Genomic DNA, 129854 nt, shown 5'->3' with positions numbered 1-129854 from the left:
CAACTCCTCTTCAGTCACTGACCTTTAACTTGCCACTTAGCTGTGAACAACCATGACCTTATTTCTGTTTATATATTTATTTGTATACATGCTGATGAAATTCTTTGCTTATAATGACCACTGGTTGGCATGAAGCCTTGCTACACTGGTAACATTGTTGCTCATAATTGTTCTCAGCAGTTGTTGCCCTGCTACACATGCACATCTGTATTTGATGATGCTTTCAAGCTGAGTTCAAAGTAGGGTCACTACAAATTACAAGAAAGATCATTACATTTTATTACAGAATGACAACTGGTATTTTAACTGAAGACAGTGAATTACAGCCAAGCCTTCTGGAGAGGAGGGTGGCATTCCTGTACTAAGACATTATCTTTTCTTGTCCAGTAGATATTTTACTTTGAGACCAAACACTGATTTCAACTAACTATAGCTCTGCTCACATTATTTCAGCAGAAGGAGTACTGCAGTCCACAGGGACTCCAGCCAGTCACCACAGTATCCTGTGCGACTTCCCTTGTGGAACAAGTGTGGCTTCTAATTGCATGCAGGAATACTGTATGGGTGAATGAGGGGATTCAATAGAGCAGTGTTAGTTGGTGCCCTCCACTAAACAAGTGCGTTTTAGATGACATCAGCTTGTTCATTTTAATTATCCTCTAATCCTCTCCGCTTTGAACAAGGCTCATGCTAAGCCTGGCGGTAATGGGCTGTCATAAGCGAAAGTAGACAAGGTTCGGGCTTGTTCGGATAATCAACCAGCTGGTGAAGAATGGAAAATCTGGGAGGAGGAAGTGGGCAGTTTCCTTTTGTTTTCAACTCCCAGCGAGGCCTGCAGATTCAATAATTCCTCAGGGAGTGAGAGTAATGAAGGCATTGCATGTTATGAAAAAGCTGTGTTTTAATAATGTCAGTATATAAATCACTGCAGAGCAAGTGAGTTGCCTCTGTTACCTTTATGAGCTGAATCAATTTTGGAACAGAAGGCGTTCGGGTGAGAAACAAGAAAAATACTTCAAGCCACAACCTTAAAGATTTCAGTTCTGGGTAATTTGGTGACAGCTGTGGTTACTTATGTTAAAGCTCTGAAAGTCTAAGTAATACACAATGCCTGAGATGTTTATTTCTGGTGTAAAGTTGGGCATTTTAATATGGGGGTCTATGGGGATTGGCCCACTTTTGGAACCAGCCTCAGGTGGCCATTCAAGGAACTGCAGTTTTTGCTTCTGCCTTGGCTTCATTTGACAGCCTCGGAGGTTGCTGCTTGATGGTGACGACTCATTTTCATTACGATGAAAAATGAAAAATCATCATATTTTGGTTTGTGGTTTTATTTTTTACATTTTACACCACCTGCATTTTTGTTGCACATGAGTACTATGAGAAACTTTTTACTGGTGGATCCATATTCAGATTGTATGTAAATGATCTATTATTTTCAAAGTCTGCCCAAGGGTGTAATTACAGAGCCTTGCTCGGTGTACAACACATCTAAAGAATTGTGTTTAGACAGCTTTACACTTTATTGCTTTGTAGCCATGCAGCTGTGGGTACTGAAAATGAAATTGGAAATCACAAGAGGCAGGCCAAGTGAGTGCCTGCTGCCACACACTGCTTACAGTGTGTTACCTTTAATAGATAGTGGAAGCTTTGTCTTTAGTACAGCAACTTTGTAAATGAATGTCTTGCTGCTTCTGTGGTTGGTGAAGTAGAGGACTTCTAATTCTACTCTGCCAAGGCCTGGTGTGAAAGGCATCGTAGCTGCTGTGGTTTAAAATGTAAACGCTCTTGTGAACTGGCTGTGGTTTAATAAGACTGGAAACAATTTACATTTTACTTTTTCAATTTACATGTTAATTGTAGTGTTGGTGAAATTCAGCTGGGTGTGCAGACCTCCAAAAGGTGTGTGAATGTTGTGCACATTTTCAACATACGGTGATGCATTCATTACATGTTCTAGCTGACCTCACACACACTTCAACCTCTTAAAGGGATAAAGACTGCAAATATGTTGTGTTGACTAAAGAGCCCAAAAAAGTGCACAAAGTAGGAAAAGTAGGAATTTGACCTCTTGAAGGTGTTCACCTAAGATGATATTGTAACAGCTGTATTCATCTTCAGACTGAATGTGTGAGGGCTGCTCTCTTTTGAAGTGTTCAGGGTAGAACCAGTTTGTCTTTGCAGGTCAAAGTAATTACAGAGTATCTTGAAGATAGAGGCCAGAGAGGTCAGAGGGAAGTGTCTGTTCAGGCCTCAGATTACTGCTTGCTCCAGCCTGACTGTGCTCCAGAGGTTAAAGTTAATACTCGTTTACACCTTTAAAATAGTAGTTTTAATTGACACTTAGATGGCTGTTTAGCGTCAAATAACTGGAGCTATCTGTTATTACATAGTGAACCACACAGTTACGAGAGTTTTAAGCTTTCTGTATTTATTACAAATCCCCCTTCCGTGGGGAGTGACAGCATTGGCTGAAGTATTAGTGGACACAACACTGCTGTCGCCTCATAATGACTGCAGAGTGCCTCTACAAAGGTATACAAACAGTGTAACATTGTAACCAGCAGACCCTCACACTTGTATACTTAGATCGAGTGTCTCTTATGGCCTGATCTGCTTACCTTATGTAGCTGATTAAAAATTAGAGTTGTTTCCACATCAGTGCAAATCTGTTCCACAGTGCATCTGGAGAATTTTGTCTCTTGATTATCTTGGACAGAGTCCCAATACTCCCCAGTGTAAGAAAATGGTTAAAAAAAAAAAAAAAAAAAGTTCTGTTTTCTTTTTTGCACCGTTGCACTTGATGGTTTTGAACTTCTGGGTGCCACTTTGAAGTGAGGTGTCACAGCAGAATCAAGCACCAGCAATGCAGATGTTTTCTTCTTTCATCTGGAACCTCCAGCTGCAAAGCTCACAGTCCTGTCCATCTGACAAAACCACGGCTACTACAAAATACTGGGAGTTAAAAGCCACATGAGATCTACAGAGAGGAGTTATCATGCAGTGTTTTCTGTATTCAAACGTGTACTTTTATTATGGTCTTTGATTTAGAAGATAAATTAGAATGAAAGCACAGTCATAGTATTATATAGCTCATACATGGCAGTGGTCAGTTCCTAATAAAAGAAAATAATTTGATGCCAACTGATGATACTGATGACGGGTTAAATTAGATTTATATATAGAAAAAAAATGTAACAAATGCCAGTATTTGCTTTCATATCCTCATTTTAAAGTCACTGTAAAGTGAAAACAATTCTGTTTCCACTGGTAGACAATCAAGCAAACAAATAAACAAATAAAAAAACTGCAAATAATAGTCACCATAAGTCCAGTAACGTGTGATGGCCACTGTTCATTCTTGTTAGATTAATCAAGAATTTCTTAATTTAATACATCATTAAATCATAATTAAACTAATTCTAGCTGATAGTTATTGTATTGTTATTGTAACATATCTTGCTAGAATGTACAAAAAGACTACTGCAGATAATGTAATCAAATCTTTGAACAGCAGTCAGTTTTAGATACAATGAAAAAGTTTGTTTTTTTAAAATGTATCAAAAGAACAAAATTAACAAAATCCAAAGATTTCATTTTCCTTGATGATTAGATAAGTTCATTCAAGCGCAGATGATAAAGTTGTGGCGAAACTGCTTCAATAGAGACATAAATAAAAGTTGAAACCTGTGATTTATATCTACTTTCTGTTTTGTGTGGAGGTGCTTGTCAGTTGTCCATGTTACCGTCCTGCTGTGTGACAGAGCTGCTGCTGGTCCACAGCTGTCTCCTGGCATTAAGACTCTACGATAAAACAGTGGAACATGTGTGCCAACCATGAAGTCAGTGTGTGGGAAAGCACGTCAGTCTGTGTGTGAATGTGTGTGATAGGTCATAACCCTGAACTGCCCCAGATACCATGACTAATCCTATGACAAGACGCATTTTAACACATTCATAAATCTTTGCTAGATCAATACAGTGCAGTTTGTCCTGGCTCTAACACCGTTAAATGTTTTCTGAGTCTTGTGCTATATATAGTACTTACTGTAGAGTTTCTCTGGCCCAGTCAAAGTGCTATCAAAGAAACACCTTGTCCATACCTCATGTGCTTAACCAAAAAATGAATGTATAAAAAGCCAGACGACATGCGTCACTTACGCAGCTGACATATGATGTATCTCTTTTTCTGCAGCTCTCTCTATGCGAAGCCAAGATCCACAGAAGAATGAGCAGATCTGGGCCTGAGATGAAAGAGGATGTCAGTCAGCATCCGCAACAAGGCTGCCCACCTGCTCCAAATACCACACAACCAGATATTTAATGAGATACCTGACTGGATTAGCAAGGGGGTGCTGGAATACAGTATTTCATTAAGGGTCACTGCCGGTTGGCTGATTTCACTCCGGCTCTGGTATTGAGTGGTGGCCGGGCATGGATGCAGCACAATGAGGTGATTATCTGTCACTTGACAACGCTGCCAAATACCAGCAATGCCATGTTGATTGAGCCGCTATCAAATGCCAGGATCTGCGGCTCCGGGGAACAGGTGGTAAATTCTTATCAGAGCTTCAAGGGATCCCTCCCAGGCCCCTCCCTGCCTGCAGATGCTTATCTCATACAGTATGTAACTACTCTTCTATTTTCTTGTCGACTGTTGCTTCATTGGCTGTGGTTACATGCACAGGAAGGAAACACGGCTCTGCATGTTCTACAGGTAAATAATGAGCATGATTATGTTCAAAGATAATACTTCCTTAAATTATTCCAGAGTTTAACCAAACACTGGCCATGAAATGAAAATGCAATATCTTCACTGTGTCTTGGGTGTAGCTTTGTTCTGTGTGTAGACTTTTTTGAGGCCGCACACAGGTAATTAATCCTTCTACAACTTAACTTCTATAACTTCTACAACAGTGCCATATCTGCCAGAAAAATACCAGCTGTAAACACATCTTGTATGCCATTGGGAGGTAGCCTAATTCTGACAGATATCTCAGTGTGCATTCATATTTTTACATGAAGCCAGTCTACGCTCGTTTTTGATTAGTTTTAAAGTGCACAAAGAATATGAGGATTCTGCCTGAAGTTAGTCTGTGCATATTGTAACAAGTTCACAAAGATCTCTCTAAGGCTCTTCTTTGGCAAATATTGATATCATTTGGGAAAAAAATGAACTCTTCTTTAGCCAAATAGGTGAAAACACACTGCTGACATGCTGTGATGGCTTTAGTTTGCAAGAGATGAGCAGCTAAGCCTGCAGACATGAACAGGTGCTCCAGTGTATATCCAGCCCAAACCACAGGAACTCATAACTTACTGCTTTTTCCATGTGATAAGTAGCAGTTGTGCTCTGTCGGATGTCTTAGAAAAGAAGCAGTTTAGTCCTATTTTGTCTAAAGCTACAGCATTAAGTAACTGGAACCAGAGCAGCCTATGTTTTATTGTTTGAGTCTTTTGGCTGCACTGATGAGCTCTATGACCTGATGCTACTCTGGAAGAAAGCATGAATAAATCTGCATGTTACCATATTTCTTTACTGCTGTCTGGTTGAATTTAAAGGTGTTGCATAATATTTTCATACTGAGTCAGTCTCAGAGAAAAACAAATGAAGACTCCAAAGTTAAATTAAGAGTGAACTTTTATTTTGTTGACATCATTATGCGTCTGTTATGCATTGTGAGATTTAGTTTCCACAGAATACAAGAAAGTTAGAGAAATATGACATTTACATACCCCAATAAAACAAGATATCTAAAGTGTTTCTCATAAAATGGTCATGAGCTTAATTAATCTGGATGCTTCCTTGAATAGCTCACTCAACACCATTTTTTAAACTATTGTTGTATAATACTGTTAATAAAAGCTTCAAATGTAAGTGATGGTTCTCACATTAAAAATCCAGCTCTGAACTTGTTATGTTTCCTTGAATATACTGTATATCACATTAACCTTGCATTAAGCCCACACACCAATGAGCATCTCCCTTGCTTAAACACACACGTTCAGTCATCGTGATCATGCACATCAATGCTGCTCCTGGACGTGTCTGCTCATGGTTAGGCTGAGTGTTTGGCAGACTGCTGAGATGACAGGGTGGTGAATAATAGCAGTTTATGAGAGAGACAAATCAGCTCTATGAGGCACAAGCTGCAAATTACTATTCTTATTCAGAGGACAATAATGTGCTTATGATAGGACGGACTGTCAGATCTGTGTTGAACTGAAACTATCCTTTCTTTATGAATCTGTGATTTCATGTCAGCTACATGTATACAACTGCAGGTCTACAGTTTTCATTTACAGAGCCGGTCTTTTGTGTATCAAATCAGGCATGTGTATGAGGACATTTATAAAAACCCATAAACCCTCTCTGATATCCTCTTATGTTTAGAGGCACCGGCTATTTATGTGAGCTGTTTCTTCTCACTGGTGAAAGTTTGATTTCTCTTTTAAAGATGCATTTTCTTCACTTGGTTAACTGATAATTCATCTGTGATTCAGTGTGGTCTTACAGTAGCAGCACTTGCAGGAGCCAACATAAGGTAGCTGCTGAATTTATGAATCGCTGTAGGCTTACATGTACAACAGTGTAACCATGCTTAAATCAGTGCTGAGTGAAATCGTCATCAGCATTCCAAAATACGAAGATAGGTTTCTTGCTTGTTTCATACACATTAGTTTCAGTTCAAGTCAGCAAATTACCAGACCAAGACTAATGATAGTTGTCAAATAGCAGGAAACCTGTTAAATAAATTTGAATTTCTAATTTTGGTTGTGAAAATCACAATAAATAAGGCAGCAGGTTTTGGCATTGCTCTTACCAACAGACTAAAAGCCAACAGTGTTATTCACAATCACCAGTTGCTACGGCACATGACAATTAAGGCGAGGCTGAGCTGAGAGCTGCTAATACTGCTGAAAGTAACATTAGCATGGCTCTGATCTAGCACATGAAAGTGAGACGCGCCAGACTTGCTTCACCCAACTGGAGACACTTACATGGTCTAGACACACAATGCTGGCAGAGCATCCCTCCTTTTAACTATGGGGTGGTCACCATGGATACCACATACTCAACACCAATTTCTATTACTCTCCACATGGCTCTGTGTGAAGGCCACACTAGCTCAGAAATTCAGCTCAAAGCATCAGAAATGAAAGCTTTGACTTCATGCCTGGTGAACTATCTCAGGATGGAGGTCATGATCAAACTGACTGTTATTAACTTCATCTTGTCATGCATGAGCCACACGCATGGCTTTGAATATAGTGAGAAACTGGAGGAAAACTGGATTATGAGGGATTTGAATTTGACTCGATCAGTCACATTGTTAACCCCACAGCACACCTTCATTGTCAGAGTCCATGAATTACTCTGTTCCTTCATATACACATCCATTCATGAGGTCTCCCACATGAAGCACAATCCTATGCACACGCTACAACCCCAAAATGCCTCAATAATTCAAAGCCCAAAGTTTCTCTGCCTGTTTCTCCTCTCTGTTTTTATCAGATATTCCTTTTGCTTGGTTGCTCTCCAGGGAGCAACAGTGCCAGGCTGGAGAATTTCAGTCTGGTTTATTCATTTTTCCCCCTTCCATCTCCATGTCAGCCTGGATCAAACAGTGGCACCAGCTCAAACTCACCTAACCCGCATGGTCAAAGTTTTTCTTTATTTTGTTTTTGTAAGAATTGGCTTGATAGTTTCAGAAAGCATGAGATATAACAATTTGCCTGAGCTTTCTGTGTTAGAGTTGGAGGTCGAGAAGACAATTTGAATTCTGTGTCAGTTATTACAAAGTCATTCAGAGCACTTTTCTGTATGTCAGCAATATGTGTGAATGATCAAGGCTAAACATATAAATGAACAAACAGACAGTGTTGGTCACTGACTAGTTACATGTAACAGGATTACATAATAAAATGACAAAATAAATGTAATTGTACTTGGTTACAGTTAAAAATATGTGATTAGTTATATGTGAACATATTTCGGTAAAATGACAGAATGTGACATTCATTCTGTTGCTTTGTGTCTTTTTGCACTGCAGGAATTCCTTCTTGGAATATTTCTGAATAACAGTCAAGCTTTCAAGGAGCTGTGTCTGCAGCTAAACAGGCTGCCGTCATTGGCCAGTATCAAGTCAAATTTTGAGCTTTGTTTTTATTGGTTCCCTTGTTTGAATTTGCGCTGCCTCTTGTCTGCCAGTCACATCAATGCACATTGCTCTAGACAGCCTGAGCCTGCCATGATTGTGACCAGCCAAACATGTCAAGGCGACCGGCCATGTTGTCGGACAAGAACTCCTTTCAGTGCTGGAAATTCAACAATATTTTCCTTATACAATCTGAAAAGGGCTCTAACATTACTGTGCAGAGTAAAGCTTGTTCAGCAGCTGTGAAAATGCTGTCAAAATGGAAATGTTCACTGTCACATTTAAGGAAATCTACAGATAAGTTAATGTAACTGCAATCAGTCACAAAAGTGCCTTATTTTTCAGCCTCATTGCCCAGTTTAAAACATGTTACAAAAGTAATCTGTAATAAGTTACATTACTTTCATGAAGCAATTAAAATTGCTACATTACTTCCTATTACTACATTTTTAACAGGGTAATAATCTGTAACCTATTATATTTCCTCAACACTGCATCTACATAAACACCTGTTATGTATTCAGCTATTCAACTATTCAGTTTCTTTGAGTGCATGAGCACAAAGCCAGTGGCAGCAGAGCGGAGCCTGTTTCTTTGTTTGTTTGTCTTAAGTTCTGACTGAGAAATCTTACTGTGTATTTATTTTTTTGGCCTTGTTTTGTATTGATGCCACTGCTGAATAGCCAACAGCCCCGCCGGGGACAAATAAAGTTATTGATTGATTGAACAACACTAAGAGTCTGTGGTCACACTACTTAGGCATATTAATGCTTTGAGCTCAGTGCTAACACCAGTATGTAATAAACTCACAATGTCAATATGTTTCATGTTGATGAATGACCACGTTCGCCATCTTAGTTTGCTGTTTCGTAGTTAGCTCCAAACCCAACCTACAGCTGAGGCTGATGAGAGTCATAGTTTTACAGGTATTTGGTCACAAACCAAATTATTGGGCAATATGAGGTGAAGTTAAAGGATCACCAAAGCCAATATGTTTCATCCTCTGGGGACCATGAATGTCTGTACAAAGGTTCATGGCTATCAATCCAAAAGCTGCTGAGCTAGTGTGGACCAAAATGGTGGATCGACCTGACAAACCAACACAGCCATCCCTAAAACCATGCTACTGGCATGGTTAAAAATAAAAAATGGATGCATTCATATAAATACTGGTGCTATATAGCTAAATTGTGCCCATCTTACAGGTAGTTTGGTTATTGGTTCTGTCAGTTTGGCTCTGAACAAAGTGTGGAGAGGTGTGCACCTTGAGCAGACTCTGCAGTAAGTAAGGCCTCTTGCAGGCTTGATGAACTGCAGATTTAAACAGCCCTTGTCACACAGTGTTCATGGGCATACGCCAACAAGGGCCACAAATCTGAAAATGCTGAGATATGGGCATTTGGATTCAGCTTACATTTTGTGGCTGCTCAAACCAAAGGTCCTAGGGGAAGTAGAATGAAAAAAATGAGAGGGACGACCTATTCCCGTGCTAATTTTGACTTCACTTCCTCTGCATAGCTTCACTATATTGTCCCTTCCAGTGAAACTCACCTTGCAGCTGCAGTAAAAGACAAGAGACATGACACATAACTGCATACATTATGTAAAAGCCAGCAAACATCAAAAGCAAACACCTTGAGGCAGGAGACCAGCATGACCGTGGAACATAAAGAAGAAAATGTCCCTCATGCCACAGTGAGCTGCTGTTCCTGGAAAGACACTTTTACTCTTTTACTGATCTCTGTGTGGGGCTGTTAATAACACACTGTTTCCTAGTGACAGGCACATTTCCCTGTCAATGGACCACCAGCAACCTGCAGCTGATTGCGATGTAAATACACACAGCAGGATAGCCTGGAGGTGAGGTACAGGTAATGCTCAAATGAATGTGTATGCAAGTTTGTGTGTTTATGCAATGGAAGGGGGTCTTTGTGGGGTTGTCGGTGTGTGTGTTGGTATGAATGTGCATTACAAAGAGTGAGAGAGAAACAAAGAGAGAAAAGAAAGAGGTGAAAGAGAGAGAGCAAGACATGAGCTGTGTCAGTCACATCAGGCCAGGTCAGAGTTCACTGAGCAGCACGTTCACTACACCCTCTGATGAGGTCTCAAAAAAAAAATTAGCATTCAACACATAATCGTCAGTTTTTGACTCGAATGTTTAAAATATTGTGGTGGTCAGTTTAATCTGCATGTCACATTCGTCATCAATACTTTAAATTCTACTTAAACCAGAATTATATATGATGTGATATTAACCATATGGCACAGTCTAGCCAAAATATGTCCATCTCTTCCCCCTCTTTTATTGTGAGACATTATGTTTAATCTCCTTGTTGCCTATCTCTCCCCTCTAATCTCTGTGCTGTGTGTCACTATCCAGACATCCATCAGAGAGGTGCTTGCTAATACTTGAGTGTGCTGCCAGGCTGCCTGCTGGGATAGGGGGATTATCTGATCACCTGTTCCACACTGCATTCCCTGGCTCTCTGTCTGGGAGAGTTGCAAGCTTTAGTTGCAGGTAGTGTTTTCCTCTCCAGCCCTCCCTCCATGATATATTCCCTCATTGCCTTTCCTCACCTGCTAAGTAGGGACAGTCCTCCAATTACTGACCATTGAGGGTTGCTATTGACACCATAAATTTGCATGTATCCCTGCAGGTGTTTCTCACGAGAAAACTTCTTATGCAAAGGTAAGGAGTCCTTCCATGGCCAGAATTGTTCCCCCAGCCCAACAAAAGATCCTTTCTTATTCGAGAGGGAAATAGTCTGTGTGCCCTGGAGATATTCACTAACACATTCCTGTCGTGGGTCATTTCCTACTATAGTACTTCCAATAAAGACAAGCCAGTGGTATAAACATTTAAGCCAGATGGTAAACTATTATACTGGAGCCATAACAATAGCACTGTCCTCCATTTATGTCTAAATCAAAGTGGTGTCATGTACAGTGCAGTCTAAGCTGGGACAGATCTTTTAAATTTGCACCCCAAACCAGGCGAACCATGATCAGTGAGAACCAGCCCAACATGCTTAGCCATTAACTGGAGTCTGTGCTGTTTTGAGCTGTTCATCAATCACGTAATGGATCAGGACAGTCTCTATATACAACACATTTATTTTTTTCCTTTTTGTTTTACTTTTTATGAAGCGTTTATAAAGAGTGCTTTGCCTTTCATCAATTTTGCCTGCAGAGAACTGACAGTAATAGAACCACCCTTGGAAATAAGTAGTGTTTTTGAGTTTGTTCCATTTGTGGCCTGTTTTAATGACCTGGCAACTGTCCTACTTGGTGACATGCTTACATTGTCCTCAAAATCCCTTCACACTGTATAGAATAATTTGACATAAACTCCTGAGGCAGCTGCACAAATATGTTTTCCTTATGCAAAACCAAAGAGGCCACTTTGAACTTCCAAGGAAAGTATTTTCTAACTGTGGGTGAAAGGGTGACTTTCGAGTGTGAGTCATGCTAACGTGCCAAAAGTCTTAGTAAATTTTGTGAACCAAGCTAATGTTTGATGCCAGGGAACAGATCCATGCTGGAAAACCCTCTCGAGGTGGCACTGCCAATAGGTCACATAAGTAGAGCACAAAGGGTTTCAGGGAGGGATAGAAATCCAGCCAAGCCTTGAAACCAAAACAGTTTGTGGTTCAAAAGGTTCATGCAGAGTACTGTTTGATGAAGTCTGCTCTTGTTTTGAAAGAGGTGAAAGCCAGTGTCATTTCAAACAGCGTGTTACTGACAGGATTGCCGTGTTAATGCTAAATTGAAAACTATTACAGGACATGACAGATGGCGTTTAAGAGAGTACGGGGGGCCTTTTTGGCATAGTCCTTCATGTAACTTGCTCATATATCATAGCAGAGGGCGATGCACTGTGGCACTCAATAATTAGAAGTGCATAAACCCTGATGACTTTGTCACCTGGAGCCCTGGGTAAAACATCTGTAGCACATGAGCACAGGATGACATCTGATCATGATGTCTTCTCCAGCTGTCTGCTTAGTCATCCACTCACATCTGAACTAACCCTCAGTGACTCCTTTTTATTGTTGTTAATGGAAAAGAATAAAAATTAGCCTCTGATGGAAAAAGTAGGCTTAGTTGTAATTCGAGGCTTGGTTTATCCAAATGAGGGACCTAAAAGAAAATAAAAAAAAACAATCAGATTTTCCAACTGTAGAGGTATCTGTCCATGCAGATGGTTTTATTTGTGGAGCTTTTGAGATTTCTGTTGCCACACCAATATAATAGGGATGAGGTATCTGTGGGGCTCAAGGCCTTTAAAGGTCAGCAGCAACATTTCTTTCCAGCGTCCACAGAATATACTGTCAAGTAAAGGACTGTTTTCTGCGTAGTAAGTAATTCCAGTAATTGGGCTGCATTCATATGTCACTTTTCTAGTCAAACAACCACTCAAAGTGATTTACAACACATGCCACGTTCACACAATCAGCATGTTGCCCAGGGACCCTTCAACATGCAGACTAGAGGAACCAGGATTGAACCACCAACATTCTGATTAGCAGAGGACCCACTCTACTTCCTGAGCCCCCACAGTGAGCCACAGTGAAAGCTGCTCACCTGGAACATTGTTTCTTTAAAGCTGCACTACTGTTAAATTTCTTAAATGTCATTTTCAACGCTGGTAATACAAAAATACAAAAAATAAAAAATCAGTTCAACTCTTGTTGAACCAGCATCGAAAATCTCAGAATTTCTGTTGCAAGAGAATCGTAGATGTAAGATTCACACAAATATACAAATATAAAACATGTTTTGAGTTCAATTTGCATTTAGCTCATGAAAGGCTTGAGCTTTATTGTTGTTTTTGGTGGTGGTGGTTATACACTGGTATCCTTTGCTCCTGCAGGCACAATGGCATTTGGTGATTTCAGCATTATACAGCTGTATCATGGTAGTTTAATGTCATCGTTATTTAGTCACCATGGTATACAATGGTATTACTATAGAATTCTACCATTGTAGTGACCATATTACCATGACATTTTCGATGCTACTACCATGATACTCGCGGGGTGTAAGACTCAAACTGGACTTCCTGGATATTTCAGTGTCTTGCGGCTACCTGAAGCAACCTACCTACTCCAACCTGTCTTGCACTTTTTAACACAGCGCTGTTTTAGATCTGAATGCCTGATAATCCCTTGGCACTTGTCACATCACTGTGTGTTTTAGAGTCAGAAAGACTTATTGAAGACATTCAGGGTCACACAATGTTCAGCTCGGCAGCCACTCCCATGACATCATTCAGTCCCAGTGGGTTTAGTTCACACCCAAACACAATTAAGAATTAATGTATTAGAAAGGATTGATCATGTTTGTGTGAAGTCCGCAAAATTCTATTGTAGTGATTACGGATAAATCCAAACTTGAAACTGTTAAAGTATGGGTATCCTTTAGTAATGTTGACAGTGTTACTCAGTTCCCAAAGAAATTAATTCAATCCAGGCTTTGGCCTTTAGCGCTGCTGGCGCTATGTAGTCTGCAAACTGAGAAGCTGAGCGGCCCAGACATGCAGGGCCCACAGACCCTCCAGCACTATGGCAGACAACACAAGTACCTCACATAGAGGTACATGTACTTCAAATGCAATGTTTTTAAGTCTCTTCTCAGCCTCAGAACTCCCATACACCCCTGTACTGTATCTATGCTGTCCTACACATGTTAGGCGATGTGAAATGCTACAGCTGAAGATGGTTTTAAGATCACTTTGAACATAGCTGCTATGGGTCTTTATTGAAATCCTGCTGCAAGATTTATGGGTGATACTGAAGTGTCAGTATGTGTGGTTTTTGTTGTTTCCTCAGGCTCACACCTATTTTATCTCAGTCACAGTAGCACAGCAACAGAGAGATAACATGAGTCAGCATACTCGGAACTGGCACAGAAGGGAACAACTGGTTTCAGGATGCCATGTCAGAACAGCCCATCCCCTTTATAATAAGAAGTGAGTTTCCATCAAAATTGGGTGGTGTACAAGTCTGCCACTAATATGTGTGTGAGGCACACCCATGAATATTGGAACTGTAACCATGGTATCGGTATCCTATGGGCTGGTGAAGAGGAAATCAGCCAACATCAGCAGGGAAGGGGAAATAAGGAGGGTACTACAGCATCCTTCCTCTATGACTTCACCGTGTGATCTGACAAAAGTCTACTCATATTATGCAACCTGACATTGAGTGCGTAGTATGACAGGGACAATATACTTCATGGTAAAGTTAAACTAAGGTAAACTACATAAAGTTAATCTATATCCTTGGTGTTTGTTTAGACTTGAATGCTTAAGCCTAACCCCAAATACTATTTACCAAAAAGAAGAAAATTAAGTTTTATTTATTTTTTCTGTGTAACTGTTCTCCCAAGAACACCAGAAAATGTTGGTACGGACATTATAAACAGTTAAGAATATCATTTCAGTTCAGGACACACAAACCAACTGAAGACCCTCGTCGTTTGCCGATTAGAGCTCCCCTTATGTTACTCTGTGACTCTGTACATTGGTATGTGTCATGAGTCAGATCACAGAGTTACATACAAAGTGCTGATGCACAGCAATCACTGTGCAGGAAATGTCTCAACATGTGTTGAAATAATGTGAACAAAAAGTAATGACTAGTGTGAACGGATCAGTACTAAGGTAACTAGCATCAACTTTCCAATCAGCCTGGCTTGTTAGCTCCGCTTTCTGAGTGGAATCCAAAGTTATCAGTAGAACAGGTAACTGTTTCTGAAGGTTTGAGGGCTTGTTGTAAAAGGGGAAAATCGCCTTGTATCATGCTTGTAGGCTATACAGAGTTATATGTGCTCTGTGCAGTAGTGCACCATGGAAGATGTTGGCTGGCTGGGCCTCCAATGTCAGTGAGTGGCAACCATGAGAAACAGCCACCAAGATGCCTTAAACATAACTAGCATTCCCACAAATATGCGGAGAAAGTTTTTACCCTCTTAGGAAAAAGAAAAATGGTAGCTATCATTAGAGTTTAAGATAGGTTACACAAAAATGAATTGAAATTCCAGTTTGACTTTCATGTAGAACCACACTGTATGACTCAGAGATGTTATGAAACATCCACCCTGCTGTCTACTGCTAGTGTGCAATGAAAAGTTTTTGATGTACCCACTTCACCTTAAACTGTTTTGTTCACCTCAAGCCTTTCACCAACTCCCAGAGAACACATCTGACCTTTCCTCCAGATGAATGATTAGGCTCTGCATTCAGGTGGGACAGCAATATTAAGAGTAAGACAGCAAGACATTCACCTGCTGAGAAAAGTTAAGCCCTTTATCTGAGGCTTATTGCTTTGTGATTTATTGAGGTTGTTTTACTGCAGGTGAAGTGAAGGAGTCCTTTCTGATTCTATGATTTATTTATTTTTTTTGGACATAACAGTTGCAAGTGAGTATAATGTCTGTTGCAGTAGAATTAAACCCAGAAATGTTAATAATAATAAGTTGTGTTTACATTGTCTTACTGGACTCAAGTCAGGTTGGGTTCAGATTCTGGGGGTGACTTCATGGTGGGATGGGTGAAGGTGTGGGAGAGGAAGGGAGTATCCTGTCCCTGCAGAAACAACACAGTAGTCGTACAAGCCAGTAGTGAGAGTTTGCAGGATTAGTTCCCATAGAGAGTTTAAGATAACCTTTCAGCTCTGGCAGCGGCAACTCCCAACACATCAAGCACGCCAGTTTACATGGTCGGCATGGAAATAGAGACACAGAAAAACAAAAGTGGCACCACACTTGTGGTTTCCCTGGGTGGGTTCACTCCACTGATTGCTGTATGAGTATCTATAAAATTTCACTGTGTCACCTTTGCTTCACTCAATTTGGATTTTTCATGGTTATATGCTCTTTTTCAGTTATTAATGTCAAGAGATTACTGGTTGCTAAATCACACCAAGGAATAGTAAACAGGAAAATGAAAATGATATATCAAAGAAAAGAGAAAACTTAAGTTTCAGGCCGCCCCTCAGTCTCCTTTCAGACAGTGTGGTTATGCATGCTCAGTCAGGCTTCTTAACATGAGATTTGCCCTTCAAGCGATCCACTGTCTGACTGTGTTTCAGTGCTTGTACCATGTTAGCAAACAATGTTGACATTTATTTGAACTGATCTGTCTTTGCTAATGATGTCTACAATCAAATCGTGACATGCACCAAAGGTGTAACTGGCAAAGCAGGTTTGAACAGTTTTCACTGTATTTACCCCCAATGCTAACGTGCAAGAGCTCAGTCAGATTGGTAGAGCCTGAATATGGATTGGACTGATGGGGTCATGACCTCAGCGCCCTATCGAAAGCCAGGAAGTGAGAGAAAGCTGAGAGGAAGTATTGCACTCTTACCCGCTCTGAGTCCCATGACATCCTCAGGAAGCATCCATGAGGCTGAGCAGAGCCAAGTCAATAGCACAATAGATAACAAGTCAGTGGGAGAGAGTGCATACTCACTGCAAAGCCACTTTGCTTTTCAAGTTCTAGGCAGAGCACAGAAAAGTTTACCTTGGTAGAGGAGAATTCATGACATGGACTCGCTGCTTTCCTGTGAGCCAGACTGTCAACCCAGAGAGAACGCACAGGGCTGCTGACAGAGGCAGAAAGACTGGTAGTAGTTATTAGTGTGGTGGTTGTGTAATGGACTTCTGGTAAGTGTTTGAGAGTTGTAGTAGCAACTACTACAGCCGTGGGAACAAAGTGGGTATCATGTGGCCTGCTTTTTAATATGATCAGCACAAGATGAGGCAGCACCTCACCTCAGAAACATGGAATGAAATGACCATGCCCTGACCCAATGAAACAACCTAAACTGAGAGATGAAGATGGAAATAAAAGGTAGAAATAGCTTACGTAATATAAACAATACAAAATTATTTACTTCAATTATTCATTTATTCATCTGTACATTGAATGTGAAGCTGGAAGCAGCACCAGCTTGCCTTAGTTTGGCATAAAGACAAGAAGCAGAGGGAAACAGCGAGCCTGGCTATAACCAAAGGGAACAAAATCAGACTACCAGCACCTTTAAAGCTCAATGATAACACATTTTATCTTGCTTGTTTAATCTGTACAAACGCTAAAGTGTGAAAGCCACATGTTGTGATTTTATGGAGGTTCATGTGTGGGACTATTTCTGCCCTCCGTGCCAAGTAACCAGCAGAGACTCCAGGAAATTACCGGTCAAGAAACAGTTTGGCACTTAACCCCCAAAAAGAACAAACTGACATTTTTATGCTTCGGTTCTTGTTGGGGTTAAACAAACGGAGAAGAACGTGGTAATTAGCAAGCTGCAGAGGTGATGGTAGGGGGACTTTGTTAACTTTGGACTGACCCAGGCTAACTGTTTTTTCCTGTTTCCAGTTAAGATAACCGGCTGCTGACTCCAGCCACATATTGTACAAGTATGAGAGTGGTATTGATATTCTCATCTAACTCTGAGCATGAAAGGGAATAATTGTATTTGTGTCAAAGTGTTCCTTTAAACAAATGTAGATATTTTAATTTATTGGTTGAATAACTGGCTTATTGATGGATTAAACAAGGAATGACTTGGGCCACATTCGAACTAAGACTTTAATATAAACACTAGAGAATCTCTGTGGGCAGAAACAGTCCTGTTGGTGTGGAAATACATCAGTCCTTTAGAGGATGAAGGCATGCAGCATCAGGCAATATCACAGCTAATATCACAGCTAATCTGTTTGGAAAAATGGCCTTTGTCAGAGCCCTTCCCATTTCTCTGTGAATGTTATGGTTACATTTTCCTGGGATGGTAGTAGGACCTCCCAGATAACTGGTTTTACAAGTTCTGATACGCAATCATTGTATGTGTGAAAATGATTTCTGCGACATGTGTATCTAAACACTTCAGTGGTTCAGTGACGTAATCCAGTTTTTACCTCTCCCAAAGGTCCTAGCAGCACAAAATAAACTCTGTCCTAGTTCAGTACCTCCCAGAAAGTCGGTGTGAAGAGGAAGTATGACGCATACTGAGTGTGAATCATATATGACCCACCTAGAGGACTTGGTTGAGTTTCTTTTTTTACAATCAGACCCAGTCTCCACTGAATGAAATCACCATTCAAACTTTGGTGGATGGATTATTTGTTCAAAGTTTGCCACTCAACTTTACAGTGACAGCCAAAAAAAGACCCCAGACGGCCAGCCTCGGGAAACAGAGGCGTATTGAGAATCTCGAAGAGGGCTGGCTATTTCTCCGCAGGCTGATGTCTCGGTTTGTGATTTTATTCAATTACAGAGTATTTACCTTTCACATAATGTCAACACTGATGCAGAACAGCGGCGGGTAGAAATGAACTCACCTGTTCCTGAACACACACGTTATATTGTGTCCAACACACACAGAGAAATACATATGCACGCACACTCACACACACACACATACAGACACACTGCGGCTTGAGTTTGTTTATCCAGCTCGGTCAAGACCAACATGCATTTCTCGTTCCCTTCCCTATTTGATGTGTGAAAAGTGGAAGGAAATCAAAGCCATTTCCTTCATTCTGGCGGGTGTGGGTTGTAGTTCCCTGGGGCAGGAGGGGCGAGACTGGCAGTAAAGTGTGGTTGAGCCTGCAGAGTCTGGGAAGTGTATGGAGCACCACATGTTGCCAAAAACAACAGAGGAAACTGTTGGTCAAAAGCACCAACCGCAGGTAGGAGAAAAGGAAGGTGGTCCAAGCACTGAATTGTAATCTCCGCTCCAAGGAGTTGCATGCTTTCATTCAGTGTGATCCGAGAGCCTGAAATCCCCTTCTTCTCTCATCTCCCTAATATGTTCATTTGCTTGTTAAACTGAGTGACTGACTCACTCACATTCAGTGACTCAGGAGATGAGAAAAGTTTGTTCTAAACACAACTTGAATTGTTGAACAAGTTTTATACTATTGAGAGTTTTCCTGTGATCTAGATATGATGCTTTTCTTTTCTCATTTAAATGCTAATAGCTTTGAGGACATCATCTACAGAGAGTGCTGGCAGCAAAGCTTTTCTCATATCTGGTGGCAGCACAAGGTGAGCACCTGCCTGCTGAATTTGAAATATTACTAAGACTTCTTGTTGGCTCAACAAGGCACTTTTAGCTTTGTTTGAAGGCTTTTTGGATGTGTACGTGCACACAAATATGTGGGTGTGTTTGTGTGTGTGTGACAGAGTGTGTTAGCTGCAGACATAATACTTTCAGGAATCAGTTCAGATGCCTGGCAATGAGGCAGTCTTAGCCACTGTGAAACAAAGAGCACACTGTGATTTAAATTCACATTTTTGAGAGAGGGCCAAGGTCTGTCCAGCGCCTCAGGTTGTGATCAGAAAATAGGAAAAATGTGCCTCCTGGTAACACCATAACTCTTAACCTTAATATTTCTTCCATCACTGTTTTTCTATTCTGTGCATGTTGCATACAGGAGATGTGTGATGAAGTTACAGTTGGCAAAAACAAAAAAAAAAAGTAAAGTAACAAGTAGTCTAGTGTAACTAAATACCTAGAGCAATGTAATTGCTTTTACAGTGAGTAATATGTGACAAGTGACTGCTTGATTTTTAGTAACTGCCCAACATTATTTATGATACAAATTTGAGTCTAAACAGAGGTAAGAAGGAAAGACGATCAATCAGTTGTGAAAAAGTAAGTTGTGAAATAGATGAAAAAGAACAATGGCAGCAGAATAATCTGATCTTCACATGGAAACCTCACCAGCCCAAGATAGAAGCTGAAACCTTATATGGTTCGACAAAAAGCAGCCTCTATAGAGCATGCAACAAAATGTCACATCTCTCGACACACTGAAACCAGGATTGTGTTACAGATGATCTCTTGAACTGTGTAAGAATCACAAATGCTGATATACCATCTGGCATCTGTTGATGCCCTGCAGGCAGAGCCCAACAGAAAGCGCAGTTCACACCTCAGCTGGAATGCAGCTTCCTCTGCAGAACATTAAAACAACTTCATACACCACTAAGATTGATGTCAACAGCAGCTTGGAATCATGCACTGGCAAGATTTAGATCTCAAATATTACAGTTCAGGACCACTTAGGAGCAAGACGTCCTTCTGGGTAATGTACACACCTCACTATCATGCAGAAAAAATCAAGTGTAACCAATCAGTGCTGGCAGCTGATTTTTAAAAATTCTTTATTTATTTATTTGTTTTTTTTGTTTCTTTCAGAAACTTCACCAAGTGAAGAAATGTGTTGCAATGTGGTTTTGGAGAAGCTGACGCCCCTCTTCTCACAAATCTGCCATGTCCTTACTGAATAGATAAGTTGTCCTAAAGAGGAAGAAGTCCATTTGGACTCATCAGAAGGATCCTTTTCTTTTTGACTTCTGCCAAGTCACTTCAGAAAAAGAACCTTTATGTCGGATCAGACTGCAGAGTGAAGGCTACAGAGCCAACGTCATGGCTTCATATGGAAGAAAAGTTGAGCTGGACAGCTTCTTTTGACCCTATTGAGGCGACACCTGAAAACCCAACAAAGTTTCTCTCTAACTCCCTGACGGGCTTAATGGTGAATTGAGTACACGTAATTTAAAGCTCTGGATTGAATGAGGGGCAGATAATGCAGGTATGAAAGGGCGCTGAATGGAATATGATTAAAAATGGGAAAATGTTTAATTTTCTCAATGAGCTTTAGAAAACCTTCACAGGCGGTAACTCTGTGACTTTGAAGTGTCCAATCAGTGTTTGAATAGAGCAGCAAATTAAGCGTTTTAATCGACATTTTCCGTGTACCATCAAATGAATTACATTTCTCACCCTTTTTTTTTCAAATCAGTGGGTACATAACCAAGATAAGACTTTTAATTTCTGATAAGGTGAACCCAACAATCATTACATTGTCTGCACTCTAAGTCACTAAAATTGACTTGGCAGGTCAAATATTCAGTGGAATAAAGTCAATGTAACGCTGTGATAAACTTATATAATGGAACTTTTACCCAGTGAATGGTCTTTATAATACACACTTCTAAAAGTTGAACTTTAGTAGATAGAAAATTAACTTGTGACCATGTAAAAAGGCATAAAAAGGACTTATTTTAAAGCCACTCACTTGTTGATTGAGAGAGCACACGTAGGCCCCATTTAAGCCAAATCCTGCTGAGCATTTTCCCTCCACACCTCATGTGTGGGTGGCAGATGGTAACTCGCCGGTTGTCACAGCGATAGAAGATGGAAATACAGGCGACTGATTCAAACACCTCCTTTGTGAAGGACACTGCCATACTACAGCAGCTGTGGAAGGGACAGGAGACCTGAACTGAACATGCAGACATTCACGAAAGAGCTTTTTTTTTTTTTTTTCTCTTATCAATTTGCATCAAAGCATAAGTTGTTAACATCCTGGTAAATAATATATGCATCAGTAGCAACAGCAGTGATATAAAAACAACATTACTTCATGCTGCTTACTAAAAGCCAACACAGACTTCTGGTGACTGCTGGTGATACCATCACGAAATGTATTTGCCATCATCAACTGAGTCTGTATTTCTTGAGCAAATCAGTAGATGCTGGATTAATAATTACAATATTCTGCTCTGAAAGTTGATGTAATCAGTATTTTATATCACAGCTGAACAAATGACAGTGTGTGGAAGGCGTGGCTCGTAGTGACAAACCCGCAGACTCTGTAGGTCTCTGCAGGTCCAGAGTGTTTCAGCATCTTTTAGCTCAGTGTTTTGATTTTCTGGCCCGTGATTTGACAGACACCAAGTAGCCCAATCAGTGCCTGAAATCTGGCCAATCATCACAAAAGGGATTATGGCCAGAAAGTGCACCTCGGTTTTTGTGTTTTATTAGCAAAACTTAAGCAAACCCAAACCACTGCTACAATAAGAAAAATGATCTCTGACAAGTGTTTTGGATAACATTAGATTACCTTACCTCCACAGACACGACTGAAAATGAGCTCATGTTGCTCTGCGTCTTGTGATTGCTTGTATGTTCAACTGTAAACTTGTCGGTGTTGAGTTTATTGCCTGTTTCTGTAGCCCAGAAATCAGGTAATGCAGGTTTAAATGTTTTTCAACGATAACAAATGCACCTGCACCTGGTGGATTATTATGTGGGAAACGAGCAAGCGTAGCAGATTACCAACATTTATTACTGCATTAATACCAATTACTAATGTCTTGTGAGTGGTCCTTACAATGAATCAATTACTAACAACTGATTAAGTGAATAGTTACATATAAATCTACAAAGGTGCCTTATTACAAAGTGGTACCACAATTTTTGCAATTAGTATAATAATAAAGATCATTTAAGAAATGGATAATAATGATAATAATAAAACTTCAGTGTTGAATTTGGATGAGCACGCCCCATTCTTTGCTCCAGCATGTTCCTCTGCCAGCACACACTGCTATTATACGGTGGTAAATCATGTCTCCCCCCGGCTGGCTGATGGGCGGCTCGGCTCAGCGCTGCCCGCCCTGTGGGTGTGTTTAAGGCAAATGGGCCTCTGCATCCACCTGCTAGCGCCCTGCCTCCCTACAGTCAGGAGCGCCCAAGTTTCCTGAGGAGCGCACGCTGCGTGCCTGGACCTCTCTGCGCCACAGGGACTTAGTTTCCAACTGCTTTTCCCACGAGATGTTGATTGTGGTCGTGCGGCGACCATATCTCCTCGCCTCGCGATCTCGCACAAGACTGAATTAGAGAAACATTTTCTCCCTTTTGAACATTTGCTCATTGTACTTCACTGACAACTCCGGGGCCAATAACCACGCAGTGTGCACAGGTAGACACTGCGCTCCTGCACAGGGACTGTCCACAAGCTGCACCGGGATTTTCTATTGTTATTATTGATTTCAACTTGGACACGAAAGTGAGCGATCAGTTGGAATTGGTTTGTTCAATGACTTGCAGGGCTGGATCTGAAGTTATATTCGGAAAGCTGTAACAGTAAGGTAAGCATTGCTGTGCTGTTGCTTTTTGCTTAGTGTTTTCTATTCAACCTGCTTCATTATTAATGTTTAAAAAGAAAACAAAGGCTACCTGTCTGCATCTGCGCGCTTTTTTATTCCTGGTTTTGATATTTGGAGCATTCCTCAGTGACTGTTTTGTTTTCCCTGAACGAGAATCTCTATTCATTTTTATTTTAGTTTCCGATAGAGCACAACCTCACGTCTTACATGAATCATTATTACTATTTATTTGATTGCTCTTCAGTTTATCGCGCGCTCTAATACCACACCAGACTGTTTACAGTTCTGTCGTCCATGTGTAGCCAAGGCTGCCAGTCTGTTACACACAGATTTCAGTCTATATCATGTTTCAGCAACACTGAACATTTTTGCACACATTTTGTATTCGTCATTATTGCAACATAGTGATGAAAATATATTAATGAGGTTTTATATTATTCCCAATGTCATATTATCAGCATTGATATCAGCAAAGGAGTCTTTTTATTTGCCTCAGTTGTTGTGAAATGTGACAAAGTATCATCAGTGTTCCTGTAGTGTTGTGCATCCCTTATTTGACCACTGAGCAGCAGGATTCAGGAGGAGGGTTGTGTTGCAACTTTACATGCTGAGCCCTGACCAACTTGTGCTTTTGACTACGTGTATAAGTTTTAATGGTTGCATGACATTTGTCCAACATGTGGCGCTTAGTAACTTGCAGGCACAAACAATGAAGATGAGAGCGTAAGTGGATGTGATATGCTTTTCCCTCTGTTGGTGTGAAGCTGTTTGAGCTGATGTGATGGATTTAAAAGGTTTTCCACGAGTGACTCTTCTATAAACTTGAACTTATGCATTCACTGTATGACAAAACATGACTCAGAGTACATATATGTGTCTTTAATGTGAGTGCGCTCTGTCTTTTTCAGTCTCCTCAGTGTCATTTGGGAGCAGTGCCTTGTTTGATTTCATCTGCTTGTGTGAATGACTTTGCCTCAGCCTCAGAATAAACAGCTGGATGGTTAACAAATTGTCAGTAAATAGCAGAGGTTTAAACAGCTGGTTATGCTCATAAAGCCACTTCAGCCAAGACTCTTTGGCTCTGCTGATGTCTCAAAAGGTGTGTTTGAGATGGAGAACAGGTACAGTTTGTAGCAGAAACATGGGGAGAAGAGTTTTGTAGACTATGAATGTCCGACCTGTGAGGTCACGATGATATTCTTGGAACCGACTGTGGTGACAGAAGTTTCATCTGACCTAATGCCAGTGGATTCGATGGAGAATGGGCAGGGGGACAAGGGGTGACCTGCCGGACATGTCTTTCTGATGATTTGTGACGTATGTGTGGATCATTGTGGTTGCTCCCTGGTGTCTATCACTCATTAACTCCAGACTTTATTGATGACCACCACTGCATTGTTTGGAAGACTTGTTAAACTGTTGTTAACATTTGAGTCTGTCATCATTTGTAACCCCTTAAGCAGGCCTTTTAGCAATAAGTTAATATTTGATTTAGATTGCACAGATCACTTTTTTTTTTTGTCTCTGTCAGTGTGAGGACGTTGTAAAACTCAGCATTAGGTGAACCTATAATTACAGAGCAGCACATGTATAGTGTCATGAAGTAGGAATGTGTTTTGGGTGCGTGGAGAGGAGCAGGAGAAGCGCTTCTCTCACTAGATCTGATCTTTCCATCGTTTTGTCACACAGGCACACACTCTGAAAAACAAACATAATTTTTACCAAATGGAAGTGTGTACACATCTCTCAAAGCTTGGCTCCTCTCCATCCGGACTCATCAGTTTTGTGAAGCTCCCAGAGATCTGGGTGTAATCTCCACACCTCCGTGCTGCATCGCCAAAACAGGCAGGGATGGGGCCCTCGGGAGCCAGTCATTTGACACGTCACATAAATTAATAAATGAAAACAGACTTAGTGTGGCAGATTTTTTTTTTTTTTGCAGCGTCAAGTTGAGAAAGCGTTATCTCATGTCTATTTTTTTCTTCATTTGTCCCTGCAGAACATTTTTTGAAACACTCTTTGTGTGCGACTGGAGGTTGGTCGACCATGCAGCTGGACGGTCTGTGGACGGTCTACGCCCTCCTGGCACTGTCCAGCTTCGCTCTTGGGAGCCCATTGATCAATGACCCGCTGGCAGCACCCCGTGTCTTCATCTCCTTCAAAGGTAGGAGCCATCCTCCTTTCGTATTTCCACTTACCTCATTCCTGATTTGCAACTAGTGTCTCTTCTTGTTCTGTGCTGGTTTCGTAACTTTGTTTGCTCATTGTATGAATGATGACATGACAGTTGTGTAATTGGAGCGATTGTGGCTTTGCTAAGCGCTGAGGGTTTTTGCAGAGGAAGAACCAGACTCTCATGTTCAACCACAGAGGAGAGCAGAAACACATCATGCAGCTCTCATTTGCTGCCCCCTCCTCAGACCTCCAGGCTCTGTAATAATCACCAGATGCTTCCACTGGCTTATACTGTACAAACAATTAAAAATGCAAACAATGACTGAGTAGATGCACATATTGAATGTATTTTGTGTGTCTTGTTGATACTCATTTTGAAACAATATACATGATTATTGTTTTAGTTAATCAAATGCAGCGTCTTTATCTTCAATCATCATTATTATAGAATCCCTAAATTGGAGCCACAAAGAGAGATGGGGATAATAAGGAGCATGTAATAACTCTATGGCCATTATGTGATTATTCCCTGGTGAAACAGACGTGTACTTTAGGGGGCTGTGTTTGCGCGTTTCAGCTGCCGTGCAGATTAGGTGAGATGGGTTGCCGGGTTCTGAGGGGTGCAGAGTGAGAGAGGGTATTATCAAGAGCAAATTGCCAGGATCAGCCAAGCAGAGCGACGTCCCCAAGGCCTGTCCTGCTCGGAGATCAAGCCTTTGATTAGCATCCAGAGAAAAGCCGAGGCAGCGAGCAGCGGCGGCCCTGTTTGCTTTGCTTTCCATTTCCCAGCGCTCCCTAGTACAAGTTGACTTAATTAAGTGGACTGGCACAGTTCATTGTTGAAGGCGTTTCGCTGCTTTAATCAAGTAGGATTTAACACATCAGTGAACTCACATCCAGAGCTCAGCAGTTTATTCCATTTCCCAAATATCATTTTCGTCAGTTCTTTACACAAAGGTGGTGTTGTTTTTTGGAAACTCTGCAAATTGTGTTTTTCTTTTGCTCGATAGGCTTTTCTGTGAGCAGACTCATTGGGTGCTTTTGTATAGGCGCATGTTTGGAGGGCTGAGCTCACCAGAAATATGTTAGAAAGCAGCGGACTACAGCCACTATTCTTTGGCTGACAAGCAGGGTGGAAAAAGCTCAGCTCTCCCGCTTACCTGTGTGTGTTTGCCTCTCCAGTCAATATGAATTTCACAGTCTGCTGCTGCTGCCTCTCTCTGAGGAATGCACCCCCTCTCCATTCAATATTATGACTCTCTCTTCCTTAATTGCTTTTTGAGAGGCCCATGTAGTCCTTACCTTGGCAAGCTGGCTGCACTTCCCCTGATGCATCCTGATGGTGTTAAGTTTTTGCTTGAGCTGTTTGGGAAGGCAGTTTGCCTCTGAGCAGCAACTTTAATGGAACACAGTATGAAGACAAGTGTGGACAATATGCAGGCTTTTAACATGAGACTGAGGGAAAGAATGTGTTAATTATCAGTCCCCTGTTTATAATTATTGATCATTATGGCAGCGAGTCACACTGTGAAGAAAAACTTAAATTGCTGCTATAAAGCCAAACATTTCTCTCTCTGCACTGAGCTAAACACATGTTCCAAACTCATTAACTTGGTAGTTGAGGAGCGAGGTTCAGAACCGTGACCTCCATCTGGGAGGCCCACGCTTCCCTATTAAAGCAGGTAGAGTAAATCATGGGATCTAATTGCTTTGCTTTGGCTTCATGTAGTGTGCACAGCTTTTATGACAGGGAGAACGCCTTCTGTGGTATTGGAAAATGCCAACACAGTCTCAAAATGTTCAGCAGATATAGGGTGAAAAATAAACACATCTCAGTAAGATTAAAGTTTGTAAAGTCTGAGGGATAAACCTTGGAAGTAGACTTTGTTCAGGCTTATCACATCTTCTGTGGTAGTAAGCTGAGGAGAAAGGGCAGAGTTATCAAGAAGAAAGACGTCTGCCTCAGTTTAGACTGAGTTTAGACAGCAAATAGGTGTAATCAATGTCAGATGAGCAAACAGAGTGTTTCAGAGAATGCGGAGTTGGAGCGAAACGAGTGTGCCATAGATAATCAGTTGACGTTTTAAGGCTAGTTGAGACAAGACTGCCGTCGCCAGCAACCCCCAGGAGAGGAATCGTATTAAAAAGTCAACCTGGAACTGCTGAGAATCTATTAGTTTGAGTTGAGTTGAGAAAGTAGTAAAGTACAGAGTGAAGTCAAGAACAGAATCATAGATTTTCTTTTCTTTAATGTATTTCAATTAGGACTGTAACTACCAATTATTTTCATTATTGATGAATCTGCCAAACATTCTCTTTTTCTTTTTCTTCTGTGATCAATAAATTGTTTTCCCCATGGAATGTCAGAACATAGTGAAACATGTCTGAGGTAATGTCCCACAGCTCGGGGTGATTCTCAAATGACTTATTTTATTCAGCTATCAGTCCAAAACCCTAATATATTCAGTTTATTGTCATAAATGACACATACACAGTTTACACAATTTATTGACGATAATTGTTCTTTGTGTACAGGAGCAGAATTGTTGTATGCTATAGCACAGTATAGTGTATAGCAAATCCATCATTCTTGCTTGAAATCCATTCAAATTTAGTGCCAACAAATGCGGCAGTTTTTTAAGCTATCCATCACTGAAGTGAAACACTGAATGTGAACACTTTGCATGTGAAAGGATTGTGTGAGAGCATCGCCTCTCCGTGAGACTCCTAAGTCATGTACATGCCTTTGTGGTGTAAATCCATGAAGAGGTCAACTGATTTATATATGCATTTTTTTTAGATTCTTGCATGTATATCACAGTGTGATATACAGAAAACATCCCATTTTCTGAATGGACAAAGCAGTCCGGAGGGAAGTTTTTCTAAAAGTGTAACATTAGTGCTGTTGGCCCACATTCCTTCTATGGCATGTTTGAGTTCATGCATTAAGTAGATCCAAATCTAAATCCATGATTATCTCATACCGTACATAAACCTCTGCCTCATCTGGGCTGCCACAACTTCACTCACTCAAACTCATCACCAAACATTGTGCCACATGCAAGTGCATGCAAAACTGAAACAAGGCTCTGTCCATGGTATATATGCAGTTGTTTATAAGGAAGGTGTAACTGGGTAATTTGAGAGATCTTTAAACAATGGCTTTTCTCAGTCTGCGGATAAACAGACAGCACATAAACACTGGTTCAGAATGAACAGAGGCACAGGGTCAAGAATCTCCATGGTGAAAAATTTTCACATTGAAAAATCATGCAGACACAATCTGCAGCTGAGGGTGGAGCCGCGTGAGAACTAACACACTGCACCTTTCACCTTTTCTCACTTGTTGTTAATGAAATATGAAACGCCTACTCTGACAACTACAGCAATGGAATTACGGCCTCTCAGAAAAAAGGAAATGTCCTTTAAATACCACAACAGCACATAGGATTACGGCACACGGCCCCCTCCTCCCACTGAGTACATACAAGGCCAAATCCACAGAGACCACACCAGAATGTGGGTCAAATTTGCCACAACACACAAGCTCACCACTGCCAGGGCAGGTGGCAGTGAAAGGAAGCAGCTCTTGCTCATCATTATTCCAAATATTTCTCATCCGCACGCCCTCCTGTGAAGGGCTAACAGCAGGCTCCTATTTTTACCCCTCAGCAAAGTCTTAAGTCTATATCGGGTGTGAGTGTGTGTGTGTGTGGGTGGGTGGTAGTGGAGAGGGTTAGAAACTCCCCTTTGGGGTTAAATGCCAGGCATTCTGGTATGTGTCGGCCCTTGTTATGCAGTAGTTATGTTTTGTGTGTTTTGGGGCTTTTCATGCAGGAATGAAAACACATGAGGATTCAATCTCAAAGTGTGAGCTAAAGCATCTTAGGAGTGTATTCATACAGTGAAATAGTTGTTTTGGTAAGTCAGCAGCTTGCTATCAGATCATCTCTGGGCTTGCCCCTTTACTGCCGCCCTGTCACTTATACTAGTAAATGTTTAAACTGTTATTACTGTTATTCACACAAGACATTCCAGTGGTGACTTTCTTCTATGCGCTTTGGAGGCATACATTAGTGGTCAGAATTATCTTGCGCTCTTATCACTGCTGAGCTGATCGGCTGTGACGTCATGCATTTTTGAGGCTTGAGCCAAGTGTTGGCTCAATATTGACTGTTTGAAGGAATGTAATACGGTTTCTTTAGAAGCACTATGAAGTCAATACAATGTGGCTTGTACATTTGCTGAAGGTGATCATCACTAAAACTAGCCGCCTCTCTCTCTTTCCAATTTGCTTCATACCTCCAGCACATTGGCACACCTTTGTCCTAACCGTAGTATTGCAGCACTGTTAAACCACATGTAGAAGCCACAAAACCACTGCCCCAGTAGTCTGGCACCACTGCTGATGTTTGGCTGTGATCTCTAATTACTGTTTGTGAGGGCTGAGTCCATATCCCACGGCAGCAAAGTAATAACTGACAAAGCATTGAAAACCACTATTACTTTGGCCTTGCCCCAGACCTCAGCTTCTCTGCACAGTGGCTAAGCCAGGTTATATTTAGTGTAAAACTTGTCTCCCTTAGCAGGCACAGAGCAGTCATTTGTAGCACCGTGGTTAACCATTGAACACAGTCGGCAGGGTGGTGACGGTGCTTTAAGTGCAAACGCAGCTTGGTCCGGCGCGACTTGCACTCCGCTGTGATCCAGCTGTCAAGACTGTCACTTTATTGTTAGGTCCTGGTTGGCCAGAGGCCATCTTTAACTGTGTAAAACAGCTCGAGTTTGATTGAGTGGATGTAGAGACGAGGGTGCGTGTTGAAGCAAAAGGAGGCTGTGGTGTGAGGTCCAGTCTGAGCCCAGTGTTCCAGAAATGCCGTTAATCCTCATCTGTGGTGCACATGACTTCAAAATAGCGATCTCGTCTATCGAAAGCATGCAGAGGTGTGTGCTGTTGTATCTAGGCGGTAACTCAGCAGCAGCTCCACCTCGAAATGCATTTATCTCGTTGACAAAGCTGAATTCTGAGCACGTAGTTGTGTATCTCAAACTGTCATAGCGCTCGCAATTGAAGTCAATCAAAATCATGCAACAATCACCCTAAAACCAGATATGATTGCTGACCGGCTGCAGTCCTCATCCAAGCTCGAGGCATGGATGATTATCTGGTCAGAGGTAATCATTAAATGTATATATGTCCAGTTGCCTCAGATTGACAGGTCAGGAATCAGGGATTGATTAGCTGTCTGCCTGCGAGCCCCTTTTACCTAAACTACGCCCCCCATTAGGTGGATGACTGATAGGACTGAGTTTACACTTATTTCCGGACCAATTGCTACAGTGTTTTCACTGGAGTGCAATGAAGATGATGATGACAGCTGAAGAAAAACAGCGGCACAGGTTTGATCACATTTAAAGCACAACACCAGTGGAATTCAATAACTGTGTGTGTTTGGTCTTTTAATGTCGGTTTCGTACTGTTCTGACAGACTCTGCATTTATTGCTCCTTAAACAAACCTCCACTCTTCGCGTGTCGGTGTTGAGATTAATCAGCGTAAACTAATGAGGGTTTTACATTTCATTTTAACACGTTTTATCTATAATCAAAAGTAATGTCGTGTGGCTCAAATCTGTCTCCATAAATCTTTGCAATCATTGCATCTTTAACCTGAACTATTAAATCTGTGAGCCATGTGCATCAGTATTATAGCAGACAGTACTGCTCCTATTCTCACTCCTCTCCTTGTCAGGTGTGCGTGTGGGACAGAGGTGTGATATTCCTCAAAAAAGATGAGCATGTTGGCGCCTTTCAGCACATTGCCCCTGAATCCAGCAGTAATCTCGTGTCCATCTCTGATGGTGCCAGTTTCCCTCTGCAAATAAAATCGCGGTCACAGTGTCATCCCATAGCTGTGTCAGCCAGCCATTAAAGCTGTCCACGCCTCCCACCCAGGGCTGATGCTGCAGCTCCTGGAATATCTGTTTAATTCTCTCCTTCCCATGGTTATTAAACACACACAAGCCTTTCTTTATGACAGTCGATGAATCGAGTCATTGTATTTGAGTGTTATAGAATGGCACTTGGCACCTTGCTCTGCTTGATTCTCATGCCATATGGCTGCAAGTTTGTAAAGTGTATCGCAAGCAGCTTGGGTGGTCCTAATGTTTGATAAAAGAGGAAATAGTGTCTGTGCTTGTCTATGCATTCTTCAACATCTGGATATATTGTGGTTGCTGGATATATTGTGTGTGTGCAGGTGCAGAAGTGTTAGCAGGTAACAAGGTTCTTATACATCTCCAGGGGATTATTGTGGCCAGGGGAAACTGAAGGTGACAGAGTATCGTCTAAATATAGTCTAACTCATCTTTGAATGCTCGGTTTCCTGCTGCAGTTTTGTCTGGCTCCCCTCTCCGACTCATTTCTCTTTCTGTGGCACTGGGATGGCAGTTAATGCACAGGGTCTAGGGTGTTTGGGATTCTTGGCATGGAGGCCCTGCTCTCTTTTAGCATCTGCAGGAAGAGGGATATGTTGTGTTGAGAGCGTGGTGTTCCCTCTTTGGTCAGGGTTTCACCTGTGGAACAGCCTCCTGAGTCAGGTTACGGGCTCTGTCAGTGCCTCGGCTCCAGTGAAACCGAGATCGTCTCTCAAAAAGACTGAGGACCCAGTGTTGTCTGTCCGTCTTGTCTTTCGCAGGCATGTTGTTGCATCTGTTAAGCACCCCCCAAACCCCTCCCCACCAGACTGGAAAATACCAGCCAAATTGTCTAGATGCTGTGAATCACTTTCTCCCCACCAGCGCAGCATCTCCTCCCATGTGTTTTTATTTTTGGAACCAAAATTGTACTTTTTTCCCAGCTTTACAAGAAAAGGCAGAAACTACAGAATTAGAGCAACCATTTGAAAGCATTTTATGTCTATGCAGAATATGGGCAAACATGTTAGAGCAGTAAATGATCCCACATGGTCAAACCAAGTAATAAGACAGTACTTGGTGATTTCCTGTAATCGTAAAACCTGCTGGGGCAAGGTTTTTCTCTGTCACGTCAGTCACATCATGGGAACCCTGTCAAGTGTGATTAAACTTTATCAAACTATTCAGTGATGTGGAGAAAACTGTCACACACCATCGTTTGTTATTATACCACCCCCTCTGTTCAGGAAGCTGTGAACAGACAATGATGAAGCTTTCTCAGGCTCAACATCATAATGGCTGAACCAAGCAAGTGGCCGGGTTCAGCCTCTGACTTGGTATCTAGCACAACTGCCAAGCTTCAAGGTTGGTCCTTTTTCTAGGTGGCATAATTAAGACTTCCTGTGGGATTTTGTGTCTTTTCTCACCTGTGAAAACAGGGCATTAGTGGAGACTGGATGAACAGGTTGGGGACTCAGACTGGCTTTGTCTCTGTTATGCTGCTGGGGCTGAACACTGTATATTCTTAGCGCTAGTGTTTCTCTTGAGGCAGATTAAGGTGTCAGGTAGAATAATGGTCCAGACAGATTAGACGTGTTTGTGAATCCAGCTCAAACCTGCGCCCAAGTTTCATAAACGGTTTACGCTTTAGACTGTAATCTACTGTGATATCGAAGGACTCTGTAGAGGATGGGTAAGAATATATAAGGGAAAAATGTAAAAAAATGAGCCATTACTTCTACATGCTTCTACATCTTGTTGTTTATCAAATTGTGATCAGCAAACAAAGAATTGTGCTTGCTATTTGGTGCTTGAAAATGTGGACGATATTCAAGTTTTAGTCAGGTTCTGTTTGGTCTTCAGCAGTTCCCTTGTAGTCACCCCATCAAAGTACTCCCTTCAGTCCCTGTACAACTCACCCAGAACACTCACACTGTCTTCAACCTCCGCAAATTCTCCCGTATAAACTCCCTCCTTCCAGTGGCTGTCTGTAGGTGCTTGTATCATATTCAAAGCCCAGTGCCTGCATACCAGCCTTTGAAGGGTTCTGCAACCACGTACTTCCCTTCCTGCACACCACACCACCCCCTCCCTGCGTTAAGGTATAAGAAGCCCGCTCTTTGCTACAATGGCCAAGTCATCACTTGTTTACTCTTGTTCCTTCCTTCTGGCTTCCAAATTGTTACAGCACTCCAGCCTGAACAGCAGAGTCACTCCCTTTCTGTGGTTAGAGGCTTTGAAGTCATCTTCTCAAGAAGTACCTCATATCACCCTTGAATCTCTGAATCATAGTCACCCTGAACTCTTTTGCTTGTTGCTCTGCAAAGACTTCTTTACTATTTTTCTTAGAACTGATATTATTCCTTTATACTTGCCTATCATCATCTTTTTTCTGTCATGAATATTCTGTCTGTGCTCATAGGCATGCAGGGAACATTTGATCCTTGCGCTCCTTACTACTAGTTGGCTGTACTTTAGTTAATCTTGGCACAGACGGGTGACAACTTTAAGAAAAAAACCTGAATGAATGAGTGGGGAAACATGGTACAGTTAGACAATTGACATCAAATCATGCTCTTTGGCATGTATAATAATACCGAGCAGGCCCTGTAGATACTGATTTTTTTTATCAAGATGTGAAAGAAAAAGCTCTAAGTGGCTTTGAACAAATGTTAATGTGTTGCTAGGGCACACACAAAGATTGCTCAACTTGGCTACTGTATCAGTGGGAACAGTGACTAAAGTGACACTAAAGTGATATAGTTGGGTTGCAGCCCATAAAAGCCCCATTACGAAGATGAACACACTTTTGAGAATTCAGTGGTACAAAAACCATATGCATTGGTCTACAGAGATATAGAAAGTGTTAACTGAATACTTGACTACAAGTCCAGTGGCTCTGTTATGGTGTGGGGGGCATTTTACTTGCATGGTTTGGGTCCACTTGTCCCCTTTCAGGGAGGTGTCACTGAAAATCAATACAAATTTGTTCTGAGTTATCACTTTCATCCTCTGGTGAAACATTTCTGTCCTGATGGGAGTGGTCTCTGTCAGGATGACAATATCTCCATAGGGCACTTACGGGTCACTGAATGGTTTGATGAGCATGAAAATGATGTGAATAGTATGCTATGGCCTTTGCAGTCACCAGACCTCAATTCAGCTGAACACCTATGGGAGATTTTGCACCATCGCTCTCCATCACCATCATCAAAACACCAAAGGAGAAATATATATTGGTTTTCCCTTTATTTTTCCTAAATGGTAGATTGGTGTCTATAAATAATGGTTTATGGTTGCATTATTATTACATAGGCATCTGTTATATGGATGTTGTACTTCCTGGCTGATAGGAGTGTCACTGAAGATTTGCTTAAACCCTGTATCCATGCATGTATAGATGCCTGAAGACATTTAGTAAATGGGAGTTTCTCAGAAAGGTCAAGTGGGAGGGCATGACCCTGACTGGGCAGGTCAAGGCCAATGCCTCCCTCTGATCTACAACCCCAACATAATTTCTCACCCTCTGTCAGTGGGAGATCGAGTTTCAGATGCGCCTCACTGCTTCAGAGTTGAGGCTTTGGCCCACTAATGTAACCTATCCTCTTTGGGGTGTACAGTTAATACAGTATAGCATTACTGAGACACTGCACTGTGCTGTAACCTCAGAATGAGGCAGAAATATTACAGATTACACACAATTGATAGGCTCTGCATTTTACAAGTAGAGCCAAATGTTGTGCAAGACAATCAGTTTTGTTAATAGCTGAGGCAGTAAAAATTGGACATATTGGACATTCAGAGACTGTACATTGAGCCCTGCAAAAATGGAGTGTTCACAATGTGTTTGTTCCCAGTTTCCAACATTTGAACATTTTCTATTGCTGACATCTTGGTGGAATGTAACAAAATCATATTTAACAACAAAAGTAGAACTTGCAACATGTATAACATGGTACTATGTAATCATCTGTCTACAACTTGTTCTCCATGTATGGTGTGTCTGTTAATCAGTAGTTAATCAGGGCAGTTTATTCACTGATTAAATATCAGATGAAAAGGTGAAACAGAGACCGATTGGAGCCAGATCAACATGTATGCAATATCAAGCTATACTCACCTGGTTTTTGTTAGAAAGTGAGGAGAAATGCAGTTTTCAGTTTAAATTCAGAAGACAGAAACTCGATGCTAGACTGATCATTGTTTCAGAGTGCACTCAAGCATGTTAAATAAGTAAATTGCAGTCAGCATTTCACTCAACCCTCTTATCCAATCCTTTCAGTGTGTTTGTCCCTGCTTCCCACCTCCTCATCTGCTCAGTGATGAGGTCATATACTATTCCACTTTTGTAAGGGGAAATGAGGCTGTTTGGAAGACACACTGAAGAGTTTAGCTCATAAGGGCACTCAGGCATATTACAATGCATGCACTTTGATGCCTTTGTAGTTGGGTGGTTTTGAAATGCTGATTTGGAGATTTCCCTATTGCTGCCTCCTGCCTGTTGGTGGAGTAGGTGTTAATTGCAATGTGTGGGGATGGACTCTCATTCACATCCACTGAGGCCAGGCCGGGGCCAGCGGTGACCCCCCGACAGGCCGTTTTTGTCAACGACCCATCCTTTCAAGCCCCCTCCTGTGGCGGTGCCTTGTCTTGAAAGAAAAAAAGAGGAACCCTGGCATGCAATTCCCCTTGTTGTTGTTGTTGTTGTTTGGCGTCGCCCACACACTCTTCCCCCTGTGAAGGTCCTATAGCTACAGGGGTGTTTGTGTAGGTTTGCCTCTTATTCACAGAAGTTCATTCACATTCTGGGAGACCTGGGGGTGGGCTTCAAACTGGCATCAGGCCTTTTTTGTCAATGAATGCGGCACACAGCGTCCCGCAGGCCTTTCTCTGTGCTGCCTATAGATTCCTCAGTCCAGGTCCAAGGAGCACCACTGTGGAGCTGCAAAGAGAAGACAGCGGTTTAGAATGGAGGTGAAAAATGAGGTCCTTGGATGGAAGGAAAATGAAAGTCAAGAGGAGCAGAGGGCATTGTTTACATCCTCCACTCCAACCTGGCATGCTGCCAAAATAGTAGTGGGTGATGTGTTGCAATATGGAAGCTGAAGGATTACGAGTATCAGGGATAATGTTTGTGAAACTATTTGTTAATGCCATAATGTTGCTCACTTTATTCAATCACCCCACCCCCCCACCCCCTTGATCCTCTGATCTCCCTGCTTGTCTAAGCTGTATGTACACGCTCGTGAGCTCTGCGAGTCCTCTCATTGTTTTGTAAATCTGAAGATGAGAGGGGTGGTGTTACTGTGTGCGCTAAATCCCTGTTTGACTTCTTAACTCAGTTGCTTGTTTTCCTGCTTAGCCCTTCAATGGAGGGTTAATGAATACTTTATTGCCACTTTACTGTGTGGATCTTAGTGGCCGTATTTAATTTCCCCCAAGGGACGTCCTGCGGCGTTTCCCAGAGTTTCGGAGCAGCCTACTTTGCATTTCCTTTCTGTGAGAAGACAAACGGGCCTAGAGTCCAAGATGAACCAATCTGACAGAGGGAGGGTGAGGCAGAGAAGAGGGGATAGAGAGAGGAAGAGAGGCAGGCAGGGTGCAGGCTAGGATTTCATTTCTACTTCTTTCCCTCCAAGCTCTGAATCAGTCCAGAGCCTCTCTCGTGGGCTACAGTGTGGATCAAGTTTTACCCCCACTTGTCCTCTCCCTCCTTCCCAGTTTTGACATTCTTACGTTTTACCTTCCAGGGTGGAAATAACAGCCAGACAGCAAGGGTGCTCAGTGAAGAGTGGAGTTGCAGAAAGTGTAAAAGTTTGTTGGATGAGCTTTCCAGGGTAGAAAGTTGCACACACAGAAAGTCCTGACAGTAACTGTACACTGTTGGACGCGTCCATATTCTGTTGACTGGAGTTGAGCTCCACTGGTGTGTAATCAGGCTGCCATCCATACATTTGTCACCATCATGGTTGTATTTCTGCTGTCTTCACTGCTAGAACAAATGTCCCAGCTCCACCTCAGGTGGGTAATGACTGATATCATCACCCACCTTCGCAGTGTTTCTCCCCTTCAGCTCATAACTCTGTCAAATGGAGCTCAGTAATGTAGCTCAACTGTGACCAGTGTTTGCTATTTTAAAGCCTCTAATTAAGTCAGTTAACCTCCCATTTTTCCAACATAATGCATGACCACAGAGGGGTTTCAGGGGGTCCCAGCGGCCACCTCTGTCACGTGTTAGACCCAGTGGTGAGCGATGGCTTTTTAATGGAGGCCTCCCAGTAGAAAAAAAAGGCCCTAGCAAGTGGAACCTACCCAAGGGAATATTTAAAAGACTGGCAAAAAGAGCAGCAATGCATAAGCAGCTCTTCCTGTTTTCTTAAATGTGGAAGCAGCATTGAGTAAAGGTAATTGATCGGAACTAATTAGCGGTGGAGAGATAAATGATAGTTAGGTGGGATGTGATGCTTTTAATGACGCACTGTGGGCATGGAATTCACTGTGGAATTAACTCTTCAGGGAGTGTGTTGAGGCTGTGAGCCCACGGTAAAGCTCAGTCATGTGTTTGTGTTTGTGAGTTAATCTCCAAGGCACCTTTGGACTCACTGGCTGCACTGGAGCATGTGGAAATAATTTGTAAATCAAGTAAATTTTCCGGCATGACTTTTGAGTTTTTTGATCCGAAAGATTTTTTCAGTGTTGAAATATGGCATTAGAAATAGAAATTGTTGTTGGGGTAGAGTCTGTTTTGCGTGTGCTTTTTCAGGGGTGTGGCAGGTGCTTGTAGATTAAAATTCAGACACTTGTTGCCTGGGACAGTGTGTAATCCTGCTCGTGGTCGTCGTCAGGTTTGACACAGGAACAATGCCACCGTGGTACTAATTATCCTATACATAGCCTCTCATCAGCAAGAAGAAGAAGTTACATGACTCCTCTTATTTTGATTCGCATGGATGCAGGAAAAAGACGAGTGTCTTCTGGCTCGAGCTAACAGTGCAAGAAACCCACTGAAATTAAATCAGCAAGGGAGCATAAACCATGGCATTTTTAAATTATATGCTGTTTGAGTTGCATAATGTCAGTGTGCTGTTTTCACCTTGTCAAAACATGGCTGGAAGAAAAACCTCTTATAGAATCCAAGATCCAAGTTGCGTTAAGTTCTGAAATAGCTTTACCTCACAGACACCAGAATTGCTGGTGCAATTGATGACTCTTTTCACAGCTGAGGCCGACCTCTGCCTTTTCATCCTGCTTAGTTTAACACATCCCCAGCTCTCTCTCTTAGCAACATGCTTCAGCTGCTTGGCAATGGCTGCCTCTTGAGATGTCAAGAAAATTCACTTTCATGCATTAACAAGAGGGGAAGTCTGAACTAGCTCTGAAAAGAGCTGTCATGACCCCAGACAATCACTGACACACCTGATAGTTTACCTGTCAGAGAGTTTCCTCTCCTTTTTAATTCTCCTTTATAATTTGGGTTTATTGTGATGGATGCTTTCATGTGATATTAAATGTGTGTTGATACGCCTGTGGACATTATCATCCTTTTGTCTATGTTTTGTGTGTCTCACATAAGGTCTACTGTGACCAATCTCTTGCAAAGCATTCCTATTTAAATGGAATTTCCTGTGGAGATATAAGATTCAAGACTGTGCCAGTGTACCATTAGATCTTCATTCTCTCTAATTGGTTGAATCAGAAATCAGAATTGGCAAAAGATGAATCTTATGAAGGGAAGTGCTACTGTTAAATGCTGCATTTCAGAGGAACTTGAAGCTGCAGCCTTGGTTCAGATTTCATCCTGCACATGGCTGTTAGGAAATAAAAAGGCCTTGAGGTTGAATGTGATAAATATCTTCTGAAAAAATGCGCCCTTGTCGGCAATACATCATTGTTAACCTCCCTGGGCCGTGGAGTGAGTGAATATTTATTTATGACTTATATCTCCTTCATGTCAAGAAAGCTACTTGGAAAAACTGCTGCAATAAAAACTGTATTATATCATCTTGGGAATATGGAGTAAAGGGAAAAACACAATAATCTGCACATGTAGAAATGTGTTTTAACTCATTGTCTGCACCATAATACTACAATGAATGTTCCCAGATCTCTTTTTTCTGTGGCACATAGCAGCTCACCCACATTATGTGGCTGCCAAACCAAGTGCGGTTTATGCAAACGGTGAAATGGATAATACTGTGTACTGCAAGTCCTTAAAGGATCATTCCAATAAGGCATGTCTTACTCACTTAACTGCAAATTGCGTGGACTTTACTGCTCACCATAACTCAAACCATAATGTAGTTGTATTTTTTTTTTTTTTTTTATTTCTGAGTGTGTTTGCTGTAACTGTATGACATCCACCAACATCAGTGTGTGTCGGTAGATTTTCATATAGAAGTGAATGAAAAACTGCTTGGAAGTACACAAAAAGATTAAAAATCAAATAACCTGGTTGGCAAAAAGGCCTGCAGTTATCTAACAAGCAAGTGCACTGGTATGACCCTTTAATGGTTATGCACACAATTAATCTCCCACTGTTCTCAGTGGTGATATACTGCAATTAATCACACATTATTCCCAAATATTTTCTTTGCAGTGAACTCTCCGGTGAAGCTACAAGCCATACTTCTCTGATAAATACTCCACATTCTCACGATAATCTTGCCTGGGGAAGCAGATCACTCTCTCCTCACACAGAGCTTCCAGGGGAGCGCTGTTTTGACTTGTCTTGCTTAATTGCTGTGTCAATTAAAATATTTTTCAGAAACATCATGCGGGCGGGACTGGGGCCGGGAGGATCGCGAGAGGCTCTGTCTTGTTCATAGCTGTGCGTTGCCTGCAGTGTTGATGCAGAGAGAGTGAGAGAAAGTGAGGTTGCCAGGGAGCTGAAACATAAGCATGAGGCGTGTTTTCTTGTCCAAATCAGATTAACATACAGTTCTCAGATCGCAGTAAGCGAGAGGCACCTTTATCAAGATGTAAATGAAAAGTGTGTAAAGCGTGAGATAAACCTGGCTGGTGTGCAGCTGATTTAGGGAGTCTAGGTCTATTGTCTAGTAGAATGAAGTCACTGCTGCTTATTGAATAGTTTGTGATGGTTATCACCATAGTTTTCTGTGTATATACTGTATACTGGGCGTCAATGGGGCCAATGATAACATGCCATATTAACTGCTTGCACATTGGAGCTGAGTTTTGTTCAGTTTGGCAAAGTGTAAAAAATCTATTATTGTCTTTTGGGACAAGAAGGACTTGACCCATGACAGGTTTCATTCCAAATTGATGGTTAATTGCTGAATGCTGCGAGGCCAAAAAGAGTGTGAGAACAAGGCAGTTTCCTCCATAGTGGATACTGCTGGGTATTTGGTACATTAAACAGCCTACATTGAATTGGATTTAAATGTGTTTGTAAGAGGATAGGCTGATGTGTACCTCACAAAAAGTACGCATCGGGTCTCTAGCTGTTGTAGATTGATGAGAATACAATGCATGAAGCAAGTTTTAAAAAGTTTCCATGATCTCTTATTCTGCAGCACACATGAGTTGCTGTGTTGTGTTCTGGCAACTGATAAGCCTTCACACTCATGAATCTATCACTCAAACTGAGCTTCCTACATCATATGTAATCTTCCACATACCTGTAGCAACGCGCCCCCACCAATACAGACCATTGCATTTTTTTAACATAATGCTGTGTTTGGTCTGAACACCCACTAAGGGCTCAGCTGCAAAGAGGAGCCCTCAAGGTCCATCAAGCAGAATATTGCCTGAAACTGGGATAAAGCAGTGGTAACTGCAATTATCTCAGTTACAGTTGTCTCGCACTGAAAAACTTTTGCACCTGGGATGCCTGCTCCACGCTGCGTTCTTGTCTCTACCATCTAGGAATTCACTCGGAACAGAAGATGCTTTTTGGCCACTTTGCGATCTTTACTTCCGACCTCTCCTGTAGCTCATTACCCGCTGGCAGAACTGCTCAAGAGGAGGGCTGCAGGGTCACAGCGTAGGATATCCTTCCTGTCCATCAAATGTCAGGCCTGTCAGGTGTGTCCCGCTGTTGCAGACTTAAACGCAAGTGGGAAAGACTGACTAGTCATTAAAATCTCACAAGGAGGCTGAGTTTTGATTTCTGCCGAAGCTCAGTATATATCCACAGCTGTCAAGCTGTCTGTATGTCTGCTGCCATGTGTGGATGTCACCTCAGGCACGACTGAGTCGAGAGAGACAGCTTTCCTCTGGGTTAATGAGGAAAGGGATGTTGATGGGGGGACAGAGATGAGGAGGTGTGGGGGGATATACGATCAGCTCTTCCTTTCTAGAAGTGCTTTCTTGATGCAAACCCAGTGCTGACCCCAGGTCATACGGGATTAATATTGTGAGCAGTGGGTGGATGCAGAGTTTATGCACACACAGTAGATGCACCACAGGATTTAGAGTGTTTTTTAAGGAAATGCATGCCGAGGCTACATCACTCTTCCTTTCAGTTCAGTGACCCTGAAGGAATATGGCATTGAAAACACATATCATGCAGTCTACAGTGTTTGTAGTTGCCGTTCTCTGACTTTGTTCATCGAAAATGCTTGCAGTGGCCAATAGGGAAAAGGGAGGCATATGTTGTAGTGATGTACTTGTTTGCTCCACGTAGACTTCTTAGTCTTCTCCTCCTGCCGGCCGTCTCCTCCCCTTCCACTTGCTGCGTTCTGCTGTCATGCCAGCCTCACAAGTTATTAATGTCTGTGGATTTGTGAGCCTTTCGTGGGTTTGCGTTGGGGAGTCCTTTTGTGAGCTTCAAATGTTTGGGGTCAAAGCAAGGCTATCATGCACCCAGAAGAATCATGGATGTGTGAAGTGCAAGTTTGTTATTGAAATGATAAAAGGAAGTCCTAGAGGGATGGTATAGTATATCATCCCACTCCTAAAAACAACAGAGTAGTTCAGAAAGATACATAAAGCTTTTTTTTTCCCCACCTGGTTGTAGTGCAACACTACTGGTAAGCGGCAGCACTGACCTCTAAGTGCACTCAGTCTCTGGGAGAGATTGCAGCCTGTGACAGACCATGATGCCGCCCCATTAGCTGAGATAAGGCAGGCAGGGATTGAGGAGCTCAGATCAATGAGTCATTATGGGGAGTGCAGAGCTCTGGCCACAAACGCTGCCAGAGCGACATGCTTATAGTTGTGGCTTAGCGGCAACGCAGCCCAGCAATCCCTCAGCTGCTTCCCACCAACCTGCAGAGAGGCCATCCTGGTAGAAAAACCCAGCGGGATTTTCTCTGGATTAACAGTTGATTCCATGTCAAATATGCTATCCAGGAATAATGAGACAGGCCATCAACCTTTTCACCTGACTCTCTTGAGCAGCCAGTGGGTTTATTACCTTGACGTGGTTTACTTTAATTTCCATTTATGGATTCTGCTTTTCTGTGGAGTGCAGTGGCTATACGTAAGACTTCTTTCTGAAAAGAGGATTTAACTTCTATTTACAAGAAAACTGGCTGCTAAAGACAGATACGTAACAGGTGTTCTCACCCAACTGAGATCACCATTAAAAGCTTTTAAAGGATGATTCTGGTTTATTACAACTCAAGTGCACACCAATAACACTGGTAATAATCTGTCATTGAAAACTCAGAAAATGGTGAGTGTGAAGAAGGTCAAAGTACAACCAGGAACCTGGTCTGTAAACTGGTCTGACGGATGTTTATAACGGACAGTTGAGATAATAGTTTTACCATTTCCTTTCATTTTCTCTTCCAGACAGGTTTTACTAACCAGTTGGTTTGTTCACAACCGTCAGCTTGTGTTTTGACCAAAACTTCCAAAACTTGACCAAACTTCTTTTTAGCTCCATTCCCAGATTTCAGTTAACTTAGTGAATGCAATGGTTTCATAACTGACAGAAATGATGGACAACAGTCCAGAAATGAGACTCATTATTTGTAATAAGTAAATGATCCATTAATCTGTGTGGAGTTGCTTTATCAGGCTCTACCCCTGGCTCTCATAATGGCTTTGGCAATTTGTTCAGTGCTCATAATGAATAGAAAATTTAGGATGCACTCTTAACAGTGATGTCACCGTGAGCAGACAGTGACCACTTGTTTGTGGTCATCTTGCATGACCAACAACATTATCCACACCAGCTGGTCTGTTGGCAGCAAAATAGATGCCGAATCAAGTGTGTGTCCTTACTTTATAAATCTGTTGGTGCAGTTTGATGGGTTGTGTCCTGCGACCCCTCCCTCATCCCATTCTCGTGCACTGGCTGCCCGTTTAAAAATCCCTGAGGCTCATGCTCCTGTAATAGCCACTCCTCTGTGTTGCTCTCTGACTACTTTTTGGCTGATATTGATCAAACTTGAAAGGGGAGCCCTTAAGTGAATGTGTAAAAAGTCCTGCTAATCAATGATTGACAGTTGGTATTTCCCTCATCAAGGTCACTTTGCCAATTTCAGTGTGTAGAAGAGCTGCAGGGCAATCAAGTGATGAGTGAGAAAGAGGGTTTGTTTTGTCTCTCTGGATTTTGCTGTACCAGAGGGAGGTCGAGCCGAGAGAACGACTTTCAATCACAGTAGTACTTAAGCTCCAAGAGCAGGACAGAACACGGCTGAAAGGAGAAAAGAGGAAAATCGATCTCTGTGCCACCAGCATATCTGCACCCTGCTAGATATAATGCTGCTGGGATGTGCCGCCATTACAGCTAATTGAACTGGGACACAACCACAGTGCAGTCTTGTGCAGTTAAATGCAGTCAGAATGGATAAATCCCACTTTTGACTGTGTTATTCTTAGCCATTTGATTCCTGTAAGATATACACATAGTGGAAAAGCAGATGTATAGCCCTGTATTTAGAGGCCAGCCACGAAGACCTGTGGAGTGACGTTTCACCCCCAAAGCATACTACACCTTACCGTTGAACGTTGTTGTGCTTGAAGTCACTAAATACATTTTGACAGGCATGTTTCCTCTTCTGGTATGTTGAAATAAACGCTGGTGACTAAATGAGATTGTGCTGTGCTGTCAGCGAAAGGTAAGACCCATCAATTTCACCACTTCTGAGCGTCTTATTCAAGATTACATGTTGGTATTGCTGCTGGTGCAAACAGGCAGCAGAGTTTTGTTTACAAAGGTCCCACCTCTTCAGATTAATTCTGTTTGGCTGGGAGTGTGAGGAGAAAAGGAGAAGCCTTCTCTGATTTAGAAAGCACATTGCCTGAGTTGGGAAAGAAATGAAGTGTTTATGGTGGGGCAAAAAGAGGCCATACTGAGGGGGTTTGAGAGGAAGAACGAGGATGCTTTGGCTCTGTGTCTCTCTTTTTCTCTCTGAGGGCTGAGGTTTTGGTCAACATTGCCAAAGCAAACACCTCCATATTCCACCTCAGAGGAACCAATACGAACCTTTCACACGCGTCTTGCTTTCGTCTGTTCTGTATCTTCCATCTGGACTTACCTCATTTCTCCTTTGCTTGCCTGCTGGTTTTGCATGTGCAGAGGAACTGCTGTAATGGATACAAATTGAAAGTGTCCATCGCTGCATCTCATGATTGTGTTTAAATTTCTCCAGCTGTCACATGTCTAAACCATCATGAGTCACACGTCTTGTGTGGGAGGTACTTTAACTCGCGTGTGTATATGTGCATGCTATGCATATTATCTGTGTGTGTGAGAGACAGAGGGATGAGGTCCAAGAGGTCATGCACGCACGCACACACACACACACACACACACCCACACACACACACACACACACACACACACACACACACACACCTCTCACCCACTCTGTCTGCTTCTCTCTTTATCCATCTCCTGCAGTTATCGGGGCTGATTTTATCACCCTGTTAGCTACAGGGAGATTACCAGTGACAAACTGGGATGGCTAAATCGGCTTGGTAAACTCACTGACCCTGCAAACCACCACCCCCGCGCCGCTATCTCCTTAACACCACCTTACATGCGCGTAGAGCCTGGTCTGCCCAAATAGCAGTCTTGACACAGATAAAACTTGGAGGAACAATCTAGGTGAATTAAAATGAGGAATTTCCCAGAAAATCAGGCTGACATTAGCACTTCTGTAGCGCAAATTACTTTGGCAGAGGAAGGGAAATGGACTTTGCTGATTAACAGTTAAAATTTAAACACGGTCGAGGGTTAGAGTCATGGACAACATACAGGCATTAATTTTTAAATGTTCCAAACGTCTCTCGTATACTTTTAAGCCATGTTTTGCATCAACCAAAATAGAACCACTGAAAAGAACCAGAAACATAAATTGGTCAGTGGGGGACAGTCTCTCCAACCACATTGATTCCTCGTGTCTTAAGGGAACCTATTATCTTGTTCTGGCTCGGAAAGAGGATAAGAGTGCAGAGCCTTAGAAGGCCCTTTAAAACGACCGTGGTTTACGAAGAGCAGGCTTATAGCATCAAAGAGCACGATGGAATCAGGGACTTTTGCTCCGCACTGTGTTGTGACCTCCAAGCAGGTCTCCTTCAGTGGCTGCAGAACTGTGCTGGTTCAGAAGCAGTTAACGATAATGCTTCAGGGAAGTATTTTGTGTGCCGTGTCAAAAATCAAATGCGTTTATAGTTGTTCTGAATGGTCAGGCTGTAGGGTGTAGGGGCTTATCCACACAGCTGGTATATCATAGCATGGAGTGGGCATCAATGTTGGATTGTTAGTTTAAATTTACAGACACTAATATCACGTTGGAAGGTACTTCTGAAAATTCCCATGTGGGCATGTGTCAGAGATGCAGACCATTTTGGGCTTCCCCTGGCTGACAGGCCCAGCGCTGCAGCGGCAGCCAAGAACACAAAGCAGTTTATAAAAGGCTAATCACCTTCATTTCAGATGAGCGCCCTCTGAATAGAGAAAGTAAGTGATGAGGCAAAATGTGATGACGTTGCTGACATACGCGTGGAAAAATGGGATTTGTCCTCTAATCCTACTTCCTGTCCCCAAGGCCTGGGAATCAGGGATGCATCGGAACTCAACTGAACACCTCTGTTCAAAGAAGGGATGAATGAGAGGGATGTCCCATGAGCTTCCTGCTTCCGTCCACATCATCTGCCTCTTGTTATGTGTGGCTGATGATAGACCAGAGAAAATCTACGTGACAAATAAAATTGTAAAGGCTTTCCTGTCTCATTCCACAACTTCTTCTTCACCCTGTCGCCCAAGAAACAGAAATGTAAGTGCTGAGGTGGCACGGCGTGCACTAACTGAGGGTGAAGGAGCAGCGGGAGCCTGGTGGGAGGAAGAGACCTGGAGCAGTGTCACAATGGCTGCTGTCACAATCTATCCTGCCTTCCTGTCATTCTCAGGAAGAACAGGAAGAACAACTGGCCTCCCACACTGTGACCCCACACGGCTTCAACAAATAAGGCATTCATAACCACAGGGCGTGATAGTGGGTCACTGGTGTTGCATACATTAGGTTGCCGTATCCTGTGTCTGTTCAATTGTAAATCTTCCACTGGCCTGTCAGGATGCACCTGAGAGACACAAGGATGTATTGTCGCATCGAGATATTTTTCATTGCTGCCTGACGTAGTTTTCTCAGTGGTGGATTCAAGCTGTCAAGAAAGCCCTTTTCCTTAAATTCAGTATTTCCAAGGAGAAGATGCTCCATACATACAAGTAAAACTCTCACTTGTTCTCCTTCTTTGGATTGAAGCTACTTCGAGACTGTAGAGGATGTAGACTTATTTTACCAGAGAACAGCATAGAAAACAGTTGACATACAATAATAACAAAAAAGAAAATTGAAAACCTCAGGTGGGAGTCAGGCTGTGGCATCTTAAACCTCCATTTTTGATGCCCTTTGATGCAATTTGTCGTGTCTGGCAGCTGACATTAGCATAAGATATTCTCTGTCATACCCAAAATATATCACAAAGATCAACATTGTTATGACAGACAGTGTCATTCATGATGAAAAGTAAATATTTTTCCATGGAAAGCCCTGAGCAGGTTGTTACAAAAATGACAGATCCACTGTACATTCAGCTATTAAAAAATCACTCTGGTGCTGAGATTTGTCAACTGATTTTGTACATTTGAATACAGCTGAGCTTAGAGGCTGAATTTGTGGCATTAAGTGGATTTATTCAACTTTAATGGGCTATTGTCTTTCTACCATATCTGTTCTAGCTCTGTTTTTGATAAAGCACAGCAGGGGTCAATGTTTTTTCTTTCACCATTCCCATAGAGCCTGAGTTAAAGACCTCTCCATTCTCACTAGCTTTAACACTTAGCAGACAAGGCCGTACTGGTCTTAAAGCTGATGGAACTCCAGGTGCAGCACCCTCTGGAACCAGACAGCAGAACCAGAGGTGGTAAAGTGCATCCCTGCCTCTGAGTGTGTCCAGTATGTGGGGATTACAGTCTGACGTGGAGATGAGACATGCCAGGTTTAGATAAGGGAGGCTATAGGTAACAGGGCTCCTCTGCTCAGGGCTTTATGTTTAATCTCAAAATTCTGCTAATACTTCAGTGCTGGTCCTTTGTTCCTCTGATACAACACTTGAGTGCATACTTCCCTGCTGCGTCCTGTGACCTCTGTTCTCAATGAGCATTAAAATGAATTTGCCATGCTAAATGTACAAGGAAACCAGAAGGTATACACATTACCCTAGCTAGACAGACCCCATATACCAGTGATTCATTGCTTCACAGGGTGTAGTAATTCAGTGTTAGTGCACGTGGATCTCTACTGAGATGGAACTCAGGGCTGGGAAGTGTTAGAGTGGCAGAGAGGTTACGGGTTACGTCCAGTGCGTCGATGCTGGACGTGCACACTCTCTCTCCCTCTTTCTTTCCCGTACCCCTGCTGAACACAGGCTCATTGCGATTCTGGACAGGCCAAGCAGTAATGCCACTTTACCCCAGGCAATCTCTGTTTCCTGATTCCATTCAGGCTGAGGAGAGATAACCCTGACCCTGAGCTAATCCCAGATTAACCAGAACATAAAGCACTGCCACTGTTGCCCAGCGACCTCTGACCTTCTCATGTCTCATGGCCCAGGCTGCTGCAGCCCTGCTGACCAGCACTTGCAGAAGCAGCATTTGTACCATTGAAATAATCTAAAGAGCTCAGATTGCTTTAGATGTAGGCAGCAACCAGTAACACACCATCAAAATCCCCTGTGACTCAAAAATGCAATTGATTCACAACAAGCGTTGGTATGTAGAGGTTTCAGAAGGATTGCAGGAATTGACATGTGGGATGGGAATTGGGCATGATGTGTCACCGTTGAGGTGGAGACTGTTCATAAAACACATGTCAGTTAAAACAGAGCCATGTTTGTGCAGATGTGTGCGATTAGATCAAGACTCTCATGGGAGGATCTCCTTCCCTACTACTTCTCCACATTTCACATCCTTCTCAGCTGGAGCTCCACCTTTATATGTTTCTGGTAGATTCAGGAAGAAAGGTGTTCATTTCTTTGGAGAGAGAACTCTAACAGTTCACATTACTGGCTTTTGTTGTATTAAGGGCTCTAGATTGAGGTGTAAACAAGGACAGGATTAAAAGTTGAGACACTAATGGTATGTGGGATTTAAGTTTTGGTCATAGATTCCTCATTGCCTATTGTTTGTGTTGTTCAGCTGTTTCTGTACCAGAGCACATCTGTCGGGTCTTACAAGAGTTTGCAGGAAAATGGAGACAACCGCCCCCACAACCACCCCCACCCCCGCACCCTCTCTGCCTGTCCGTCAACATGCTGGGCTTGGCAGGCAGCAGGAGAGGGGCTTAGGTGATGGGAGCCAGAGGCCCTGTGATAAGGCCATCTCTCTGCATGAGAGCTCATCAGAGCTGACAGTGCATACAAATTGGTGCCATTAGCAATGGTCTGGGGCAGGGGAGAGGGGCACTACAGTGGCTCCTAATTATAGAGCGGGTGTGCCCCCCAGGTCGAAGGGGAGTGGGCGGCTGCAGGGGCTGCGGTGGTAACGAGGTGGCGACGGTGGTAAACATTTAGGTGTCATGTCTCATAGAGCATCATGGTGCTGCTTCTGGACACCGTGTGGTGCTTAATGATGTGTGCTACGGGAGCACTTTAAATGCGTTTCCATTATGACGGATCACATTCAACATGTGTTGAGACAAGAGAGAGTCACACCTTTTCCCTAGTGAGGAAGCTCACAGCAACAGAATACAAACAACATGCCATGAATAGCTAAAGAGCTTCACTTCACTGGGGTTGAACAGCGGGTAAAGTCGGCAGGGAGTCAAATCGCTTGTATTCTAAATTAAAATCAGAATTCAATGCAGTGTCAGACAGTTGATGTGTTTATCATAATTCTGTTTTGGGGATTCATTTGACACTGTCAGAACATGTGGGGTCTCCATGTGGCATCAGGTGTCTGCAGTGTGACTGATAAACTACAGCCTTTGAGTGTACAAATGCTTTCCAGATGGTCAAATAGTGTCTGAAACCCCCTCCCATAATACCTTACTGACACTGGAATTGGGATTGCTTCTGACAAATATTGTAACTTTCCAATCAGGCAATCGTGCAGTGATTGACCAGAGATGACGAACTGCAAAGGATTCAAATGTCTTTTAAACCCTCCTTTTTCATTTTTCACTGCTTCATAGTTTTAGTACGTACAAAGGAGTGCAATGCTATGAATGCTTCGGAGGAAAGTGTCACGACCCAACGCATGGCTGGACAGAAAAGGGGAGGCCACACATGAGTTGTAACTAAAAATAAGACAAAATTCAGCTAAACCAAACAGGGCGGAAGCTCGTGGAGGGAGGAAGACTGGCTGAATTCCATCAGGTTATGTAGTCTTTCAGCCAGACCAGGGGGGCTCAACTTATTTTGCAATAAACACTTGAACAAGAGAGCAGGATCAATAGATAGTGTTATAAAGTAGCCATATGTGTATTGTTTAGTTCAAAATAGGATTTAGTGTAAAATTACTAGTAATAGTAAAGGACTGGCAATGATGATCCCAATGATTTAAACAGTGTTTTCAGTTTTGCAATAACTGTGCCAATTAGCATTGTACTAACATTGCTGGTAAGGCGATAGCGAGCAAAGTTGCTTGTGTTGATGCTTTGTATGTATGAGGCAGATGTTTGTACAGGCATGCTGTTATGTCTATGTTTTCTTTCCTAGCAGCAAGCTGCAGAGCCTGTCTCTCCTCCCAAGATGCAGACCCACACACAAACACACACACACAGAATTCAGTGAAGCTTGTCCACGTCGCTGAGAGCACATCACAGAAGATTACCATTCCTTTGTGGGCCGGGCTCTTTGGCATTACCAGTGGTTCAGATCATATCTCTGGATCCCGTGCCCTTGCATATTTGCTATCTGCTGAATGACACGTCCTATCTGATGTGACACAGTGGCCGAGCCTCTGACCGCTTTTATTCTCCTTCATCCCACAGAGTGACTAAGCCGAGGCGAGCAGCTGCTGCGTTCACATGCTGTTATCGTTCCTTTTCATTTAGCAGCACAGCTAACCTCATACCCACTCTCCAGTAATCACACAGGCATTCTTCAACAACTGTGTCACTTCTCTACTGGCTTTGAAGCGTGCAGCACACACAAACCCAAATAACTCCAGCAAATGTTTGACATGAAGACAAGTTGTGTTGAAAGGAGCTGTTGAAGGAGAGTGAAGGAAGCCGCTGTGGGTCCAGAGAGTGGCTGATTAGAAGTGACACTGCTAACAAGATAGCAGTGCAGGTGTCAGTTGAGCCCTCCAGCGGTCACTCACTTGTCCATATGCAGGAGAGGGCTCCATCGTCATGATTGTGAGCTCAGTGATCGCCCCTATATTAGGCACTTCCTTATCCAGCACATACAGGAAATTACTGTGAGAAAGTTTTGCCAGATTAAGATAAGAGAAAACCACAGCTGCTCTCAGATACAGGCATCTGGATATAAGCCAGCTCCACTGTACTGTGTGAAGTCAGTAAAATCTTGGACTTTTTAAATAAACAAACTACTGAAAGAACTCATCTGAAAAACTCATTTTGTGAGATGTACACACATCATGTTTCTAATAGATAAGTAAACAGAAATCTGTTGAAGCAACAGTAGTTGTAAAAGGCCATGTTACAGTATGATGAAGACAGATAGACACAAACCAACAACAACAAACAACCTAAACTGTGCTCAAGAGAACAAATGCACCTCTATGCACATGCATGAGAAAGACTTCCATAAGGTGATGCATGCCATGTCGAGCAAGTCTCCTAAACCTATAGCACTGTCAATTGTGTCATCTCAACTCATTACTGCTCGCTGTTAAAACTTTGAGACTGAGACTGAGACGATGAGACTGTCTTAAGCTTGGTTTAGGCTTCGGCGTCGCGGCGACGCCGTACCTACGGCGTACACCCTACGCCGTCACTGAGCATTCGTAGTTCTGCGTCGAGGGAACGCGTTGCTCCGCAATTCACCGCCAAGCCGCTAGGGGGGTGCGGCTGTGTCTTTGTATGATTTCGGGGGGCTCTTGCTGCCCCGAAGAGGAGTTGTAGAGGTGGTCGTACTTGCGTACCTCCTCGATAATTCTTTCTTCGGCTTGGTCCAGTTTTTCTTGTAGCTCTCACCACAGAAACTTTGAAAATGGCGGTGTTGTTGTGCTGCGACCATAGGGCTGCGACTGAACCGAAAATTACGTTCTGAACGGACCAATCACAGTCCTCGACGTTCACGTCACTACGCGTCGACGCGACGCGTAGTCAGGATTTTTTGGAGGTGCGCGTCAGGCTATGGCGTAGGGTCCGCGTAGGGGTCTGCGTCGACGGCGTAGGTACGGCGTCGCCGCGACGCAGAAGCCTAAACCAAGCTTTAGCTGGAGTTTTCTTCCTCTGCATTGACAGCATTCAAAATATTTGGCGAGGATTCCCAAAAAGTGCTGCCTTTGATGTGTGAGAGCATGCCACCTCTCCCGCCCCCTCTTAAACACCCCAATTATCACTCCTGCCACTCCGGTGTGTGTGAACTAACACACCTCTTTCTGGCAGGTTGGAAACTGCCTTAGGACACTGCTCAGGTAGTGCAGCTTGTTTATGATGTGCCATGGGCTAAAGCGGTATTTCTGTCACTTTATTACACAACCTCAGAAGACTGAATTAAACCCTATTTCAGACATGATTTTTCAGTGTAGTGTTATTTCAGTAGAACAGATCATAGCTTGTGTTCCAGCTTTAGTGCCGCACTGTGATCTTTGGACAGAAGGATGGGCTGAAGCAGTGGCTGCAGTTTCTAATTATCAGCCACATGTTCCACAAGGGAAAACCACACACCCGTGAACTGAGAAGGTGATTGCTGCACACTTCACTCCACATTGCTCATCGCTCCCTTCTTGTTCAGTGTCAAAGCAACACACAGCAAACTTTTGTCTCTTCCCCTCACCCTCCCCCGTCCTCTGTACCTTCAGTTCTCTGCAGGGAGCAGTGCAGGCTTCAAGCAACAACATGCTCTGTCATTGGCAGTGGTCTGCACTTTTAATTTACCCAATTTGAAACCAGAGAAATATGCAGTGGGGTGGAACGCCCATATCAGTGTCATGTTTCGACTGTGCGCTGCGCTGTCAAGTGGCAGGATGTGTATTTACTCCCTCTTACTTCTCTCTCTCTCTCCCCCCTCGCTCTCTCTCCGTTGTTTTGTTTAAACACACAGTCCAGAGGTTTCCATGATCCAATCACTTCCCTGATGTTTCTTCTGAATTTGCCAGGAAAGTTATGAGTGGAGTGGGCTGTGTACTGTTAAGTCACGATGCAGGCAGTAATCGCTCCTTAATGAGAGGAAGCTCTGATCTTACCGGCAGAGTAGGATGCATTAACAGCTGAATATGAGACATAAGATGCAGTCTCCTCTTTCCCTTGTGTGACAGCATGGTGGGAAATCATTTCATATAAGACAACATTAACCAGTGGGCTTTCTTATTCCTGGAGATGTGATCTTGAGAGTGCGCCGCATGCCAGTGAACTTTTCCTGTCCAAACATATTTCCAAAGTAAACTCGGCCCGTTGGCTATTAATTTAAGATGGAGAGATATGCTATAACATGCAGGCCTGCAGCCCCTGAGATCACCGTCAGCAGCCAAGTATTCTCTCAGGAGGAGGAGGGCTGGCTCAGTCTGACAGTGAGGCATGTCTCTCTATTCTGTGCTTCTATACCTCATTTACCAGGGCAAGCTGACAAAAACACATTCTTATTTATAATGGTCCAAGCAAGGGGCTAAAATCATATGGTGGACACATCCAATACTTCCCAGTAGAACCACTGTGCTACTGGCCACTGACCAGCTCCACTGCAGCAGCTGCTTGCAGAAGTCCGCACACAGGAAAACAGTGTTGCATTTCCCAAACTACAATGTACAGGAACTCAGCAACCTGTTTTTAGTCTCCGAAAATGAATCTAATGAATGTAATAAAAATATATTGGGCAATAAATAAAATAAACCATCTGTGTACTTTTTGCTATTTGGCTCCTTGTCTCAGTGTTGGCCCAGCTTCAGTGCTACTGGAAAGACTTCCCTTCTCAGCAACTCAGCATTTTTTTCCATGCGAAGACCATATTTGTAGTTGAGATTCTGCAGTTAAATGCGTAGGCAGAGAGATAAAAACAAGTAACCTCAGACTTGGAGCCGTTGATGTGGCACAGCTAGTGATGGTGTGTGAGATGTTTTAGGCGTGGTGTGTGTAAAGATAATGAACCTTTTTAAGGGATAGGGTTCGAGTCTCATGAGTGTTCCCTGGAGGCATCTGTACATGTATGTGCATGTATGCCAAAGACCATCTATTAGAGTTACAGTTTGTTCAGAGAATTGATGTTTCTAATCACAAGCATTGGAAAATGAGGTAAGTTGTGGTCCAGTGAATTTGACTTGAACAAGCTGGGATTGGCTCCGGCCCCCACATCTCCCTCAAAGAACAATAAAGATAATGGATGGATGCTGCCTATCAACTCAATAACCGCTTTATTCACTATATAAAAAAATGTAACACGCGAATCAATAATACAAATGTGCTTGTTGCAATGGACCATGTTATTGCTTGTGGCTATATTCCACTTTGCAAAATGATTTGGAGGTTTTGTTGTGTTATTAATGAACGGTTCAGCACAGTAATCAGCAGAACTGATGTGAGTATTTTATTTTCTTCAGGGAAGGTCATGCTGCTTATTCCAGGTGTCAAATGAACACACGACTGAACATTATTATCAGTGGAAGACACATTCAGGTCCTTTACTATTATAAGGAGACAATATATACAGCACGAGTAGATTGTTAATACAGATGCATCAATATTCATTTACTCATTAGGTAGCTTATTCCAGTGGTTCCCAACCAAGGGGTCAGGCTCCCTCCAAAGGGTCACAATATAAACCTGAGGGGTCGTGAGATGATTAATGGGGTCAGAAAGAAGAAGTGTTCAGAAAAATGTGGTAATTTTACCTCTTTAGGTTCCTTAACAGTTATTTAAATGAAACCATCTAAGAGGTTTAGACAGGAAATCCCTCTTTCATTGAAGTACCAGCATCTCCTAGACATCTGAAACATGACAAGGAGACCTAAGCTTTCTTGTATGGGGGCACATGCCAAAAGGACTGGGAAACATTGGCTTAATCTTCAACAGTGCAGTTGTATTTTAGCTTATCGTGTGTTACGTAAAGTCATAATCAGCAAAGTGACTACAGCTGTGAAATACATGTAGTGGAGTAATACTATTTAAATATTTCCTTCTGAAATGTTGTGATGTAGTGGAGTATATATAAGTGTAAAGTAGGAAAAAATGAAAATACTTTGCACCACTGATGATTGTATCAAGCACATGAGAAGAGCTGTGCACCTACCTGTCTCAGTCTATCTCTCACAACAAGTACTTGGCTCTGATGCAGACATTAAAGGACACTCAAATGTTTCCAGGACTCATCTTACACAGCTCGCTGTTCTCAAACACTGGCAGGATCCTTCCTTGCAGTACGAGCAGAGTGTTGAGTTGTGGGAACCGGCAGTGGGCTGTGTCAGCCAGCAGCACCTTGAGATGCTGGGAGAGAGGAGAGGATTGTCTGTGTTCAGCAGACTGAGGAGAGTGGACTGGATTGCCCCCCTCTCATGGACTGAGAGGTCAGAGCTCCCTCCTGTTTAATCACTTAACTTACTGTGTACTACTACACGTACACTACTCAGACTGAAAATGAGGGAAAAAAAGGTCAAATACACTGACCTCTTCTTATTTGCGTGCAAATGTGGCTTCTAGTGTAAAAATAAGTAAATGGGCAAGAGCAAAGGCAGAGACATTGAGTGCGAGGATCAGGTTGCCTCACCGGCTTACTTTCACCTCTAATAGAGCCATTGCCATTCCACAGAGGGAAGTGGTGCCTTCCCCAAAACAAAGCAGCCGCTGTGTGTGTGCAGACCCCCCAGAGTGAACCTAAACCATACACGCAGTAATGGGCTACTTTAAGAGTTTATCTGGCTTTAATAGACATACTCGTACACTGCTCCCTGCCTCTAAATCTCCAGGATAAGTCTGTGTGTGGAAAATGCTGTCATGCCCTAATGTGGCTGACAAAGAGCACAGTAGTTCAGCTTTTTCTGTTCAAATTCTAATCTCCGAGTGTGCAGTTGTGTGTTGCGGGGACGCTGTGGGTTGAGCATGCAGTTGAACATGTCTGAGCTCAATAATATGTGACTGGTTGAATAGGTTCGCAAATTTAATGGTCATTTGAAACTTAGCTTACTGCCAGCTTCTTCAAATTGTTATTAATATTGGAAAACATGCTTCTGCTCCCCTCTAACGCAAACCTACTAATCCCTCTTTATTTTTTCAATGGAGGCACCACAGGAGCCACTCCTCTGCATCGGTCTTGATCTGGCACATAGCAGCACAGTCTCTCTGCATGTCTTTCCAAGCTGATTGTGACTGAGTGTTTGCCTGGCACCAGCCTCAGTCCAGGGACCTGCTGGGCTTGTTTCCACAGGCGGCCTGACCTCCCGAGCAGTGTAGCGGCCAAGCTCAGTCTGCTGCCATTATACGTCCTCAATCAACATTTCATAGGAGCACAATGCCTGATGTGCCCCTGCCTGAGGCGAGAGTCGACTTTGGGATTGAATTGAGAAAGGCTGACAGAACAGGGAATGATGTCCAATAGCTAGAATGGCTTCACACTTTTTTTTAAATCTGATTTCTTACTCTGTTTTTTCTGTCTTTTGTTAACTCGTGGTGAGAGGTTTCAGAAGGGCCATTTAGGGCCTGAGCATGAGCTCCTTGTGTGAATCCTGTGCAGCATTACTCCTGCAGAGCCTTAGAAAGTCTAAAGATACTTTAGCTCTGATTCATTCTTTCCTAATAAAATACCATGGTCCTCTGCAAGGTTTGATTACTACAACACCATCATCTATTAAGTGTAGCTCTCTGTGGTGCAGTGTGTCTTACAATTACAACCCTGATTCCAATGTTTGTAAGCATAGAATGCGATCATTATGCAAAATAACAGTGTTTACCAACAATGGTTTTATGAAATGTTCCTGAGTATTAATCTTCCTTTATACAATCATGTGTTCACAAAGTGGTGAACCTCTCTCCATCCTTGCTTGTGAATGAGTGAGCCTTTACAGGATGCACCTTTCATACCCAATCATGACACTATCACCTGTTACCAATCAACCTGTTTACCTGTGGAATGATCCAATCAGGTGTTTTTGGAGTATTCCACAACTTTGCCAGTCTTTAGTTGCTCCAACAATTGGCAAATCACCACATTCTGTTTTATTTAAGTTATACACAGTGTCCCAACTTTTTTTGAATCAGGGTTGCAGGTTAAGGGAAGATATTCCATTTTATTACAATTTTTGCTGTGATGTAGAATTTGGACATTTTGTGGAGTGCAGTCAAACCAGACAAAATCCTGTGATTATGAGATTAGATGATATGTGTGTCTGTTTCTTAATGTGTTGCTCTCTTTATAGGGTGTGTTGTTACTATGCACTGTTCACGTTCCCTCCTCAGCTGACAGATGGTCCCATACAGTTATTCTAACAGCAAATGCACACTAAGGCATAGCTGACAACCTGCCTCAGGAAGGGCTTTGATTGGCCTGGAATGTGTGTGCGTGCGTGCGTGCGTGCGTGCGTGCGTGCGTGCGTGCGTGCGTGCGTGCGTGCGTGCGTGTGTGTGTGTTTGTACAATGCGCTCTTATCCGGTGTGTTTCACTCTATCCGCACACACACATAAACACAGAGTGTATGGGGACTCATCATTCAACTTAAGTCTCCAACACAAATAATCACAGGGTCCGACCACATGTTGCAGCTCCTCTGCTGTGGGCTCTGACAGCTGTCAATCTCTGTGCTGACCTGTAAACATTCCTTTGGTGGGCACAGTTATTAAATCAAACTGTACAAATATAGCAAATCTAATGCTATTAATCTTTGCTTATTGACGTAACCCCGTGTTAAATTTAGATCTGGCTGGAAAGACTGCTAATATCAGATTCCATAGGGAGACTGTTTAAAAAGGTCTCTTGATGGTGTTTATTTTAAGGCCCAATGCTGGACATGTTGATTGCTTTGCATGCTTTGGTGTCCAGCACTCTTCTGCACAACCACCTAACAACCCCACAGGAATGTTTCATACTAACTTCAAACATACTGAACATGACTTCACATACAGATCCTGCATGTGGTTATTTATCAACTGCCTGAAACATTTCAAATTTTCAAATTGTTCTTATTTTCATAAGTCTGGGTGTTGCTTTTAAAGGTATGACACCCCTCATTGACTCCATGTCACACTTCTTACCTTTAACTATACATAGGCGCACCTCTGTTCTGATATATCATTTGTAAACAGTCAGGCAAAGCTAACTGTATTTGACAGTTTATCATCTGGTTTCCCTTCACCACATTTTTGGCTGCTAAATCAACACAAAAGAACCCAGGGTAACCTCAAAGTGTGGTTCACTGTTTCAAGCTTTCTGTGGTCTGTTGGTCATAGAATAAAACTAAACAGTGCAACGGGACTTTCCAGCTGTTCGAGCGAAACCTCTGTGTTTGTCCAACAATATGTGAATGCCACCCTTTCGTGCCTCCCCCTATAGATTGTGGAGGAGTGTGTTTGTCTATGGTGTGGCATGGGGCCTTCTGCTGTCTTAGCAGTGGCCTCTCTGCCCTGTCTGTATGTGGCTGCTGAACCAAGAAGAACACATCAAACAAACACTCAAACACGGAGCTGTAGGAAGATTGAGTTACTCTCGACATGAGAGGACTTGTTGACTGCATTGTGTTACAAAGGCGCACGCTCCTCTGACCTTCTGTCCAACCAGCAATGTTGCAGTTGAAGTCCGCCTACCCTCAGTATATCCATCTTAACCTATTTTATAAACGGTGTGAGTTTGTAGTAAACATCATATCTAACTGTCAAACTATCGTCTGTCTCGTCTGACTTCTGACTGGAAATTACAGACAGCCAATGATGAGAGACTTTCAAGATCTTCTGATCCACTCAGGCGGTATTAAGCCATCAACACAGTGTGACAGACTCTCAGTAGCACTTGTGTCTAATGTGCGGTGTTAAGTTACAGAAGTGTTGGTGGAAAACCATCAGATAACTCGGACGGGTATGCAGGAGTGGCATGAGGAATGTGTCAGTTGTACGTGCATGTGTGTGTGAAAATGTGCATGTGCACCACAGCTGCCATTAATGGATACATTTCTGTCTCCAAACAGAGCTGAGATCCACCGGTACGGCTCATCACTTCGCCTACCTCCTCAACACGTCCGACTACCGGATCCTGCGTATGGATGAGGACCACGACCGCATGTACGTTGGCAGCAAGGACCACATCCTATCCCTGGACCTCCATGACATCAACAAGGACCCACATATCGTAAGATCATTCCCATGCCCTGCTTCCCCTCCCTGCAAACTTTGGCCCCTCAAATGGGCTGTTACACTGTGATGAAGCAAGCGTCTTCACCTCAGCATTACAACAGAAGCCCCCAGGGCAAAATGTTCTGCTCTATTGCCCGGCAGCAGCCATTTTAGTTAGCTCACATCTAGTTTTTGTTGGAGTGCACTTTTTCTAGCATTGGGTCATTAAAACACTGTAATTGGGTTATGACAATCCCAACAGGACTAATATTAGCCTGGGTGGATATCCCTTTCGCAATTTTAGCCCAGAAATCTCATAAATGGCAGTGATGTATAACGCGTTGGATTATAACTATAAAATGTCCTCTGTTCCACCCTGGCAGATCCACTGGCCAGTGTCCGAGCGAAGAAGGATGGAGTGCCTTGTGAGTGGGAAGGACGCCAACGTAAGTACGCCTGTTGACAGCACTTATAACCTCAGCAGGGCTATTCAGCAAAGGTGATTTCCATCAAAATGATAGCCTAAAAAAGAAAATGTGTTTTTCAAATGCATGGTATTAAAGGCATAGCTCCCTCCATTGTCCGCTTTGGTTTAATGTGAGGAACCTGTAAAAGTGGCACTCACCCGTGGGGTTAGGTCTTGGCTCAGTAAAACCTCTGGTTCCCTTCTGTCTAGCCAAGGAGACAGGAATGGATTGGAGCAGAGAAGCCCAGTTAGTCTCTCCTTCCTCCTCTCTGCCAGGCCAGAGTGGAGAGCACAGCACCGCTGGCTGATTGTTTGATATGTTGCTTAAATGTATATACCTAGAACCACAGTATTACTAGTTTCTTTTTTGCCACCCAGACTTAAGCACTTGGTAAATGCTTACTTAAAAAAAAGTACTCTGGTAAGATATGGCTGTGAATGGCCTTTCATTTAGATGTTTATTACTATCATATTCAGTCTGGTCTTTGTGTCTCCAGGAGGAATGTGCAAACTTCATCCGTCTGATCGAGCCATGGAACCGGACTCAGCTGTACGTCTGCGGGACAGGAGCTTATAATCCAGTCTGTACCTTTGTCAACCGCGGACGCAAACCTCAGGTTAGGCTCAAAGACTTGAGGAATGTACAAGCCAAGATGGTGACCTCTTGGTACATCAGTTTAGCAAACAGCTTTCTCCATCTGCAATATGAATGGCTTATCTCAGCCTCTCCTTTTCTCTCACCCAAGTTCTTGCTCTCCATCCACCTTACACTAGGTTCCCTTTACAATGATTTTCCTCCATTATTAAGCCTGCTCGTGGTACCATGTCTCAGCATCTGGCAGAGCAGCCAGCACAGCTTCACCAGCACACAGCTGTCATCCCCAGTGAGCTGTTAAAACGACTCTGTTTAGTCTCAAGCTTTAATGGGACCTCTTGAATTTCCCAAACCAAGCCAGGCATCACTACCTCGCCATACTACCCTTTAACACCTCACTCTTCTTTAAATATCACACTTGTTCCCTAATGATGACCAGGGGACTTTTTTAAAGGGATAAATAAAAAGTAAATTTCCCATCGGACTCTCCCCTGAGATACACAGTACAGTGCAGAGAACTCGCAACATCAAGCACGGCTTGCATGAGTCCCTTGTTGCATTTGGTTCCTACATGACCCTTTACTAACGAAGGGCTTCCATCCATTCGCCCCATTCGCTTACCTGCCCATCCACCCCTTCATGCATTCATCCAGGCCACCCGCCAGCCTCCACCATCTGAGACGTTGGGTAATTGGAAGTGGGAGCTCCCATTATGGGGTGCCAGTGGAATGTTCCAGTTCTAGTCCATTAAGGAGAAGGTTGTTTTTTCTCCGTCACATTGAACAGACAGGTCTGAGTCGTCCCCCTGTGAGCACCTTTCTCAGCTGGGCTGGGGAGTTAACTGTGATTGCAAAAACATGACATGATGCACTCCATACAGATGCATGCACACACATATCCTGACATACAGAAGGAAACTTGTTTTGTCATTATTAATTCAGATGGACTGCCATTTGATTACACCACTGCAGGGTATATTCTTAAGTTCTGCAGCGCTGTCAGGAGGAGACTTGTAGCTTTTGTAAACCGCAATAGCCAAATGTTTTACTTTGGCAGCAGCTTTGAGGGAAATGTATGTAGCATACTGTGAGAGCCTTTATTGACTCACCCACAGGATAGAGTACTATTGTTGCCTTTTCCACCATCTGGTGAAGTAAAGCCACACATATTCCCTTAACATTCTTGCACACTCGCATATATTTTCCTCATGCACTTGCGTTATGTTCATTTCAATAGCATTGGTTTCTCACCGTTCCTGGAAATCAGGACAGATTCAAGTGATGGAAATGGAGGTCAGGAAGGTCCTTGATCCTTCCTCATCAGTGGCGTAACATCCGGACTGTGTTGCTGTCTCCTGTTTTAGACGTCCATGTATCTGCAGATGGCCCAGGCCAGAGGAAGGGCTAGCCGCGCAGCTGAACCCAGCGCGGTGCACGAGACACTTGGACTTAAGGTGCGATGTGGGCCCTGTCTGCACCGCAACCCTGCACACTGCCTGGGCTCGTGGTCACCAGCAGCACGCTCCCTCTCTTTGTGTCTGAGCTCATTTTGTCAACACCATCATTAACTCGGCCATCATTTGTCTCCATAACATTTGGCATGCATCTTTCCCAGTCCGTGCACAATCTCAAAGTGTTGTGTGATGTGGAATTACATTTAATTTCACGTGATATTGTTTCTCCAGTATTTCACCTATATTTTCTTTGTGTAAGCCTCATTGTCTGAGCACCCTTTCGTATCTGTCATTGTCCTTCTTGTGCTTTGCATTTTGTGCTAAATGTCATATTTTGCATGAGAGCTGGGTTATCAAGTGGAAATGGCTTTTCAGGCTGCTAAAAAATATCTGTTGACTTTTTCGAGGCACAAATTTAATCAAACAGGCTTTCACTGCTGTTCAATGCATGGCATATTCATTTTTAATTTAGCATATATTTAACATTTATTTAACAACGGATACCTGAATCATTCATCCCGCTTATCTGAGACAATGCAGGATGTCCCACCCATCAGTCCTTCACCCCACTGAGCTCTTCACCTTCTGTAGGAATGTGGTGCAGTCGCTCCCACAGAGGCGGCAGGACTAGTCAGCATCTGACCCACTCCCACAGCAGGCTCTGTTAGCCCAGAGCAAACACCAGCCATCTGTAGCCAACTAGCTGTGCTGTATAGGAAATAAAAGAGCCACATACTTGAACATGTCTCCAATGTTTGAGCTCTCCAAGCACTTTAAAACAGAGAAAGGGACTTTTGAAGGACATAAGAGCTTTAGGTGAAGTGGGACACTTAGAAAAAAAAAGATTTTCTAGTCCAGTTTTTCGCTTTTGTTTTTTTTGTAATATGTTGCAACTTTTCTGAAGGGTCATATTTTACGACAGGGTTGTAAAAACATGTTCAGGGCACAGTTTCCCACTGGTACACATAAATGTTTGTGACCTTTTTTACACGTCAACATCTGGCATGGCTGGGAGTGAGCTGCCAGCACCTTCTTATTTGCACGCGTGGTGATTTTAATCAAAAATGAGTAGGGAATTGCACAAGGGTGTGTGTATGATCCAATGAAGTGAATTTGGCACAGTGCCATGTTCTCTTCCCTACTTTAGTGCTGATGGACAATGACAGGGATGTCTCCATCTCTGTACCCGTTGGTGTAACATGCTCTGGTCTGTGAGGCGGAGCTACAGGACATGTCATTGCATGCTACCGATTCATTTTCCCTGACTCTCATACGCAAATTCCTGCCAATCACCTTTCAGTGCTTGCGTGCAGGGATGCCACGAGCAGTGAGCATCAGTCATCCAGCCTCCATCCCAGGTTTGTTTTCTCTGTGCTGGATTACAGGTGTCAGCAGTAGGCCTGCACAGCCATAGGCACAGAGAGGCTGAGAGATATTTGGCATGCAGCTTATTATGCCGAGAGAAGCAGCCCACGACACATTGTTTTCCGCAGCAGAGTGGCATAGAGATGGATTAGAAATTCCTTGCTTTCCCCGCATGTATTTTTCTGTATGAACGCACGCTCATTATTCTAATACTTCATCCCCCATCAGGCCGTATAGGTCCCACAGGAGTCAGGGGGAGCACATTTGCTGCCTCATTTTCCCGACACAAGGGAATCGCAGTGACAAGATGAAGAGCACTGAATTTATTGCCATCTCCATATGATTTTCCATTTCAGGAAGAAATCTTCCATTTGGAGCCGGGCAAAGTGGAATCTGGGAAGGGAAAGTGCTCCTATGACCCGAAGCTCAACAGCGTGTCAGCTTTGATCAGTGAGTGTCATCTGGGTTTGGTCACATGAGGGTGTAGGCATGGGTGCAGTCTGGCCCAGCGGCCTTCATAGCAATGGCAGTGTCATCCCATATGGATTCTTCATCTTTCATCTCCTGTTTCTTTATATGGCCTGCTTTCTGCTCACAATTTATATTTTTGGAACACTTTGTTAACAGAAAATATTTATCGTCTGCTATTGAAGATGAAGTCAAGAGAGTCAGGCCGAGTGTCCTTTCCATCCTGTCCTATTTCCCACAGTGAGCTGCTTAGTCTAATCAGCCAAATCATTATATCCTAAGGAATGTTTCCTTGTTAGGGGGAATATGGACACAGTGATATGTGCTATTAATATGTGTATCCCTCACTTGGGAATTTCACTGTGACTTCCAATCAAAACACTTTTTGGGAAAATATTTCAGTGCTTCTATCACCATTTGAAAAGTAAAATGTTCTTTATTCCCATCCCTGAAGTATTAGCATGTGTAAATGGCCGAGATCATTTACTTGTAAACCATGATACAGAGGGGCGACAAATTAAAGGTAAAACCAGAATAAAAGCATAATGAATGCAGCTCTTCCATTAAGGGAACGAGGGGCTACTGAATGGTTTGATGAGTATGAAAATGATGTCAATCTTATGCTTTTACCTTTTACTGCAGTTGCCAGATCTTAACCTGGTGGAACACCAATGGGAGTTTTGGAATTGTCATGTCCGATAGCATTCACCACCACCTTCATCAAAATGTTAAATGAGGGAATATTTTTTGAAAAAATAGGTGGTAATCCCTCCAGTAGAGTTCCAGTTGGAGAATCAGTGCCAAGGAAGCTGTTCTGAAGGCTTATGGTGGCTCAGCACCTTACTAAGACACTTACGTTGTTTTTTCCCTTTAGCTTGCCACCCATTTATATGCACTCTTTGTCATAATGTGCGTATAATGTTCAAATAAAGTCATTTTGGCAAATATCAAAAACACATGAGGCCATCTATTTCCCACTTTTGCTCACTATCTATCCATCCTGTTATTGTAAGCATGTAACATGGTTCAGTGTGGAGACTGTAGCTTATCATCTTGTCATCTGTTGTAGCATTCATGAAGGCAGCGTCCTCTGTCCCTTTGCCCAAGGTCATATAGTCAGGTCCAGACCACACAGTTGCCACCAGTGAAAGGCGATCTCCCCTCTGTGGGGTGAGACAGCGGGTGTAAATCACTGGCACTGCTTTCCCACATTAGCGCACTGCCAGCTGACCAGTGTGGAACCAGTACTGTCATCCAAGATGGATTTGCCCCCCACTTCCACCAGTTAGCGTCATACAAGGGACACTGTAGTTAGTGTTGATAAGGATTAAGAACCCTGTACCACAACAATAGATTTACCATTGACCACTGTCTGTTCGGCTCTGCACCACATTAGACAGCCCGCCATCCATGGACATTTTAATGATACATCATCAATCTCCATATAGCACTGCCAAGGACCATGACATTGAATATAATGGTGTCAGGACAGTGTTTTTTGTTTCGTCTGCTACATCTCCCGCCGTGTCCTCACTCCATCTCTGAGAGCTCTGACAGTCACACCTGCTCACCAGTGGGGCCCTTACAGCAGCTGGAGAACCAACACCTTGCCTTCCTGTGGCTTAACAAGGCTGCTGTATACATTTGTCAGTCTGCACACATGGATGTGCTCATATTTTATGTCTTTTTGGAGAATGTGTGAAGGCTGTTTCAGGAAGTTTGAGCACTGGTTTTGTTAACAATTCATTTTATGTGTCCCATAATAGTTTACTGGTTTCTTCGGAAGTTTCCCGGAAAGAACAATATAAGTTGGAACTAATTGCAAGGAAAATAGGGGCAGTAAATATAGTAAATGCGTTTATTTGAACCTTTAATAAGAGAAGTAGAAAAAGAACTTGAAAATACAATAGTAGTGTTGGGTTTACAAGCAACTGATCTCCAAAGGAATATCCTTGACAGAAAAACAACAATCTTAAAGACAGAAGAACTAATAGAGCGTAAGGGATGGAATAAATATTGTCTTTGTCTGCTCTAAATGTTAGCATGTCCAACTAACTATTGTATTACCTCAGGAGTAACGTAGCATTATTTCCAAAGGCAACAAGCATATAATTAGCGACATTATTTAGGGATGTCACAGGCTATGTTAGAAATAGCTGTTTGAATAAGTGACAGTTGTCTTCTCAGCAGACAAAATCCAGTAGCTGGCTCAAAATAGGAAGTCTGGTCTTGTTTTCTTCTTTCACTGTAAACTGCATCGTGTGCCATGCTGAAAGGCAAAGCTTGCCAGGCAGCAACAGTAACTAAGGAGGATGGGGCTTGGTGAATAATCAATTAAAGGCTGTTTCCATTTTTCCATAGTACAGTTACATTATCAGTTCCTTTCTAGGAAAATTTAAGAAGCAATAGGACCCATGAAATAAGGTAGCATCCTGCTCTAGCCTTTCGAGGATTGGCCGCTTGCATCTTGAGTAACAGTATGATCCACTTATCATCCGCTTTGTCTCTAAATGAAGACAAATGTGTAGATGGAGACTTTGTTATGCTGAGCCTCTGTTTTGTGGTTCAAGGAGTCCTGAGTTGTTGGGTTCTAAATATACATTTTGAAATAAAAGCCGTGGTGTTTTGTGCCAAGGGTGGTGCTGGAATAATGTCAGAGTCGAGGAATTTCACTAAACTGAACTGTTTTCTCTCTCTCTCAGATGGTGAACTGTATGCTGGGGTCTATGTTGACTTTATGGGAACAGACTCTGCTATTTTCCGTACTTTGGGGACAAAGACTGCCATGCGAACAGATCAGTACAACTCCAGATGGTTAAATGGTAACTGTCCTATTTCACCTAGAAATGATACACAGGGCTTTTATCCAGCTTGTTACATGATCCACTCGGGGTTCGAAATGAATAGTTGAAATGTAAAGATTCTGGTGTTTGCATGTGTTTAGAATCCTTCAACAAGTGATAAACAGGAAATGCTAACAGTTTAGAAAAGATTTCAGCCAGAGATTTCAGACTGTTTATACAGGATTTCAGCCAGATGTTTCCCCAAGCTCATCCTCTGCCTAATCATCTCACCACCTCTTCTCCTCACAGACCCCACTTTCATCCACGTACATCTCATCCCAGACAGCGCGGAGAGAAATGATGACAAGCTGTACTTCTTCTTCCGGGAGAAGTCCTCCGAGATGGGCCAGAGTCCTGTGACCCAGTCCCGTATAGGACGCATCTGCTTGGTGTGTACACAGTGAGAGGCGTGTTTGTTTTGCGGTGTAAACATAATGAAAAGAAAACTTGCATCGATATAAAAACAGGCTGTAGACTCCTGAGGCGAGTCACCCACTGTGTTTGAATGTTTACGGGCACAGAACTAGTATTTGGCCAACGCTGATGTGCTGGAATCCACATGTGTCTTTAACCTCCCTGTCTACAAAGCATCCCTCTGTCTGTGAGACTGCCCTCTGCCCTCTGACCCTGTGATCCTCTGACCTCTTCTCCCTGGTAGTCCTAAAACACTTGAAGCTTTTAGTGTATATGGCAGCGAATAACTCACTGCCTTAAAAAGAGCTCTCTTTTAGAGTCCTTCTCCGTTAAACTCCTGTGTGCCCTAGAAACACAAAGTGAGCTCAGCAACAGCAACAAATAACAACAAGTGCCTCTGGAAAGCTTATAGGGCATCTTACAGTGTTTATACGGTGTGAGTCTGAGTCTATGTGTCCCTTACGGGTTTGCGTGCATGTTGGAGCATTACAGCGGGTGTATGAGCAGGGGTACGAGTGAGAAAATGTGGCGTACGTGTGCTTGTCGCCTCAGCTGTTCACCGTTGTATTTATTTGAGGGGGTCAGGCGCTGACCCGGCACACAAACACTCATCCCCCTCTCAGTGGGCTCTGCTGCAGGACTCCAGAGACCCGGTCCTGTCATTCTTACTTCGACACACATCTGGATACTCTTACTGCCATTCACTGCACGCTGCACACCACCAAAAATACACTCAGCCATATATTGTAATTGCACTGGAAATTATGAAAACATTTCAACTCCCAAAATGGGAATCATCACGAGTGCATGAAGACTGTGAAGCCGACAACCAGCCTTTAGAATGAAATATTAAAAGGCTTCCTCATTAAAGTGCGACATCCTCTAAAGATGCTGATTATGGAGGAGGACTCTAAAGCACATACTGGCCTCAGCTCTTTCTTACTGGGGTAGATTCTGGCCTCGCTCCACCACAGATGGAAGAGTCTAAATAGGAGGAGACAGTGTTTACCATCTCACCCACCCCTCCCTCCTTTTAGCTTCCTGGCTTTGCAAAGCAACGTGTACTGTATAGTGTGTGTGGGTGGCTCCACCTGGGTTTGTTTTCAGTAGGAAGATAGTGGAGGATGTGAGTTTGAGTGATGGAGGAACTGTTCTGTGTCTCCACCCTCTCAAATACAGAATGATGATGGAGGCCACTGCTGTCTGGTTAACAAGTGGAGCACCTTCCTGAAGGCCAGGCTCATCTGCTCGGTGCCAGGGGCCGACGGCATGGAGACGCACTTTGATGAGCTCCGTGAGTACAAAGACCTTGAGATTATGCTGTGGTTCCTTTCAGTCTTTTCAGTTGTGGTAATCTCGAGTTTACTCGGTGGGGGTGGAGGGTGTTGGATGGACTTCCTTTCAATCAAACATGCTGTCAGCCAAGTGATGTCTTTTCCTCTGATTTTTCTGTAGGTGGTGGTCTGTCTCGTGGTCTATTGCCAGACTACATCCTACACATCTAGGGCTGCAATTGACGGTTATATTTATTATTGATTAGTCTGCAGATTATTTTCTCTATTACCCGAGTAATCATTTAATGCACAAAACCCCCCAAAACTATAAAACAAAAAGCATTGTTATTTCCCAGCAACCAAAGTGACATCTTCAAATTGCTTGTGTTGTTTGACTGAATAGTCCCAAACCCGTACATATTTTGTTTACTGTCATATATGACAAAGAAAAGCATCAAATTCTCACATCAGGATTATTGGCCAATATGTGTGTACATACAAGGAATTTGACTGAGGTTTAAACGTTGCACTAAATGTACTTGCATAGAAAAAAAAGACATACAAAAGACTGAACAATAAGTTGAATAGTGCAGAAATAGAAAATAAACTTTGGTAACTGGTCAGCGAATCATTTGATCTTTAAACGCATTGTTTCCTGCTGCGCCTGAGGAGCAGAGGTCTATTTTGTTTTCTGAGAATGTTTGGGTGTTTAGAACAGCAAATGTAGACACTTATACATATCTATGTGCTGCAGATATTAAAGCATTGTTGCATCAATCTGTGACATGGTGTAGTGAAATTCCAAAAATCTTTCCAGAAACAATTAGTACTTCTATTGCCTCCAGTAAAGGCTTTTTTATGAGCCAAGAACTTTTGTTACACCCAATTTTTTGAAAGAAACTAAATCCATCCCTTGTGCTGTTAATCATTTTGACAGTAGGTATCAAATGACAAAGGAAAAAGACGAAAATGACATGACTGAATTTATTTCAGACATATTCACTTTCAGGTTCCTGTCATGTATGATCACATCTGAAATACTAAGTAGAGAACAGTCTACTGTAATTTCTACTGCAGCACCTGCCAAGAGTGTACTTGTGCAAATACACTCCAGACCTCAGTCCTTGGCCTATATGGCAGCCCACTCCCATCATATGGCCCATACAGCATACTGTAATGGGAATGACACACATAATCCCACCACTGAAGTTGGTATTTTGTCTCAATATGTCTGAAACAAAAGTGTCTGTTTTTGTGTGTGTGTGTGTGTGTGTGTGTGTGTGTGTGGCAAGATGGCGGCCAGATCAGATCACCACACAGGAATGTCTGTGACTGTGAGACCACAAGCCTCTCCAGGGGAATCTCTTTCTCTTTCTGTCTCACAGCTTCAAAATAGAGCCAAGAGTGATAGGGGACTGATGCGTGAGGCTACTGTTGCTCTTGAACTAATCTCAAGAATGAATAGTGCCATGCCTGTTGAATCTGATGATAGTCTTTTGTCTCTTTATCTGGCTTTTATCTTGCTTCCTTGCTTTTATCTCAATCTGCCTGCAGCACTAAAAGCAGCATTTTGTTGTTACAGGTGACATTTATTTTATCCCTCTTTGAACAACTGAAAAAGCGACACACACACTTGAAAACTGTGTGTGCAGCCACTTCACCTAGATGATATGAAAGCGGTTCTGAGTGGGAATGGGCTCACTTTGCCTTTACAAATGAGGGTGCTGTCGTTACTGGTCAGGTCAGCGCTGACACGGACGTGCTGTGCAGACTGGTTCTGTTCTCTGAGAGCCGGAGAATCGTCAGTGTCTGATCATGAGCTTGTTGTGGAACAGCCTGGTGAAGGACTAAGGGCAGCCATGACAGGATGGACATGCCCATAGAGAAGGAAAGACTGAACATGTCAGTTTGCAGAGCAGCCATCCCTGCCAAAGACTCCTGAAGGGGATAGTGAATTGGCTATGATTGAGTTTGATGCTACTGAACTCACATTTACTGTCTCATCTGAATGTTTATAAAGCTGTCTTGCTGGAGAGTTTGTCTTTACAGAGAGAGTGGAGATTTTAGGGTTTCACAAGGGCAAATTGTTCTTTAACTATGCACACTGGATGCATATTCAATGTAGGTCTTTGATTTAATAGATGGATGCCTTTTTTTCTCAGAGTTAGATACAAAGATTGTTACTCTCGTGACTGTACGTATGTCAGTATGAAGCTGGAGCCAGGAGACAGCATATAGACTCGAGACATCTCTATAAATCAGTGGACTCCAGGAATTCACAGCACCCAACCTTTGAAATATTCCTATAACCCCCCATAAAACCACTAATTGTGTTTTTTACTCTTCACTTGTTATGGTGCTGGAACGTGAATGTTTTACGGGTGGACTGAGCTAGGCTAGCTATTTCCCCAACTTCTAGTATTTATGCTAAGTTAAGCTAAGCGGCTGTTGGCTGTAGCTTCATATTTACTTTATAGATATGAGAAAGGTATTCATCTTCTCATCGAACTCCTGGAAAGAAAGCTTATACACATATTCCCAAAATGTCAAACTACTTCTGTCAGAGTCTACATACACATGGGGTGTAGTAAAGGAGAATCGTCAGTGTCAGTGTAGTAAAGTTTGCTGAAATGTCTAGACCAGCTGTATTCCTGCCGTGGTCATCTCATGTAGAAAGCCATCACAGCGAAGCACGTTTGAGACCTGGGGAGTTTTTACAGTTGGAATATGTTGCACTTATTGGCTCTGCTTGACAACTTTGTACCAAAATGACCCACACTGATTTAAAACACAGTGTTGAAATGCTCTTTTTCTCAATAACATGCAGAAATAGAAAGACCCTCTTGCATTTTAGATGTGGAACACTTTAAAAACAAGTCTACAATCAATAACTCGAGAGATGAAAAGGCAGAGAGCAAGAGAAGAGAGACACATGGAGAAAGAAGAGACACAAAGAGGAATCGACAGCAGCTTGAGAAAAAAAAAAATCCAAAAGCTGATCAAGTAGAAAATGAAATCTTTTGAGAGGAAATAAGGTATATGGTGGCTGAGATTTTACTGCCATAAAAACATAGGAAATGGTTGTGGAATCTGGATCCTTTCCTAGCTGTTATTAACAGGCAAGATCCCCTGGAGCTAAGTCATCACTGCCCTGTCAGGACAGCTTTGATTGCAAATGACAAGCTTTTTCTCTGTGTTTTTCTGAAGCCTTGATCTGTTTTTAGCGACTGTTCATGATAGCTCTATCTTGGCCTCAGTGGTATCTTGTCCGCATACACGCACACTTGCGTGTTCTTGTGTGCAAATTGACCATTTCTGCCGTACAACAGCTGTATGTCATGACAAGGATCATCTGCTGTGTGACACCGGTGCAGCCTGTCGTGCTGCATCCATGCTAACCCATGACCGTTCCACCACTCTGGTTGTGGCAGCTGTGGAAGATGGCATGGTGGTGTGTGCTTGTGGGTGTGTGCGTGAGTATGACTTTGGGGAATTCGGAGCTACTGAGAAAGAAGGATAACACGTGTGCTATCTCTCAGCTTTATCCTTTTCTCCAGGAATGAGCTCACGGCTGCAGATAGTCCCCAGAGGAAGACTTGACTGTTCAGACTCACGAATGTGAACATGACCAGAGCCCAGCAGCTCAGATTCAAACACAATGCTCACCCTCTTCATGTATCATTCTATCTACATAGCAGCCTGACAGCTAATTTCTCATGCTGGTCTATGAGGGACTTAAAGTGCATAAATCTGAATTGGTACACTTGGTTTTTGCATCAGTCAGTTCTCCCTCTGTTTGCTCACTTTCTGAGCTCTAATACTCATATTTTTAGCTTGATCCCTCTGTCTCTCGCTTGTTGACTCTCTCGCCAATCATGACTTTACTCTGCGTCATTTCCCTGCACAAATAGGTTGGGAGCACATTCTCATTTTATGCTAAAAGTCCTCGTCCTATTGTTGGCAGTGGACATGCCTCCTGGGACTAGTATTTAGGTCAGGTACCGAACAAGAGAGAGACTTATCACCCGTCACATGTTTAGTTCCTCTTTATTTGTTGCGGTGGACCTTTCCTCAGTATCAACAAAACGATCATCTAAATCAGGCAGTTCCCAATGTCAGGGCCCTGTAGGACAGAGTATGTGAGCGTTCATGATTTAGAGACTCCCACAATTGGCTTAAGAGTATATGATGCAGCTCTCCTTTGGGAGAGAAGAGATATTTTCCTTCCCTTGAAGTGAAAGACATGAACTATGGATGCAGGAAGAGGAGAATCTCACCATATCGTGTTTAAATTTTCTGTCTCCCTCTAAGCAGTCTCAGGTGGTTCAGCAATCACGTTCTTCCAGTCTAGACAGTAGAAAACCAGACTGTTTGATTTTACTGCTCCTTTCTTAAATATCATGGCTCTGGTGCTTGGATTGAATTGCTTCGTTTAGGATTGTTAGGCCTCTCAAGGTTTAGTTTCAGTGTGTTATCTTGTCAGTAAAAACTTCACCTTACATGTCCTTCCTGAGGCCATTGTTCACTTTCCTGTTGCACAAAGTTGATTGCTGTGGTTTTACAGCTACTGCTTCCATCAGCAGGATATTAGAATGGCAGGAGGGCTAGGTGGACCGATGACACTCCCATTTTTCTGTTATTTTTGTTTTTTAGATTCGATTAGACTAGATTCAGCTTTATTGTCAGTGCACAGACTACAATTACTGAGACGGTGAAATGCATCTTATTATTTCTGTTTATAAGCTAATGTTTAACATGCTTTTCGTTTATTTAGCTGCACTACCAGTGTGTTAATCTAGTGATGCTAATGTCATTCTGATGGTCGTTCAATTTTTTATTTATAGTTTTTAGTGAAATATGCATATACCTGTTGAATGAAGCCATGAAATTTGTTTTACACATTCATGCCCCCTTCAGGACGAATGGGACATTTTAATTCATCCCGTACTTTTTGACCAAAATTAATAAAGTTCCCATTAGCTTCAGCTGTACTTTGCGGTTAATGCTAGTTAGCAAATGTTGTTCTAACATGTGAAATTAAGATGTTTAAAATGGTAAACATTAAACCCTCTAAGCAGCATGTTAGCATTGTCATTATGAGCATGTTAGCGTGCTGCATTAGCATTTGCTCAAGGCACTATTTTGCCAGTAGCTTCAGTGTTACTGTAGGTTCTTAGTCTTGTTTTGAATTGCTGTGGACAAGCTGAAGGCAATTACTTCACACAATCACTTAATAAGCAGCACAAAAATTCCCACATGAACCCCTGACCTTTTTTTCTTTTGGTGCAATTATGGATTTCAGGGACTCTCACAGAAGCATAAAGACATAACACAAGATCCCACTTTGCTCATTATCCAAATCCAGTAGTGGGTTCCATGTGTTTTCAACAAAGATGAAGGTTCATCTTCTTTGTTCCTTCTGGAGATATCTAGCCTAAAGGTCTTTTTGGCTAAGAGAGATTGGATCGACTGAAAGCTGTGTAAATATTAGTAAAGAAGAGTGCTTGTGCTGTGGAGCGTGATGTTTCCTTTACCCAGTCTGTTTGTACTGATGTGATTTTCTCTTTTCTCTTACAGGAGATGTTTACATACAGCCAACACAAGACACAAAAAACCCTGTCATATATGGAGTCTTCTCTGTCTCTGGGTTAGTATCCTTTTATCAAATACTGTACATACTTATATGTTGAACTGCCTCTGTTTTAACTTTCTTTTTTTTTTGTGAGACAAATTTGACCCTTTTTCTTTCCCCTCCTTTACTTTCTCTTTCCAGCTCTGTCTTCAAAGGCTCAGCAGTTTGTGTCTACTCCATGGCCGACATCCGCATGGTCTTCAATGGACCCTTTGCTCACAAGGAGGGTCCCAATTACCAGTGGGTGGCCTACACTGGGAAGATCCCCTACCCTCGACCCGGCACGGTGAGTTTCAAATACACGTCAACTCAAGAGAGCAAGCTGCCATAACAACCATTTCTCTCTGACTTAGATCTCAAATGGAAACCATCTGAACAAGATGCAAGCATCAGCATAAGCAGACTCATAATATGACTGTAAAACAGGATCACAAATCTGCTTTTTTAATGATATTACGTCAATTTTATTTGGATTTTCATCCAGCTCAGACTGTTAATGCATCTTTTTCTCTTTCAGTGTCCTGGGGGTACGTTCACCCCCAACATGAAGTCCACTAAGGACTATCCAGATGAAGTGATTAACTTCATGAGGAATCACCCTGCCATGTACAATGCTGTGTACCCGGTACACAAGCGCCCCCTGGTGGTTCGGACCAATGTGGACTATGAGTTCACCACCATCACTGTGGACCAGGTGACAGCTGCAGATGGCAACTACGAAGTGCTCTTCTTAGGAACAGGTGAGTATTTCATAAACTTTATTTTTGATTTCACTTAATAGAAATCAGGAAAGGTGACAAATGTATATTTTTTTCTGCTTTTTAAAATCATCACCACTTTATTAGGGTTATTTTTAAGTACCTAAGGTTTAGATGAAGTCAGTTTGAATTCATGAAACCTATGATCAGAGTCAGAATGGAGAAGAACAGTCTCAGTAGGAAGTTGAACAGCAGAGAAAAAATCCCCCGATGGAAATAAATCCCATGTAAGTGGAGGGCTTGTCTCCCCTGCAATCATTTATCATTAGAAGAAAAGCATTCTTGGCTTTTGTGGGTGAGCAGAAATTTAACCAATCAAAGGGGTTGTATCTGCTCTGTTCACATGAAGTTAACAACAGGAGAATTGTACCTGGAGGGCAGGGGTGGATCCACAGATCAACAGGAGGGACAGATAAGAAACAGGGGGTGAGAAGAAGGGGGGTGTACAGTTTGGATATCCATCACCTTAATCTTGCCCACTGGTGTTAGAAAGATTATCTGTTTGTCTTCATGCCTTGAACCTTTAATAAAGCCTCCGTATGACAGCAGCAGCCACAACACAGCATGCAGCCCTCACATGTTGCATGTGACGCCTCTTAACTGGCCTCTTTGTTCATGTAGCATTACAGGGAGGAGACTAATGGGTTTGTGTGCGATGGTGGCCACTGTGGAGGAATGTACGTCCTTTAAGCTGTTGTCAGAGGCAGCCATTCAGCCCTGCACTGGGGCTCAATGCAGGAGTCATAATAAATCTCAGGTAGCCTGCTCGCAGGAATGCCTAACACTTTACAGAAATCAAACATGCCAGAGAAGGCCAGGGGATGTCTTATGGCATCCAGATGAATGGGTCAGGGCAATAAGGGGGCTGAGGATGACAGAAGAGGTTTTCCACGGTGGCGGCAGTGAGTACACTAAGTGGAACAGAGCTTGACGTCATTGAATACGGGTTAAACTGGAGAAAAGCTACGTAACAGAGGTGAGAGTACAGTGGAGCCTGTTCATATGAGGATTATCCCTTGTTGGAGGTTGCTGAGAGAATAAAATGGGAATCCAATGAGCTGTTGACAGGCGGAGGGCAGGGAGGTTGCAGGTGTGTTGCTGACAGGTGTGTGTTGTGCTCCACAGACAAGGGAACAGTTCAGAAAGTCATCGTTCTGCCCAGAGATGACCTGCAGACTGAGGAGCTGGTCTTGGAGGAGGTAGAGGTTTTCAAGGTGAGCTTTTGTTTTTCACACTTTTTCCCTATTATTCTGTCTCTGACTGTACTCTGTCTTACCTTCTGTGCACTCACTCATTTTTCTCCACAGTTTTGCTTGTCCTTTTGTCTTAATGTTCTTGTTCTCTCTTGTTTCTATGCATACACATTTTCATCTCCTACAAAGATAAAACTACTCACAATAAATTATTTTCTCTATCAAGGTCCCTACTCCGATTACAACCATGAAGATCTCATCCAAAAGAGTAAGTATATTCCTTGCTCACATAAAGAAGCAATCTTCCAAAGAAAGGCAATGAAATGAATGCAGTTTGCAAAGGTCATAAGCTACACGTATTCAGCTGTGTTTCACTGTTACCTCCCTGCATGATTCATAGAATAGTTGCAAGTCTGAGGGAGACAATGAAGAGAGAAATATGGAAAGGACACTGGACATTTAGTGCTGTCTTTCAGTGTGATTAAAGTACCTGGCCTCTTCTACATGGTGTGACATCATTCCACAGACAGAGAGTTTGTATTACACGCAGCCTGCCAGACTGATGAATTTCAGACAGCTGATCATAAAATTATGATGGCAACATGAGAGAGATGAGCTCAATCTTCTCCCAGATGCTCCAGAGCCTGCTGCTGTTTCAGCACAGTGCAAGACTAGATTTTACACTTAATCTCATTTCATCCATCTGGGTTTGTGAAGTCCTTGTATGAAGCAAATCATGGCCACAAAGATTTTAATCTTATGCTCTTTCTGAATTTGTTCACCCTAAAAACTTGAAATTGACCATTGAAGATTTCAATATTGGCCATTATTTGCCTTCATGTATTTGACTCCCTTCCCTTATTTCAGTTTCAGTATCAAAGTGCTCTCCAGTGTTGTGTATAACATCATTTTCCATCCTCTCTTCCTCAACAGCAACAGCTGTATGTGTCATCTGTGGTAGGGCTGACCCAGTTGGCTCTTCACCGATGCGATGTGTACGGTGAGGCCTGTGCCGACTGCTGTCTGGCCAGAGACCCTTACTGTGCCTGGGATGGCAAGTCCTGCTCCCGTTACTCTGCCTCGCAGAAGAGGTGAGCACCAGCAGCGGTGTTAGCATGGGCTACACTAACCTCATAACTAACTGACTGACTCAGTTTGTGTTGAATGATGCCGAAATTGGACCTGGATGGCTGAATGGCTGTTTAATGGCAATGTAATCTGTTTTAATAGTATGTTCATCCTAGTCTTTGGGTAAACTGTGGTTGACACTCTAATAACACACTACTAATAACTCGTATACTTGTGATATTGTAAGTTTAACCAGTACACTATGTAAATTCACATCCATGTAATGACACAATAACATAATGGGATGGTGGTTTGCGGTTTGTGTTGTTAAATTTGATGCTTTAATGGTTTTATCTGTTGTTGAATGGCTTTGAATGGCTTGCGGTTGCTTTATGATTTTTTTCTCTCCTTATTTGGCAACACTGGTCTGACCCCTTTAGACGTAGCCGGAGGCAGGACGTTAAGTACGGGAACCCCATCCGCCAATGCCGAGGCTTCAACTCCAACGGTAAGACGCCTGTTCTTCAACCTCCTGAGTTCTCTTTTCTGCTTCTATTTGTTTATTAATGACCTCAGAGGGTTGGATATCTCATTATTGCTGCTCCAAACAGCTCATGGTTTTCATTGTTGTGGGCTGTAATGACTGTATTCTGGCAATTTTATTGTAATCTGTGAAAGCTGTTTTGCTAAAAGAGCTTTGATTTGCCATAACTGAGATTTTGGTTGTAAGGAGTTCATGGTAATGAGTGTTTTGGTTGCCATGGAAATCCCTGTCTCTCTCTCTGCCCTGCAGCCAATAAGAACACTCTGGAGATGGTGCAGTACGGAGTGGAGGGAAGCAGTACCTTCCTGGAGTGTCAGGCCCGCTCTCCACATGCTGTCATCAAATGGCATCTTCAGAGAGATAACAGCGACCGCAGGAAAGAAGTGAGCTGCCACGTAGTGTATTTCTGATGTTGATGTTAAGATGTTGGTTATACAAGCATATTGTGTTTGTGAGTACTTTACTCAAATGCATATTCATCCAATTCAAAGCACAATATAAACTCGAACCTGAAGTATTGAAATGACTTGAACTTCACTGACATGGGTTGGTGGCAGATGAGTATTTCCACAGATGAACATGAAAAATTTCTTTTGGACATATCCTTATGAGGGTGAGGTCCACTCTACAACCACAGGATTTCATTTTATTTTGTTACGTTGTCCTGGAGAGATGGAGATTTATATGCAGTATGACACATTTGAAGAATGACTCCGTTGTAATTCTTTTCCGATTATCTGTTAACACAATTAAGGGATTCAGGCTCTGATGAATGAATGATGCCTGATTTCTCACACAGACCTTCGACTGTCCTCAGGCCCAAGGGAAGAACACATAAGGGGGACCTGTGAAATAGCTCTCTGCTATGATATATAACCCTGAGGCACTAGTTAAATTTTTATTGTGAAGCTATGTAGTGTCGCTGCTTCTCTTTTATTGACTATTCTGTTGGATGGTCTGTATTCCCACAGGCAGAGCCGACTTTGCTGCTGCCTCGCACATCTGATTCTGAGCTAAAAAGCTGTCATTCACCTATTCAGTTTGCTGGGTCTGGATATACAGAGAGGGATGGACTAATAGTTACTGTTGAGAGTTACTGTTTGATTATATTTGAATTGACTGTCTTTTTAAAGGTTCTACATATGAGATTTTGACCATTAGTATAGCAACAAACAACTATTAGATGTAGTGGAGTAATGGTGTCCGGAACACTTCCTTTGAATGTGTTGTGATCTGAGCTTCATTGTTAATGTGATGGGAGAGTGCTGTTCGAAGCGTTCACCTGAAGCCATCAAACCTCAGCTACCTAAAGCATATTGTACCTGATTTGTTATGTAGCTAGCTCAAGTAGGAGAGTTAGCAAGTTAATGATTATATTACAAGGATTTTGGTCACTCAGCAGATCAAAGGAATAGCTCCTTACCAAGCTGAATATGCTACTAATGTACAGCGGGGGAAGAACAGCATGTAGAGCCCGAATAATTTCACATCTAACTGAGGGTTCATTTTGACCAAACCAGAGTTTTGGTGATTTTTATTTGAGGAAGTGTGTTGTACGATCATCTGCACCCATTTGTTTTGGTCTGAGATGCTGGCGCTGTAGTGTGACATCTTGCAGCAATGAACCTTTGTGGATTCTAATCCGGCATGCCAAAATAGAAGGGATATAAAGGAACATACAAGGAAGGTTGAATCGAGGGCAGCTGGACTTGATTGTAGAAACTTGAAAAAGGTTCACCGCTCATCCAAGGGGCTTCTTCAGTCCTAACTGACAGGTGGGGAGTCCCAGGTTTTTAACCTCTGTGCGGTTGGTATTACAGTTGTTGAAACCACATGGGAGTGGCTGGCTATGTGAATGACAGTCGTTAAGGTTGTCACACAAGGCCAACTTTTTGTTAGTTGTTTTTTTAATTTTTAGTTCAAATAAAATGATTAATTTAGGTATATGGTTAAAATATTATGTTATGAATGTTATCTTGCATATTTTCCAGGCAGCTAATTGTGTACACTTACGTATGGGGGTATAAATCACAGTAGAAAACAAGTCAACACAGAAAATTAATCAAAACAAAATCCAGATGATTTGTGTGTAAGCCACAACCATGTTCTGTGTAAACACATACAGATACAAGTACAGATATTATGGTGTATTAAACTGATAGTAGCTTTGTATTACACCTCGAAGACACACAATGCCACATCACAGGTGTTACATCAGCTGGTTTTGTCTCTACAGATGCGTTCTGATGGTCGGGTTTTGAAGACAGAGCAAGGCCTACTCTTGCGGTCTCTGCAGCCATCTGACTCTGGCATGTACCAATGTACGGCCACCGAGAAGAACTTCAAACACTCGCTGGTCAAGCTGCAGTTGGTGGTGCTGTCGAGCCGGGCCGTTAACAATGTACTGGTGGAGGGCGGAGGAGGGTTGGTGCCGTCTGCTCTCCACTCCAGCAGCACCCAGTGGACCCCCAGTGCAGGCCAGTACAAGGACCTGCTGACCATCCTGAGCCAGCCAGAGATGACCCTGATCAATCAGTACTGCCAGGACTACTGGCAGTTTGGAGACCCGCTGATGGGTGCCCTCAAGGCCAAAGACCTGAAGGAGCTCAAGGAGCAAAAGAAGCCCCGCAACCGCCGGCATCATGGGGATGGGGAGGAGATAGAGGAGCACGAGGACGTAGAGACATGAGGAGCACAGCTTTGTGTCTGAAACACCCTCAACCACCCTTCCCCCCAACCCTGTGAAAACTGGGAGAGACTCATTGAGAGTAGCAACATGAAAAAAATCCACAAACCGAAAAAAAAAAAGCAAACTGAGAAGACATAGGCTTACAAACAAAACCCCACCTACATCCTCTCAAACAGTAAGATATATGATACACAGTATTTATTGTAGGTTGTATATAGTATCATTCTGTGGATTTCTTTGTACTTATAGAAAAAAAACATGCTCTTTGTGTATAGGTACCTTTGGGGCAAACATTATTGTTATTATTGATGTTGTTAATTTTATTGTTGCTGTTACTGTCATTACAAAACTCATCTGTCAGCATCATATGACCTTGGCGACTATTTGGAATGTGTTATCAGGCATGTAAGCTGTTAGGAGCAAGCTCCGAGAAGCTCTCTGTAACGGGGAAATGAGATGTTGTTAAGGGGTGATGGGATCTCTGTTGTTTCGTGCTTGCTTTGACTCGATGCCAGGACTCTTTTATTTCTGGACACTCCAGGAATGCCTGTGATGCAACCTCCTCGTGGCTACATGAGGGCAGAGACTTAATATTGCAAGGGGACCATCGACTCGTGGTCCCAGTTATTGTGGGGAAACAATCTTTTCTCCATGGGAATCCAGATGTTCAGATTACTGTTCAAATATTCGCACTGGTATATTTGGGCCTTCTAATAGGAACCTTTTTTTTTCTTTTTTTTTTCTTATATTTCCCTCCTGATTGGAGGATTGATTGTAAAATGATGCAGTATCGTTGCAACAGTGCGTAGATACTAATTCTGACTATTTAAATCCCAATTGTACTTGTGAGTAAGCTGCAGCTTCTTCTGGCCATGAACTCAAGTTTAAAAAAGATACATAGATGAAAGAACAAGCACCGGATCAGTTCTGAAATCTGTTGAGAAATATTATGGTGGGTTCTTTTCAAACACAAACATCCTTTGAACTGAGACTGAGGTGCAATAAAGGGTCAAGGTTCTGCACAGAGGGCATTATTCTTTTACTTTTAAGGGACATTGGCTGGGGCCAAACACTACAAGCACACTCAAACAAGTTATAGCTGGCTTATGTAAAAAACAAATCCAATTTATGACGAAAGAGGTGCCCAGATCAGGCAGCAGTTGTTAGCTCTGAGCACACGAGACATCTTTTGTTCTTTCTTTCTTTGACATTCATATGTGGAAAAAAATAATTGCCCATATACACAACAGAGCATTGTATCAATGTTGTGACACTAACCAAAATATTGGGAAGCTGGCTTTCATTGTGTGCATGAACCTGTATTTGTACTGTAATTCTGATAAGATACTGTGTGGTTGTTTTTTTCTGTTTTTCATCTCTCGGGGTGTACAGTATGGTCTCTGAGGGACGTTCTCAGTACAGGAAAATGTTGAAAACAAATGCTTTAAAGATGCCCTCATTTCAAATATACCCTGTATAAAGCATGATGCATCTTTTCATTGACAAATATATAGATTTTGTCAAAGTATTGAGTGAAATTATCTTGGGTATGTGCTTGAATAGCACATAGTAAGCATCATTTAAAAATCATACAATGGCATATTCAATATGTAGACAAAGACTGTTTGAACTTGATGATAGTGCTGTTATTAAAAGATGAGTGATAGTTCTATTGATTAGAATGGTTATGCTCACCCCAAGTACAGTATGCTATTAAAAAAAACTTCTCCAGGAAGTAGAATTAATGGCATTTTCATGTATAAGAATATGTGACCCCCCCAAAAAAAAACAAAAAACAAAAACAAAAGAAAAAAATTCACATCATTCTGACATTTTGAGGCATTTAATACAACATGTCTAGCTTGTATTCAGGCTTTACAAAAGTCATCTTGAGTGCCTCTGGGAAGATGCATCCATAATTCATACAGGGGGTATCTGTATCTGCTCCTCAGTTTGGGATGCCTGCATTCCCAGAATCAATTGTAGCTCTTGACTGTCTCCTTCAAATGACACCAGGGGTTATACAGCAAAAAATGCAAAGAAAGGTTGTACAATTTGTTGGTATTTTTAAAAATGTGTCCGTAGTTTTTGAGTGTTTTGTTTGTTTTGTATTTTTGCATCATCAGACTTTATGGAAAAAAGAAAAAAACTAAATGCACAGAGGTGATGTTATTGTAATGACTTGTGTAAATTACTCTATCTTCCCTTTCCATTGTTGTTGCTGACTAATAAATTAAAGCTCTATATTTTATAAGAATGGAATGCTCCCCCCCTTCATTGTGAATGGCTTGATACTGGATGTTTTCCATGTTCTGCCCAGAACCCTCTGGATCCTTGGAATAAAGTTGTACCTGTTAAAGAGATATGTATGCACATTTGTATAAAATATACACACTGCATTTGTGTTTGTAATACAATCATGGCAAGGTGAAACACTTGCAATGGAAAGACACAGGAGGAGATCTGCTCTTCCTCTGGACCTAGCAGGCATGGATTATGTGAGTTCTTAATCCCCATCAGTTAAAATGTTGAGAGGATTCTTACTTGATTCAGTACTTGAAGGTTCATTAATGGAGGTTTTAAGTGTTAAATAGTGCTAGACAATCAGAATAGACCTCTTGGGAATTGACTGGGTTGTAAATCAATGCTAATTTCTCAACAAGTTGGCCAGAGGCACACAGTCTGCCTTTGAGAAACCACTATAAACACTCCATCTCATATTTTCAACAGCTCAGTGATATAGTGCAACAAGCAGTGACAAAACAGAGTTATTATGCATCACACTGTATTCTGTCTTCCTGATTTTACTTTTACATACAAGACTCCTTTATGTCATTCATTCTATAGGCATGTCACAGTAGGAAATCCACAGGTGGAAATAATTAAATGATGACTGTGTTATATTTACGTGCTTCAGTGGCTCTTACTGTATCACTGTTACTAGTAGCACCTGTCCTACAACAAGTTGAAATGTCTGTCTGCAGACCTCATTTGTGGAGATCCCAAGTCTGCAAGCCAATGGGAAGAGTGTGTGGTCCCCAGCCATGAGGCGTCTCATTTCTGTCCTGGTTTTCAAAAAGCTTCATTGAACCAGATTTTCTCCACTTAGAAGCAGCATTAACATGATAATATTTGTCAGATAGGAAACATAAGCTAAATACTCTTTGTGTGTTAAGACTACATTACAACCCAGATTCCAAAAAAAAAAGCTGGGACGCTGTCTAAAACATAAATACAACAGAATTATTTTTGAAGATATACTCACTGGAAAACAGTACAAAGACAATATATTTAATGTCTGACCCCATCAACTTCATTGTTTTTTGTAAATATTAACTTATTCTGAATTTGATGCCAGCAGCATGTTTCAGCAGCAAAATACTGGGAAAGTTGTGGAATGCTCCAAAAACACCTGTTTGGAACATTCCACAGGTAAACAGGTTGATTGGTAACAGGTGATAGTATCGTGATTTGGTATGAAAGGGGCATCCTGGAAAGGCTCAGTCATTCAAAAGCAAGTATGAAGCGAAGTTCACCTCTTTGTGAACACATGATTGTATAAAGGAGATTACTACATGGGCTCAGGAACACTTTGTTAAGCTGTTGTCAGTAAACACAGTTTGTCTGCAAATGATTGAATTCTGTTATTATCCTTTACACAAATCCCAACTTTTTTGGAATCAGGCTTGTTCCTAAATAAATACTGCCTGGTTGACGTTAGGTAAAGTGCAGGTTATGTTACCCGACTGGAGAAGTTCGGAAATATAAAACCACATCAAACAGCTTCAAACATAATATATCCTCTCAAATGAAACTAAAAACATAAATCTTTCTTGCTATTTGACTTAAATGAATTACATGTGCTTAAACTCACACTGCCTTCAAAAGTTACATAAAATCCAAAATTAAAACACACACACAACATATCATAACATATATTTTAGAGTATGTATAACTTGTGCCTGCTCAGCATGAGAATTGTAACGTAACTGCTCTGATAAACAAATATCACTGTATACAGCAAGCTAATCTTTGACAGCACACTTGCTGGATGACATTTTTTTGCTGACATTAAGTTTGAAGCTTCTCTAGTTTTTTCATACCTTGCTAAGTGATAGTGCTAGTTAGAGACAGCAGATGAAGCTACATTTGCCTCGTGGGACTTGAGCATTTAACTTTGACATATAGAATGTTATTTGCTTTTATGCTTTTGTGGTATAAAGGAAAGCGATATCACATTTCTCAGGACTCGAAAGGAAAGAGCTCAATTTCTCAAATGAAGTCATGTGACTTCAGAGAACATAATGGCCAGAAATGCAGAATTAACACCACAACCTGATGCACCTCCTGCCTGTGTGCAGACACCTCAGCCTCAGCCTTCTCACTTGTACAGTGAAAAGGAACGTCCAACGAGGCTGATGAGGCATTGAAGGACTGTTTTAATACAAATGTGTTACAACCTCACACACGCAGGCCCCCTACCCCAATCTGTCCCTCACAACAGACCAGGTAAGTATAGAGCTTGAGAGGATAATGGCAAGAAAGGCTGGGGGTTAGGATGGCAACAGCTCAAGCCTTCCTGTGCAGACCAGTGATGGAATGAAGTTGGAGTGCACAGGGGTGGACCACCACCTCACAGCATGGATCACAAACCACCTCACCAGCCAACCACAGTATATGAGGATAAAGGACTGTGAATCCAACATGGGTTTCTGCAGCACAGGAACGCCACAGGGAACCATCCTGGCTCCCTTCTTCTTTACCCTTTTCACTGCAGACAATATGCACAAATCAGCAAACTGCCACCTGCAAAAGTTCTCTGAAGAATCTGCAATTGTCAGCGTCATCACAGAGGGGGATGACAGTACAGAAAACTGATTCAGGGTGTGTGGACTGGTGCTAGCAGAACCATCTCTCTCTGTAGGGAAAATCAAAGCCATCAGCCATTTTCTATGGTGTGGTCTGCTGTATGGGGACATGGCATCTCGACTGCGGACAGACTGGTTAAGAGGGCCAACTCTGTCATGGTATACCCCCTCGAGCCATTGGAGGTGGTGGGAGGAAGAAGGATGAAGGCTAAACGATCAGCCTAACGAAGAACATGTCCTACCCCATGCAGGACATGGGGGCCCCCCTCACTGGCAACTGCTTCTGGCCTACTGATGGGGGCGCTGCTGAGGGGACGGCTCTGGCCTGGATGGCTGGAGGCCTCCGCACCTTGGTGAGGGGCCTTCTGTCTGCCTGGGTCGGGGTGGTCTCGGGCGGCGCCCCCCAGTCATGAGCCGGGGGCCCTCTCAGTGTGGATGGCCCCCAAAGGTGGCTTACTACTTATCTTGTCTGTATGGGTGCGTGTGCATGTGTGTGTGTGCGTGCGTGTCTGTGTGTGTGTTTCTGTATGTAGTTATGGGGGCGGGAGGGCTGGGTTTTCTTCTCTGTTGTTTTTAGCCTCTGTGAGGCACTTTGTGTTGCTTTTTAAGTATGAAAAGTGCCATATAAATAAATAAAGTTTGAAGTTTGAAGGACACTGACAGCACTGGGAAGCTCCTGCAGTGACAGACTGCTTCACCCCCAGTGTGTGAAGGAGAGCTACTATAGGTTCCTCCTTCCTGCTGTTGTCAGACTTTACAGTGAACACTGCTCCCAGCAGACCACATACACCGAAAGTGACAAATTCACTCATGTGCAAGATCAGTGTACAAAAATCTGTGCAATATCAACATTTCCTTTGCACGATAAAGTGATTCAACCACTCCCCCTACGAAACTTACCTGAGAAACGACATTATGATTTAACACCATTCTCTTACAGTCAATGGGGTCCTAATCGAGGGCATTATGGCCTACAGTTTTAACTCAGTGTTCATCTATTGACCATGAATCTCTATGTTTCCAACTGTCAGCTGTATTTTGTCCATCCCATAATGAGTCATAAGGAATGTGTGATGGGAGTACATGAGAGCAAGTTGGGCTCACAGCACCCGAGGGAAACTGGCTGCTGCAGGTCAGGACTGAAGTGTGCTTCAGTCAAACCCATCAGTGTTTCTTCACCTCATAAAAGCCTTGATGGTGGAGCTGACCCCTGATCAGCCCAAGAGTGACTCACATTCTCCCACAACAATCTAGGTCAGGAGCAAAGTGGCAGAGAATAGGGGACAAAGAGAGGGAAAAGGCTAACGCCATGTCAGCATACTAAAGGGTTTAAGACACAGAACATCCTTACATTACTTGGATTAATAGAATATCTTCAACTGCAACATAGATGTGTTAGTGTGTACATAAAATGCTTCTGCAAACCTGTTTTTAAAGGTGATGACATGCAGCATTAAAAATACCTTGGTGTAAATCACACATCAAAGAAATGTGAGAATGAGTGCAACACTGCTAGCTTCTATAGCAGTAGTTCCCCAGCTGGGGTGTGGGACACCAACAAGGGGTCATCGAGACAATCTAAAGGCCTTTTGAGGAAAAAGTTTTTAGATTTGTTCCAAATGATTACATTCAAAGGCAGGACAAAAGGCCTGAATCATACCAATGGATATATGGCAAACACTTTGGGTCAGTCAAAGGCAGTCGTGGTGATGCATTTAAGGATGTAAAGAAATCTGAAGATATTATTCAGTATGAGCTGCACTCTGATCAAACAGCATCAAAATCCAATTGACATAATATGCCCATCACACACAGAGTTACTGCATGAAGTGGGCACTCTTGTTGAATTGTCAATTCTGGAAAAATCCCAGAGTCTCGCAAGTATTGATGCTGGACAGGCATCTGACAAAAAACAAGGCTGGAGATGTCTTAAAGGGACATTTCACCCCAAAATCAGTTTTTTTTCCTCTTACCTGTAGCACTGTTTATCTATCCTGTTTTCCTGTGAGGTACCGAGCTCTTGAATATCAGCTGTAACAATATCTGCCTCCTCTCAGATATAATGGAACTAGACGGCACTCGTCTTGTTTGAGACAAAATGAGACAAAAAAAAAAAAAAAAAAAAAAACATTTGAAAAACTAAACAGCAGTGTCTCTTTCCATAAATCATGAACCGGTTAATCAAAATAATCCACAGATAATTTTGTGAGCTGTTTCATGTAATGGAATGATTAAATATTAATGTCATCCTCCTCACGTTGCTATGAACTAATCCTCACAAGCTAGCAGTGTTAGACCAGAGTTAGGGGTGTAGCTGCATGACTCCTTCTTGAACAGTAATTGAGTCATGATTTCTAGAAAGAGACTTCACTGCTTAGTTTTTTCAAATATATGTTTTCAAACAAGTCTCAAACAAGTTGAGTGCCATCTAGTTTCATTATATTCTAGAGAATGCAGATATCTCTACAGCCGATATCTCTAGAAATCAACAACTCATACCAAAACAGCCTAGATTCAGGCCTCTCAGGCACACCTGTGTTCTGCAGGTCTCTATTGTTCCTCAAAATTAATTAAATTTTAATGAAATTCAACAAACACAATGTCACTGGATTGGCTGATAAAGGTCACCAATCCCATGAAGGTTGCAGGCAATTCTGGTAAACTGTCAATCGTTGATGAACAGTATAATGTACTGCAATGTAATGTAATGTCTTAGTGCTAAAATGCTACACATGGCACCTTCAAGCATAAATATTTAGCCACTATAGAATGCTGTAACAAACTGGGATCTGAATAAGTAACAAGCAATGAATGTTTACTCAACTCTCAGCCCAACTCATATGTTTCATAATTCATGCAGGTTAAAACATAATGAGCCAACTGAAAGAGGCAGTGATGCAAAACATGCTGTCTACTTGTTTTTAACCGCATGCATTATGAATAAAAACGGATCAGAGTAGAGATAACATTTGCTCCTTGTTTGCATGTGTGCTTTTCTTTTCTTCTCTACATACTCATGTCACACAGACTACCCTTGTTTGGTGAATATGTTCCTCATTTAATATGCATCTCACAAAGGCTATCCCACAAAAAGAACTTCATCTGCACAATTCCACCACGATAACACATTGTAAAATGTGGAGATGAGAACATGTCTGGAGACACCTTTTCACCGAGTATGGGTTTGTTTCAGGACAATAGATCAGATGGATTTGAAAACCATCAGGGGACATTCCAGACATCAGATGACATCTGGGCTTCAGAGAACTCTTTTGTCCCCCTTTTCATTCTGTCCCATAGACAGGGCTCTGTTCCCTTTGCTTATCTGATCTCTACCAAGGAGCAGCAGTGCAGACAAGGAGAGTCAGGGAGGGAGTTTCACAGTTCTAATACAGAGGACACCAATATTCAGGGTCAGTCTCCCCCACAGTGGCTGTTAAAATTACATCAGTATCATCACCACATCACTTCAAATCCATCCACCTCCGCCTCTGAATCAGAAACTGGCTTAAAACCAAGAAGCTGATCCACACTTTGGAAATTCAAAACTACCCAGAACAAAGGTTGACCCATCAGAATCTGATCAGACATTTCTGTGCACCATTCCTCGCAGCACAACAGAGATGTATTTCTGTGGGCCATTATCTCCACAGTGGCATATCACATGACATAAAGCCAAGCCATGGCATCACTAGCACCATTCAATTGACTTTCAGATGTGGAGTCCAGCTATGTGTTATCGTTGAGTCTGATCTGGTGCTGGGTGGCTCAGTGGCAGTCGTGGCATTCTCTGGTTATCTGCACCGTCTCTCTCAGAGTGGGAGCTGCTGGACACTTACTGCATTGTTGGAGCTGAGAGACTCAGAAGTTGGATAGTGAGAGACAGACATTTGGCATGCCATGAAACTGGTCCTTTGTTCACAGGCATCCTTCTAAAGACCTACAGACATGGCAACTGTTGAAAACTAAACTCAGTCTATTAAAGACTTGATGAGCTGATATTCATTTAGTGCCTCAACCTGGGATTTGTCAAAAACTGGGTTGAAGAATTTAGCTATTAAAGTGACTGGCTGTTTTATTTCTTGCATCACACCACATCCTAGCCTCGATGAACTCTCAGTTCTAATGTTGTTAGACTTTCTCATGCAGTATCCAAATGCAGATGAAACTCTGGGGAAAGCGTGGAATAAGCATTGTCGACCACGGTGTCCTCCAAAATGGAGCAGAAAAAAAAGAGGGTGCAACATCGCTCTCTGCTGCTTCTACACAGTACAACACAGTCAAACAGCAGTTCTGCTTACAACTGCATTAAATGTTGTCATCCAGCAGATGGCAGGATGCAACAGCATCTGCTGAACTGTTCATATGGAACAAATAAGCCTGGTCTATTGAGAAAAAAACCTACAAAGCATACAAAATCTCCTTTTTAAAATGTGCCCAATAAACACACCCCTAAGTATAAAACTATGACAGTTTGTACTGGGATGTTATACTGCTTGCAATCTGTTTTAAATAAAACAATATGCTGCATAAAAGATGAATATAATCAGTGCTGGAAGAAGTACTCAGATATTTTACTCCTGCATTCAAAATCATACCTCAGATAAAGTACAGCCATGTCCTAAAAAAAAAAAAAAAAAAAAAAATTTAGACATGCTCATTCTGCAGAAAGATGGCTTGAGTGACTGATATTATCAGATTAATACTGACGCAGCCATGTGGTAGTAGCAATACACTGTCGTAGCTGGTTAAGGTGGAGTCACTATTAACGATGATAATGATGTGAAGTACAATATGGATAGACGTGTGCTTGATTACAATACTTGAGAAAATGTAATTAGTTAAGTCCCACTGGGAATATACACTATCAAATACTTCAATAGGGTGCTGTTTTTTGCTTTTATACTGCACACGCAAACCACACTTTACTGTAATTGTACTAAATCATCATTATAAACCTCGTGTAACCAACCTGTCTTACGATACAAAACTTAATTACGGCAGGTAGATTTTGCCACTGTTGCTTTTGAAGCTCTGTTCACTGGCATGTGTTTTCTGAAGGATCTCACTGGCATACAGGCGAGTTGTGATTAATCACCTTTTATCCTCTAAGCTATGCCAATAAATCAGTGCTACACACTGCATTCACTCATTACTACTAGAATTCTTCAATTGGAAAATTGTGATCAGTTCGAATCTGAAGCCTGATAGCTGCCTAAAAGATGTGTTAAACCCAGTGAATTATTGCTTGTATTTCTGTATCGACTGCACCACATTACTCAGTCTCTGATGTGCAGTAGCTTTTTCTGCTACTGTTGCAGTTTAGTTAGTATGTAAGTTTGGTTTTGCCCATATATTGGTATTCCTTGAAAAAAAAAAAAAATCCTATTTCCCTCTCGGCAAGGACAGACTCTGATCACGAGTGTTTCATCTCCACATTGCGAGTTGAGACAAACAGGAAACTGACACTTCTCTCAACCCACCACACTTAATGAAGTCATCCAATGACACACAGAGATAAGAGTTAGGATCCCCCTGAGCCCCGATGAGTGTATGGATGGCTGCATGCCATTGTACAATAGGCATGAAAAAGAGAAAATCTCCCCAGAGGAAGCCTATTGAAACCCCAGAGGGCCTAGAAAGTGAGCTCTCTGCATTATTATTCCAATGTAATGCAATTCAAGTATCCTGGAAAGTCTCACCAAATGGCACTGCTGGGGTTTTTCAAACACGAGTTCACACCCCACCAGGATGGGTGCTAAGCTTGTGCTAATTGAGAGTGTGTAACACAGATGCTCTCCTCCGGGTTAGGGGGAAAGCAGAGTGTCATGACGCAGGCTGTTCCCCACATTTTCTCAAAATAATCCTGCAGATTGTTCATAGAGCCATCATTTTTGAAAGATGCGTGGCCTCTCTGTCTACTGACTGCCTACGTAGAAGAGAAATGATGAGGATTACAGATGAATTAACAGATGGATTAGAATTTTATTACCATCAAAGTCATCAACTCAGTCAAGGAGTACGGTACAGAGCTCACAAATGCCAGACAGGACCTACAGGTGACCACTGGTCCTGGCAAACATCACATCTACAAATACACCCGTTAAGTGCATGGCAAAATGAACAGACAGGGAATAATAAATACAGTGAGAAATGTATTGGAAAAAAGCATTGCTTTTAACTGTGTAACAGTATTGAAACAGTATTTATTTGCCATCTAAACAAAGAGAATGAACTACATGAAATAATCTATTCACATAAAAAAAATCTCTGATATTCCTCTCTTTGAGCCTCTTGTTAAAATCTAAATATATATCTTAAGCAATGTTAGAAATAATAAAGTGGTATCGTCTGATTGATTGGTGTGTCTACCATTCTACCGCAGCACAAATTGAAAGGAGACATGTGTCTAGATAAAAGACTCTGCGGCATCAAAGTCAAACTTTTCTACTTTTCTTTGATTCTACGGATCATAAATGTAATCGATTTTCTCCAGAGCCCCTTTTTATCTGAAATGGATATTTTCATATAAATTCACAGGTGTTCACAGTAAATACACTTAACAACAGACTGGGTGGAGTTAAACAGAGTGACTGTGCACGAGCCATAAAATATTCTACTTTAATTATATCATTTAATAATCATAACAACAATGTGGCTGCTGCCTTTACTTGACCAGAGAATCAAAGCCCATGGTTCAGTGTGTGTTAGCTCAGGGAATCATGTGGGCACTCACAGGCCAGAGGAGCAAATATGGTATCATTGCCCCCCACCCCCACACCACCACCACTACCACACACACACTCTCTCACTCACACACACACACACACGCACACACACACACACACACTTATCTGACAGCAGCCTTGTGTTAGTTTAGTGGCCCTGATGGGGCTGACAGCTGGCAAGGACTATAGACTTGTACTTACAGGTACACGAACTGCATCGAAAGGACACCAGGAATCACAGTTTCTGCAGCCAGTCGAATATTGCTCAATTTCCTCTAGAGTGATTACAGAGAACTCCGTCTGTAGCTCATTATTAATGCTCGAGGGGACCAGTGACAGGAAAGGATATATTGTTATTACTGTTGATCAAGTATAAGCTGAAAAATCTAAGGAATAAACAAATGACTGAAAAAGTTTGAAAAAAAAAACAAGGCAAAACAGATATGAAAATAAAAAATAATATATATATATATATATATATAATATTAGAAATAAATAAATAAACAATACGTTCAGAAATGTGAAAACGTACAGTTTTTTCAGTACAGCACAGGTCAGCAAAGCTGATTTAGTGATCATAACTCTAGTTACCACTAAGTCAAAATGATGCATGTCTTCCCTTGAAAGCCGCATGTGGTCAGTTAATGCACAATTTGTTTTACACTTACAACCAAATATTAAGACATATATGGTATCTGAGTAAATATCCTACCACAGAGGACATGATTAAACCAAAGTAGATACAAGTAGAGTGAGATCTTGCAAAAAAAGCAAAAAAAACAAACAATTTCTATGACATGATGGAGAAAGATGTCATGAAGTGACATTTCTAAAAAAGGAAAGCTACAAATTAATTTGGATGCATAGAACTGCTATGTATTGAAAACTTATTTTTTTCATCCACTTACAATGACAGCAGGGGCACTAAATGAACAGTAGTAATAGACAGCATAATGTGTACTGTGCTTGTGAAAGAACATTTGCCTCGACATGGCTTGTGGCAAGAGGCGAGGGTGCTGTGGCCTACGATTAGACAAGATTGGCAGTAGCGCATCTTTATCCAGCAAGTGGCTGTAAATGTAAATTGAACAGCAAAAAGTGAGAATGCATGCTGTTTTGGCTACTTCTACAAAGGTCTCTATATACAGAATCTTTACACTTACAGCTATGAGGTTCTGTCCTGAGCAGGAAGTTAGCAAAGGAACACGGTGTTTGTGTGTGTGTGTGTGCTTATGTGTGAAGCTGCCGAGTTCAAAATACAGCACTGGGCATAATAACTCCCAGTCACCAATCTCAGCGCTGTTCAGCGCACAACAACTGGTTAGTGTAGATAATAATAGGTGAGAAAGATAATCATATTTCTCCTGTGAAAGGAAAATATGACCTTCTCCACATATGAGGAGCAGCACTTACTGAGTCTTACGGTACAAGGTCAAAATTTCAGAAGCAAAACTTTTCTACTGATTCTAAGAACAAATACTGTAATTGCAAGACTGGCAGAGAGAAGTTTCCCAAGTCGGCTCATTAAAAAGGAATCAAAGCCATTGTTAGCACAATTACGTCTTCCTGGATTCTCTTATCACTACGAGAAGAGACGACTTTAGCTGTAAGCCACAGTTTGAGACCAAATCTGTTTTTGCCCCTAAAATTCAAGCATGTGGAGATCGATGTGGTTTATATAATCTGACATAAAACACTGGAGGGTCAGTGAAAAAAGACACAATTAATGTGAAAAGAAAGCCAATGCAAGGCAGCACTCAGGAAAGGTAGCACACAGCCTCCATGAGATGATACTAATGCTGCAAGTGAGAGAGAAGCAGAGTCAGTGTCACCATGCTAGCAGCTAATGTACAGTGTGCAGGAGTTGGTGGGGACAGCAGAGGTCACACAGGGCGGGGTGGGGTTGAAGGGGCCTAACCCTGCTCGTCCCCAGCCTCGGTGGCTGCATGGAGAGCAGCTGAAGCTTCTCCATTACAACGCGATGCAGGCTCTGCCTCCTGCGGCGCCGGGCTAGGCTGCTGTGGCTCTGCGTCCGGGGCCGCCACCCCGGCTCCGGCCTCAGGCGCCGCTTGGCTTATCTCTGCTCCTGCAGGGAGCCCTGTGACGGCAGCGGGCGTCTCCTCTTGTGTCGCGGCAGATGAGGGTGCGGAGGGGTCGGTGGCAGCCTGGGGAGCTGCGGCGTCTGCTGGGGCCCCGGCTGCAGGGCTGGTTGCCTTTGAGTCACTCTGCTCAGGTGCTCTCAGTCTCTTCATGATGGTGGTGACCCGCACAGCTTTCTGTAGGAGGAGGGAGAACAAGCTGAACTCAGAAAGGTGCTGCAACCTGAAAACTTGCTCAGAGAACATCAGCTCTCATCGGTCTGTCTTATCTCTTACACCATACTTCACAAACGTACTTCCCTGTTCCAGGACTGCACAACTACTGTTGAACTTTGTGAAGAAGAGCTTCCTGGAAGAGAGAACAAAAGGGCTTACCTTCCACTTAGCTCTGGCAAAGTTCTTCTCTATTTGTGCACACACATTCTCCTTGATGTTCTTATCTGAAGCTGCACCGCCGGAGATCCTGTTGTACAAAATGGGAAAAACACAACTTCACAACAGAGCTTTATGTTTGCCCTATCTTTGGATGCCACAGGCTACTGCACACAGTATTACTCAATTTGTTGTTCATTTTATTGCCTGGCAAACTTTTGCAGGGACTGTTTAACCTTTAAGGACTATTCTGATCATTTTTCTGGCCCACTTTCTACTAGTTTTTGCCACAGTGACAATCAATTTGTGCTCAAAATGTGTAGTTTGGTGGAAGAGCCTTTGTCAGACGCACCTAGGCAGTGCCAACAGTCGAACTGAGAAAGTGAATCTTAAAGGCCTTTTTAAAACAATAACAAATGTCTTCAAACAGATGAAATTGAACAACTGACAAAACATGTGAACGATTCATACACAGTGAGGTGATTAATATTTTTTCCCCAAACTCACTATCCTGGACTATCACTATCCTCTCCAGGAACTGCACTTGTTTTTAAGATATAACTCAGCTACAGCCAAAACATGTTGGTCATATTTCAAGATACACGAAATACAACCAGGAGAAATTCAGTTGGCGTTCAAAGCCTGCCGGTGCGAGCCTTCTGTAATAGTTACATATGGTACTAAAGTCAGTGATCACTCAAAATTAAAAAGCAAAGCTCTTGAAAAGCTCTCACTCACTCGGTGTGAGATATCAGATGGATTCTTTAGGAGATAATGGCCGTCTTTCTGTTGAATGTGCTACAATAAGCTTTCAGTGCGTTCCATCAGAGAGCTCACAAAGCTTTTCCATGTGTTTCAAGTAAGTAAACTGTAGGTCTACATATTTTCTAAATATGTTCCAATATGTTGGAAATGTTTTCCAAAAAAAAAAGGAGGGAAGAAAGAAAGAAAGAAAGAAAGAAAGAAAGAAAAAGGGAAATGGTTTGGACGGGCATTCCGGAGAATCCCATTTCATACTGTACACTACCTGCTCAGTAGCACACAGCACACAGACACAGCTGGTGAAAATAATGGAGCATTTAGCAGTTAAAGAGACACATATTTCCCTCAGGACTTGGTAGAGAAAGAAAACAAGTAAAAGAGAGTCAATATTGGAGTTACATCTAAAAGGTGGACACAAACTCAGCTCCAAGTGGAAGATAATGTTGCTCCGTAACTGCTACATGTATAAATGAGCAACTATTTTAGCAACAAGCTCACTACATCAACTTAATAGATGATGATATGTCAATGTTGTGTTCACAACTTGTTTCCAATAGCTCCAAGTGGCCAAGTGGTCATTTCATGTTAAAGTGTGTTAACATGCTAACAATTGCTTGTTAACATGAAACACAGGATGTCATGAGAATGCAGTTTGTTTTTGAGGTATTTGCTCATAAACCAAAGTATTGAACAAAGAATCACTTAAGTTCTTATAAATCACCCTGTAGGGAACATGAATGTCTGCCACAAATTTAACAGCACTCCAGCCAATATTTGCCAGGACGTTTCCACCTGCAGGTGGCACTGAAGTAAAAGATCACCAAAGTCAATCAGAAACATTGTCTGGGAACCACGAACCTCTGCACTAAATGAAGCTGCAATCCGTCCGATATTTGTTTTAGATATTTCAGACTGCTAATGTGCTAAGCAGTTTTGGTTTTTGTTAAGTGTTAATGTGATTTTACTGGACACATCAGACAAGAAAGAAAGTCTGCTCTTCGATAGTTGTGATCACATTATTGCAATCTGATCGCACTGCTCCGCTTGAATGGTCTGCACAATATATCACAGCTCTACTGCCTACCATTCATGGTTTATAGCCTCCTGGGCTGTCAGTCTCTGGTCTTGATCCACCTCCATCAGACGCGCTACCAGACTCTTAGCTGTCAGGGAGAAATCACACAGAAGAAACTCAACTCAAAAGGATTTGGTCTCCCAGTTGATGGGAACATAAACATGACATGTGTTTGACCACTCTAGAGGTAAGAAGGGACAAACTCTCTCAAATTTAAGGTGTACCCAGCAAGCTGCCTTTGTGTTCCTTCACACTATTAACTTAATCCTAAAAGTACCTGAATCAGAAATGTCATCCCAGTACGGAGAGTCAAACTCATAATCTCCTGCCAGGATCTTTCGGAACAAGTTCTTGTCATGGTTTTCATAATCATCGTCATCAGTTTCATCGTAGAAAGGAGGGTTGCCTGACAACCTGAGGTAGCAGAGGAAAACAAGTGCATCAAAAAGTCAAAATACATCTATATACCATATTTAAACAAGGCCTGTGATGTAACATCATATTATTTACAGTCTCATTTTTGTCAGTGATTCAACATTCCACCCAGTGACATTAAATGAGGCGGATCCATATCTTCTGTTTAGAATGATAATCTTCTCTCTTTATGTTTTATGCCACAACTTACAGTATGTACATGATGACACCGGTTGCCCAGCAGTCCACAGGCCTGCCATATCGCTGTCTTCCAACCACCTCTGGAGCTGCACAAGAACACGCAAACGTCATTCAAATCTCTGCCACAACAGCCTGCCACACCAATGTCACCACTGACCCGCCTAAATAACAATGTCTTATTTGCCACTTGGTGTGTGTTTATTCTCACCGAGGTACTCTGGTGTCCCACAGGGGTCCTTGATCAGTCCGTTCTCCAGCTTAGCAAGATGGAAGTCACTGATGACTATTTTAGAGTGCTTCAGGCGGTTGTAATAAACCAAGTTCTCCAACTAAAGAAAAGCATATTACAATGACATCAGTTAATGTAATATTCATGTTTAACTTCTTTCATTATCATCCTTAATCGTCGAGTGAAAGTTGAAGAGGTTGAATTTCAGTTGCGAGAGAATTTTCGGAGAAAAATATAATGAGAAGACTGAATACATCTAAAAGTTTAATTATCCAGTGCCGATTAAAACGAGTCAAATCAAATGAGAGACAGTCAGTTTAATTTTGTTATTTTATTATGACTGAATTAAAGCTAAATGCCTTAACTGTGCTTGACGTAGTTCCAAGAAATGTACTGACTTACATTTACGGTGACAATCATGAAGAGGGAGATTTGAGAGGGATCGAGGTGGAGAAGCTAAACAAGCTGTTGTTAGAAATAGCAATCATTTGGCGCCCACCTTTTCATGGCACAGACATCATTCAAGTGCACCCTGCCCAGTGCATCGCAGTTTTACAAACACGCTTTTGGCATTTTGGAAAGGTACGCTGGAAACGGGTAGTCAGAAAGAACATATACCTTAAAGGCAGCCTACCTACTTTCATCCCCTTTAAGCAAAGGACTGTCCTCGTCCTCACACACTGACAGTTTAAAGACCCCTGTGAAGAGTTTTCCTCAGAGGAATCTTATTGTTGTCTGTTACGAGCAGAGTTTGAATGAATACAGCAGCTCAAGTAATGAGATGAAGCATATCATTCCCTAAAACAGAAACAGGTGAAGTTGAAAAAGTGAAATTTCGGTCCAGCTCGCACAAGCTCTGCGAGCCAACAGCACACTGTAGGCAGCCGCCACAGCGTGACATCGGCTTTGCTGTGCTGATTAGACCATCAGCCATACGTACTATGGGCAGGTTGAGTTAAAGTGAAATTAATTTCATGGAGCAGAGGCTTCTGGATTCTACTGAGGTTTATTTTTGGAGCAGCTGATAATCAGCACAGACTAGTAAGCCAACATTTCATTGAAAAGTTTACAACCATTTCAACAACTTTTGATTTCTATATTTTCAGCATATAACTAAAAGAACTACAGGATGTCCTGGACATATTTCTTGGTTAAAAGTGGTTAAAAAGTGAAATCCCTTATATAGATTACAGTTCTCTTTCTTGGGTTAACAGTGAGATGCCACCACAGTAATTGTGCTATAACTGGGATAAGTTTATATCTTCTATATGCCTGCACGACTGAAGCGTGTTACCTTGAGGTTTCTGTGAACAATGCGCAGGGAGTGGAGGTAGGCGACAGCCTCCAACACCTGGCGCACCACGTTGCTCGTGTCTCGCTCTGAGTAGTAACCTTGGTCCAGGATCCAGTCAAACACCTCTCTGCCTGTTGCACTGTGGAAAAAGAAGATCCATAATGTTTTACATGTTTGTTGTTGGAAGTCATGAATGCGAATTTATCTCAGAATTGGAAGATTTGCGGTGTATAACTCCAACATTATTGCTTTAAATCTGACTGGGAACACTTCGGTCCAACCTGAGCGCCAGATGGTTTGTTAAACAGAACCATCTGGGAAGTCGTCCATGGAAACTGGAAAAGGTCAGGCACTTTCAAAAAATGCTTGACAGGTGGTTGGATGAATCATCTGCGTATCACTATCTATCATGGGCTAACTTTAACCAACCAGATCATTTGACCATATGACGTAGCAGGAGTGAAGCTCTTGCTGGAGTCCATTGGGAGGAGAGTGAAGACATCTTTCCCCTTGAAAAAGTTCTGTTCTATCGCAGCATCTACGCTAGCCTCTTTAGGAGCCGCCATTGTTAAGGTAAAATGAACCGTCGCTTCTCTTGCTGTTATCACATCTAGCACAAGCACATAACTTGAGGCCTGGCAAGCTGGATTTTCAGCTCACTTGAACTCGTGTGATCTTGTGTGATCTTGTGTGATCTCGTGATCTCATAAATCCAGCTGCCTCACAAGGTATTCTCCATTATCCTCCATTCTCTGCCCATGTTTCCATCTGCTCTCTACTGCAAACTATTCGGACACAGGCAAAAAAAAATCTGGTAATATCAAAATTGAAGTTTTACATTGTATATTTCTATTGAAATGTTAATGTTCCAAGAATAAACATTTTTTTGACAGGACTGAAAAACACATCACACCTGTTAAAGAAAAATGGTTTTAATCAGGTCCCCATAGATGTTTCTCTGGTGTTTTATCATTTTCTTCAGAGTATCGCACGTTTAGCATATCCATATCCAAATGTATCGAATTCCCCAAGAACACATGCTGATGAGAATGGAGCAGCTAGCAAGCAATCATATCTGAATACCAAATGAGGTGAGTTCAGAGCTGTTCTCATATCTACTAGGTCTCAGGCTACAGCAGCTCATTTCCCACGAGTGTATAATCAACACATACAGTTCAGCCGACAAGTAGACAAGCAGGGAGCATTTCCTTCTGGCTCATCAGACATCTGAACTCACAGTTCAAGGAAGAGGAAGTATTCTTTTTTGGTCTCGAAGACGTCCACCAGTTGGAGAATATTGGAATGCTTCACCCTGAGGTGATGTGTCAAAACACAAGACAGAGAGAGAAACACAAAGAGAGAGAGAGAGAGAGAGAGAGAGAGAGAGAGAGAGAGATCGGGAGTTATATAGGAGATATATGTATCATTCATCCAGTTGGCGGAATAATGGAAAGATCTGCTTTAATGTTCCTGAATATCACGCGACAGCAGGCCTGGAGAGGGTACTGAGATCTCAACTGCATGTTTAACTGCCATTAACATCCAAAGATAACCACATTTATGTAACCTGGTACTTCCATGTGGGCATAAAGACAAACATGCAGCAGCATGTTGCTGAGCAGACGACCGTGCCTTCAACAACCATGGCACCACATGGGAAACTTCATGGTGAATTTGGCCAATAAAGCCACAGTGTTTGAGGCACACAGTGTTGTTCTTGCCTGTCAATGAGAAAATATTCCTGGCCCTATTCCTGAAAATTGAGATTTGGGACATTTGTGTGTCATTATCATTTTGCGTCACCACTGACAGGTGGTGTTGTTGCATAACTGTAATTAACATGTTATATCAGGAGCAAAGGAAAAGCACTGCATTATGGGATTTTTAGCAAAAAGTAGTGTGCAAACTGTGCACTGCATGCATTGGCCTACACCTCTGATAAACACAGCTTTTTCTTTCCTTCCACAGGATTGGTCTATTAACTGGTGTATTCCTATTATACACATTTCATGCATAGCATTAAATATTCCATCTAGACATATTTTAGGACATAAAAACATTCTGCTTGTGAAAGCAATTTGTCTGATATGGTCTTTCCACAAAAAGATCAAAAATACTTAAAATTACATCTACTGTAGTCCATCATTAAAAGATCCATAATCTACGAATATGCAAATATTGTTCATTTCAGCAGCACTTGATGTTTTCCCTGCAATTAATCCCAGCCTTTGACAATGTCATCACATTTGATTAGGCTTATGATTAGCTTTTACTGGACAATTAGATAATCACAGAGAAAATATGTCTCAAATACAACAGCTAGGAAGAGTGGCAGTGTATGTGTGATAACTCAGAAATTAGCTTCGTCTGACTTTTTTTCATAAAGCAAGCACAGCGATTTCTTTTCAGTTATGTTTTTGTTCTCAAATATTTAAGAAGATTTAATAGTCAAGACAAATGACCCAAAAAACAAAGAAACTCCTCATCACAGACATTTACACTCCAGAGAACATTAACCACAATGAATAACTTACATCTTTAAGATGAGGATCTCATTTTTCGCAGCCTTGCGGACTTTCCTTCCATCCTTTTTCAGGAACTTTTTACACGTGTACATTTTCATTGTATTTTTGTCCTTGGCCCTGAATATCTCACAGAACTCCTCCCTGGAGAGAAGCATTGGCAGGGATGTAAACATAGATCATCAGGTTTTCTTGAGAAAGATCAAAAGTCTGTTGAGATGACATCTGAGCCTTCAAGAAGCTGGAGAGATACTTACGATTTAACAATCTGACCCAGGTCATATTTATCTGTCACGTCCGAAGGATTGTTGTAATCCTTCTTTTCCCCGATTGTTAAACAGCCAAATGGCATGGCCACTCCTGACCTGTGGTAAGACAAGAGAGATGGAAGAGGGAGAGATTGAAATTAATACAAGGACAGAGGAAACACTTTCTTTAATCTGTCTTCTCTTGTTGTCCTGGGGTCCCACCTAGCTGATGATGTCTCTTCAATTTGGCGTCACACTGTGCCATATTATTACTTTGGGTGATGACTTGGCTAAAAACGTGGCCCTCCCTCAGTCATAAAGAAATACTTCAATAATGCTGAGAAAGCCTTTTAAAAGTGTGAGAGCTTAAGAGACACCAGAGGCAGTATGAATGCAGCAGATTGTTTCACTTACTGTAACGGAGCCTTTCATGATCATGCATTAATAAAGGCCAGAGCCATCGTGGGATCTGCTGCACGGGCTCAGCTTTATGCTAATATCTAACTTCTAGAAAACAGAGAGGAGAATGTTTTCATAATGAAGCAGAAGTCTGGACTGAATGTACCAGTGCTTCTCTGTGGGGTGAAAGTCACAAACCACTGAGGTCAGGGGCAGAAGGAGCCGCAGCTAATATGGTCTGAGGGGCCAGAGAGGCTACTGCAGCAACAAGTGAAGCATTTCCAATTGAGAAAGGAAGCCCGTAATTACTGGCACAGCACCTCAGCACCTCAGAGAGGAATTAAAGCACTTTACCAGCTCTACATCCACACTTGAACACCTACTTGCAGTGCAGCCTCTCTGTGCCTCTCTCAAACAGCATGGAGTGAAGTTTGAGACCAGCCTCTGCAACTTTACTGCAGGTATATATACAGTATATGGAAATGTATTTTTTTTTTTACTAGGAAAAATTTAATAGTCAGTTTAGTTGGAGTTGTTATTTTTGTGTGAAGAGAAGGGTTTTTTGTTTTTTTTGTTTTTTATTTACATCTCTCCCGGCGCTGTACAGTCAGGAACACAGACACTATTGAAAAAGTAGGAAATTTGCTGTTTTTTGAGTGTGAAACAATAAAACATTCATCCTCCCCTGCAGTTCAGTGTGTGTGTGTGTGTGTGTGTGTGTGTGTGTGTGTGTGTGTGTGTGTGTGCATAAGTCCAGCTAAAACCTAGAATCATCTATATAAGATAGTGTCGAGTGGAAAAATCCACATCTTCTTTGTGGTCAAATGATGATGAATGATGATTCTTTTTTTTTTCATACTTTTTGTTAAAAATCCCTTTAATGCATTCCTTTATTATTTGTGATCAAAACATGTACGAAGCAGGACACTTCACGGTTGAATAATAAAAGTGTCAGTGCTTTCTGGTGAACAAACTATGCAACGGTGACATTATTTTCAAAGCTGTATTTTCAGCCCTGTGTTAAGAGGGTACAGTGTATGTACGTAGGCTACTAGTTAAATTGCATTTCCCATCACTGTTGGGTAACTATGTTTTCTGCTGCAGCAGGTAACAACCAAATACTATGTCACTGCATTTAATTTTCTTTTAAAATGAAAAAATAATGAGAAATCTCAAAAATGATTGAAATATCATCAGTTTCTGCACCGATAATTCCCCATCTTCTTATTCAGGATAGAAAATATCAGGGTCTGGGCTGACAGAATAAAGCACAGAAAGAGTGGGACCAACAACTGGACCGACTCCAGGAACCTACCCTGACCTCATTAGGGTTGGGAGACATGGATAAAGTTTTCTATTATGGTATGTGTCTTTTTAAATGACAGTATCGATATCGAAGTGCAGTACTGATGTGCAGTATGATATAATATATATACATATACATTTTTAGGAAATACAATTGAGAAGCCTGTAAATCTAATATGCATAAAGTAGTCCTGCTCACTGATTTGCAATACAGCCCAAAATACAACAACCCAGTGTGTGATTAAATGCTCTTCTGGTTCAAATCCCTGGACAGATTCGTGAAATCTGGAGGGGGGACAGTTGTTGCTTCTACCACTGATGTGTCCTTGATCAAGGCACTATACTACTTATTACTCAAGTAATGTTGCTCAGGGGCCTTTAGTACAACACTGCAGCCTCACTGAGTAGCTCTGAACTGGTGTGAATATTCTGTATGTGAAGCTGCTTGAATGTAAAGCAGGAAAGAGCTGAAAAACAACTGCAGAGCACAATTTCTCCACATGAATAAAGTGTAAAAAATATTTACTTCCTAGCCACACAACATCCATCTGCGCCAACAGTCTGCTCTGTGATGGATGTCTGCATGTAAATGTGCACAAAAAAGCATGAGAAGTATAGTGTTATGTGTAAGAACGGCAATCTGGTCAGTGCAGCTGCGTGAAACATCTCATGATCCAATCTAAACAAACAAGCACAGAGATGTCTCGAATAGATAGATAGATAGATAGATAGATAGATAGATAGATAGATAGATAGATACTTTATTCATCCCCAAGGGAGATTCACAAATTCCAGCATATTCCAAAAATTTAAAGTAAAAGGCAAGCAATAAATAATCCAAAAGCACGGCAAGCAAACAATTAAAAGTTAAAAGTAAAAATGTCCAGTGCAAACAGAATACAAGTTAAGGTGCATGCTGAACAGAGTGTTGTACAGATTCCATTCCAAACATTGAGAGATGTTGACATTAATGTTAAATGTTTCCCCCCTGAGTGGAGTTAAAGAGCCGCATGGCGTGGGGGAGGAACGACCTCCTCAGTCTGTCAGTGGAGCAGGACAGTGACAGCAGCCTGTCACTGAAGCTGCTCCTCTGCCTGGAGATGGCGCTGTGCAGTGGATGCAGTGGATTGTCCATGATTGACAGGAGCCCGCTCAGCGCCCATCGCTCTGCCACAGATGTCAGGCCGTCCAGCTCTGTGCCCACAACAGAGCCCGCCTTCCTCACTGGTTTGTCCAGCCGTGTAGCGTCCCTCTTTTTGATGCTGCCTCCCAAGCACACTGCTGCATAGAAGAGGGCACTTGCCACCACAGTCTGGTAGAACATCTGCAGCATCTTTTTGCAGATGTTGAAGGACTCCAGCCTTCTGAGGAAGTACGGTTGGCTCTGTCCTCTCCTCTCCTCCTCCTCCACATTGTCCAGGGAAAATCGTGCTCTCTCTGAACATGTGTGAGGGGCTGACCTTTCCTGGCTACCCTCCTCTCTCTTTCACTCTCAATGCACTGTACATGTCTCTCGTGGTAAATGCTTTGGCTCAGTTAAGCTACGCTATAAAGAAGAAAGTTCTGCAGGGCTGCTGTCTTAAATGGGGGTAATTCTGAGTAAGTCTAGCAGATGCAAGACATTAGGAAACATGTCAGGAAAAATCTAGATTATGCTAGAAAACATTTAAATTCTGCAAGTAGCTCGAAAGGTCCACAAGAGAGTCGTTGCATTGTAGAGAGGGAGACAGACAAGGGAGAGCAAAAGGGCAATTCTGATGCTGATGAAATCTAATAAATCTAATGAAGAAATCCAGCTAATAAACAGAACCTTTGTGGTTTTGGAAAAGCTTTCTGAGGGCAGTCAGTGGCAGACACAATCCAAAGGCAAATTAGCTCAGCAAGAACCAAGAAGTACTTGAAGTATCCTGGCCAGCCTCTCCCGTTTTCCCCAAGTGCAACTTGCTGTAATGGATGAAGAATTTGTGAAGCATTTCAAGTGAGAGCAGGATGCTGGCTGTATCATATAACAGAGGCTGCATAATGGGCCCATTTGGACTGACCACCATCAGCAACATTCAAGCATTATCACCCCATATTCTGACTGTTCTGACTGCCCCTCGGGAGCACCAATCGATGCCTCGCGATGCTTTACGGCCCAGTGTGAGACCAGGGTCTGCTGCCGGGGTTGTGCTCGGGACACACCGCAGATTTTCTGCAGATGCAGTGAAGACTTAGCGGAGGGAAGATGGATAGTGATAAAGATCTGGGACCTATTAAGCGAACACAGTGCCTTCTCCAGCCAGGCGAGCCGATGAGCAAATGAGGTTTTTCTTGTGCCTGTTGAAATCGATGTGAAACTCTCATAGTGCTTGTGTCTGGGTGAATCTCAGGATTAGGTTAAATGCAGTGCTTATGTGCACTGTGTCAAGACTTTTTAAAGCAGCAGTAAGGGGGATTATTGTACCTGCTGCTATGGTATAACGTTAGGCTAGGCCTAGGGCAAATGGCTGGTATCTTTTTGCTATGGTAAGCCTTTAGGTATGTGAGGGAGCACTAATCCCACCATGAAATTTCTCAGAGATGGACAAATGTCTCGTCAGTTTTGGAAACCTTTCATTCACTGTTTAGTTTTCAACTCTCTGTCTTTTTTTCAGCCTTCCTGCATCCTCTCACTGTGGCTCTGCAGCCACTTAATGAGGATGCACAGTAAAGATCAGACTCCATGCATCATACTTGTGCCAACTGTAGGCTATTACAGATTTACTGAAGTGAACCAAAGCTTTGCTGAGCCTCAACAGTTATGTATAACCTATATTTTACATAGACAGCATTCACCTGAGTGAATAGAATAATATATATGATCAAATACAATATGCTGTGTTAATTGTACATAATTCTGATGGATGATCAGTTTTCACTACATGACCCCAAGATACACTTAACTGAGAACAAACTAAATGCATTATACATTTTTACTCTGCACCAAAAATTGAAATGGAGTTAAAGCCTCCCACATGCTTAACAATGCTACTGAGACACGTGGTTAAGGTTGGGGAGAGATCTGGGTTTCAAAGGACAAACTGAATACATGTGGTCCACTTTTCCTCATTATGCCTGAAGAAACAGTAATCTGAGCTGCATTAGGTTTCCATCAAAACGCTTCCTATATCAAATCAGTGGTATATGAATGTCATTTCTAGGCTACTGAGTGTCCATGAAATTGTATGAATGGAAGAAAAAAGGATAAGCATCACAAGAAACTGTCCATTTTCTACACGCTGTATTATGCTGTTTTGTGTCTGAGTAAATCCTAATAGATAATAAGCCCTAATAACAAGTGAAAGCCCTCTTAATAGTTTTTTGTGCCTGCATAAATCAGCCCTTTTAATTTAAAGCTGCAATCAAATCAATCAATATTTTTATATTGGCAAAGGATCAAATGACTTTGTGCAGTGCAACCCACAGCTCATTATTTTGATTTTACAGCCCCCAACTTCACAGTTTTAGTTCACTCTCAGTATCTCACCAGCTTTTTCCAGCTGCAACGGGCAGCTGTTTTCAGTGCACAAGCTCTAATAAACCTACTATATGCCACTTTCACTGCACTGAATAGCAGATAGATAATGTTAGCTACTACCTGGTAAACATAGTGGAGCATTTAACATCTAAAGAGGCAGATATTTCCCTCAGGAGTCAGCTTAGACCCAAACAATATTCTAAAAGTTGCACTTACATTCATCAGGCAGACAGAAACATGACTCCACATGAATGCTAATATTGCTCTGTGTCTGCTGAATGCGCATGTAAGCAACTGTTGGCTCAGGCAACTTTTTTTTTTGACGTTTTATTTATTAATTTTCTTCATACAACAAAGCAAAACAGCATTAACAGCGATAACAACAGACAAAGGGGAATTTAAAAAACAACAAAATGCACCCCCAAAAGACAAAAACAGAGATAAATACCGGAAAGCTAAACTATTGTAAAAGCATAAAGTTCATTTGAACATTTTAAAGCCAAAACGCCATATAGCAGTGGGCTGTTTCTGTCGTGGATAATTAGCTGCACATTTTGGGGGAAAACAAAGACTTGCAGTGAAAGTGGTTTAATACTCTAAACAGCAAAAACTGCATTCACAAATCTATTGCTAAAAGATCTTATGGGATCATTTGGGGATCAAGGTAAACAGGAAACGGTATTAATTATTGGTAAAAACTGTCGGCACTGTTCTGTGTTGATTCCCCCGAATCCACTCCCTTCTTGATGGTTTTGGACAAACTAGTATTTCTGTTTTGACGCGGCTCAGCTCAGCCATCTAAAATATCACCTCCCCCCTCTCTGTCGATCAGTCTCTCCCTCTGTTCCTGGGGATTGGCTGGAGCCACAGCCCCGCAAAGACAGACTCTCCAGCTATTAGGAAATAAACATCCTTGACATTCATTTTCTTTCATCCCCGCTGATCTACTGGGATTGCCCGAGAGACTGCGATAGCACTCTGCCTTCAGCTGAAAGGAGAAGATAAGGTCAACACAGATGGGCATGGCGACAATTGTGTAGTCTTAACACAGAGCAGTGAGAGAAAGATGCTCAAATGGTCGCCTCCTGCTATCTCTTCCTGTGAAAAAAGCTGCTATTGCAAGTAAACAATGCAAGAAATTGTGCTTTTTAAACTGGAAGCAAGCATAAGGATTGGGGGATGATAGAAAACAAGAAGACAAGTTCTTGTTGGACTTTTGTACCTCAGCTCTGTCTTGATGTGAAAGCCCTTAACTTGGGCAAAGCTGGCAGGAAACTAGGGACAAATGAAAGAGCTTTTAAATAATACAGGGGTTGCACTTACACTTTAAGTCTACAAACCAGGATGTTTAATCTAGCAGGTTAAACCACTGAAACCAGATAGTGAAGCAGGCCAACTGTGACTGGAAAAGTATATTCAGACTGCAGACAGATGCAGAGAGAGGTTCACTCTGACAGTTAATGACATTTTCATATTTTCCACACAGGACCTCAGCTGAGCAATGCAACCTCATCATTCACTCTGTCTTTATTTGCTTGTAGCATCTCCTCCATGCTTATTGATGATGATGTCAAATACAGGTCATGCATGGAGCAGCAGGTGAATGAACGCGACTTGATTTTATTTGATATCAGATATCTTCGCAAGAAAAAAAAAATCACATTTTAGTTGTGGGTGTGAACATGGCATTTAAAACACCATTTTAAAGACATAACAGACTGTCACACAGTAAGTGTTAAACAAATCATTTTTAAGTGTTGACACATAACACGTCAACACAAGTGTGAAGGGTGTTGGGAAGCCACAGTCCACACAGCAGCTCATGAAACTAAAACACAACCTCCTAAATGATTAAGACACACAGTATACAAAAGGTAATTTTGCAGTTGTAGCTATCAAGCTCCAAAGGAACAGCAACAGGCAAATAGAAATGTGCAAATGATTGTTATTGCTTGTTGTACAGTAACAGCAAAATCCCATTAACACCAAAGCTGTCCGACTCTGAGTGAACTTTTATGGATGAATGGCTGAACCAAGGGCCAAGAGAACCCATTAGCACTGAGATTTGCTTTATGAACGTTATACTCAAGGTAGAATATTGATGTTATGCAATGAATCTAAAGTGCCTCTGACAACACTGGCAAATTACTGTTGCACTGTTGACTGAATATTTCAGTCTATTCTATTAATGGGCACCTGAGACGAATGCTAACTCAGAATACTTTACATGTATATTATTTCACAGTATACGATAAACACTGCATTAATTCAGTGGCGATTCTCTGTATTAATGGAAGCCAGAAACTCACTGGGGAAGACGAAACAACATTCTGCAGCATCATCACACTGCCTCATTACTGCTCCTCACAAATATCATGTCTTTTTACATTTGGCTTTAAGGAGGAATGGCCTCTTGGAAATGTTGACATAAAAGTTTGCATGCATGTCTCTGGGGGATTTTACTACACTAATTAAAGTTGCAATATAGTAAATTATGCTTGCTGTTTCAACATTTGCGGGGCCAGCAGAGGAGCGTGGAGCTGAAAGGTCTATAACGAGGGCAGGAGAGCAGGGCAGCAACTGCAGATAGGAAATAAATGTAGAGTTGAAAAGTTGTATCAATCAGCAGGATGCATGGAGTGGGATCAGAACAAAGATGGTGGCAAAGGTTTTTAAAAGTGGGCGCATACACAATTGGATTAATTATTCATGGTATTTTCCACAGTGTGTCTCGCTGGGCCTGCGGTTTGTGTCTTTCTTGTATTGAGGAATTGCTGTGTCCTGCGGTGCTTGCTTAACAGTGTGCTAGCAGCAGAAGCATGGCAGCTCTGGCAGTGCTGTAATAATTACCAGCCTTCTCTCCTCAGCCCTCCTCTAATCCCAGTTCAGTGCGCTGCACTGCTTGTTGGTGTCTGCATCAGCCTCACACACAGCAAATCTCCGAAGAATTGGGGGGATTGGATGGCTCTGCAATCTACCTTTTTTTTTTTTTTTTTTTTCCAAGGACTTATTCAAGTCCAGGGACCCTATCATCCCTGCATAAAACAATCACAGTCACACTCTGTGTGTTGTCATTCATTCATAACAACTCTCTGTATGTGACTCATATTGCTGCATTCTTCACTCAATGAGAAAACACTGCAGTGGCTTCTTCAGCAGCAGACAGTGAACTTGAGAAAACCCTACCTCTTCCACTTCACTTCCTTCTGTCTCCCTGTGCCATCACTCTTTCACGGTCACACTTGGAGCCCCTCTATGGTGAATCACTTGTGGCGACAAGAATCACAGACTTAACCTTACACATTACAAGAATCAAGGCAAATTATAGCCTCCCCTTACGACAGCTTTTAAAGGGGAGGTGAGACTGCAGGATCCTGACACATATATTGACACATATATTGATATTTCAAGCTCCCTCCCAGGACTGGCAGATTGCCCTTTCTACACCTGCTGCCCACCATGCCGCTATTCTTGTGCTCCAGAGCAGGGACACAAAAAGCACCGCCTTAATTAGGCAGGGCAGTGCACAGGGATTTCTGTTATCAACCATACTCATGGTATTACAAAGCCAGTGAACAGCTGCTCAGAGCCTGTGTGAATTACAGCCTGAGGAAGCGGGATGGTGACAGGCAGTGGCTGCTTTTTGTTTCTTTTGGCTCAGTGTACTTTTGGCAAAAATCAAAATCAGTCCCTGCAAACTACAAAATACAAGTGACCTCAAAATTTGGAATACAATTGTCAACTGGAAGTGCTGATTTAAACAGAGCAAAAAGGCCTTTTTTCTGCTTAATCTGTAAGTCATTAAGACATTGTGAATATGAGATGCTGGGGTATTATTACATCAATAATAACACTGATTCAAGACATTATATTGGGCTTGACTTGGCTTCGGTGTTGCCAGATTGGCTGGTTTTGGGTTGCATTGTGCAGGGCTTGGGCATGCTTGGGCTGGTTGACCATGAGATGGGCTGGTTTTAAATTACATTAAAATTGACAATATACTAAAAAATGTATTCATACATTGTATTCCTTAGTTATATGAACACATCCAGTCACTCAGTACAACTTTGCTATGACATAATTTGTATTCATTCTGTTGAGAGGAGATATGACTTATCATCATCGCCACCCACCAGCAGCTTACCCCGTAAACACACAGGAGCTGCAGTGCTGTTACAAAGCTGTACTTTTGTTGTAACAGAAACTCTGTGCTCGCAACATTACAACATCATTATTTGTTTGGCTTCTTGACAGCATGGGATTACGTATCGGCGATTTCTCTCTCGCTCTCTCTCTCTCTCCCTCCTCATTGCATGTGTGTTGAGGGTAGTTTAAGCTGGCATACTGTCGAGGCTTGTTTCAGTTTACAGAATTAAATAAATTAAAAAAATGTACTTCAGTTATTTGAGCAGAGGGCAGAAATGGAAAATTGTTTTCTAGTTGCATTTTAAGAAGTACCCTCCATTCTGCGTTCTAGTGCACTTCAACATCTACATTGTTGTTTTATTACTGTCATACTGAAATGTTGATGAACCACAATCGTGTGGCTATTGTTGAAATATAAAATATAATGTAATACTAATACTAATACTAACACTGCTAATAATAATAATAAGATGAAATAAAGAATAAGATGGAATAAAGACAATGCATTAAACCACACAACATTTTAAAAGAATGAACTCTGATAATGTACATAATGTGCTGAAGTAATCGGTTAAACTATGAAGTAATCGGTTTGTCAGCAGAAGCTGAGCTGAAAAAAAAAAAAAAAAAAATCACAAAACAACTGAATCCTACTAAAACACTAAATTGCATATTTAGAATTGTAGTCCACCCACAGCTGCATGGCCAGTGTTGACATTCAATATGGCTGCCCTGCCTGACAGTGCTTTAGTGACCTGGACAGCCTGTAAATACAGTATATTACTCTTCAGGTAAGATGGCTCATAAGTGCGTTCCCTATGGAGGAAATGTGTGAGAACAATGGCAGCTTGTTTTGACAAAACTGCTACAGACAATCCATCCTGAGGGAGAGAACAGTGTGTGAGAGTATATAGACATGACTGCATGCCTGAATGCTCACATGCATGTGTGCATTATGGTGTGAATCCATATGGGCTACTCCAGTGCACTATGAACATTTGTGTCCTTTCCTATTTGCAAAGGATCCAGCCGCTATTTTTAGCGTCAGCCCAAGAAATATCTCTGCTGTCAAAACTCCTTTATGTCATTTTCAGTCTCGTGCAGAAGAGACGAATTACATTCAAAGATGGTAAGAGCACCTTTTGAATGCGCCAATTACAGATGCAGCTCAAAGAATGCATGATGAAGGCAGGGTCAGGGAGGGTGTGAGACTGGGTTAATGCAAGAGTCTGACAAGGTCCAACCCGAGACACCATACCAATGTTGAAGAGCTTGGTTCAGTCCGCCTGACAATGGTGAATACAACCCAGAAGTGCCCTCACATTCACACACATCCACACAAACACAGATAGCTTCATCCACAAATGTATGCTCATAATGTCATTTACTGTAACCGTTGCCTCCATTACTACACTGTCAACAATGAGAAACATGAAAATTAATAATTCTGTTTGTAAGGTTGCCACTGCACACTGACCAGCTGGTGCGCTATCCTAGATATCTGCATCCATGTATAAATTATCAAACAATGCACTCAGCAATGCATTGTTTAATAAGTTCACTCAATCATCTGTCTGGCAGCACACAAAACATTTTCGGCCGTACAGCCGTCATCAGTGTGTACAAATGTAGGGATACAATCTCTACTTAAGGCTGCCAGGTAAGTTAACAGGTGAGTGGAATCACCAATCAATGTGATTTCACCTAGAATGGAATCACATAGAGTGAACATGACCATCAATCACTGTGAGTCCACACAACATGGAAATGCATTGACCTCTATGTGTAAATGTCTTACAGTATATTCTGGAAGTTACGATGTCACCAGATTTACAGGAAGGACATCAAATTGTTTTCCTCATTCGTGCCAGCAGGATGGAGAGTTTTCAGAAGATGCATTCTTACATCCATTTTGGGTGGAGTCACAGTGATTGATGGCCATGTTCACCCGCCCTCTCTCTGTGATTCCATTCACCTGTTATCTCACCTGGCAGCCTTAAGTAGAGATCGTATCCCTGCATTTGTACACGCTCATGAAGAATGGATGGCCAAAAACGTTTTGTGTGTTGCCAGACAGATGATGGAGGGAGCTTATTAAACAATGCATTGCTGAGTGTGGCGCTCTCTCTTTGTACATGAATAAATAAATAACTCGCTGCAGAAATGTCAACCTGACTGTTTGCTTCACAGAAAATACCACGACCACTAATAATACTCAGGCTACAGCTGTAGTGGTGTGCTTGTTGTGTGCTAAGTTGTGAGTTGCGCACATTTAATTCTACGAAAATGTAATGTTTTAACTAGTTTGACATCTCTTTTCATTCTGGACCTTTCCCTGAGACACGCCCCCTTTCTTCATTCTTTTTTACATTGTAAAGCTTTCCATGCAAACATATGCAAATTAGGGTGGCCTCTCTCTCATACAATTGGTTCCAATGCACGTCAAACTCATGTTCAGTACACCCACGTCAAACCCTTGTCCCCTGCTATATGAATCTCGTAGTTTCAGCCATGGTACTTGGTGAGGACACTGATGAATGATTTTAAAGCAACACACAGACGGCACCAATTTTGACTGTGTCATTTTCTACAAACAGAAGGAGGATCATACCATTGGATCATACAAAAGTTCACTCACTAAGTGGCTGTAATGGTTCTTTTTTATATCTAAGGATGTTGTAATATTTTCTCTTAGGACTGGCAGATACAGGCAAATGTGCAAATTCCTCTTGACTCCAAAAAACAGGTCTCTTGTTTACACGAGGAGTCCCAGTGGCTCAGTTTCTCCTCCACAACAAAGAAGCCTTTGCACGGCCAATCTCATTAGCTTCCAGTTCCTCCGTGCTGCTTCAGTGGACAGAAACTTTAATTGCCGCGCATAAAATCGACATTACATGAAATATTATCATCTTAAGGCAGGGATAAATAAAGCGGCCTTGGTTTTAATGTCGTGCTCGCACTAATTGAAAGTCCCCTCAGAGTGCTGACTGTGAAATCGATCGCGCAAAAGAGACACAAATTATGAGCAGTAAATTCAGGAAAGCCCATTAATGACACTGACAGGAGGAGACGTTAAACTGATAACATTTGAAAGCAAACAATGCTGCCCCCACTGCGGGATGAACTGTTTCCTGTGGCGAACTTGAGGGAAACTGTCTTGCGCTGTAGCTGAACCGCAGCAGACGGCAACCTGAGGCTACAGGAGACAAGTCTAACTCCATATCGCCCTGCACGTACACATTTGATCATGTTCATCTGGATCACATCTGGTATTACATAATAGTCTTGTTAGACACCGCATTAGACTCGCTGTACAATAAAGTCTCCCATACATTTTAATGGCATCTGCCCTGTGTCCCTGTTTAGCAGTGTGCGTGGAGGGTGTGGATACATCTTGTAGGTTATTAACACAGCTAGATTCCACATGACAGTCACGTCACAGTCCCTGCTGCCTGCCTTTCACGCAAGGAGCACACGGGTGTACTCTAAGAGATTTCAGATCAACAGCTCTCTGCAATAACATTTGCATTTCTTGCCTTGATCAAGATGATAAGATGCTGTGAAAATCACATTAGCTGACTGGAGGAACTCGTGCTATTTCTCTGCCTCTACACCAGGCAGACTGAATGCTCCATCTCTGTCTTTGTACCAAAACTCTTGGGTTCCATCAAGTCTTCACCGGCAGCGACCGCCACCTCTGACTCTCATCTTAACCATTTACTGAAAATGCTTTCACCAGTCTCAGCTGCACTAGCCCAGGGAAGAGAAAAACTAAAACCATAGATGTCAGTGTTTTATGAGCTCCAGGAGCTGCACCTGTACAAGTGTTTCAACTCGAGCGAAAAATTTGTCCTGTGGCTTTAATGAATCTGTTTGAAAAACAAGAGAGACTGGAGGAAAATGATAGAAATAACTGAAGTTCTGGTTAGTTCTGAGACAGTCAAAAGCACTTAGAGTTAACATCTATTTAGTTACTAGGCTGATTCGCAGAAATGGCCCAGCAGTCGGATTTGCACAAAAAAGCTAAAAATGTATTTCATGCTCTGTTTGAACAAGATACTAGAGGAAAACTCACCAAAGTCATTAGGATTTATCTTCTGAGAACCATGAATGTCTGCACAAAATGTCACTGACTGTCATCAGTTTCATCAATTGAATACTTGTTGAGACATTTCAGTTTGGAACAAAAGTGGTGGACTGATCCACACACTGACTGATATCATCATCCATTAAAGCACAACGACGTTTCATCACTGAGAAAAAGTGAAAAACAGTCATAAATCTGTACTAGACTGACGTGATCTTTCTGGAAAAGAGACCGAGGTCTTTCCCCGCAGGCACAAAAACAGCATATGCTTTTCCTTAACTCTAACATGACAACAAATCCTTTACAGGGCCATTTCCTCGTGCTGTCACACGGTCTTGTGTTTTCCCTCCTCTGTGCAAAGTAAATATATTGTGTCTAATGCTCTCATTAGTTTCCGCTGTATCTCTGCGTGGCATTGCGTGCTCGCTCCATCTTTTATTCTCTCTTCTCATTCAGTTTGAACAGCTCTATTCTCCACCGGGGAGCGGAGGCTTCTTATATCATCGTTTCACTGAACTGAAAATAGGAAGTTCAGAGCATGAAAATGCCTTTGACAGAGGGGGGCTGCCGCTGCCGCTGCTGCACTCGGAGCCTGCTGTTTAAAACAAGGCAGATCTGGAGGGTTTTGTCTGAAGTCCAGCACAACTGAAACCAAATGCGCTATGATGAATACATTGCTCAAAGGCAATGCATGCGTGATGAAGATGTGGGTATCTGCATGGTTTAGATTCATTCTATGTGATGTCTTTTCGCTAATGAAATAGCCTCAATCTACAGGGAGTGGAGCAGTGCAAAGCCTGCACTTTTTAGCAAAATACTTCAAAATATGTTATGTAAGAGATCAGATGCCGCTGAAATGTATATAAAATATGGATAAGAAAAAGCAAGCTAACAATAATACACAATTGGTGGATTTTCTAATTTCAAGTCAGGTCAGTAATATCAGGCGTGAAACGAATGTTTTAACGCGACTGAGCAGTGCGGATCTGCCGTCTCGGTCTTACGACGAACTGCCACAACTCAAGCTCTTGTGGAGTGGATTTTGATATTCAGCTAAAACAGTGAGTCAGCAAAAACAGGAACACTGCAGAGGAAGGTTTAACGTTGTTGTGCAAAGGCAGGGCAAACTCAAGTGTATGAAATCGACCTGGCTCACTCCAAAGCTGGAAACTGACATCAAATCAGCACAACGCAGTGTAACAGATGAAAACCAGTCAGGAGGTAATGATTCGATCATGTACACAGGCCTCCACATTGTTCACAAGTTAAGCAGTTTTGGATTGTGTGTCCAATCTTGAAAGCCATCTGCATGATCATTTAAATTCTCCTTTACTCTGAGAAAGCAGCCAAAACTCAACAGCATGCAGAGCCTTCACAGCCAGGGCACCATGCCTCTGCGTGTTAGAGGTGTGTTACGAGGTTCTTGGAGGGGATAGAAACTGATGGGTTGCACTGCTGCAGAGCCGTTGTTGTGTGAGGGCTTGGTGTGAAATCAAAAAGAAGTTTTTCTCTAATGCTTGCTGCTTTGGAGAGAAGCCTAGAAAATGGAACAATGATACTGTATCAGTTCGTGTTAATGCGATGCTTGTCTGCTGATTCATTTTGTGCTGCAGCAGAGTTAGCGCAGTGGTTGGAATTAGAAATTAAGCACCTTAAGGACAGTTGGATCACGTCTTTTAGTAATCCAACTGAAAATGTTTACACTTATTTGCAAATTGTGCATGTTTCCTCCAGTCTGCTGCTCATACAGAAAGCCTTCAGGTCAAGATTGCAGGTTTTAATTCATCATGAACATTACAGTAAATGTTCACATGATCATATGTGTGTGTGTTATGAGAACACACTTGTTTTAGCTGTACACGTGTGCGTGTGTACAATTCCAGATTTCTCTCCAAATCTTCAGTATTTCAGCTCACAGTTCAGTTCAGTCATCAGAGCACACTGTGTTTGAGTGAAACTGCTTTTATTTCACAGTCAAAAACAACAGGACGGAGACTGAAATTTTGGCAGAATGCTGTGGCTGTTATGACTCAACTAGAGCTCAAACTGAATTGTTGGCCAAACAAAAGAACGAATGGGACTAAATACTGATGCGGTTTCTTTCGCTGGTGTGTTACAAGGACCTGCTCCAAATATGGTTTGTAAGCATTGTTGATCAATAAAAGTCATTCTATTACTACTCAAAGGTTGCAGAGAGTTCACATCTTGTCACAAGAAATCTTTCTTGTACATTGTCTTGGTAGAAATGCCTGACAGCCTCCGCATTTCAGTGTACCAAGTCATTTATTTTTCGTAGTTGAATGGGTCAGGCTGGACTGACACTATCGAACCTTGAAATAAACATCTTTTCTATTACTCCATTTTAAATGTGGCAACCATCAATATATGGAAGCATACACAGTGTTGTCTTTAAGAATGAATGCAAAATTACTCATTACTAGTCAATAAACGAGTGGGTGTGTTTTCATAGCAATGGTCTGTGAGCGAGTGTGTAGAACTGCTCTGCATTGTTAAAGTGTCAGCAACACTGGACACAGTCACTCACTTCAAGGTGAACTAAAACTGAAAGTAAATAAACTTTAAAAGTATTTGTTAATAATGTAACAGGAATTTCATTGGAATTAATATCAGGACACCCAAAAACACTAATCAAGTTGACTGAAATAAACATTATCTTTGTTATTATATTTCTCTAGTGTTCTTTCTTGATTCGGCCTTCAAAGCTTTTACTTTTCAGGTGTCAGTGGGAGTTAGCCAAGTGCACAAAGAGGCAGGACTGATTAATCAAACATGTTTTCAATGTGGATAAGCTAAATTTAAAAGTTGCTACGGAACCCCAAAATGTCAAAACAAATTGAAGTCATTTAAGTTGATTGTAACTAATTTCTAGTAAGACATTTTAAGACATCAGGAAAAAGAAAAGAGAACAACAAAGAAAATAAAAAACATAAAATTGAAATGGCCCTCGGTCAGGTCTCTTTAAGGTAATAGAATGTATGAGTGACAGATTTTAAAAATGTATAATCTGTTGGTTCTCTTCGTCTACGGAGTTCTATGCAAACAGTTCTACTTTGTAAAAGGAAGTGTTGTGTGTGCTCGTCCTTGAAGACAGAGGGCTGATCAGTATGCATGTGTTACAGACGGGGTTTGTGATAACTGTCCAAAGTACAGTACCTTGATCTGACAGCCACACTCTCCTCTGGCACAACAGTGAGCTGAGTAAAGGAAAGGATGTGTGTGTGTGTGTGTGTGTGTGTGTGTGTGTGTGTTTGTGCCTGTGGGGGGTAGTGGAGGATGGGAGGGCAGGGCTGCTATCATAGATGTACAGTATATTTTCAGAATGGTGCTTGTGATAATAATCACTTCTGCTTCACAAAAATATGCAAAATGCTGGTTATGATTTAATCAAATGAATGAAACACAAACTTGATAAATTAACTTTTGTTCCACAACCATCACCACTAAGTATGACCTGTGGGCTTGAGAAGCCATGTGCAAATGAGCTATCTGTAAATTGCTCCAAAGTCATTAATTAGATGAGACACAACTCGAGCGGCGCCCTGTAGATAAAAAGCTGCAGGCATAAATATGCACGATGTTTGCAGAGGTCTTTAAAACACGGTCATACCCTGGTGATTTCGGACGTGCAGTGCAAGCAGGTTAATTCACCGACTGTGTCATATTTGAGAATAATATCTCCCAACATGTTCATGCATCACTCATAAAGCTTTTGCTGCAGAACGTCAGCTCCTGCAGGATTAACAGCCACGCAAGTGCGGCCCTTTAAATTGGGATATTGTAATGATTTCTGTCAAGAAATATATTAAAGGTTACTGAGCTCTAGCTCACACCATGCGTTTTACACCAACAACTGCTGTATCTTATACGAACAGTAATGAAAGTCTGTTCTATCACAGCCTCATCATATTTACAAGCTATGCTCTCTCTGGGAGAAAACCCAGCAGGATGAGGGATGCGTAATCTCTCTTGACAGAATGTTCATGAAAATTAGGATTGTGTCAATGGTATGTGCTTTTGGATACTTAGCAAGAGAAGCCAGCTTGCACTGAATTTCTTGCTGCTTTACAAATTACAGTACAGTGAAGCAGCTGTATGTCTCACTGTGTGGTGTAGGTAAACATATGTTGGAGACAGATTTCATTCAGTCCAAGTAATAGTACCAGACTGAATGGCACTGCAGTGGTGTCAAAGTTTCACATTAGTGTAAATGCACGGTAACAGTCCTGTCTCCGTGATTACACAGCGATCGCACGGGTGACACAGCATAAGAGGACCGCCTCTTTCTGTAAGAGATGACATATTGTTGGTATAGAAAGAACTTTCCCTGCTGAGAGCACACGCTCTTCAGACCGGGGTGAGTGCATGTGTTGCGACCCAGTGAAGGGTGGTGAGCTGTCCTGCATATGGCCTTGATAGTCCCGGCGGAGTCACAGCACCGCCTGCCCAGCAGCCCGACCCACCTGCTCCTCAACAGGGCCAAGCAAACCCCGATCCCCATGCTGGCTGCGTTTCCTGTTGTACAGACGTAAACACCAAGCCTCTCAAAAAAACGTCATCGACTCTGAATGTCAGCCAATGCTTAAATTGTTCTAGGCATTCATGCATGTTTCACACCCACAGTGTGATCATACTTGTCCTTATCAAATGGAAGGAGAGCGTGGTCCAAACCTTCACCGGTCCTGTGCTGCACTCCAGATCTGCTCTGCTGACTTCACTGTATGTGGCAAGTAGCATGGATGCTGTCTGATAGCTCCATGCAGTAATTTTCCTTTTTCATACTTTTGTTTTACTTTGAGACAAAGCATCATCAAGTGAGCGCCAGAAGGACTTACTTTCAGGGCAAATGATTTTTGCATGAAAACGTGCTTAAAAGCAGAAGAAGACCTAATGGTTGCCTCCCAACTATTTTCTATCCTCTCAGCAAAAGTTCAGGCAGGACGTGTAAATCATGCACACCCCTTCACCAGATTAGCATCTGATCCCAGAAAACACCAATGATGTTCACTACATCAAACACAGCTGTCAGCACCTTGTTTATTTCTGCAGTCTCTTGCCTCCATATACAAAAACATCTCTGCTGTTGAAGTAAATTTTAGAACGATATGCTATGTACTCGTATAAATATCCTCAGTTTATTTTATTCTTTTTTGGTCTTAGATGGTTATGGCTATTTTCTTAGACATTTCATACAATGTTATCATGTACCTATCTTTTTTACCCAGTTACATTACACACATTTTAGATCTGCATATACATGTATGTAGATCATTTAGACTATTTAAAAAATGCAGAGTATTGCATGAAATGTGTATGAAAGTACATAAATACTGGTCCAGAAAAGGTCCATTTAGCAGCTGGACCAGAGCTTTTGCTCATATCACATCAGATTTCCATGAGAAGATGGAGTTTGCCAATGTGATACCATTCAGTATCACATGGGGCTCTGACAAAACATTGCAGGGTCACCTGATATGAAAGTTAAACTTCGCCAATCAAATACATGCTAGCACATGTACCTCTTGGATTACTTCTTTAACATGAACAGCATATCTCTACCTCTCAGTCATCATGACGAAAGATATTTGCTGCTGTGAATTTTCCAGACTAGTAAAATCCTGTCTGTGGCTTTACAAACTCTTATGCTTTTGAAGGCATTAATCTGTTACTCCAAATGGAGCTCACAGATCGTTTTTCATATCTGCCCCGACCTGAAATTTCTATTTGTATAATACTTTCATTTATGACCATATACCACTTGCAAAACAACAATTTTTAGTGCTAATCAGCGAGGTTAGCATGCTAAAACACTAAACTAATAATCCGAAAGTGGTGTACTGTAAGTATGTTACCATGCTGTCATTTACATTTAACTTAAATCACCGCCATGCTGATGGTACAGCTTGATTCACAAGATCACATGAACAGCTACACAAATGACCTTGAGGACAACACTGTGCATTCAAAGCTTAAAATAGTACATTTTAGAACACGTTGTATAATGATTGTTCTTCTAGATCCGTAGTAATCCAACATAGTTGCTGTTATTATATATTCTGTTGAAGCCTATTAAACTGCTGTGTTTCATGTATCTGTAGCATGTAGCTGTGTTCTAGTTTTATCTACAATGGTCCTTGCAGAAACAGGCGTGTGCAGGCACTCTACAGTCAGTCTGAACTGAATGGCTCATTTAAATCCATTCTGCATGGAAGCAAACAAGTGTCCACGGCACAAGAGTACGCTGGGAAAAGTCGTGACACTGAAAGCCCATGGGGTTGGTTCTCTGATGCATGCTTGGCCTTTCTCGTATAAGTCAATGTGGCTCACTGCTCTACAAAAAACTGCTATCCACCACAAAGCTGGACTCATGCTTCTTTTTCGTCCCACATGAATGAAAAAAGCCTTTCTCTGAGGCCTTTCTCCAGTCAATAGTAGCAGTCTGTACCTAAATATACTTTCCTCTGTTTTCATGCTTTGTCTCGGCAGCGATACAGTTAATTTGCTCTTGGTGTGTTGCTGTGCTCCATGAGGAGAGAGCGAGCGAGTGAGAGAGAGGCTGACGTACCACGCTGAGAGAACAAGCAGGGAGGAGTGGCGAGGAGCCAGGTGACTCACAACATGTGACAGGGGTTCAGTGCGGTGGGAGGTGGTGAGATGAATGACTGAGGTGTGAATCCTTGTCGCTAATGGAGGCATCCACCTCCACCGAGCTCACTTCCTGAAGTATGTGATTGGCTCATATCCAGCCTTGTGTTCAGCTACGTGCCATCAGCCCGCTGTTTAAACACTCCTCTGTGAATTCTCTTTTTATTTAATCCGGTGCATCTGGCTGTCAAGTAAAAGCTGCTGTGTTGGTTCATGCAACTTGAAAAACTGATGAGGTAAACACAACACCGCAAAGGCTGCTATAGGTCATCTGCTCGGTGAAACGGTTTATTTCAGCTTTTAATACACTGTCTTGATGTTAGACAGCTTGGGCATTTTGCTTTATGTAAAATCTGAAATGCTTCCTCTTCACACTTCACCGGCTAATCTGACCATTCTCTGCGCCTGTTGTTAGTTGCCTTGGTTACAAAGTCCTTCAGTGTGGCATCATAGTACAGTACCGTTTGTGCTCAATGCAGAGAGCAGCATCATTTGCTTTGGAGGAGGGAGTATGTTGTATGCTGCATTTTGCTAAATTTAGAAGATTTTTTTCCTCGTTCGTCTTTTGGAGGTCCAAGGGGTTTGTTTATGTCTTCAAACAGCAAGTATTGATGAAATATTCATGTGCATTACCACTCGGATCAGCGCTACTATTGTGTTTTTTGCGCAAGGCGAGTAGGAACAGTTGCTTTGAATGAATTTTATTGGATCTACTCATTAATGTCTACCACCTGTTCCCTCAGCCCAGTTTCCCTCCTCCTTATCTGCTGACAAAGAATCGGCAAAGTGGATCTCATTCAATCTGAATTTGCTGCATCTCATTAGAGCAAACTTAAAGAGAAACTTCTGTATTTTTCAACCTGGAGCCTATTTTCCCTTGTTTTTGTGTCTGATGACTGATGGAGACAACAATGTTTGAAACTGATTCAGCACTGAGAGAGAGCGCTGCAGCCGGCAAAACAGGCTGCATACTGATCTGTCTGGCAAAACCGTCAATGTACACTAAGTAAAAATGCTTGGTTTTGCCACCGACAGGTTCATGTTGTTATTCTACGTGTCTGGACAGGATCCTTACAGAGACACACCTTTTTGTTCAACTACAGCCACTATATTGCTCTCTTCTATAGGGTTGTTTCTAGTTTCAAATCATCCAATCATGGTTACCTGAGATCATCGGTATGGGGGAGGTGGCAGGAGTAGGAGGAGGTGGGGGGAGTTATGTCATAGCACAGTGGTGAAATGCCAACATGGACAACTTAGGCCTTATTGTCCTTAAGTAAAATTAGGAAAAAATAACATCTTTGGGGATTTTATGGGTTTTACTCCTATGCCACAGGTGAGCCTAAGGATATTAACAGCCTGTCTGCAAGATATTATACAGCATCTGTAAAAGAGTGTGAACATTTTATTTTAAATATCGAAACATTAAAAAATTCAACAACAACATTCAAAAATTTAATAGAAATGTCTCCTTTAAAACTTCAAAGAAACTCTTCAAAAGAACGCTCCCTGTAAAAGACTGTGTGTCTGTGCTTGGTGTAACAGTTCACAGCATCATGTTCCATTTAACATTATTATTATTATTACATTTTATTATCACAATCAAAATCACATCGATAACATTACCTACTTTTACGGAGTGCAGAGCAAAGTTTTGGTGTGCAGGTACACAGAGAATGGAGATGAAATGGAGGAGAAGAGAGATTGTTGTCCCCACGAGTCACAAACACATAAGCACTGAAAAAATAGGATCCAGGTTGAAATATACGACATTTCCTTTTAAAGGTCAACTGTGTAGCATTTAGATTCATATTTCACCTTTATTATTTTGGTTCACTCTACTGAGGCAGGCAGCAAAAAAGCTCTCAAATCTTACCGTACACTACCTGCCCAGCACTTAATAGCACAGTTAGCAGCAAGATAGTGAACGCAGTGGAGCATTTAGCAGCTAAAGAGTCACATATTTACTACCTTCTGAGTTGGTAGAGATGAAAAATAGAAGTAAAAGACAGTGAATACTGGACTGACTGCTGCTGGATGTATAAAAAAGTAACTGCTTACTACTGAGTTTGCTATATAAACTTAAAAGGTTTTAATATGTCAGTGTTACATTCACAACCTGTTTCCCGTGGCCCAAAATGGACAAAGAAAAATCAGTTATTTCAGGTTTAATGCTCTGCTTTATGGTGGCAATAAAGATATTAGCAGATGCCCATAAATGCTCTTTGTTGTACACGTAAATCAGTAACTAAACCACTGAATCTTTTATTCATTTGTAAATCACTCATTGTAATATACAACATATTGTAAGCAATTAAGTCTGCTGGGCACGTACTGTGTGATTCATTTGTGTTGTTTAGAGAAAAAAAATCTCTTCTTCTTCTTGCTCCCCCATGTGAATCAGACCTCCTTTAACATTTCCAATTTAATTGCACACCGTCTGTACAGAAGTTGCCGGCTCTATTAAGAAGGCCCTTCTCCCCGTCCTCCTCCTCTTCCTGTTTTGCCAGAAGCCAAAACTGCACTGTTCCACCTTTCAAAATTGCACACTGACACAGCTGAGCTTGTCATCATGCTTAAAATCCAGCTCAAAAACTGAAAACACACAGATCATAAAGCCTGTTCAACCTCCAATATGCTTCCCTGTCAAAGTGTTGAAAAACAGTGCAGCAGTATATTACTTCGGGCCAAAGCCAAAGCCTCATTAAGTCCTGATTCAAGGGTCAACTCGAAGCACATCTCTACCAACGTCACCACGGTGACAAACTGCCAGAGCATGAGGGAGCAGCATCGATTGTAGTCATGCAACTGCCGGCTGTCTTCAGGCTCTGTCATGCAACTTTAATGAAAATAGATTTCCCCTGTCCTTCACCTGTGCAACACGCAGTAGAAACCTGAACAATATGCAGAGGAGACCATGTTCAGCGGGGTCGAGAATTTCATAACTGGACTGGAACATGAAACATGACAAACAGGACCTGGATGCTTTCAGCTTTATTTTAATAGTAATAATCATAAAAGAAGAATAAATGAATTCCCTGCTTTACAGCAACAGTAGCTTGAAAGTTTTTTTTCTTTTTTTCGCATAGATTTGACAAGTAACAGAAGATGTCACTCAAAATTTCAATACATTTCATCAGCTTTTGTTGCACAGAGCAGAACCACGCTGCGGACTCGAGTTGATGCATAAAATTTCACCTAAGAAATTACCTTGCGCACTGAAATGTCATGGAAAATGTTATGTATTTCTTCAGGATGCAGTCAGCAAACACCACAAATCAATAATAATACCTTCCATCCATTACAGCCTTTATCGCTTTAACCCCTGTTATCTCTACCAGTGTTGCGAATGAGAAAATGACAGAGCAGGCAGCTGGGGTGACAATCTAAGTGGTGATGACAGCAATGCTCCACATAGGAGGCCCATTACTTCTAATGCACGGTGGAGAGGAGAGGATGTGCCAGATCAAGACCGCGGTAACGTCATGCCTTTGCATAAGCAACTCACTTGCAGATGAAAATGTCTACAGTGGCAGCATGAATCAATGCTGAGGTGAAATATTAATCCATTTCCATTTAAAATTCCCCTTCAAATTTTCTATTTGTGGGTGCTAGGCAGGGTGGCTCTTTGAAGCTGCATGGTGCCACAAGTAACCCTTTCACTAAAGATGAGGTTCAAGGGCAGAAAACACTCCTTCTGTTTGAGTTTTTTAGCGGACGCTTCCACTGTCTCAATCATGATGGATGACCATTGATTAAACGAGTCTTGCTACCTTTTTGTGGTGACTCTAAACGCTTCCTCTTCATAAACAGTGCAGCCAGTGTGGCATTGCGGTTACATGTTCCCTCAAATATAACCCGTGATGACTGCTGACAGAGCGACTTGTTCCTAGATGCCTGCGACAAGAGGAAACTAGCCAGGACAGAAGAGCACAGATGCTATTCTCACATACCCACAAATCCACAGCTGGTGATTCTATAGAGGATCTGCTGTCACTTCTTCATGACACAACCTCCCTAACCAACACTGAGTAGCAAAACAAACTTCGGAAGTCAGCAAAGAACCTTGAGCATCTTGAGTTGCAGTATCAAGATTGAAGAAAAGAAAACATCTTTAAAAAGTAAAGACCAGAATTCGCAATGAAGTAGCGCCAGAAATAGTTACCTCATACATTGTGTATGTGTACAGGTAAATATACAGTAGCTGCTATATGTAGCTCAACAACGGGGAAGTAATGTAACATTACACTCAAGAAAGCCTGAAGGCACATAGACACCTGGTCCTAGTTTACAGGCCCTGAAACACTCAAAAACCCAGAGAAGCTGTGCCATGAGATCTGTGTGGTGTGGTTTCATAATCTCTATACTAATGTGTAAAGTATTTAATTGCACTCAGAGACTCTTTTGGTTAGTTAATATTACACAGAAACAAGAAGTATACAAAGTATTACTTTCCATTGCTTCTGTTCTCTTTTGCCTTTTTGGAAAGACTTTGCAAAGCCTCCAGACCTGTTTGCGTAGTTGACTGCACATCAGCACTTTTTTAGTTGTGTTCATGTTTTGTTTTAAGGTTTTTTTTTCTGGGTGAACACCGGCAGATGCTGACTGTTGCCTTTGTGGGGAATGAGAGGGACTGTGGCGACTTTGGTAGTTCGCTGACATCACATACATTTCCTCAACTGGCTGATCAGGAGCTGTTTCTTCTGACCATCCACCGACAGGAAAACACAATTTGAGAATTTACTTTAGATCATAGCTGAATGAGAGTGATAAGTCAGACAGTAAAAATAATGTTAATAATATTTCTAATAAACTGTGTGAGAGGTGTGTTGACAGCGAGAAGATGATCTGAATGATGGCTTGTTTTGAAGCAGACATTTACTGACACACAATGATTAATAAGCAACTGTCGGAGAACAATGCCTGCGCCTGAGCTCTTATGACAAGGATGGTGACAATCAACCGGTAATGTATGCGGACGCTGTGTGTTTAGTGTGTTCATTTTTAATGCATCCATCATCTCTGTCACAAATGTGAGCATCGTCTCTTTCATGTTGAGATGAGTAGCTTAATGTCAGATGCTGCGCGGCACGACTGCTCAACGGCTGCTACAGGTATCACTGCAGGATTTATTTACTGTAGTATCCCCCTCATTTTACTCTCACTCACTTCTCACAGCGGGATATTGATCCACTGTAAATGGAGAGAGCGCACGCACGGCTACAAAAAATAACCCATGTGTTGCTGGAGATAGTCTCTGACATGGCATCACTTATCTTTCTTTGGCTGCTTGAGTCGTGTGAGGACAGCGTTTGATGGCCTGGGTGTGATGGATGGACAGTGGGAGCAGTGAAACTGGAGATGCATCAAATGGAGCCCATTAACTAAAACATTCCACACTTAATCAGAGATAATGGTGGTAGGGTTTAACACGTGTAGAACTGAACGTCTACATGATTTACTTTGTGAGTTTAGAGGCTGCGGTTTGCACTGCCAAAAAAAATATATATTCAAAGCATCATATTCATATTTGCATGACATCACACTAGTGAAACTGAATGCATCTGCAGGCCATTTGGAGATGCTTTCTAATGAGCGTGCGTGTATCATGTTAATTCATTTTCTCTGCTGCAATGTAGCATTTTAAATGTTTGACTGTATCTTGAGTCTGGAAAAGACAGAAAAAAATATACAGTTTGTATGGCAAAAATCTGTATTTATGAGGTCTACCTCACATGTGGGTTATGTAAAGTCAATACAACAGTCAGCCTCTGCAGTGGCTGAGTATCCACACGCTTTTGATTCTACTCTTCAAAGCGAGAGACTACACTCACAGTCTACACACTACAGTTCTCATAAAAAGAGCCAGTCCTATCTTATTACTTTAGATCCAACCCCTCCACACTTGAGGGATGTTGTCTCTGGCTTAAGTCATTAAAGTCCCTTCTCTTGTATAATACGGATCCCTCTCTCATGCTACTCTTATTTTCTCACAGCACCTGCAACAATATAATGAAATACCATATTAGGAGCATATCTGGCAGTCCAATAATGGCAGTGGTGTCTCCTTGCATTGACAACTCCTGTGCTTTAGTGTCAAAATGTGTACTTCACTCTCCATAGAGAAAGTGACACTGCCCTCCCAGGCTGACACATAAAAGTTGGGCAAACAAATAGCAGGATGGATAAACAAGAACACTTCTCTGTGAAGCATCACTGCATCACAGTCTCAGGCTGTTCTGATTAATGAAAAGTAGAGTATCTCAGCTACTGGATAATCTCTCTGGCCCACATGATATCTTCGCTGCAGTGCATACCAATCTATGCTCCAATATTACTGCTCAGTGTGGGTTTTGATCTTGTGCACTTCTTCACTATGTAAGAGCACACACGCTGAATTTACTTTGTCATGTGGCTTTTGCACAGAGGCATCGGTGACTGAGGGACTCTCAAAGGTCCCATAAAAATTTTAATAAGCACAAATAAAGCCGCATGCACGGAAGAGAAAAATATATGTGTAATATCCAAGAGACAAAGGATACTTACACAGTATGATATGTACTGTACTGTATACAAAGAACCACATGGCTACTAAAGGCAGAGAGTAGAAATTGATGCCAAAGCTATTTAAAAAGGAGCGTCTACTCCACTGTCGTCAGAGTTATCTATTTCCACTCATTTACATCACTGTTACTCTAATTATTTCACTAGTATTGTCAAATTTGTACATCTGCAGACACATTTCCAAAGCAATCCTCACATTTCCACAGTGCTTTATCGTGCCAGCAGCTCACACAGAATCAAGAGCGGATGCAACACAAAGTTCGAACGGCTCCCCCCGGAGACTTAATTGCGTACAAATTGTGAGGCTATGTGGTAATCTGCTGCACTTTCCTGTAGCTGCTGCTGCCACGGGGCCACCTGGGGTCCACCGCAGGTCTGGACCTCCTCTGAGACTGAACAAATCATTACATACAGCTCACTGGTTACCCTCATCTTAAAGGGCCTTAAGGATGTGACATATGGATGAATAGCATCAACCTATGATAAAAATGTTGCCACGGTGGTTTTTTTTCCCCCCCCTGTGTGGCTCAGCTGTGCTACTGGGTTGCAAAAGGTACAGACCTGAATTTATATCTAAGCAGCGGCTTAGTAATAACGAATGTCAAGAGCCAGAGTGAGACTTGATTATTCTTATCAAAACCTAGAACTCAATGTCAGAGTGTCTGCTCTCGCATGTTCCTCTGAGGCAGGGAACATGCGAGAGTTCAGAGAGATTAGTGTCAGTGTCTCACAGGCTATTACAGTAAAAGCCTTATCTATTCACTGCATGCTGATGGGAGCAGGAGTTATTCTTTATGAACTAGAGCCTCTGCAGAATGTAAAACAATGATTATGGCATGTTTCCAAAAAGCTAATTAATTTTAATGTCCATAAAGGTTGTCTGTGCATGTGTTTTGAATAACAAATATCATTTTATAAACTGCATGTGGTATTTGATGACTATCAACCTCCAAACATCTTAATGCTTTTATCTCATTATACGCATTTGGAGCAGAGTGAGAAGGGTATTCAGTTTCCGTAAAAGTCACAATTAGATTTCTCATTCATATTTAGAGGTCTTGTATCACCATCCACTGTTGAGCAATGATAACATGCCTGAGGTTTCCCTGTTTTAAACCATCTTTAACCTAAGCCGCTTCTTACAAGAGATGAAAACCACCACAGACAATGTCAAAGAGCATTACTGACCTTTGACATGGTGGTGTCTGCATGGTTTTTCACATTAAAAGCTTGCCCCGTGGGGAGGGGCTCTGCATAAGTCACTAAAAATGAACATTGTATATTTGAACGTTGCTCAGTGTTGTGGCATCAGCATCCCCACAGAGTTGCAGCATCAGCACATACATAGATGTGTGCCTGTGGAGCCAGTGAAGACTTCGTGCTCTATAAACTCCTGGAGTAGAAGAACTAAAAGACTCTTATTGCGGTAAGAATGCAGGATAATGTGGAGGGCTGATGCCCCTATTCATTTTTAATTCATGCCCACATTAATGCTGCAGCTGTAAAGTTTGCCAAGTACCATGTAAAATAAACATCTCATTAGTGTCAAACAGTCTCAATTTCAAGAAATTCTGCATATTTTTACATTAGTTTTAGAAACAGTGTTGCAATGGAGTTCGGACCTACCTCTAAAAAAAGATTTGTCATTGCAGAGATGGTGCAAAAATCTATTTAAATTCTGTTAAATGCGTTAGATCTAATGGTGGGTTAATTGACGCCAGAGTGCTATTTCATGAGTCCATTGTTCTTCATTCTGTAAAATATTATGTAACAAACTTAAACGGTTAGAGTTAGTGTTATAAATATACTCATACATCGATAAAGGATAAAAAAATACTTAAAGTCAACGCATTCAGTGCTTCTTCTGCGCATTCTGCTCTGAGTTCATTGATTCCGAAATCTGAACGGCTATTCAGCAAACACCACAACTTACCTTGACACCAAATTCCGCCTCTAAACGTAGGATCCAGAGACTGTCAGAGTCGAGTTTGTCCTCGGAGAACCCCCCCTACTCCTATTATACTAAACGTTCCTATGAAGTTTAGAGAAATAAAAGTACTTCTACATGAGATTTTAGCGCTCCTGCAGCCTGTGGTACTGTACCATCTGTTGTGCCTGTGCGCGTCGAGCTCCGCGCGGTGAGGAGGAGGAGAGGGAGGGAGGGAGTTTACTGTCCAGAGCGCACAGCGGATAGGACAGCGCACACAGGGGGAGCAGGGTCCGAGGCAAGCGGAGCGGGTTCAAATCCCACCCTACTGAACATGTTATACTTTCCAGAATCAGCCTGTGGGCTCCATCTGATAAGCAAGCATGCAGCGAGTGATGCGCTCACTTCCACTTACCCACCATTTTAACCTGTGCAGGGGCTTAACCGCCTTTTCTGCAAACAGCCTGCAAATTGTTAGTTCACGCTGCACCAGAAATGCTAGAAGCTGTGAGGATCATGTCTAAAAGAAGAATCACTAGATCGGCCGATAGTTCGCCTTGTTTCATGTTCTGTGCGGCATAAGCCTGCCTGCAATAACACAGATGGACTGACACATTAAACAC

General features: G+C 42.1%; 2 protein-coding genes across 5 annotated transcripts; one reads left to right on the top strand and one right to left on the bottom strand.

The window, feature by feature from the left end:
- The first annotated feature begins 22712 nt into the window (after window positions 1-22712).
- Window positions 22713-82183, top strand: LOC143334071 (semaphorin-3F-like). 4 transcript variants are annotated; one of them, XM_076752603.1, is made up of 19 exons: window positions 22713-23106; window positions 25124-25288; window positions 58923-59083; window positions 59451-59513; window positions 60031-60150; window positions 61492-61581; window positions 63303-63396; window positions 66117-66236; window positions 66507-66646; window positions 67851-67965; window positions 73523-73592; window positions 73719-73863; window positions 74095-74317; window positions 75461-75549; window positions 75755-75796; window positions 76462-76619; window positions 77037-77104; window positions 77390-77523; window positions 79377-82183. In XM_076752603.1, the coding sequence occupies exons 2-19, from the start codon at window positions 25171-25173 to the stop codon at window positions 79827-79829; spliced, it is 2403 nt and encodes an 800-aa protein (XP_076608718.1). In that variant the 5' UTR covers window positions 22713-23106; window positions 25124-25170; the 3' UTR covers window positions 79830-82183. The 4 variants fall into 4 exon arrangements, with proteins under 4 accessions (XP_076608718.1, XP_076608708.1, XP_076608735.1 ...); XM_076752593.1 differs by having other exon boundaries at window positions 76462-76621; window positions 77024-77104; XM_076752620.1 differs by lacking the exon at window positions 61492-61581.
- An 8475-nt stretch (window positions 82184-90658) lies between these two features.
- On the bottom strand, window positions 90659-129495 carry LOC143334005 (caM kinase-like vesicle-associated protein). The gene is made up of 11 exons (XM_076752466.1): window positions 129238-129495; window positions 100651-100758; window positions 100406-100537; window positions 99109-99183; window positions 97872-98010; window positions 96557-96677; window positions 96359-96434; window positions 96011-96147; window positions 95743-95821; window positions 93900-93987; window positions 90659-93701 (listed from the first exon to the last, which is right to left on the bottom strand). Exons 2-11 carry the CDS (start codon window positions 100743-100745, stop codon window positions 93339-93341), a joined length of 1305 nt encoding a protein of 434 aa, XP_076608581.1. The 5' UTR covers window positions 100746-100758; window positions 129238-129495; the 3' UTR covers window positions 90659-93338.
- Window positions 129496-129854: the final 359 nt, after the last annotated feature.

This window comes from Chaetodon auriga, chromosome 2, assembly GCF_051107435.1.
Source record: "Chaetodon auriga isolate fChaAug3 chromosome 2, fChaAug3.hap1, whole genome shotgun sequence".
Taxonomy (NCBI): domain Eukaryota; kingdom Metazoa; phylum Chordata; class Actinopteri; order Chaetodontiformes; family Chaetodontidae; genus Chaetodon; species Chaetodon auriga.
This window is presented reverse-complemented; position numbering and strand designations above follow the sequence as displayed.

Bases quoted from the DNA above. Each gene is read 5' to 3' on its own strand.
- LOC143334071 (XM_076752593.1), top strand. From the start codon at position 25,171: ATGCAGCTGGACGGTCTGTGGACGGTCTACGCCCTCCTGGCACTGTCC. The intron at 25,289-58,922 runs GTAGGAGCCATC...GTCTCCAAACAG, and splicing joins TGTCTTCATCTCCTTCAAAG to AGCTGAGATCCACCGGTACG. The intron at 77,105-77,389 runs GTAAGACGCCTG...TCTGCCCTGCAG, and splicing joins CCGAGGCTTCAACTCCAACG to CCAATAAGAACACTCTGGAG.
- LOC143334005 (XM_076752466.1), bottom strand. From the start codon at position 100,745: ATGCCATTTGGCTGTTTAACAATCGGGGAAAAGAAGGATTACAACAAT. The intron at 100,538-100,650 runs GTAAGTATCTCT...GCTTCTCTCCAG, and splicing joins CTGGGTCAGATTGTTAAATC to GGAGGAGTTCTGTGAGATAT. The intron at 93,988-95,742 runs GTAGGCAGTAGA...TTTGTACAACAG, and splicing joins GAGGCTATAAACCATGAATG to GATCTCCGGCGGTGCAGCTT.